This window comes from Primulina eburnea, chromosome 11 (genome assembly GCF_022965805.1).
Source record: "Primulina eburnea isolate SZY01 chromosome 11, ASM2296580v1, whole genome shotgun sequence".
NCBI lineage: Eukaryota > Viridiplantae > Streptophyta > Magnoliopsida > Lamiales > Gesneriaceae > Primulina > Primulina eburnea.
The window spans coordinates 4,472,981-4,588,202 of record NC_133111.1 but is presented as its reverse complement, the minus strand read 5'-3'; the positions used below and the strand labels follow the sequence as shown (position 1 = coordinate 4,588,202).

General features: G+C 37.3%; 11 protein-coding genes, 1 long non-coding RNA gene, 1 other non-coding gene and 1 pseudogene across 21 annotated transcripts; 7 read left to right on the top strand and 7 right to left on the bottom strand.

Annotated features, from left to right (window-relative positions):
• Positions 1–6,559: 6,559 nt before the first annotated feature.
• LOC140804774 (uncharacterized) lies at positions 6,560–21,399 on the top strand. 3 transcript variants are annotated; one of them, XR_012112199.1, is made up of 5 exons: positions 6,560–6,939; positions 7,061–7,223; positions 8,005–8,068; positions 8,395–8,507; positions 20,812–21,399. It is a non-coding gene; the product is annotated as an uncharacterized lncRNA (long non-coding RNA). The 3 variants fall into 3 exon arrangements; XR_012112198.1 differs by having other exon boundaries at positions 8,000–8,068; XR_012112200.1 differs by lacking the exons at positions 8,395–8,507; positions 20,812–21,399 and adding an exon at positions 8,135–8,369 and having other exon boundaries at positions 8,000–8,103.
• A 1,381-nt stretch (positions 21,400–22,780) lies between these two features.
• Positions 22,781–25,414, bottom strand: LOC140804349 (tubulin beta-7 chain). The gene is made up of 3 exons (XM_073160304.1): positions 24,899–25,414; positions 24,059–24,328; positions 22,781–23,662 (listed from the first exon to the last, which is right to left on the bottom strand). The coding sequence occupies exons 1-3, from the start codon at positions 25,290–25,292 to the stop codon at positions 22,989–22,991; spliced, it is 1,338 nt and encodes a 445-aa protein (XP_073016405.1). The 5' UTR covers positions 25,293–25,414; the 3' UTR covers positions 22,781–22,988.
• Positions 25,415–26,341: 927 nt separating this feature from the next.
• LOC140804701 (dihydroceramide fatty acyl 2-hydroxylase FAH2-like) lies at positions 26,342–29,578 on the top strand. The gene is made up of 7 exons (XM_073160795.1): positions 26,342–26,579; positions 27,015–27,073; positions 27,218–27,310; positions 27,808–28,004; positions 28,090–28,195; positions 28,287–28,433; positions 29,117–29,578. The coding sequence occupies exons 2-7, from the start codon at positions 27,023–27,025 to the stop codon at positions 29,231–29,233; spliced, it is 711 nt and encodes a 236-aa protein (XP_073016896.1). The 5' UTR covers positions 26,342–26,579; positions 27,015–27,022; the 3' UTR covers positions 29,234–29,578.
• A 2,588-nt stretch (positions 29,579–32,166) lies between these two features.
• Positions 32,167–35,811, top strand: LOC140804427 (delta(24)-sterol reductase-like). 4 transcript variants are annotated; one of them, XM_073160453.1, is made up of 3 exons: positions 32,167–32,273; positions 33,537–34,803; positions 35,146–35,811. In XM_073160453.1, the coding sequence occupies exons 2-3, from the start codon at positions 33,556–33,558 to the stop codon at positions 35,602–35,604; spliced, it is 1,707 nt and encodes a 568-aa protein (XP_073016554.1). In that variant the 5' UTR covers positions 32,167–32,273; positions 33,537–33,555; the 3' UTR covers positions 35,605–35,811. The 4 variants fall into 4 exon arrangements, with proteins under 4 accessions (XP_073016554.1, XP_073016555.1, XP_073016556.1 ...); XM_073160454.1 differs by having other exon boundaries at positions 32,269–32,362; XM_073160455.1 differs by lacking the exon at positions 32,167–32,273 and adding an exon at positions 32,286–32,309.
• Positions 35,812–38,133: 2,322 nt separating this feature from the next.
• On the top strand, positions 38,134–41,265 carry LOC140804602 (E3 ubiquitin-protein ligase WAV3-like). Of its 2 annotated transcripts, none has more exons than XM_073160665.1 (2): positions 38,134–38,451; positions 39,184–41,265. In XM_073160665.1, exons 1-2 carry the CDS (start codon positions 38,260–38,262, stop codon positions 41,029–41,031), a joined length of 2,040 nt encoding a protein of 679 aa, XP_073016766.1. In that variant the 5' UTR covers positions 38,134–38,259; the 3' UTR covers positions 41,032–41,265. The 2 variants fall into 2 exon arrangements, with proteins under 2 accessions (XP_073016766.1, XP_073016767.1); XM_073160666.1 differs by lacking the exon at positions 38,134–38,451 and adding an exon at positions 38,470–39,090.
• Positions 41,266–41,896: 631 nt separating this feature from the next.
• LOC140805069 (ras-related protein RABF2a-like) lies at positions 41,897–45,796 on the top strand. Its single transcript, XM_073161253.1, has 7 exons — positions 41,897–42,067; positions 43,186–43,263; positions 43,357–43,524; positions 43,733–43,781; positions 44,227–44,300; positions 45,024–45,117; positions 45,493–45,796. Exons 1-7 carry the CDS (start codon positions 42,029–42,031, stop codon positions 45,591–45,593), a joined length of 603 nt encoding a protein of 200 aa, XP_073017354.1. The 5' UTR covers positions 41,897–42,028; the 3' UTR covers positions 45,594–45,796.
• Positions 45,797–48,552: 2,756 nt separating this feature from the next.
• LOC140804534 (E3 ubiquitin-protein ligase RSL1-like) lies at positions 48,553–52,177 on the bottom strand. 3 transcript variants are annotated; one of them, XM_073160573.1, is made up of 4 exons: positions 51,976–52,177; positions 51,091–51,592; positions 50,076–50,830; positions 48,553–49,233 (listed from the first exon to the last, which is right to left on the bottom strand). In XM_073160573.1, the coding sequence occupies exons 2-4, from the start codon at positions 51,478–51,480 to the stop codon at positions 48,852–48,854; spliced, it is 1,527 nt and encodes a 508-aa protein (XP_073016674.1). In that variant the 5' UTR covers positions 51,481–51,592; positions 51,976–52,177; the 3' UTR covers positions 48,553–48,851. The 3 variants fall into 3 exon arrangements, with proteins under 3 accessions (XP_073016674.1, XP_073016676.1, XP_073016675.1); XM_073160575.1 differs by having other exon boundaries at positions 51,091–51,503; XM_073160574.1 differs by having other exon boundaries at positions 51,091–51,500.
• A 4,891-nt stretch (positions 52,178–57,068) lies between these two features.
• Positions 57,069–59,659, bottom strand: LOC140804798 (fe(2+) transport protein 1-like; annotated as a pseudogene).
• An 11,650-nt stretch (positions 59,660–71,309) lies between these two features.
• TRNAK-UUU (transfer RNA lysine (anticodon UUU)) lies at positions 71,310–71,382 on the bottom strand. Its single transcript has one exon. It is a non-coding gene; the product is annotated as a tRNA-Lys (tRNA).
• LOC140804416 (uncharacterized) lies at positions 71,345–77,931 on the top strand. The gene is given in 17 exon segments (XM_073160430.1): positions 71,345–71,683; positions 72,634–72,678; positions 72,866–72,906; positions 72,997–73,078; positions 73,217–73,261; positions 73,458–73,514; positions 73,993–74,052; positions 74,152–74,166; positions 74,168–74,280; positions 74,409–74,673; positions 74,793–74,859; positions 75,411–75,481; positions 75,583–75,672; positions 76,047–76,155; positions 76,610–76,701; positions 77,585–77,690; positions 77,795–77,931. Coding segments are annotated over 17 exon segments (1,497 nt in total). The 5' UTR covers positions 71,345–71,539; the 3' UTR covers positions 77,890–77,931.
• A 3,450-nt stretch (positions 77,932–81,381) lies between these two features.
• Positions 81,382–92,074, bottom strand: LOC140805013 (uncharacterized). The gene is made up of 3 exons (XM_073161191.1): positions 91,903–92,074; positions 91,637–91,774; positions 81,382–81,635 (listed from the first exon to the last, which is right to left on the bottom strand). The coding sequence occupies exons 1-3, from the start codon at positions 91,991–91,993 to the stop codon at positions 81,619–81,621; spliced, it is 246 nt and encodes an 81-aa protein (XP_073017292.1). The 5' UTR covers positions 91,994–92,074; the 3' UTR covers positions 81,382–81,618.
• Positions 92,075–93,118: 1,044 nt separating this feature from the next.
• On the bottom strand, positions 93,119–95,617 carry LOC140805101 (pentatricopeptide repeat-containing protein At3g51320-like). Its single transcript, XM_073161291.1, has one exon. The coding sequence runs from the start codon at positions 95,201–95,203 to the stop codon at positions 93,485–93,487; it is 1,719 nt and encodes a 572-aa protein (XP_073017392.1). The 5' UTR covers positions 95,204–95,617; the 3' UTR covers positions 93,119–93,484.
• A 5,829-nt stretch (positions 95,618–101,446) lies between these two features.
• LOC140805889 (probable serine/threonine-protein kinase PBL8) lies at positions 101,447–106,537 on the bottom strand. Its single transcript, XM_073162249.1, has 6 exons — positions 106,267–106,537; positions 105,359–105,702; positions 104,875–105,010; positions 103,954–104,090; positions 103,460–103,583; positions 101,447–102,250 (listed from the first exon to the last, which is right to left on the bottom strand). Exons 1-6 carry the CDS (start codon positions 106,316–106,318, stop codon positions 101,841–101,843), a joined length of 1,203 nt encoding a protein of 400 aa, XP_073018350.1. The 5' UTR covers positions 106,319–106,537; the 3' UTR covers positions 101,447–101,840.
• Positions 106,538–106,706: 169 nt separating this feature from the next.
• Positions 106,707–111,979, top strand: LOC140805888 (DNA replication licensing factor MCM6-like). Its single transcript, XM_073162248.1, has 16 exons — positions 106,707–107,207; positions 107,289–107,451; positions 108,026–108,219; positions 108,305–108,500; positions 108,672–108,746; positions 108,903–109,132; positions 109,212–109,326; positions 109,505–109,579; positions 109,698–109,838; positions 109,976–110,179; positions 110,266–110,427; positions 110,501–110,556; positions 110,655–110,809; positions 110,898–111,023; positions 111,236–111,366; positions 111,662–111,979. Exons 1-16 carry the CDS (start codon positions 106,822–106,824, stop codon positions 111,791–111,793), a joined length of 2,541 nt encoding a protein of 846 aa, XP_073018349.1. The 5' UTR covers positions 106,707–106,821; the 3' UTR covers positions 111,794–111,979.
• The last annotated feature ends 3,243 nt before the right edge of the window (positions 111,980–115,222 follow it).

Sequence of the window (115,222 nt, the reverse complement as noted above, 5' to 3'; positions counted from 1 at the left end):
AAAGCATGTTTTAAACTATCTTCAGAACAAAGCCCAAAGAGTGAAGAAGAAGCTGAAGAAATGCTTAAAGGACCAGACTCCAGTGCCACCTGAAGCATGGTGTGTACGAGGGTTGATATAGCATATGCATCAAGCTTGATACACATGTTTATGTCGAATCCTGGCCCTAACCATTGGCAGGCTATGAAATTGGTTTTAAGGTATCTTAAAGGATCAAAAGAGGTTGGTTTAAACTGCGATAACAATTGGAAAATGAATGAGAAAATTGCAGGTTACGTAGACACAGATTTTGCTGGTGAAAGAGATTAGAAGAAGTCGCAAACGGGTTACGTGTTTACTCTATATGGTAATATTGTCAGCTGGAAGTCTAGCCTTCAACCTATTGTGGCATTCTCCACCACAGAGGCAGAATATGTTGCTGCCACAGAGGCATTTAAGGAAGCCTTGCGGATAAAAGGCTTGGTTGAAGAGTTAGAAGGAAGTCAAGCTGAAACTTTAGTGTATTGTGATAGTCAAGGAGTTGTGCAGTTGATGAAAAATCTAGTGCATCATGAGAGGACAAAACATATAGATGTTAGGCTTCACTTTATAGAGGATATGGTATCTCAAGGTCGGGTGAAGATAAGAAAGATTGTGATATGAATCTGGCCGGGCATGACGTGCTAATGGTTTGAATGAGATTTAAGACCCAGTGTTGCCTCGGACTTTCAAGCGTGATTGTGACTAATAATGAAGAATCAAACATGTTCAGCCTTTTGAAGGAGTTACAAGAAGAATACAATGAAGTAGTGTTGAGCAACCAAGCATATGCGTGCACGAAGGATTTTCAAATTCAGGGGACAGTGACACCCGTGCATATGCGCGAGTATTGAGCGCGCATATGCGCGCTCAGCAAACACACGGAACAGAGACTCCCGCGCATATGCGCGAGTATTGAGCGCGCCTATGCGGGCGGTGCAAATGCGAAGGCAGTAACTTCTGCGCATATGCGCAGGTATGGGTTTAGTGTTTTTATTATTTTGGCAACTAGATTTGATATCTTTGGATTTGTAAACAATATATACTCGAAAATTGGTCATTGTAAGTTACATTATTTTGAGTTTAGTCATTTTTTGTGAGTTTTTCTCTCAATTTCAAAGCTTGGCTTTGTATACACCTTAGTGTGTTTCTTAAATCAAACTTATCAAAGTTTAATACTTTGTGGTGTTTGTCGATTGTTCTTCACTCGGATTTTCAAAAACGAGTTCTTTGAAGGTTCGCTTGAATTCCAATTGTTTATCTTCGTTAATATTTATTGCTAAATTCTTCGTAATTTAGAGGTGAATATTACAACCTTACTTGTGTCAAAAAGATCGGGACAATACAACAATTTCTTTATAATATCGAATCGAGGGCGTGACTCCATCTTGAGCGCGTTTGCTTTTCGTGGTTTGAAGAATCGCATCAGATTGGGACTGATGATAATCCATCTGATATGCTGACTGATATGCTGACTAAAGTGTTGACATGAACAAAGTTTCAGCATTGTCTGTCATTGATCAAACTTGGAAAGCCTACTTAGGAAGGAGGGAAGGGGAACAATGAAGAGCACGGGATATTTACATGCTGATCAGGTGGAGATTTGTAGCCAAAGTAGATCAACATATCATTCTCAGATTCACTACAAAAGATGTGATCGGTACAAAGTCGTTTTTGGATGTTTATCGCTGAGCTACTAATAACTCATTAGTTGACTAATACTTATATAATTAAGTAGTTAAGTTAGTCAATGGACAGTTAGTCCTGTTGCCAGAAAGCTTGAATATAAATAAGCGTGACTTGTAGAAGATAGGGAATTCATTCTATTTTTGTAAACTTTTGTATCTCTCTCGGTGGATCAATAAATCTTGCTCTGAGGTCTAAAGTGGATGTAGGCGAAGTGAGCCAAACCACTATAATTCCCCGTGTTTATGTTCTTGTTTTTCCTGTTTTCTGATTCTTTAGTTTACGTTGAATATCGATTGAATGTGGTGTTGGGTGCGTGCATGTTCGAGGTCGAGTTCTTGATCAGTTACAAAAGAGGAATTACTGGGAATCATTCACAATTAAACAAAGCCCATCTCCAGACAAAAACAGGCATAGTTTTCTTCTTTTGTTCCACAAATTATAAAGATGGCTGTCAAAACACACAGTACAAGAACTTTCGAACAAATGACACTCTTTAAAGTACAAATTTTCCGTCAAACAGGTCACAAATACTACCGATAATACATTGTTTTTTGCTTCCAAGTACAGAACAGATGACAGCTACAAAACAATGGTGCTGACACGGCAGCCAGACACGACAAATGCCGAAAATAAAATAGCGTATAAAGGAGAAAAAGGAAAAAACACAGAAAAATATATAATCTTTAAACAATAAAATCAGAGGTTTTAAAGGATTTACTCGAGTGTGGTTTCTTTCATCAGACTACAGCAAGAAAGAAGCTGAAGAATATACGTACAAGACGGAGAAATGTGAAAGCAAACCCACGAGGCCACGACCCCTCAATTCCCAAGCTCAGTTGGAAGAAGAATCCTAAGCAAAGGTGCTTGCTTTATGAAAAAAGGTTTATCCACTTTACACCATCCTTTATGGACACGTTGCGGTCAAAATATTACTTCCTATCTGACAAGAGTGAGTCTTCTGAGACAGTAAATTTTTTTCAGTGACACAGATTAATTATATTAATATTCAGAATAAAAATAATAATTTAACATAAAAATAATATTTTTAATAGATAATCCAAATAAGAGATGTGTCTCATAAAATACGATTTATAAGACCGTCTCACACAAATTATTACCATTTAATAATGCTTTGTGCATAGTTTTGTGTATGACCAAAAAAAAATGATCTCCATCTTTGAATGTATAAGTGTACATAATTCTTATTACTATTTATTCATTTTTATTAACTTATTTTTCTCGAAAAGTTGGAACTTATAAACTATAGAAATACAATTAATACTTTTATATTTAACATGCAAATCCAATATAATTAAAAAGATTATTACATACAAATACATATTTACTTTCGAAGCCGAAAAATTGCATTAATAGTGAAAAAGACTTTTTTAACTTAAAAGAGTTTTCTTATTATGTAAAATTAAAGATTAACAGTGTATTTTAACTAATCAAATAATAATGCGTTCGTTACAAAAAACACATACTTATTTGGGCAAAGTTATTTTAAAATAATTAAATGTTTAAAAGAAAATTAAAACGATGATAATTTAATTCAATTTAAAAATGTTTCCATTTTAAGTCATTTGTTCGTATCCTATCCATGTTTGAAGATTAGAGACAATTGAGTTCTAACTATGCCAGAAAATTCTTGCTGAGCTAATATTTTTGTGTAACGGATTTGAACATTTCAATCATCTATTAATATACAAATTGTGTCAATATGTTCATATGAAAATTCTAGTTGAGTTAATATCCCTAGATTTGAATATTTTTGTAATGTCCGAGAATTATAGAATTGATAAACCAAGACTAATAATCTTCATTAACGTGAGACTCGGAAGATATGAGAATGCATGACATGCAATGAGGGAAGAAAAGACATGAGAAAATAGGGTTTGCAAAACCGCACCCGCGGTGCAAAACATGACCGTACCCGCGGTCATAAATTATGAATTTTTGGTAAGTAAGGCCGAAGCCACACCGCACCCGCGGTAAGAACAAGACCGCACCCGCGGTCTGATATGTACCGCACCCTGCGGTCGTGAATTTCAGAAAATGGAATTGGTGCCGAAGCTTGAGCGCACCCGCGCTGCTGAACACACCGCACCCGCGGTCATGCGTGTCGCTTGAAAAATAAGCCACGTTTCATGTGTTGCATGCAGTATATATATAGAAGAATTACACGTAAATTCCTCAGAAATTCAGAAAAAGGGCCGAGCTTTGGAGAAAAAAATCCTTATGCCTTTTAGATTTGCGATTGTGGAAGATCCGTCTATCAGAATTCAAATTCGAACGCAGTATCGTGTTCCTCTTGACTCAAGCTACACAAGGACGTAAGTTTCGTTACGTTTTGAGATGTTTTGAAAATATGATGTTGCTAGAATCGAATATGATTCAGATATGGTGTTTCTACTACCGTAGACATTGTATAATTGAAGTCAGATTTCAGAATAGACTGGTTATGCAATTATTATGATTTTCGAAAGATATTGACTACGATTTTGATATCAGAATTGTGTATCACTGATTTTGAATATACCGATATTGAGCTTATGAATTCTAGTATTATATCTGTGATGTTGAGACTGACGGGGTTATTCAGATTGTATTGTTATGCCGTCGAAACATCAGCAGACTGACATCTGATCAGATTTGATATTGATTGAGATTGCATTGTTATGTCAGTGATATTGATATGCTGTCAAGACATCAGTTGATTTAGATTGATCAGATTCAGATATGATTTCGATTATATTGTGATGTCGATGACATGAATTGAATTGTATCTTGTTCAGACATTGATCAGATTATGTACTGAGTTGAGTATTGATCAGAACAGATTGTGTATTGAGTTATTCACTGATACAATATATTCGATATTGTCATTTCAGATTTGATATGGACAGATTGAAATACCAGACTTCGTCTTCGTCAGACCAGGAAGACAAATGTATAATTCATGTGATATTCGGGAAGATACAACTCAAATAAGATCCTATTTGAGTTTCCCAATAAAATCACATACTAGAATTATTATTGTTTATTTTATGATATGATTACGATATGTTTATAGATGATATATTCATATCTTTTGAGATGATTCTGCTTTGTTTACAGATTGTTATTCATTGCATTTAAGATAGGGAGTCTTGACAGAACAGTCAAACTTCTAGACGTTCGGTGATATCACAGCTTAGGGGAAGATCAGTCTCCTATTGTAGATGTGGATACAGATCAGGCCGAAGTCTAGGAATAAGACGTACAGTCACCCCGATTGGGAGGGTAGGTGATAGATCGTCTTATTCACACCGGGATCCCTAGAGTTATAGTGGAGTCGAGTCTAGACATGATTTGACTAGAACTGCATGCGTTTATGAATGTGGTTTCATAAACTATGAAACCCATTTTTATTGCTTTCAGTCATGATAGCATGTTTTTATGATTTGATTTGAGTAGCATGTTTATCTGATTTGAGTTGCATGCTTATTTTGAGTTGATTTCACAGATCATGAAATCTATTGTTTTAAGTTTATTCATGATAGAATATTTCATGATTTACTTTATGTATATGCATGTTTACCATGTTTTATACTGGGATTTATTCTCACCGGAGTATCCGGCTGTTATCTTGTTTTGTATGTGTGCATGACAACAGGTGGGACAAGATCGGGGTCAGAAGATGATGAGAGAAGATGAGTTTAGCGTGGTGATTCCGGACTTGGATATAGATAGGTGTTATTACGGGAACTTTAGTCGTTGAACCGTAGATTAATGGAAAGACTGTTGTACATTATTGTACTTTTATACAGATATGTATATTATTTAGATGTCATTACCTTCCGCACTTATATTTTAAAAAGAAAAATTTTTAGACCCTGTTTTATCTTAATTGATAATTAAATCCCAAAAGAAGATTAAGAAAAAGATCAGCGTCCGGGGGTCCCCACAATTTTAGTTCATCTGTTATAATTTTTTTTAGCATACAGATTTCTATTTCTATGATAAAATCATGTCAAATACCCATAAAAGTTTTTTCTTGTTTTTCATTCCTTTTTCGCTTTCAATATATGATTAATTGATACGGTTCAATTGAAAAAATTGTGATAAAATTTTATTTTTAGCAGAAAGATGAGCATTTTTTTTATCTCAACCAATGAATTATCAAAAATTCTTTTTTCTATAGCAAATAAAAGTATTCCACAATTATTTATATGTAATTGCGCCAATTATTCCTATATTGAATACGAAAAAAGAATGAAAAATAAGAAAAACATTGATAGGTATTTGACATAATTTTCGCATAGAAATAAATGATTGCACGTAAAAAAAAAACATATTAACTAAAATATTCAAATCCGTTACAAAAAGGTACTAGTTCTAATAGAATTTTAACATGAGTATTGACACAATTTGGGTATTAATAGATGAACTGAAATGTTCAAATTCGGTACACAAAAATATGAACAGTGTGAGAATTTTATGGAGATATTTAGCGCATTTATCTATAATCTTCAAATATGAACTATCTCACAAGTTAATTTGTCAGATTATTTTTCGAATCGACTCATGGAAAATATTAAGTTTGTGTCTAAATTATTTTTTACTCTAAAAATACTATTTTTTGTTAGTCATACCATAAATAAATATTTTGTTATAATATCTATATTAATGTAAGTGAAAATGTTGAAATTATTAAAAATATTATATATTTACGTCTAAAATATTATATGTTTTTATAATTATATTAAAAAAAATTATATAATACACGTTGAGCAGAAATCAAATATTATATTTTCGAATGATCCGTTAGAGACAAAGAGACCTCTCTCAATATTCAATGAGTGCCATTTTTGATTTGCCATGTTTAAAAAAAAATAACGGTGCTTAAGAGTAAACCTCCCCCGACAGCGGTCCACCTCGGCGATCCGGCTGCCTGTCACTGTCATTAATTCTAAATTCCAAATTCGTAAGCCGTAAAACCCGCCCGGTACCTTCTGCACCGCCGGCCATCCCTCCGCGACTCTTCATTACCTCTCCTTTAGCCTGCATACGCTTACTTTGCTTGCGGTTTTAGGGATATACACTCGCTCTTCCGGGTATACAGAAATGTCCGTGGGCGGCGGCGACACGACGTGGGTGGGAAAGAAACCACTGAGAAGAGTGGGTGGAATATCCGATGCCCGATCCATCGCCGCCGATCTAGGATTCTCCGTGCCTCCGCCTCCATCACAGGTCCTTATACTTTCATAAGATTGTTTACGATTTTCAAATTGGCATTGTTGTGAATTGCGATACTCGCAGTGTTATGAACTTATGGATCTTGTATTTTGTTTTTGTGTATTTGTTGGATTAGGAAGATATGCTGAACTTGTCAACTGGTTCCGGAGAGAAGGGGGATGACTTGATTAGGATTTTGAGAGAGTTAACTGCTGTGCATCGAAAAATTACGGATCTGCAAGTCGATTGAAACTTTAGCTCGGATCACCACTATCCTGAAAGATGTAATTTTGAACAAGGTAATGTATCATAGTGAATGTTGTTGCACGTTTGCTTCGTGTCTTGATTAGAAGTTTGAAATGGAGATCTACGCATCTTTGAGAATATTTAAGTGAGTGTTTTAAATCTCTGTTCTCATTAGAGAATAGACTAAACAGATTTTATTTCACCCATTTTGAGAGACAGTTGGTGCTGTCATAGCTATGGTCTAGTGTGGAATTTTGAGAATAAAACTTCATATTTCTCATATCATTCTGCATGATACATACACGTTTAAATAGAGAAGAAAGCTTCAATCACTTCCTCAAATCAAGAACAAAAGATAAGGAAAAAATATTCAATCTAGGAAAAAACTAAAAAAGAAAAACACTAATTAGATGGGGATGTGATTATGTGAATAGTTATTATCCTAATATCCTTATTTTTGGAAAGAATAAATCTTAGCCGATCCCTATAAATCAAGGCAGATTTGGACAATGAATCAATGAACCTAAATGAAATAACACAGATATAAGAGAGGGAACGTGGGATTTTAATGTGGGCTGGATATCACATGATAACATATCCTATCCGAGTTTTTAGGAGGGTCATAATAACATAGTTTACAGTAAAGTGATTAAAGCAACTTGAATTTGTGTGGCAAATATTATAATGAGAATTTAAGAGGTAAAATATAACTGTCCTAAATTGATATAATCTTTTTTCATCCTGCTGTGAAGGAAAAAATCTATATTGTTTACGCCCTTTTATGGTAATTCATACACAAGAGTCTTGTGCTTATATACTCTCTCCTCAGGATAGGATTATAGCTCGCCTCCAACAACCTTAATCCTTAGATTGCATTCCTGTGGAAGCTGAGTATCAGGTATGTTCTTCGTTGAGACAATCAAAAGCTGGTATGTTCTTCGTTGAGACAATCAAAAGCTCCCAGTCATTTGCATGTGAAAGCGCCCATTCAAGTTCGACTTATTTTATAGAAATCAAATCATTACATATATGCATGAGTATAGAGAACACACCTGGCAGAATTTATCCTTCAAGGTTCGTAAGTTGTAACTATTGAGGCTGGCCTTGGGATCGTTCTGAATGTCTACTAGGATATGAATGACTTATAAATTTTGCTTTGAAACAACAATCACCACTCTCCACTTATAATTTCGATTCTTATGATTTTGTTCCTAATTTGTACAGAAACAATTCTCAGAATTGCTTATGAAGGCAGCAAGTGATTATGGTGCCTCGACGGCTTCCACTGCTGATTTTCAATGGACCCAGAACTTTAAGGAACCACCCAGAGTATGGGGGTAGGTTAACTGAGCATCCCACAATTTTGCTTTACCAGTTTAAAAATATGGTCATTATCTATTGAGCAGGGTGAAATGGATGAGCAGGGTCGGGTGCTCCACCGGATCAAATCAAAAATTTATAGTGTTGTTTAGGAAATTGAACAAGGTAAATGGCTTCCACTGTGACCTGCAAACAATGAAAGGAACTCGTGAATGGGCGCCAGAGGGGTGTCCGGTGTGACCACTCCGATACTTAAGTCAGCAGGGTTGTCAAGGAAGAAAACTTGAGTAAATATGTATGAATGCTTGTGAATGAAGAGATTCTAGACCCTGTAAATGACAATTATACCTGTTATTTATAGGAGGGGAAGCTAGGGTTACCTTGATGCGCGTGCTCACCTACTACTTGTACCCTCGGACGTTGACGGCCTGTCGGGTCCCTTTCTTCCCGATAGCTTCGTGGGTACTCCAAGAATAAGGGACGTTGACTGCATGTCCAGTCCCTTTCTTCTCAATATTTTCGGGGATACGTTCAGGCTAAAGACGTTGACTTCCCGCCCAGTCTCTTTCTTCCCTATAATCTATAAGATCCTCTAAGTAAGTTACTCGGGTATTGAGCCCTCGGCTTTAGCATGAAAGCCCGGTCCCTAGCTGCCCGGGAGGTAAGTAAATACCCGGCTATGCATGAAGTGCCCAGTCGTGTAGGTAATAATCGCCCTCTTGGTTTCTATACGGGCTACCCAATGAAACTTCCTGGGTCATCCATGACCCGGGCCCTTATAGGGGTATCACCACCCATCCCTAAAATAGTCGGGCTAGAGTCTCACTCGCTGTCCCGATTGGTGCGAAATAATTCATGGTGTATGATAGCATCGGAGCCTTCAAATATCCCGTAGAGGAGATGTCACGCCTGGATGATTTGTCTCCCGGACCCGAATGAATTGTTATCCAGCCTCCCTGAATTTCGCATTCGTTACAATGAGATGCACCCAAAATTAATTCCTACTAGAAAACGCTCCACATCTCGAGAAATGGATAAGTTTGACACCTCGACAGCTGTGCACGCCTTTTCACCTCCCGGCACAATTTCCAAAACTTATCTCAACCGTTCAGGCATCTTGAAGATCAACGGTCATTATTAATTTGTTCTTATCATAAATAGTGCCTTACCGATCCGCCATCATACCAGCAAAGTGTTGTTAGAAAGATATAATGGCAGGTGCTAGCGATCCCAGCGTCTCCGATCTGGCAGAAGAGTTCATGAATGCGTCTACGGAGAGACAAAAAACGGAAATAGAAGAGGTCTTTCACAAGATTCTTGCCTTCTGGGAGGCACTGCAGGAGTTACAACTTCTCTACTACTGTGGTGAGGCTAATACTCCCCGGCTGCTGGCGAAATTGGAGAAGTATCGGGAGTACCTACATATTTCCGAGTTGGGGGATCCTTTTGAAGAGGATCACATGTACGAACTGATGCTCTGTAAAGAGAGGAACACTCTCAACGATATCACTGACACCAAGAGCTACGAAGGAAGGGCTACACGAGAAGTGAGACGTTGGATGTATCTGTGGAAAGCCTTCGTAGAGGAGGCATATTTCGATGTAATCCGAAATAATTTCTTTAAATAAAATTATTATCCGAGTTTACTGTCTTTGTACTATTTTATCTGATGCATATCTCACGGGCTGCACAACTCCAATGACAAGATTAACTAATAATAAGTAACAACCGGAGACGTGAGGATTTCGTATTTCTAACAAAAAGGATGCCCGAGCTCCGCATCTCTCGGGTTTCGGAGGGAATACCGAGGCCCCATCTTTCTCAAGTCTTATCGAAAAGACCTAGGGATGCGACATCTCGGGCGTAAAAAACGTTGATTCGTACTGATTAGTGCATTAATGACACACGTCTATTCCACCCAACTATCGCCATCGTTTATCATTTTGAGAAGAATTATTTAGGATACCTTAATTTGTTCGATTCAAGTATATCCGCCGGGCTTAAAAGTAGCATGCCGGGGCGTCGTATCTCCCGGGCTTGCAATAATATGCCGGGGCCTCGAACCTCCCGGTCTTAAGATAAAATGCTGGGGCCTTAAACCTCCCGGATTCAAGAGAAAATACCGGGGCCTTAAACCTCCCGGACTCAAGAGAAAATGCCGGGGCCTTAAACCTCCCGGACTCAATACAAATGTTACCCCGCTTACCTGGATGTCCCGATTGTTATGATGACAGGTGTCAGCCCTAATTCCTTCCTGGAGACGCTTCGTATTTCGGGAAATGAATAAGTCTGACACATCGATAATCGCGTATGTCTTTCTTCTTCTGACGACTAGTACTTTAGTACCTCGATATTCGTAACAATCTCTTCGCCTACCTCAATAATGAATGCTACGTGCTTATAAATACAGGAAGGCAATGGGAGGTAAGAAATAACACCTTCGACATGGCAAGTTCGAGCGAATCTACGGTCTGCAGTGGCATATACGTCCCAGCGCCCAATACCCTACATCCTCATATGGAGGATCTGAGGAGGACCATTGAGGAGTTGGTCCTGTCGAAGGTGATGTCCACTTGGCATAAGATTCAAGATCTTAATGCCACGCTCCAGGAGGGTTTGGCCTTCACTCGGGCACAAAGAGCGGTGGCGAGGAGGTATAAACGGGAGCTCGAAGTGAACCATGTTGCAGAGCTAGCTACTGATGAAGTCCTGCTTCATGCGATGCTGCTGAAGGAAGGGCGTCAACTGGAAAAGATTTCATCCTCTGAGTCCTTTAACATCGTCCAGTCTCCTGAACTAACCCACTGGATCCACGAGTGGCAGGATGTCGTAGGTGTACTAATAATTGGTGCTAGGCATGAGCGATTCCTTTATGAATAAAATCTGTTTATTTGTTTCATTTTCTTCTTCGCACGTTAATCAATGATGAACCGAATATAATTCGTAAATCTGCGATTGGATCATCCAGAACAAAAATCTCACCTACTTTAAATAAAGTATTAGAGCTCTGTTTGGAATAAAATACCGGGGCTTTAAATTTCCCGGACTGAAAATAACGTGCCGGGGTCTTAAACCTCCCGGACTTAAAATAATGTGCCGGGGTCTCAAACCTCCCGGACTTACTCACGTGGTATCAGGATGATATACAACTCATCATTAAAACTTTCACCGAATGAGAGCGTTCCGTATTCCCAGATGTATCAGTCGGGCGCCTTGGTAACAGTCAATGCCCCTTCACCTTCTTAGCACAATTTTCAAGGAATATCCTGACTGCCCACGTGTTTAGATTCGATGGTTTCAATTAACTCCTGCTCTTAAACAACAAAGGAAACGCTTCGACTGGTTGGGACCCTTTGACTTCCCCATACTGAGAGACGCTTGTCTATAAATAAAACGGTAGCAAACCACAAGGTGATTATTAATTCGGTATGTCTAGTTCAAGCGGATCTAGTGCTTGCAGCAGTATTCACGTCTTGGTGACGGATGCCATGCGTCCTCGTCTAGAGGAGCTGAAGAGAAGGCTCGAGCAGCGCGTATGGGTGAAGGTCATGGCTGTGCGGGACAAAGTTCACGATCTGGACTTTTCCTACCGTAACGGTCTCGTCCCTACTCGGGCACAAAGAGCAAGAGCGAGGAAGTATGTCCGAGAATTTGCAGTGGCCCGAGTTACAGACTTGGTTACTGATCATGTTCTGCTACATATGATGCTTCGGAAGGAGTGGCATCAGCTGGAGAAGATAAGGACTTATGAGTCTTTTGTCAATCTTCGTATTCACGAGTTAACCAACTGGATAACTGAGTGGCAAGATGAAGTATCTGCAAGAATTAACATTATAACAACTCGCCGATGTTCTATGTAGTGAATATTTTTATTGACGTACATTGTCTTTTTACTATCTGCAAACAGACTTCTTTGCCGATTCACGCGTACTAAAACAACAACTACACGATAATCCCTAAAAACTAGGTTCTTCATACTCGAACATAAGATCTTTATAACATACCCATTCAAAACATACCTCCGAGATCCGATACCTTCAAAACTCAGAACATAAAAATGCCGGGGCCTTAAACCTCCCGGGCTCAATATAAATGCCGGGGCCTTAAACCTCCCGGGCTTAAGATAAAATGCCGGGGCTGTAAACCTCCCGAACCTCCCGGGGCTTAAAATAAAATGCCGGGGCCTTAAACCTCCCGGGCTTAAAGTAAAAATGCCGGGGCCTTAAACCTCCCGGGCTTAAAGTAAGATAACACTTCGTACCCCTAGGTGATTGACGCAGGGTTAAAATGATATGGGCCCTACTGAACAACCGCCACAGTCGATTCGCATTCCGAGTAGATAAGCCATCATGACGCCTCGATCTGCGTAGCCGTCCTTTCATTCTGCCCGTTGTGATTTCTGGGGCGCATCGAGACCGCACACGTGTTTTCAGTCGACGGTCCAGATCGTCCTTCATCCCTTATATATAGCAACCCTAGGGTTTTCCAAAAATCACTTTCAAATCACCATTCTCGGCGAAGCCCTTGCAAATTCTTTTCTCGCAGTTTCCGGCATTCAAAGTTTTCTTGCTTCGACGATCTTCCACCGCACTTGTAAGTTTTCTCTTTCCATCATGTCTAACTCTACTTCCTCCACCTCCGGGGCTAATGCACGAGGCTCGGCGGGGTATGAATCTACTGCTCTTCGTTCTGATTCGTCTCCTTCTCCCACTTCTCGCCGCCCTTCTACCCATACCGCCAGAAAACCTATAAGCTTGAAACCCCCATCTTCTTCTAGACCCTCTAAACCCTCTTCTTCGGGTCTTTCCCGGATCCCTAAAAAAGACAAGGGTAAAGGCAAGGTCCGAGCTTCCGACCGTCCTTCCACCGAGATCCCAGAGATTCCCTGGTTTTCTTCTCTGCAAAGCGCCTTGCGTCCAGGAGCAGAGGAGGAACTTCGAACCCTAGGGGCCTGATACCCCTATAAGGGCCCGGGTCATGGATGACCCAGGAAGTTTCATTGGGTAGCCCGTATAGAAACCAAGAGGGCGATTATTACCTACACGACTGGGCACTTCATGCATAGCCGGGTATTTACTTACCTCCCGGGCAGCTAGGGACCGGGCTTTCATGCTAAAGCCGAGGGCTCGATACCCGAGTAACTTACTTAGAGGATCTTATAGATTATAGGGAAGAAAGCGACTGGGCGGGAAGTCAACGTCTTTAGCCTGAACGTATCCCCGAAAATATTGAGAAGAAAGGGACTGGACATGCAGTCAACGTCCCTTATTCTTGGAGTACCCACGAAGCTATCGGGAAGAAAGGGACCCGACAGGCCGTCAACGTCCGAGGGTACAAGTAGTAGGTGAGCACGCGCATCAAGGTAACCCTAGCTTCCCCTCCTATAAATAACAGGTATAATTGTCATTTACAGGGTCTAGAATCTCTTCATTCGCAAGCATTCATACATATTTACTCAAGTTTTCTTCCTTGACAACCCTGCTGACTTAAGCATCGGAGTGGTCACGCCGGACACCCCTCCGGCGCCCATTCACGAGTTCCTTTCATTGTTTGCAGGTCACAGTGGAAGCCATTTACCTTGTTCAATTTCCTAAACAACACTATAAATTTTTGATTTGATCCGGTGGAGCACCCGACCCTGCTCATCCATTTCATCCGGATCGTATCATTGGCGCCGTCTGTGGGAAATTGAGACGAAAGCGTTGATATGGCTCACACGAGGAAGACTAACCAAAATAATTCCCGGGTTCAAGGAGCCGATGCAAATCATTCAAGACAAGAGGATGCTCCCCCTGATCTTATTACTATGACTCCAGCGGAGTTGGATAAGCGTATTAATGAAGCCGTAGAGAATAATTCCCGGGTTCACAGGGGCACGACCAGTACACCAAGAGGTCGAGAGTCCACCTTGGAGCTCCCGGCCACAGTACCTAATGCTCGAGTAGACTCAAGAAACAACCCGAGAAACGATATGGGTAGGAAGAGGGAGCCAGAACCCGAGAAGAGGAGCCCTTCGTCCCCTGCTGCTGGACTGATTAAGATGATATCGGGAGGATCTACCGATGGGGATTCAAATCGGGCCAGGAAATCAAGAAGTAGGCAGGAGTGTCTGGAGGTGGAAGGATCTAGGAGGAACGAGGCCGTGATCAGCTTTGGCCCGGAAGACCTAAAGGGAATAAACATGCCCCACAATGATGCTTTGGTTATCCAAGCCCGGGTGGCCAATTACGACATTCTGAGAGTCTTTGTGGATTCCGGCAGTTCAGTCAATGTGATTTTCAAAGATGCCTTAGTGCAGATGGATTTGCAAGGGTTTAAGTTGGAAGTTGTGGAGACTGCCCTTTTTGGTTTTGCTGGACATGCGGTTTATCCGGAGGGAGAAATTGTTCTGCCGCTCACTCTAGGCTCCCGGGACATCAAGAAAACGGTCATGACCACCTTCACAGTGGTGGACTCCCCATCATCTTACAATATCATTCTGGGGAGGCCGGCCATGAATGAGTTGAGGGCAGTAGCATCTACTTATCATCAAAAGATCAAATTTCCAGTGGGAAGCCAGGTGGGAGAAGTTCGTGGAGATCAACCCTCTTCCCGAAAATGTTATGTGGAAGGTATCTGGGCAGATCAAGGCAAGTCGAGAAAGGAGGGGAAGAAAGCCAGGGTGGAGGAAATTTGGAAGGGCGGAGTGGAGAAAGGAGAAGTCCACTTTGTGGCAGAGGAAGAGCAGGAAGCTGTGGAGATAGGACCAGGCCAACAGATCCGGGTGGCCCGAGACCTCGATATATCCACCCGGGTCAGTTTACTTAAATGTTTAAAGACTAATATTCATGTGTTTGCCTGGTCCCAGCAGGAACTAACTGGGATTTCACCCCTGATATCTGAGCATTAATTAAACATTCTCCCGGGAGCTCACCCGATCAAACAGAAGAAGAGACACTTTGGTCCCGAGAAAGACAAAGTTATTGATGAACAGGTGAAAGAGTTGCTGCAAGCCGGCCACATCCGGGAGATACAATTTCCTACCTGGCTCTCGAATGTGGTGCTGGTACCCAAAGCCGCCGGGAAATGGAGGATGTGTGTTGATTTCCGGGACCAAAATAAAGCCTGTCCAAAAGATCATTACCCATTGCCCCGGATTGATCAGTTTGTGGATTCCACCTCAGGCTTCGAACTGCTCAGTTTCATGGATGCCTATCAGGGATATCATCAAATTCCTTTGGCAAAAAATGATCAAGAAAAGGCCAGCTTTAACACCTCGGGAGGTACATTTTGTTATGTTGTGATGCCTTTCGGGTTAAAAAATGCAGGGGCCACATATCAGCGTTTAATGGATAAAGTCTTTGAGAAGCAGCTGGGAAGGAATCTGGAGGTTTATGTGGATGATATTCTGGGAAAGTCGAAGGAGGTGATGGATTTTATTGCTGATTTGGAAGAAACCTTTACCACTTTGACATCTTATGGAGTCAAGCTCAATCCTGCTAAATGTATTTTCGGAGTCAAGAGCTGTAAGTTCTTGGGCTTTATAGTGACAGAGCGGGGAATCGAGGTCAACCAAGAAAAAGTGAAGTCCGTCTTATGTATGCCTTCTCCCCGATCTGTCAAAGAAGTGCAGAAGCTGACCGGGAGGATTGCCTCTCTATCTCGGTTTATATCTCGGTCAGCCCACAGAAGTTATCCTTTCTTTCAGGTTCTCAGAAAAGCCCAAAAGTTCGGATGGGATGACAAGTGCGAGCAGGCTTTCCAAGATCTTAAAAAGCATCTGGCCGAGCTCCCAGTTCTGGTAAAGCCTGAACCCGGGGATAAGTTGTTTGTCTATTTATCTACTACTGAATATGCTGTCAGCTCTGTCTTAATAAAGGAAGAAGGCTCGGATCAAAAGCCTGTCTATTATGTCAGTCACGCTCTAAGAGGTCCCGAGCTGCGGTATAGTGAAGTGGAGAAGATGGCCCTGGCTTTAGTTGTGACTGCCCGGAAATTGCGGCCTTACAATTCTCGGTGCTATGCTGACACACACCATGCCTGGTGCAAAATCCATTTTTCTCGGGTTGGGACAGCTGATGACTGGGAACCGGATCCCTACTGCATTCCTGCACTTCTCTTTCACGGATAATTTTCAGAGGCACATGCGGGGAAAAGTGCCCTGGATTACCCCGCCGTGGTCCTCTCTCCTCGGGCTTAGGTGCCCGGTCCCCTCTTTCCTTCCTGATGGCTTCCCTCTTTTGTTTCTGGGCTTCCTCCATGTTGATATACTTCTCTGCCCGAGACAGCAAATCCTCAAAGTCTTCAGGCACTTTTTTCGTTAATGACTTGAAAAACTCACTCTCTTTTAAGCCTTGAGTGAAGGCAGTAGTTTTTGTCTCTGCAGCACAAGTAGGCACATCCAAAGCCACTTTGTTAAACCTCTTGATATACATCCTCAAACTTTCCTCCGGCCCCTGTCTCACCTCGAACAAACTGAAAGCAGTTTTCTTATACTTCTTACTGCTGCTGAAATGGTGTAAGAAGGCTTTCTGAAAATCCTCAAATGATTTAATACTCAATGGAGCCAACCCATCAAACCATCTCTGAGCTGAGTCCACCAGCGTAGTCAAAAACACTTTACACTTGATCCTATCGGTGTAACAGTGCAGCATAGCCATATTCTCGAACCTGGCCAAGTGTTCTTCCGGGTCCTCGTTTCCATCATACGCCCTTACTTTAGCAGATTTAAAGTTTCCAGGAAGAGGTTCCCGAATAATTGCCTCGGCAAACGGGCGTCCCTTGACAAACGCTCGAGAAGTTCCACGATTTTCCAGCTGTCCTTCCAAGACTTTCATTTTCTGTTTTAACTCCAACATCTCCTCGACTATCGTTGGTGACTTAGATCCAGCAGAGGATTCCTCCACTTCTCCCCTCTTCTCCTCCTCCCTCAATTCCTGCTGCTGCTGCTGCTCTTTTTCTGGTTCCTTCTCGAGTGGTATATCATGGTGGGAAGCTTCCCGCCTAGCCATAGCTTTCTCTACGGCTTCATTAATACGCTTATCCAACTCCGCTGGAGTCATAGTAATAAGATCAGGGGGAGCATCCTCTTGTCTTGAATGATTTGCGTCGGCTCCTTGAACCCGGGAATTATTCTGGTTAGTCTTCCTCGTGTGAGCCATATCAACGCCCTAGTCTCAATTTCCCACAGACGGCGCCAATGATACGATCCGGATGAAATGGATGAGCAGGGTCGGATGCTCCACCGGATCAAATCAAAAATTTATAGTGTTGTTTAGGAAATTGAACAAGGTAAATGGCTTCCACTGTGACCTGCAAACAATGAAAGGAACTCGTGAATGCTTGCGAATGAAGAGATTCTAGACCCTGTAAATGCTTAAGTCAGCAGGGTTGTCAAGGAAGAAAACTTGAGTAAATATGTATGAATGCTTGCGAATGAAGAGATTCTAGACCCTGTAAATGACAATTATACATGTTATTTATAGGAGGGGAAGCTAGGGTTACCTTGATGCGCGTGCTCACCTACTACTTGTAGTGACCCGTGCCAGGATCACCTACTAAGCAAGAACTTAAGCATGCACTTTACTTAATAACAGTAATCAGAGATAACAGCGGAAAAGTCAACAAAATAATGGTTATACAACCCAATCGAAGTCTAGAATAACTCAAAATAGAATATCCAATACAACCAATCGAATCAAAACAATACCGATAAACTAAACCAACCAGCTACTCAACGTCCTCCTCCTGCTCTTCCTGAGCTGTCCAACCTGAGGCCTGCCCCGTGGGAATGGGGTGTCCAAGAATAAACAAAACCGAGGACGTGAGCGATAAGAACGCCCAGTACAAAAGTATGAGTATACAGACCTATATGAAATGCACATGCTATGATCATGATACCGGGGTAGTCAAGAAACAGGAGTCACAAAAGGATCTCAACAATGCTCAGTCTAGAGGCGCCAAGTGGATAGTGCCGCGCGGTACACCTCTGGGTCACTGCATCCACTACAAGACGGACGTGGACCTAAAATGTCCCGGACCACCGAAGCCCTCCCGACCCGTCGGCCACTGTGTACTCTCGGTGTCCATGCGTCCACAAGACAGGGCTGAGCGGTCCCAAGATATATAGCTTATCTCGAAAGAGATACAGCTCAACAGCAAAGGCTATCTCGAAGAAGATACGGCTCAACGTGAAATGCAACGTGCAGTAATAAACGTGACATAATGGCATGCGTCAAATGACATATATCAATGCACCACATAATCATGCAACACATATATGAATGTATACTCAACCAGGATATCTCGGATAGTACTTTCGTACCTCTATCACAGCAATCCTAATCCACTGGAACAACCAGACAACAGGTCTAATCCAAGCCTATTCATCAAGTGAAAACCATCACTAAACTTATCTACCAGACTTAACTAGATAATCCTGAGATAAATACTGATAAAATTCCAAACCTTCGTCCGTCGCTAGCCCGCTGATGCCGCTAGCTCCCAACTAGAGCACAGCTCTGCTACAAGACCAGCAGCTCCCCGCTAGTGCCCAAATCTCGGAACAAGACTAGAACCTGTCAGAAACGACTGAAATGCTATGGAATTCTCTGAATTGGCGAGTCAAAATGAGGAAATCCGACCACTATTTATAGGCCATGTTCGGATCCTCCGAACACCACTTCGGAACGTCCGAACTCTACGTGTCCATTGGCTCTTGACAGCTCATGATCGGATCCTCCGATCATACACTTCGGACCGTCCGAACTTGCACGTGTCCAGCTGCTCTTGACACCTCATGATCGGATCCACCGAACCTACACTTCGGACCTTCCGAACTCTTCGGTGCTTCCGAACCAACTTCAGACCTTCCGATCATGATTAATCACCATTAGTCCGTTAATTACCCAATTTGGAATTCGGGCTACTACACTACTTGTACCCTCGGACGTTGACGGCCTGTCGGGTCCCTTTCTTCCCGATACCTTCGTGGGTACTCCAAGAATAAGGGACGTTGACTGCATGTCCAGTCTCTTTCTTCTCAATATTTTCGGGGATACGTTCAGGCTAAAGACGTTGACTTCCCGCCCAGTCGCTTTCTTCCGTATAATCTATAAGATCCTCTAAGTAAGTTACTCGGGTATGGAGCCCTCGGCTTTAGCATGAAAGCCCGGTCCCTAGCTGCCCGGGAGGTAAGTAAATACCCGGCTATGCATGAAGTGCCCAGTCGTGTAGGTAATAATCGCCCTCTTGGTTTCTATACGGGCTACCCAATGAAACTTCCTGGGTCATCCATGACCCGGGCCCTTATAGGGGTATCAATCCTTATTTTTGGAAAGAATAAATCTTAGCCGATCCCTATAAATCAAGGCAGATTTGGACAATGAATCAATGAACCTAAATGAAATAACACAGATATAAGAGAGGGAACGTGGGATTTTAATGTGGGCTGGATATCACATGATAACATATCCTATCCGAGTTTTTAGGAGGGTCATAATAACATAGTTTACAGTAAAGTGATTAAAGCAACTTGAATTTGTGTGGCAAATATTATAATGAGAATTTAAGAGGTAAAATATAACTGTCCTAAATTGATATAATCTTTTTTCATCCTGCTGTGAAGGAAAAAATCTATATTGTTTACGCCCTTTTATGGTAATTCATACACAAGAGTCTTGTGCTTATATACTCTCTCCTCAGGATAGGATTATAGCTCGCCTCCAACAACCTTAATCCTTAGATTGCATTCCTGTGGAAGCTGAGTATCAGGTATGTTCTTCGTTGAGACAATCAAAAGCTGGTATGTTCTTCGTTGAGACAATCAAAAGCTCCCAGTCATTTGCATGTGAAAGCGCCCATTCAAGTTCGACTTATTTTATAGAAATCAAATCATTACATATATGCATGAGTATAGAGAACACACCTGGCAGAATTTATCCTTCAAGGTTCGTAAGTTGTAACTATTGAGGCTGGCCTTGGGATCGTTCTGAATGTCTACTAGGATATGAATGACTTATAAATTTTGCTTTGAAACAACAATCACCACTCTCCACTTATAATTTTGATTCTTATGATTTTGTTCCTAATTTGTACAGAAACAATTCTCCGAATTGCTTATGAAGGCAGCAAGTGATTATGGTGCCTTGACGGCTTCCACTGCTGATTTTCAATGGACCCAGAACTTTAAGGAACCACCCAGAGTATGGGGGGTAGGTTAACTGAGCATCCCACAATTTTGCTTTACCGGAGTTTAAAAATATGGTCATTATCTATTGAGAATGTAAGCTACAAGAGTTTAACTTACACCCTTGCTTGACCCTGTGTTGCCTTATGATTTAGGAAATGCTCCATCCTATTCCTGCCGCATTGGCATCTTGCACTCGTTTCTTTGAAGCCAAGACGGTTATGAGGGAGTCCTTTGCCAAGCTTCAAACCCTGAGAGTTGGTACTCCCTCTCAAAGAGTGATGGTAGAGTCCGATTGTGTGCCCCACCTTGGAGAACTTAATCAAGTTTTGGTGATTTAGCAGTTAAAAGCCTAGAAGGGGACAATGTTGCCGGCAAAGCCGTGGAATCTAATTATATAGGTAGTGATTCTGATTATGTTGAGGGCGCAAGCCACAGGAGATTGTGGTGGCCTCCATCTGTTAAAGAAACTGGAGTCTGATCAATTGCAACAGAACTTTGAGTGCAGGTTGTTCATTCTTTAATATTTTTTTTTTGAAATTTACTCTCAAATGCTAATGCATCCGTGTGTCGTCTTAGGTAACGTGCTGTGTTCCACCTTTGGGTTAATCGGTTGGTTACCGATTTGTGTTCTCTGTGCCGTTGGATTCCACTATTTTCAGTACTCCCTTGTTTTCAATTTCTTTTTCTTTTTTTTTCAATTGTTACATTGGAAATTGTATTATCCAGCGATTATCTATAAAAAAAATTACTTAAAAAAATTCAACTGTCTAAATACCATCTGAGCACCGCCTAGGCGGCCGAGACGGTCGGTGACTGTCCCGCCATCACTTTCCGCAATTTACAACATTTTAGAAAATCAAACAGTTGCAGCGATGTAGTTTGTTTAAAAAGAAATTCAAATAATTTCTGAATAGATTCCTATTTTTTTAATTTTAATTTCAACAATAAAATACAAATAAAAGAATATTAAATGGAGTGAGAGGAAAAAACAGAATAAATAAACTATTAAATATTTGGATGAAAATATACTATAGCTAAGCATATGTGTATATATATATATATATATATATATATATAAATGCTCTCCATCATTTTATTTGAATTGAAGGGAGCATGATTTTTTTAATTGAATAAGATTGAGTGAACGGACATTTTAGTTTTTTTCATTCTGTTTTTTAGAAAAATTCAAAAAATTAAGATCACTTATTTGATATAGTTGGGACTCGAATTCTAGCTTTATTGACCATTATCTCTTGTTAGTTGATGAAGAAAATACAAATGTATGCTTTGATTTGATGAAAGAATTTGTTCATGGATAATGTTTAAATATTTTTTTAAAAAAAATTAATGATCAGGATTGTCAAATTTTCATTTTTTACTATTATGCCTTTCGATAACGATCACGTTGAAATAAGGCAAAAATTTGTGTGAGACGGCCTCACGGGTCGTATTTGTGAGATAATCTCTTATTTGGGTCACCATGAAAAAGTATTACTTTTTATGTTAAGACTATTACTTTTTATGTTAAGAGTATTACTTTTTATTATGAATATGGGTAGGATTGATCCTTCTCACAGATTATGATCCGTAAGACGGTCTCACATGATACCACTCTTGAAATAAAATGTTTGGTTGTAAATATATCATGTCCTAAAGCTCATTTTAGATATCAACCAGCGGGCGCAAACAAGAAAGGAAATTTGATTTTGGCGTAAACAAGAAAGGAAATTTGCTATGTTTACTTTTTTAAACACTTTTGATCGTGTATTTTTCAGATTTCAGTCGATTGTCTTAATTATTTTGGTTATCATCGTTTTCTTAATTATTTTGATAATCTAATACATCTTTGGTAAATCTAATACGACATCACTACACTCCAATGTAACAGTGACATCCGTACAAATACATTAACACTCAAATGAAAAAGAACTAAAACCGTCAAAATTTGAAAGACAAGGTCACAGAACATAAATTTGATAACATAAAAACCAAAATTTTAACATAAAAAAATAAATATAAAAGACAAAAAAATACAATTTTCCAATTCATTTATTTTCTTTTGTTCATTTTTAAATCGTGGAAAATTTAAAAAAAAAATTCCTACTCACCATTGTCAGCCAATGAAAGTACAACAGAATCGAATTATATATATGTTTATATTAAATTCAAGCCCCAAATGAAGAAAGAAAAAAATAACACAATGTCCAAACGATCCACAAATCACACACAACATAAATCTAAAATTTCTTTATAAACAGAAGGCAAGCATAGAAAACGCAGTAACAAACTGAGATTTGGGCACACTGCGGCAAGTTGAAAGACGCGCATTTCAATTTGCAACCTCCTCTTCTTCCTCATCGTCCTCATATTGTTCATCAGCTGTAGCATCCTGGTACTGCTGATACTCAGCCACAAGATCGTTCATATTACTCTCTGCCTCGGTAAACTCCATTTCATCCATTCCCTCGCCAGTGTACCAATGCAAGAAAGCTTTACGCCTGAACATGGCAGTAAATTGCTCACTAACACGCCTGAACATCTCCTGGATTGAAGTAGAGTTTCCAATGAAAGTAGATGCCATTTTCAGGCCCTTAGGAGGGACGTCACAAACACTAGACTTAACATTGTTTGGAATCCATTCGACAAAGTATGAGGAATTCTTGTTTTGGACGTTAATCATCTGTTCATCGACCTCTTTGGTGCTCATCTTGCCACGGAACATGGCTGAGGCAGTCAGATAGCGACCATGACGTGGGTCAGCAGCGCACATCATATTCTTGGAATCCCACATTTGCTGAGTCAGTTCGGGGACTGTGAGAGCACGGTACTGTTGGGAGCCTCTGGAGGTTAAAGGTGCAAACCCAACCATGAAGAAATGAAGACGGGGGAATGGAATGAGATTAACAGCAAGTTTCCTTAGGTCGGAGTTCAGCTGCCCTGGGAAGCGGAGACAGCAAGTGACACCACTCATGGTAGCTGATATTAGGTGGTTGAGATCTCCAACTGAAAATTCACATAGCCAATGTTAACTACATTAGAAACACTATAGGTGATATTAGGTGGTTGAGATCTCCAACTGAAAAATCACATAGCCAATGTTGATTACATCAGCAACACTACGCTGGCAAATAAAAACATTGTACAATCAATTAGTCATAATTAGGGTGTGTCTATGGGTGGTGCTTTCCCCACCCTTGGATGGATGGTGGGAAGATGAACCGGTGTAGCATCCCCCAAATTCCAGATCCTAACTGATTTTGGCACAAGATATAATAACACAAGCATGTGCTGATGTGCAGACCCAACAAAGAGGGACGAGAAAAAAAGTCCCCCTTCCCAAACTTAAGTCTTGGGTCAAAGTAGAAGTACACGGATAAAGAAATGAATGAATGTGCTCACATGAAGGGGTGGAGAGCTTGAGAGTACGGAAGCAAATATCATAGAGAGCTTCATTATCCAAAACCATGCATTCATCAGCATTCTCCACAAGTTGATGGACAGAAAGGGTGGCATTGTATGGCTCAACAACAGTGTCCGATACCTTTGGCGAAGGAAAGACCGAAAATGTCAACATCATGCGGTCTGGATACTCCTCTCTTATCTTGGAAATCAGAAGAGTGCCCATACCAGATCCAGTGCCTCCCCCAAGAGAATGACAAACCTGAAATCCTGTGAATAAAATACTTAAACGTTACACAATCATGGGCAATCACTTTCACAACCGCCTAAAAAACAGAAAACCGCGAAGACCCGGTATAAAATTGAGTTTAGTAAAAATAAAAAAAAAACCCCCAAAATAAAAGAATAGGATGGCAATCTGTAGAAAAAAAAGAAGTGTTTATTTACCCGAGAAATGTAAGTAAAATCTACCACAAAACTACAGCAAAAACCAAAAAAAACAGTTAGTTAAGAAATGCTTCAATTAAATGAGAATACAGGAATTCTGGAGTTAGGCCAACACAGCTACAATTTCAACAAAGAGCGAGATTACATCAGATCAAGTGCATAAACAGCGTACCGCAGAATCACATACGCACACAACTTAAAATAACGCTTAAACAACAAACAACCATAACGAAAAAACACAACCAAAGCAACTTAAACGCATAAAGCGCGTTGCAACACTAGGGTTATAAAAAAAATCATTAAACCACGGTCATTTATATCATTTATAAGGAGATCTTCCAACAAAAGCATAGACCTGTCCAAACAAAACCAAAGCCAAAATCAAAATCAAACCTTGTAAGCAGTCACAATTCTCAGCCTCTTTGCGAACAACATCCAGGACGGAATCAATCAATTCCGCTCCCTCGGTGTAATGCCCCTTGGCCCAATTGTTCCCGGCACCAGACTGACCAAAAACAAAATTATCAGGCCTGAAGATCTGTCCAAAAGGACCAGATCTGACGGAATCCATAGTACCAGGCTCAAGGTCCATGAGGACGGCACGGGGTACGTATCTTCCACCGCTTGCCTCATTGTAGTAAACATTGAGGCGCTCGAGCTGTATGTCGGAATCCCCGCTGTATCTTCCAGCCTGATCGATGCCGTGCTCGTCGCAGATCACCTCCCAGAACTTGGCGCCGATCTGGTTTCCGCATTGACCACCTTGGATGTGCAGGATTTCTCTCATATTCACGGATCGGTTGCAGAATATGGAGAAGGAGAAATGGAAAATGGCGAGTTTGTTTCAGTAGATTGGGAGGAGCGGATGAGAGGAAATGGAGAGGGACCTGCACAGACAACTTTTAGCTAGGGTGGGATTTACGAATTAATTATTTATTTTAAAATAATTATTATTGTAAATACTAAATAGCCCTTTCTCCTTTTTGTTGATAATAATATTATTATTAAATAATAATATTATTATCATTATTATTAAATACATGAAGATGGTAAGACCACAAATCTAATTGTCGCTGGCGTAAAGATGAACCTTATTTTTAATGTATGCACACAACGAACCACGAAGATTTGTGATACATGTATTTTATTTGCGTCATTCATAAAAAAATATTAATTTTATTGTAATTATGGACAATATCAATTCGTTTCTCTAATAACGATTTGAGTGAGTCTCATGTGAGACCATCTCACACAAGTTTTTGTCTAACAATTTATGAGAATATCTCATAAATAATCTATTATATATATACATAATTTTTTATTATGTGCATCAACCATAGGAAAAAATAAAATATGGTATTTTTATATGAAATTGTCATCAAATGATAAATAAAAAATAGGCAGAAATTTGTGTGAGACGATCTCGTGGATCGTATTTTGTGAGACAGATATCTTATTTGGATCATCCATGAAAATGTATTACTTTTTATGCTAAAAATATTACTTTTTATTATGAATATCGATATGATTGACTTGACTTACAAATAAAAATCGATGAAACCATTTAACAAAAAACTTACTCAAAAAAAATAAGAGTCTTAACATTTTCGTAATTTAACATGACAAAAAAAATGAGTGATTGAAATTATTAATTTGTTTAATCTTTTTGATTGTGATTAAAAAAAAATTAAGAAAAAATCATAAATTTTTAAAACTTCATTAAATTAATTAATAATAAGTTGGAGAAGACATTGATTTATTTACAAAATAATTATTCTTTTAAATTGAAAAATCACTAATAAATAATTAATAAATTATTTCTCTTTGATGATTTATCGGAAGCTGCTGTGGCGTGTAACGGTCTTCCGACGATTTTGCGGCGATTGGCGGTGAGAAATGCATGGAGTCCACAACTTCTGTCCTTCCTTTTTCCGCCCAAAATTCCTTGGAGGTCGGGACCCCTCGCATTCCAACGTTGTCCATAATCTCCAGAGCTACTTCGTTGATACAGAGGAGAAATTATTGAATTGGAGAGCGAACTCAGACTTCTGTGAAGTTCGCCCATTGTTCTAAGGTAAATTGTTGTTCAAAGGAAATGCATGGGATATGATTGAAAATAAAGTGCATAACAAAATCAACCACGGCCTTGAGAAATTGACTGTTGCTGAAAAATCTATGTATAAATGGAAGGCTATGTGACTGAGATAAATTAATGTTGGTGGATTATTTTTTTTTATGCGATTTTAATTTTAATAAATGAGTAAAGGGCCATGTTGTTGAGTGCAATTCAATTATTTTGTGCCAAAACTAATTTTTCGAAATATTATATATGAGAATTTAAATTTATGATAGTTGTTTTGAGTTTGTGTATTTGAAATACTGAAATGAAAATTATTCATGAAGAATGTACGCAGTGCAGATTTCTAATCATCCAAGGAATTCATTCCCCATTTTATTTGGTCGAACTATCGTTTTTACACTCAAATCTTTCCTATTTATTCATCAACAGGTGCCAAGATGGTCAATCAGGGTTACATGGTGGATTTAAACAAACCACTTGTTTTTCAGGTTAGATGCACGACCTGTTACAGTTTTCCTCGCGTAGCATCAGTATATTTTTGTTGATATTATTCAACATTACCAGTGCCATCGAATGGCTAGATCATAAGGAAATAATGGAACTTGGATGATGAATTAATTATGCGCTAATAGGTTGGCCGTCTTGGAGAAGCTTATGATGAATGGGTTCACCAACCTATAGTGAGCAAGGAAACCCCGAGATTTTTTGCCAACGGTGTTTTTGAGGTATCTTGTGAATTTTTGCATTATATGAGTCTGTACAGCATTTAGATTTTATAAGCTGTTCTTTCCTTGTTATTACGGCAGCCATTTCTTGCTCAAGAGCAACATAATTTCATTAAGGATGTATATCAGAAACCAACCAATATTTCTGGAATCAGATTTGATATCTTTAATATTAAAATTAATCTTCGATATTCTTTGATTGTGATTTAGCTGTGTTGAAAATTTACATATTTTTTTTTTATAAAGGGGTGAGAACTGAATCCTAAATAAAAATATATTATTAGATTTGCGATACTCTATGCACTGCATATGGATGTAATCTGTGGCCTTACCACGTTAATCCCGTGTTAGCGTTGCATTCTCTTTTCATTTTATTACTACTATTTAAAATTCAACGATATGTTTTGGATTAGATGTTGCAACTGAGGTCTAATATTATAATTAATAAGATCAATATTGAGTAATCAAAATGAATATATTTCGATTACTTGGAACAGTTCATGACTCGTACTCCTTGGTGGACGATTCCTACGGTCTGGCTACCAGTTGTGTGCTGGTTAATCTCATTATCCGTGAAGAATAGCCTTCCTCCATATCATCTAGCAATGTCATTAATTGCCGGTGTCTGCTTTTGGACATTGCTTGAGTACGCCTTGCATCGATTTTTATTCCACATTAAAACAACTGGCTATTGGTTAGTCAGTTTTCTTACATTACCCTATCGCTTTTTACTGTCAAAATGAAGCAAGAAGTTTTGATGGTTTGAAAATTTCACGCAGGGGAAACACAATTCATTACCTCCTCCATGGATGCCATCACAAGCACCCAATGGATGGACTCCGACTTGTTTTCCCTCCAGCTGCTACTGGAATTTTACTTGTGCCTGTACGTATGCAAAACACGCCAAAAATATCCAATTTTTCTTACTTTATAGCATTTTTCCCTTTATAATCCTTGTATCTGTTATATATATCAGTTGTGGAATGTGATTAAGCTTCTAGCGCCTGCATCTTGTGCCCCTGCATTTCTTGCCGGCGCCCTACTAGGATATGTTATATATGATTGCACTCATTACTACTTGCATTATGGAAAACCATCCAAAGGAGTTCCTCACGATCTCAAGGTAAAGCAACATTAGGCAAGAATCATGTCGAGCCCATAAATTTCAAATTTTCTAATCAAAATGTTATTTATTTGTCCCATAATTATAGTCGAGAGACAATTTTAGCCCTTTATGCATACAATTAAAGACCTTTTTTCCCCAAAAGACGAGCTAATGGAAGGTGGCCCAGTACACGCTCTTGCATATATCAGTCGGAGACAGATGCATACTAATTGAAACTAATGTCCAATTAGTGTATATGCTTGAAATTGTGTATTTGGTAAGATAGGCTCGCACATAGTAACCAGGACCTCCATAATGTAATAATGATGGGAATTTCTTCCCTAGGATTTGAACTTATGACTGTCTGATACCAAGTTAGAAATCACCTTTAGAAGCTTGAGCTTAGGAGAGATGATTTAGTAATGGTATTTATACTCTTAACGTAGAATTTGGCACATTTAAGTAATAATGACTAAATTAATTGTTGGAATATCATCACTCCCACTAAAATTGGTACTCTCATAAATGCTTTAGATTATAATTCACATTGAATGGACAATGTTTAAGTAGATAGTAAATTCTACCATTTTATTGAGACGAGTTCGGGTACTTGAAGTGTTCAAACTTGTTCTGATAGATCCGTCTCGAATAGAAATATTTATTTGAAGAATAATTTATCGATCGAATGGTAATTTTTGTAGAGACATCACATGAACCATCACTTCAAGATTCAAGATAAGGGATTCGGAATCACTTCAGCTTTCTGGGACAGGATATTTGGAACACTTCCTCCCAAACCTGCTAAGAAAAGTAGTTGATTTCAGGGAAAGCTTTGAATTAATTTTTTTCTCTGAACCGGAGGTAACCGAGTCGGACTAACAAACATAGCATTGATTTCTACTTGAGGAATTTAGCTCAGGCTGTAGATTTTTTGTTTTCTTAGTCTTATCTCTTCCATTCTTTCGCTGTCTCAACTATAATCACCATAGTAATTATAGGTTAAAGGTTCATTAGATTTTATACCTTTTTTTTTGTTATTAAACTATTGAGAGATTGATTTAATGTAAAATAAACACAGACGGTTACAAAGAGCGTTTCTAGGCATTTTTTAAAATCATAATCTATATGGCGGATGAAATGTTGGTGACAAGAAATTATGGTGATTTTGGATGCACAATATCTATCTGAAAAACATACTTCGGTTTACAAGTGTTTTTTAAAGTTTCTATTGTTTTTTTATAGTGTTTGGATTCTATAATTAAAATAATATCTTATCTGAGTATTTTTTAGTGATTAGTTTTCATGCGGTTAAAAGGTATAAATGTTTCAAACAATCTAAATATGTTGAAATATTTAAAGTTTGAAATAGATATATTCGAGCTCGAATCGCGTAAGATAAGGGTTGTTCCCAAGAGCAATTCTTACATGATTTGAAATCTATTAACATGAAAGCAAATATAATCCCTTCATCATTTCTTAAATATAATCTATTAAAAAATGAGTAGGTCTCTTGTAAGACGATCTCACGAATTTTTATCTGTGAGACGGGTCAACTGTGTCGATATTCACTATAAAAAGTAATATTCTTAGCATAAAAAGTAATATTTTTTCATGGATCACCCAAATACGTCTCACAAAATACGACCCGTGAGACCGTCTCACACAAATTTTTGTCTTGACAAATTATATTCTAGCTCCATAAAAAAATTCAAAATTATCTTATCCAACCATTTCTTACATGATTTGAAATCCACCTTAACAATTTTATTTACTCGATATAAAAATAAAAAATACATTTTATTTTCTCCAAACATTCCAGTCCCAAAATAGATTTCAAAAATGCGATCTTGGACATTTTTCGTGTCAATTTCATGTCAAAAGAGATGGAGAAATAACTCATTCAATTTACTTTTGACATGTAGACCAGCAGACCAATATTCTTTTCTAGATAAATGTAAGTCACTTTTATGGGTGGTGTGACATGAATAACACTGAAGGTGTTCGCATACAAGTTTTGTTGGTGAAAAAATGTGACAGAAGACTGTGGGCTGAAAAGGACATTTGGAATCAAAACCACGTGCAGACAGCTGCGCCACAACGTGACTTCCAGCAAGGGCACGTATCCCTTGTGGGATCCGTTTTCGGATTTAGCTCTTCTTTTGTTTTCACTCGCTCTGTTAAAAACTCTACTTCGTGGTCCATGTATTAGGCCAACTCAAGGTGTATAATCCAACCGAACTGGGTAGGATATAGTAAAAGTTTAAGGTTTTAATTTGATTCGAATTAAATATATTGGAGTTCGAACTTGATTCAAAACTCAAATATTTTAATTTTGCTCGAGTTTGACTCAAATGAATTTCGAGTTCGCGTTCAGCTTGAAATGTTCGAAACTATCTGCGAACTATTGTTCGGATATTAAGGTTGAGAACGAAGGTTCGAATGTCTTAGATACTTGAAATGGATGTATACTTAATACATAATAATATTATCGAGGCTCAGGAACTATCAATAATTTTTTTTTTGGCTCAATTTCAGCTCGGATAAATTCGTTTCGAATACTGAATACAAATCAGATATTTATCAAGTCGACTTAGAAAAGCTCGCGAACCGGCTCAATTCATTTACAACTCTAGATCAACCTAACCTGACATCAAATATATCAACTTTGAGACCTGTTCATAGTTCATCTTTAATTCATTGGTTATATTTTTATTTAATTTCAAAAATATCTTAGTTCAGTATTTGGAATATTAGATTTAACACCTAATACAGATCCACTTAGGGGTGATTAGGTAGGTTTTATTTAATTATTTTATTGATTTATGTACAACTAATAACTAACAGGTATTTAAATCTACATTTTAGAATATAAGTCCTTGTTGAGATGACCAATAGCTCTTTATGGGTACAATAGAAACCTCAATTTCCTATGAGCTATGACACAAATTGGGATGGATGTAGTTAAACAATTATCTGGACGATTAGAAAAGTTCGAGTTCGAAGTCCTCGAGATCTGATGATAACAAGAATAGTTCTAATATGTAATGGTCTTACAGATATATATCATAAGAAACGCCGACTCAATCTTTATTTATAAAAATAATAAATAATTTAGCGATAAAAATTAATATTTTTCACAATATTTCTTTGTAGTATAACTAAAAAAAGATATTTTTGTAGTGAAAAATAATTTGGACACAAAAGATAACACTTTTCACGAGTCGGATCTTACTCGAATCAAAATTACAAAAAATCTTGTGAGACCGTCTCATTAGTTAATTTTGTGATATGTATAACCAACAAAAAAATGATATTTTAGATTAAAAAAATAACAGTTTTCATGAATCAGATATTGTCAGATATTTGTTTTACAAAATTGACAATGAAACTGTCTCACGTGAATTTTTGTGTTGCAACAAACCATTCCTATCTAAATAAAATAAAAAATAAATGTTAATGTATAAAGAACTTCTCCCATAATAAAATGTGATAATAAATGATACAGCTATAAATTGAAAGATAAAAATAACATAATTATTTTATAACTCAAATAGTCGTAAAATATGATTCAAACAGAATATATATATATATATATATAATAATAATAATAATAATACATAAATATTGAAGTTCGCATCAAACAATATCTTTTTTAAAAAATTCACCTCGAGATCAAGGTAGATCCGCCATGATCCAAATACGACAGCGCGGCACAATTTCACTTTTAATATTAATAAATAAATCTACTCTTGATTTCCCAAAATGCCCTTGTCCTATATGGCTTTATAACATAACATAGATATCGAACCTCCTCGTCTCCTCCGGTCACGTCGTGCCACAGTCCACTCTCCAACACGGGTACAAGCTGCGGCTTTCTTCGTCTTCTTCTTTTCGGTTTTTTTTTCTTCTCTCTACTGTATCGAAAATGGTTTTTAAGCTCTTATCTGGTAGAGATTATTTTGGGTATTTTGTGTCGTTTATGGGATTTTTTTTGATGTTTTTCCTTGTTCCTGCTTCTGTTTCTGTGATGCATGATTTAGTTTTTTTACTTCAGTGTTTTAGATCTGTTCGTGTTGAAGTTTAATGCTTTCTGTTTGATTAATGCATTGTCGCTTACGGTTCAGATTTTAGATCTACTCGTGGATGGTGTGTTTTATGCTTCATTAGGAGTCAAATCTCAGATAAAGTCAAATTTGTGTAAAAAGAAAAAAAAATACAATTACAATTTACTTGAAATACTTTCTTGTTTCAGATTTTGGAAATATTTTCCACTGAGCTGGTTAATGTTTGAAAGAACACCGATGTATCGTTTGGTTACTGATTCAAATTTCAACAGTTTAGGTTGCGCCTATAAACAAATTAGCGAGTAGTGACAACATAAGCTTTTTGTTTGAATCTCCTTTGGAAACTCAGATTTATTCATATTTGGAATCCCTATCTCATAGAGATTGTGAACAATCGAGTCTTCATTCAATAAAGCATTCCATTCGTCATCTTTCAATATCTTTAATATCTTTTTAGATTTTTCTATTGTAGTAGAGCTCTTACAATATTATTGGATTTTGGATATTTTTATGTAAGCCTTATATTATTGGACTCCATGTCTTAAATTCGATATATCTGTTCAATCATATAAGAGTCTCTATAATAGGCCCGGCATTTGATTTTGCACTAATTTTATTATAGTTTTTAAAATAGAGCTAAATTAAATAGATTTTTAAAATTTTGATCACATGTTCCTTCTTATTAAATTTTTTTTCTCGGATTTCATCTTTCTTAGTGGCATCAGACTAGATGTATAAGGTAGATTAGTTGCCGTCCTCTTACATGCGCACAGAGAGTCTAGCTCCCCCAGCAGGCTGACCAGCGAGCATTCTACTGATTTGAATGGGGGAAAAAATAAAACTTTTGGATTTGCCACTCTCATGCACATATTCATTGCTGGCCCTAATAAATAGTCAAGCAGAGAGTTTCACGTTATTTTGCATGTCGAAGTTCGGGTTTGCTGTTAGCAGTTGTCGCAGCCATTTTTATCTGTAACAATCCCTTTGAAATTTGACCATTACCAATGTGATTTTGCTCAAGTTTCTTACTTCTGCATTTGTTTCTTTTATGCTGTAGGCCTGTTCTTTGTTTCATAATGTCAGATCTTGAGGCCCCATTACGCCCCAAGAGAAAGAAGATCTGGGTAGATTACTTTGTCCAATTCCGATGGATAATTGTAATCTTTGTCGTTCTTCCCATTTCCTTCACATTGTACTTCCTCACTTACCTTGGGGATGTGAGGTCTGAGTGCAAATCATTCAAAAAGCGCCAGGAAGAGCATGATGAAAATGTCAAGAAAGTTGTTAAACGCCTCAAGGAGAGGAACCCCCAAAAAGATGGTCTAGTCTGCACAGCCCGAAAACCTTGGATTGCTGTTGGAATGCGCAATGTAGACTATAAGCGTGCTCGACATTATGAGATTGACCTTTCTTCCTTCAGAAACATTCTTGACATTGACAAGGAGCGAATGATTGCTAGAGTGGAGCCTTTGGTCAACATGGGTCAGATTTCCAGGGTTACTGTTCCAATGAATCTTTCCCTCGCCGTTGTTGCAGAGCTTGATGATCTGACTGTTGGTGGCCTGATCAATGGGTACGGGATTGAAGGAAGCTCCCATATTTATGGTCTGTTCTCGGATACAGTCGTGGCTTATGAAATTGTTTTGGCAGATGGTCGGTTGGTTAGAGCCACAAAAGACAATGAATACTCTGATCTTTACTATGCTATCCCGTGGTCTCAGGGGACACTTGGACTCCTTGTTGCTGCTGAGATTAAGCTTATACCTATTAAGGAGTACATGAAGCTAACATACAAGCCAGTAGTGGGTAATCTAAAGGAGCTTGCACAAGCGTACGTGGATTCCCTTGCACCGAGGGATGGAGACCAGGATGATTCTGACAAGGTTCCAGACTTTGTTGAGACCATGATTTACTCTCCAACAGAAGCTGTGTGTATGACAGGAAAGTATGCTTCTAAAGAAGAAGCAAAGAAGAAGGGAAATAAAATCAATAGTGTTGGTTGGTGGTTCAAACCGTGGTTTTACCAGCATGCTGAGACAGCATTGAAAAGGGGGGAGTTTGTTGAATATATCCCTACCAGAGAATATTATCACAGGCATACAAGATGCTTGTACTGGGAGGGAAAGCTCATCCTTCCTTTTGCAGATCAATGTTGGTTCAGATATCTGCTTGGTTGGCTGATGCCACCTAAGGTTTCTCTGCTCAAGGCTACTCAAGGAGAAGCCATTAGGAACTACTACCATGAGATGCACGTCATTCAGGATATGCTTGTTCCTCTTTATAAGGTTGGAGATGCTTTGGAGTGGGTTCATCGTGAGATGGAGGTATGCTTGTTTTTCTTCGTGTGCTATAATTCTCCGCACGATATATTTCTTATGGTTTTTTATTCACAATATATTTTGTTTTAACAAGTGTTAAATTTTCTTGACGTGAGTGATCGAGAGAGTTAAAGATGCTCCATCCTCGTGTAAAAATGTACCTTTTAGAAATCGTTGAATTCATCCAAAAACTTTTAACTAAATTCCTTGTAAGGAGAGATGAGATCCAATGATCGCGGCCTTGATTTTTTATTTCATCATGATCACAATCACAAGAAACTATGACATGTGATTATTATGTATACCGATGGTTCCATTATTAAGTATACTGATGGTTCCTCTTTTCAGTTGTATCCCCTCTGGCTCTGTCCTCACAGACTGTTCAAACTGCCTGTTAAAACCATGGTGTATCCAGAACCAGGATTTGAGCTACAGCACAGGCAAGGTGATACACACTACGCTCAAATGTATACTGATGTTGGAGTCTACTATTCTCCGGGACCCGTCTTAAGGGGTGAAGAATTTGATGGAGCTGGAGCAGTTCGTAAAATGGAGGACTGGTTGATTGAAAACCATGGATTCCAGCCTCAGTATGCTGTATCTGAGCTCAGCGAGAAGAACTTCTGGAGAATGTTTGATGCAGGTCTTTACGAGCAATGCAGGAAGAAGTATGGAGCTGTTGGTACTTTCATGAGCGTATATTACAAATCAAAAAAAGGCAGGAAGACCGAAAAAGAGGTTCAGGAAGCTGAGAAGGAGATACTTGAGACTCCTGATGCTGAAGCTGATAATCCCGGGGATTATTGAGTGTTGTTCTTGTTGATTGGTTTTGGTAGGTCATCAGTTTTTTTCCCCATTTTCTGGTTCGAGTTTGGTGTTTTATTTCTCTTATTCTGCATTTCTTCCCTCTTAACAATTGAGTTCCATTTCATGATTTGTAGTTCATGGCTGTGTAGGCCTCATTCTTGTGGGCAAACTGGGTGTAGAATAAAAGTCCTTTCTGTATCCTCTTTACGTTTATCTCAAGTTGAACTTTGGTTAAATTACTAAAATACAAATGTAATTTTCTGCCATAAAGTCTCTTTTATGATCCATGCAAATTTTATTTTCTCAAATGTAGAAATAGACTAATTTTACGAACTTCTGGGAAGAACGTTGTGCGTGATTGCAGGCATGTAATCTGATCTGGTTGCCTGCATATAAGATAAGATCATGGAATTTATATAGGCATTTTTCAGAATTGGATGGTATTTGAAATCTTGGATTTCTAACCACTTTGACCACAATTTGATCCATTTTTTTCTGATCACATCTGTTTTATCGCTCTCCAATTCTTTTCCAACAAACCCATCACGAATTTGATGTCAAATACTTGCTATATCAATTCGATAGTTTTAGGTAACAAATTTGAAGTCCTATAATTTCAGAACTTCAGCTCAAATATACCTAAGAAAATATGCAATGAATATGAGTTTGGATACAAAGATTTTGGTGGATTTATAAAAAAAAAAAATGAAATCACTTAAAATAACTTTTTATAATAATGATCTACATTATATCTTCTTAATTGTTATTTAGATAATAGTTATATGATAACTCATGTGCTTAATCTATACAGCTATACTATTTATTAAGGCTGAGCATCCTTATAAAAACTGCTAAGGAGGATACCATCTTTTTTTTCCAATTTTATCCTTACAGTTATAGTAATATTACACTTTTGTTTTTTTTTTTTGTTTTTTTTTTATTTCAACACACTTTTATTTTATTTTTTTTTATTTCAATCATTCAAATATCAATTTAATCTCTTCATAATTTGTCAATTTTAACTTTAGTCCATCGATAATGATAAAAAAGATTGTACACACGCAACACGTGTACAGAATAACTAGTATTAGTTGCGTGTGCAGAATAACTAGTATAAACTAAGAACTCTGAGGTAGGCAGAGTTTGCATTTATAATATTTTGTGCATAGTAGTTATTTATACATTTATTCGAATATTTTTTTGTCTTCATTTTTAAAAAATAAAATTCACATTTTTTTCTTTTTCTTATTTTTTATGGGCGTAGGTACCATTTTCAAAACAAAAATTGTCAAGACTCAAAATGATCGCTACATATCAATGATTAATTAATATTCATTGACAAGCTACAAGTGTATAATATAATAATTTTTTTGTTTTAAATCATTTTTATAGAAATAAATATCTATGCTATTAATTAATATTAAACTTCTTATAATAATTGGCTTTTGATATGTTGCTGAAAACCCAAATTAAATAACTGTCACCTCAAAACAATAATTGTTGAACGATAAATGACATGCGTATCTAAACCTAAATAAGATTTTGGTGAGGTTGATATAGTTTTATACGCTCAAGAGTTGAGTGAGTCTCATGTAAGATCGTCTCACGGATCATAATCTGTGAGACGGGTCAACTCTATTCATATTCAAAATAAAAAGTAATATACTCTTAGCATTAAAAGTAATATTTTTGCATGGGTGACCCAAATAAGAGATCCATCTCACAAATACGACCCGTGAGACAGTCTCACACAAGTTTTTGCCCCAAGAGTTTAATGATAATTAGCAAACGACGTACACGTGTACATGACATGATCGTTAATAGATGGGTTGATTCATAAAATTTTATTATAATTTTTAATAGTACGTCTATTATGAAACGGTCTCACCAATATTTATACGAGTCAATCCTACCGATATTCACAATAAAAAGTAGAGTGAGTCTCATGTGAGACCGTCTCACGAATCTTAATCTGTAAGACGTGTCAACCCTATCCATATTCATAATAAAAAGTAATACTCTTACCATAAAAAATAATATTTTTTCATGGATAACCCAAATAAGAGATCTGTCTCACAAATACGACCCGTGAGACCGGCTCACACAAGTTTTTTCCTAGAAAATAATACTCTTAGCATAAAAAATAATACTTTTACATGGAAGACCCAAATACGATATTTGTCTTATAAAATACGATTTGTGAGACCGTTTCACACAAGTTTTGTCAATTTTTAATTATTATTTAAATAAAGATAATATAATTATATTAAATATGTGAATTTTAGAAATATGTAATTTTTTTTGAAATTTTAAAATAAATTGTAGTTCAATTATCTAAATGAATAAGAGATGTTACAAAATCGGACCATATCTTCGACCTTTATAAATAACATAGATATTAAATAAATAAAATGGGGATATATTGATGTTTAATAATATTGTGATGTAAAATTCTTAGCATTAAATACAAAATGATGCTAATATTCTTTTAAATTAAAATTATAGTATATTAAATGGTAGAATAGAATTGCCCATTTATTACATAATATAGTAAGACAGATCAGATACCCAAATTCTCGCCTTTGAAATTTCATTATACTCTGTTATCTCTCCGAATATCATCCAAATTCCAAACAACCATTATTCGCGCAAACAATGTCTGGGAAGTGGAGCAAATTGAAGAAGACGTTGTCAATAAACGCCACCGGAACCGCCGCCGCCGCGCCCTCTTCTAAGCTTCCGCCAACTGTCCCCGATCAGTCGAAATCTCGGCCTCCCACCTCATCATCCTCCTCCTCCTTCTCATCCCGCCTCTCCAGCAGCTTCAGCCTCAGCTCTTCGTCCAAGGTCCGTTTCGCTGCATCTATTTCTTCTTTGATCGTTGTTATTATTGTTCTTTCGCGATTTTCCGGCGGCGTCACTGGTTCTCGCGGTGGTTTTTGTCTTTTCTCCTCCCCTGACTGAGATGTGCGTCATCGAGAATGACAGCTGTGGTCTCGAGAGATCTGCGAGTATTTTGCCTGTTTTGTAACTGAATTTCAGAGCGAAACGAAATGCATGAATTTTGGCTTGCCACAAACGCCCCTCGACTTTGCGTCTAGTTGTGGCCTTCGGTGTGAGGGTAAATTTGGTAATTGATGTGTTGTGATTCGTCACGTTTCTTGGTGGGGTTAAATAAAATAAATAATCGTAGACTGAGCGGCGGCGGCGTCACTCTTGCGTGATTCACTTATATTAAATAATTACTAATAAAGAATTCCACTTGTAGTGGAAAAGATATCTTAAATGACTACATGTGACTCAAAAAGATCATCAAATTGAAGGGTCTTTTTGGATGCGAGTGGGTGGATTTTTCATAGCATATCTCTACCATGAGTTGTCCTATATTTTTGTGCTCAGTTTTTCATAATCGAAGCTACTAAGCGTACAGTTTATTACTAGTAGGCTTCACCTTGTTCCTGGTTTCAAATAAATGATATGTTGTTGGTAAAATTTACAGATGAGTCACGTTACGCCCACTTGTGTTTAGCTCTACTCAAAGACTGTCAATTGATCTTGTTAATAGTTTCTTGATTGCAGAAGATTTGTGCTATATGTCTGGGGATAGTGAAAATTGGGCTGGGCCAGGCCATTTTCACAGCTGAATGCTCACACTCCTTCCACTTCAGCTGTATCTCTTGCAGTGTCAAGCATGGAAATCATCTTTGTCCCATTTGCCGCTTGAAATGGAAAGAGATCCCATCCCAACTGCCTGATATCAACGCTAACGCAGATCATAACACGCATGGCCAAGGCCAAGTCTCACCACCTCAGGCCACATTTGAAAATCACAACTATCCTCGTGCACAGCCTGAGCCCTCTCGCTATTCGGATGATGAGCCCCTTCCTGTCATCCGTACGGATACGACACCAGCATTTGAACATGCTCGTGCTCCCTCGAGTAATTTAGTCATCAAGGCCTTCCCCGAATTTCCGGCTGTTGCTGCTGCTGAGTCAGTGTCTGACTTTGCAGTTCTTGTAGGTGTGCGGGCACCACCACTTTTAGATGCCACAGATCAAGTGGACCGTGCATCTATTGATCTTGTTTTGGTTCTTGATGTTAGTGGCAGCATGGACGGTGCGAAGCTGTTCCTTATGAAGCGTGCTGTTTATTTTATCATTGATAACTTAGGACCTGGTGACCGGCTTTCTCTCGTTTCCTTTTCATCCAGTGCTAGCAGAATTTTCCCGCTGCTTAGGATGACTGATACAGGTCGTGAAGATGCCAAACAGGCAGTCACTTCGCTAGATGCGGTTGGTGGAACAAATATCATTGAGGGTCTAAAAAAAGGGATCCGAGTTCTCAATGAAAGGCGTGAGAGAAATTCTGTTGCAAGCATCATTCTCTTATCCGATGGAAAAGATACATATCACAATGATGCTATAATTCGTGGTCGAAAGAATCATAATTCCTCGACTGCAACTTCAGTTTTGAACATATTGTTGGCTTCTGTTTTTTCTCAAAATGGAGAGCACATAAACGATGCCCACCTACCTACTCTTCCCATCCACACATTTGGATTCGGTGCAGATCATGATTCTTCAGCTATGAATGGCATATCTGATGCATCAGGTGGCACATTTTCCTTTATTGAAACAGTTGACACTATGCGTGAAGCTTTTGCTAGATGTATTGGTGGTCTCCTCAGTGTTTCTGCTCAGGAGCTTCGGCTTACTCTCTCATCAGCATCCAGTGGAGTGAGAATTAGATCGATTTCATCTGGAAGATATGCGAAGGAAATTTCAGAGGGGGGACTAATAGGCCTTATACAAATAGGAGACATGTATGCTGATGAGGAAAAAGAGTTTCTTGTCAATTTGTCTATTCCACCGTGGCTAGTTTTGAAAGGAGATGAATGGGTAAAAAGAATGTCGCTTCTGAAAATCACATGTTCGTTTAAAGATATCGTGTCAAAGGTGACGATGCAGGTGGAGGGCGTGTCGGTTGAGGTATCCAGACCTAAGGTTTTGTCTATGGCTGAGAACATATTAAGCCTGGAGGTAGATCGCCAGAGGAATCGGCTGTGGGTGGCTGATGGTATCTCAGAGGCACGAGAAATGGCCGATGCAGGAAATTTTAGTGGTGCTCAGGCCGTGCTAAGTAACAGGATGTCGACTCTACTTTCTTCTGCATCAGCGCAAGCCGGGGACAGCCTCTGCAGTTGGCTTCAATGTGAACTGATGGAAATTAGAGAAAGAATGGCAAACTTGGAGATTTACAATCGTACAGGCCGTTCTTATGTTCTATCAGGTATAAGTTCACACTCTTTGCAGAGAGCCACAACCCGGGGTGACTCGGGGAATCTTGCATCTTTGGGATATGAGACTCCGTCGATGGTGGGGATGGTTTCGAAATCGCAGAATCTGAGTTTACCGAACCCACCATAGCCAGCTTTTCATACTCAACAACATATCAAGTCAGCAAGCCTAGCCCATTTTACAATTTTTATAATTCTTGATCAGTTAGTTCTCATTCAACAATAGCCTCCTGTGGGACATTTTTTCCCAGTTTCTTGCATTAGACTCTTTCTTGCTGTTTTATTTCGTGTTTTGGTGACCCTTTGTCATGGCCTTGTGGAGAGATTTTGGTACTCCACTCTTGATGATAATTTGATTTTGTTATCCTCCTCGCCTGAGAAATGCGATTTTTATAATCAACATTTATTAATTGAAATGAAATGGAGTAAACGACAAAGCACAAAAAATGCATTCCAAATCCTATAACCTTGTTCTTTTTTAATCCTTTAAACATATAATCTCATATAACAATATATTTTTTTTATCTATCTGCTTTAGGGGGCAATCGAGTTTTGTCGAATTCAAGTAACACACTGTGTGAGCTGGATTCGACTCGACTTTAATTTTTTGTTTAGAGTTTATAGAATAATATATTTTATGCAGTGCACATATCTATCTAGTTACCAGTAATCGACAAAATAAAATCGACTCATTTTAGAGTAGGTATCTTGTAAGACGGTCTCACGAATCTTTATAGGTGAGACGAGTCAACACTACCGATATTCACAATAAAAAAGTATTACTCTTAGCCATAAAAAGTAATACTTTTTCATGGATGTCCCAAATAAGAGATAAGTCTTACAAAATACGACTCGTGAGATCATCTTACACAAATTTTTATCTCATTTTATTACATATATATATATATATAATAAAAATAAATAAATAAGAAGGAAAATATTAAAAAATCGATGCTAAACTTCAAATTGCGCCGACTTTAATTAATATATAATAAAAATAAATAAGAAGGAAAATAAATAAATAAATAAATAGTTCTCTTCCATCCTGCGATCATCGATACTTTTCTTTGAAGTTCTGCAATTCTACAATCCAACTCGAGGTCCCTATCCCTTCTTGAACTCGATTCATGGCCTCCAGCGGACACAAGAACATTAATGCGAAGCTGGTATTTACGTGCTCCGATCTCTTTTGTGCCCCCCACCCTCTTTCTTAGGGTTGATTCATGCATTTTTCAATCTGGGTCTGCTTTATCTGCTTCAAATTGTATTGGGTTCCTTTATTTTCTTGTGAATATAAATAATATGTTGACCTCGAGAATTGAAATCGTCTGTATCTCGACAAGGATTGTTGCTAATGCTAAAAATAGATTATAGACATTTGGGTTTAGTTTGACTATTTATGTTCGCACTAGTTCTTGATCAGTGGATTGATCAATTATGATTCCTTAATTTCCAACCTTTGGCAATTATATGTAAAAAAAATTCTATGATGATGATAAACCGATGATGGTATAATATTTTACTGATTTTGTTTCTATGCAATTTGTGGGTCAGTTGTCGGTAGGTAATGCAATCAATTAATTCAGTTCTTATCACTCTGAATGACCCATTAAATTGTGGATTTGTGTATTCGATATTATCCGGGTCACCAAATATGATTCTAGATCGAGACTTACTCCCATGCTTAGGTTACACGAGTCTAACAGCAGGTAAACTTTTTTTTTCCACTTTGGTCACCCAAGATCCAAAAAATAATTTTTACAGTCTCATAAATAAATCAAAGTAGTAGACTTTGAAATTATTGAGATTAAACTTTAATAAACAGCTCAAGGTAGCGCACATTTTGACCTGTATGAAGCTAAACTCCCTTAGTTTAAAGTAGATTCTTATCCACTTTGATTGGTGGTGTATCAGTTTCTATTTTTTCACCATGATCAACGATTCTGGTATGAAAGATTGGATGACATCGCATGTTAGTGATAAATGTTTGAGTGAGAATGAATAATTTTGTATTTTGTTGTTTAACGAGGATGTTAATCGATCGGATTGGGTGTTTTGTAGTTTGATCAAACCAGGAAAGAAAAATAGTTATTATGGTTTGTTAGGCACTAATGCCTTTAATTATGTTGATTTTTTCTATTTTTTTTCAATGAGAATTTAGTTAAGTATCCATCTGTTTCTCTCTCTTGATTAAGTTGCATATTATACTTTAGTTTATATTATTCTATCCCTATTTTAATTTTACCACCATCTACCAGTTTTAGATATTTATTTATGCCTCTAGGTGCTTCTTGGAGATGTTGGAGCTGGAAAGTCTAGCTTAGTTTTACGTTTTGTGAAAGGGCAATTTGTCGAATTTCAGGTTTGATTAAAATTATTTTCATGGATTTCATAGTAATTCGTGCACTTCTTATACTTTTCTTTTGAAATTGAATTTACATTCTTGATATTGTAGGAATCAACTATCGGTGCTGCCTTTTTTTCACAAACTGTCGCTGTAAGTGACGCAACTGTCAAATTTGAAATATGGGATACAGCAGGTCAAGAGAGATACCACAGCTTAGCTCCAATGTATTATAGAGGAGCTGCAGCAGCCATAATTGTCTATGATATAACAAATCAAGTAAGGATGCTGCTGCCATAATCGTATTTGGCTGGTTGATATGTATGAATTATTCTGTTTTGTGTTACAATTTGATCTGAACCACTTAGGAAAGCAATATGCTTTTACTATTATAAAGGGAAGATTTTATTCGTTGTGAATTGACAAATTGTTACTTAAAATTGCACACTGTGATGCTTTTCATCTTAATAGTCTGTCGACTTTGTAGGCATCATTTGATCGGGCCAAAAAATGGGTTCACGAGCTCCAAGCACAAGGTAAATTCCCTTTTACCTAGTAGGCTAATTTGGCTGCAAGCTATTGTGACCTTTTCACTTGTGGGTTTTTCTTGTGTCGGAAGTGTTAAATATTCATGATTTTACGGATCAGAGTGATGGCTGAAAAAAGTGAATCGATTAAACCTTTGGTTTTTTTCTTCATTACCTACGAGAAGAATCTTTTTGTATCCCCTAATTTACTTTAGAAAGGGTTCTTATGGAAAGAGAAAGCCTCTTTTCGGAAGACCACAATATTGTCTAAAACTTTGAAAGTGGAAATGGGAGACAGGATTTTATAAAAGCTACTGATTAGTATCTGTTTCTTGGAGAGTTTTCAATCTCGCCATCTATCTATCTATCTATTTACCGTAGGTTTTCTGCTTTCATTTGTTATTTACTTAGTTTTATTTCTTTGGGGCAATTTTTTTTCGTTTTGTGGCATAAGGTAACCCAAATATGGTGATGGCCCTCACTGGGAATAAAATGGATTTATTGGAAGCAAGGAAGGTGGCAGCAGAGGCAAGTAGTCACTTACTTTTTGTTGTGTTACCATGTCTGCCTCCTTGATTTCGATTTACTTGAATGTTTATTTGGTCTCGTGCATTTCTGCTTCGAATAAGCTGATATTTTGTTGAGCATGCTCATGAACTTTGTGCAGCCTTAGTCATGTGTAATTTATAAGTAGTGTTTTTTTGGACTAAAATTTTCAAACTGGTTATACTATGTTAACCAGCAAACCCTGGCTGTGAGGAAGGCGAGATCTTAATGGTGCAAGTGTTTCCAGAGGCACGGGTATTTTGTTGTTCAGGTCATCACAGCAACACAAGCGACACTGTTGCGGGTTTCCGTTCTTGAACACTATAACTGAACCTATAGCTAGGTAGTAATAAATTAGGCGATTGATTTGCATGAAAATTCTTCAGTTCTTGATGTATGGGCCAAACTTTATACCAACACGATTCTTTTGTGATCATTAGTTCAGTAACGTGAAACTTCTTTCTTTCTCAATTAACTAGCATTTTCACTATTTTCGACATGTGTTCCTACTTACTGGTACATTGTGGTTGCCCATCACATTCTATGGCCCCAGAATATAGCCTATAATCATGCACACCATATCAAATCCCATCTCAAATCCGAAATGTACTATCTGACAAGAATTTTTTTCTCTGGCATAGTACTCACCTTGATTTGAGCATCAATCCACCATTATCAGCTGTAAAATGTGAATATTTAATGCAGGAGGCACAAACCTACGCGCAAGAGAATGGTCTTTTCTTCATGGAAACCTCTGCCAAGGATGCAACTAATGTCAATGACCTATTTTATGAAATAGGTAGGTTCATAATTTCTTAGAATATTGTGAAATTCCTCAACAGAAACAGTGTGAATACAACCAAAAGTAACTATTTTGTACTGAATGGAATAGCCAGAATATATTCTTGATAACTTATGATATAATGAGCAGTTGCTTACACACTATGAGCATTACAGTATCTGGTCTCCGTCGATTGCTTTTTCATTCTAGTTTTTCCTTGTGATTGATTTTTTTTATCGTTGTACTTTTGCAATAAGTTGCAGTCAACAGTTTTGAGTCCGTCCTTAGCTCATCTTTTAATTCTTCAGTCAGAATAACATTGTTTCTGTGTTATTTGTTGGCCAATATTGTCTTGCATATTCGTTTACATGTGTTGGTTGAATATATCGACAGCAAAGAAACTGCCACATCTGCAGCCGGCAACAAACCCATCGGGCATGGTTCTTGTAGATCGAACAGGGGGGAGTGCAGCTGGTACTTCTTGTTGCTCTTGAGGCATTGCTCATTTCCCATCAGAGTCAAATGTATCCAAAAAGAACGTCATTGTGCAGATTACTTCGGCCGCGTCTGCCCATTTGTTTTGTTTTTACATTCCTCGAAATGTATGTATAGGGGTCGAACTTTGGTCAAGTAATTTTCGTCTTACTGGCTTCAATGTGTCTAGTGTTTCTGTTGATCAATAAATTTGAATTTTATATTTCTGTTGGATCTCCGATATATTTACTGTTTAAGTGTGATATTATCTGAATATTTAGAGATAGGATGTAGGAGTGTAGAGGAATATAGAAAGAATATATTAAATAGAACGTATTATTGATTAAAGAATGAATAATACAATCTAATTTATAAATCTAACATCGTCCTATCATATGGAAAGTAATCTCAACTTAATTTAACTTTATAACATACTAATAATACAATGTTGAGAGTCTTGCTTAGTAATAAACAGAATATTCGGTATTTCTCCACAAGCTGAGTGGTATATGTTTGTCAAGCCCAGGTTGGACTTCCAACTCTTCAAAAGTAGGCTAAGCAAGAGCTTTTGCCAAGATATCTGCAACCAGCAAGTGATAAAAGCAAGTAGTGCAAAGCAATTATTTTACTCTCAATCTTTTCACTTGAGAAGTGTTTGTCTATCTCAACATGTTTGGTTCTCTCGTGATGCACATGATTTCTAGCTATTCGTATGACTGATTATCACACATCAATTCTATTGAAAGATTGTTTTCCAATCTCTATTCATTGAGGAATATTTTAATCCACATTTTTTCTGAAATGTCATTGGACAAAGTATGATATTCTGTTTCTGCATTACTGCGAGCTACAATTGGTTGTTTTTTTCTTTTCCATGTCACAAGATTTCTTAATACAAAAGAGCAATATTCGGAAGTAGATCATCTGTCGATTAGACAACCAGTCGAATCTCTATCACAGTAAATTTTGACATTCTTGACATTGTTTTTCTTAAGAGTTGACCTTTTCTTGGAGTTCTTTTTTGATATGTCAGTACGTGATATACTGCTTCCATATGTTCTTCAGATGGACTATTCATGTGTTGACTTATCTCACTCACAGCAAATCCAATATCAGGTCGGGTGTTAGAAAAACATGTGAAATTTACATGTGAGAAAGGTATATGAGTTTACACACCAAATGTTGATATCTTCCCTTGTCAGCAGAGGCACAATCTCCATTAGTTTCTATCTTGACATTCTGGTCATTGGGATGTCAGTTGGTTTGCGACCTAACATCCTGGTTTCTTTCAACAAATCTAGGACATATTTTCTTTCAGAAACTGAGATCCATATGATGATCTAGCTACTTTCATGTCCATAAAATATTATGAGGTAAGGTCATTTATTTATTTATTTTTTAAAATATTCTTTTTATTCGATATATTTCCTTTTCATGATTTCCAATAAGTACAATGTCATCTACATAAACAATGAGAACAATAAAATTCCATCAAAAAATTTAACAATAAAGGTATGATCAGACTAAAGATGAAACCAATGCTCGAAGCTATTGTTTCAACTCATACAAAGATTTTCTGAGCTTGCACACTTTATTCTTCATTGCTTCTGGCATAAAACCCAGAGGTATATCTATGTAGTCTTCTTCTTCAAGATCACAATTCAGAAAAGCGTTATTGACATTCAGTTGAAATAAGGGTCAAATTAAGGTTTACCGCAATTGAGAGTAGCACTCTGATGGCGTCAAGTCTGGCAACAAGTACAAATGTCTCATGACAATCAATTCATATGATTGAGTCTGATCTTTCGCAACTAGTCGTGCTTTGTACTGTCAGTTATTCCGTCTTGCTTATGTTTAACTAGCTTTAAATTTTGTGATCCACAATTCGTTTTCTCGGTGGAAGTTCACTCTGCACATGTAATTCTTGAGTGCAGGTATTCTACATTTACTTTATTTCCAATTAACTGATAACTTAATAAACATTGATCTTCATGAAATATTCACCCCGAAAATATCTTAAGAAAGAATCTGAATTCCATTTATTTAGTAACATCCATGACCATGTTCTTGAACCACATAACATAATTAAAAAGAAATATGGGTTGGAATAAAAATATTTTTGCCACCCAAAACCGAATTCGAGCTGTCTTGATTTATTTTTCTAGTCAGGATGATATGTCTAATTTCGTCACAGATAATGCAACACAAATTTTTTTGAGTAAAAGTTGAAATATATTTTCAAATTCAAGAATGCCACATCAATTTTTAAGATTTGAAATATTTTGATGTCAAACTAGTACTATTGTTTCATATCATATTTGTTAGAACCATAATATTTTCTTTATAATTTTGTTTATTAAATACGATAAATATATAGTATTACTATATAATGAACTCATTCCGTTGTCAAACATGTCGAAAATCAAATTAATCGAATTTATTTCAAAGTAACAGAATTTTTGATGATGCCAAAATTTTACCTCGAATTTAGTCGGGAAAACAGGTATAAAAACCAACGAATATTTATAAAAGTTATGAAAAATCTACCGAAGTCGATGATTTTCTATTTGCAAATATGTTAAATTTTATAGAACTCGATCAAACAATAATCTATCATTTAAAAAATCATTAAATCTCTAGATTGATTACACTTCCATTTTTATCATTTTAAAAAAAAATCATTAAATATATGGAATGATTACACCTTCACTTAGTCCATATTAATTCTTATTTGACCATTTTGTTTTTACACCTGTAGACTGTAATATCTATAGATAAAACTTAAAAATTACAACAGCTAATTTTTTGGTATTTGGTATTACATTTTTAAATATAAAAAAATTGAATTGTTATTTTGCAACGATCAATCTAAATTTTTTATTTTAATATTAGAAAAAAACACGAGGTAAAGTGGAATATTGTTGATTATTTCACTAACTAGAATGTATAAAACAGAATATAGCACATATTACAGAGATAGAGTCCAAATTTTGGTACCTTAAATTGGTCAAGAAAATGTTTTCATCTTGTTTACCTTTGATTTCTTTCCTCTCTTCCTCAATAAGGAAGATGTTGATAGTGGATGGAAATTAATCGAACCACAAAGTAATTCAAGCTCACAGGCTATGACTTATGAGCACTGGATATAACATGAAAACTATATAAAGAAGAAGGAAACTCTGTTTGCTAAAAGAGGAGTGTGAGAGTGAGGTACTCTACCTCCAACACTAATGGCCTTTCGAGAAGGCTAATAATGAACTTTCCAAGCTGGCCACAATTCATTGGATGAGATCTTCATAGTAATTATCATTAATAACAGACACGAATCTTTCGAGCCAAGGCAGTTGATTCAGATCCTTCATGGCATCGACGTAAGAATCTGTACATCGAGGTGGGGAGTGGTAAGGTTGGTTATCGGTCAAACTGAAACTTCCAGCGAGAAACCTATGGATAAGTGCCAGTTGTGATCTTTCTTGCTCTGAATATGCATCCATCGTCATGGGAAGTGATTCGAATGAATCCCAAGCCCATTGTTCAAAGTGTTGAGTTTGATAAGTTGCCAATTCGTCGGAGTAATCTTCATCCCATAATGCACACAGACACGTCTGTTGGCCATCCCGATATTCCGCACCACAAGAAAAGCAGAACTCATGACCACACCTGTAGCAAGAAACAAGGGGTAAGTGTATTGAGCTTTGAGGTGATAAATTATATCCATGGGCATTATTTGGATTCTACATCCGTTTAACCCTTCTGCAGGTTAATGTTATCATTTTGTGGTGCTATTACTGACCGCATATGTCATGAAGCTCAAGACAACGTACGACACAAGAAGTTAAAATAAATAACCAACATGACATGAATCACAGATGGTATTTATCATTCTGGTGAAGTATGACTCCAATGTATATCCAAGACGTATATTGTTAGGGGATAAAATTGTGTGCCTGCTTGATATTCTTATAACTTGTACCATACTTTCAATCCCAGTTTTAAAGTTCCTGAATCCTTGAATAGCTCTGAAGAAGAAATCATCATAGGGACGTTTAGATGGGATAAGATTCAATTAGAGAAAGATTTGAATCTCAATGGGCATCAAACTCTTTCAACCAGCTAATGGTTAAACCCATAACAATTCAAGAACCCTTCACTATGTCCCGCGAGATCTCATACTTTATCACTGAATTCTATTGATAATACATAGTTTCAGCACTGAAAGTGTCTTTCCTAATCAAGGAAACATAGGTCAGGGGTTCTCCTTCCAGGCGGTCAAGAGACATAAGATGAACGTGAAAATTCAATTCTATCTAAGATAATATTTTCCACATCGGGATGTCGGTAAAGATCTAACAAAGGAAACTAAATACCACCCTCAGAACAACTAGATAGATTTGTTAAGTTGTTCCCAGAACAAAAGCTTTGAGGATTATCTTTCCTCGATATATGATGCAAAAATGAATTATACTTCATCTCGAATGTAAATAATGAAACAATTTTTATACCAGCATGTCATGTGGGAGCAACCATGAGTGAGCTCAATCACTCCCCGGCACTGCTGGCAATGCCTCCACCTTTTGTTTTGTGCCAATCGATGCAAGGTTATGTCACCAGCATCCCTCTCCTCCAATTGCAGATTTTGATATTCTTCGCATGTCACTGAGGAATGCCAAGGAACCCCACAATCAACACATATAAACCTCTGACAAACAGGACATTCCATACAAATGTCGTCTGACTGACTTGATGAACTTGCTCGGGTTGAAAAGTGTTCCTTAGGATCAAGCAAGACCGAGCAATTAGGATATGGGCAATAAATCTTATCTGAGATCAGAAACTTGGATTCTTTAAGGGCTTTCTCCAAAGATTCATAAGAGGTAACTGGAAGAAAAGACCTACATTCAGAAGAAGAAATACAGTACTTGCATTTCGGCTGAGGGCACCTAATGGGAACTTGGAAAGACTGCACTTTTTCCTCGACATGTGTTCTCAAACAACGGGAACAAAATGTGTGGGAACATTTAATTGTAAGCATCATAGAAGACAGCTTCTCCTCACAACAGATGGTACACATTTCTGTAACTTTCGCTCCCTCTGTAGGAAAGGAGACAACACCAATAGCCACCTGTGCTAGCTGTAACGCCTGGTCTACCGTTGGGGCAATTTTCAGAACAAAGGATTCCATGCTATCAGCATGTTCTAGGATCCTTCGTCTCAGCGCCAACAAAAGGGGATTTGCAATTACTTCTCCACGGGTGATCTGGAATAGGTTCATACCAATTTTAACAGTAAAAAGCATGAAATGAAAAGAGGAAATCAGACCTCGGGAAGATATTTGTTTTCGTACACAAAGCCATGCTTGGATTATAAATGTCCAAAATCGTTGTAGTAAAAGTAGATTTTAGGAAGTTTTCAGGTAATTAAAGATCAAGATGATGCGTCAGTACCATTGATAAATTGAATAATAACAATACTACAATAGCTCGAAGACACTAGAATTTCTGGCTGAGGATCACTCACCTGATCATACATGGCTTGAGAATCGGTCAAGGCAAGCACCCGCGTGATATTTTTCTCCACAGCAACAGAGAGACCATCCAGTAAAGCTAAATAATCTGCGGTGGATTCTTCTACGTAGAAATCAAGCTTTTTCTGGACTCGAAGCGGAGAAGCATCGCCAGACTTCTCTATCACCACTCCGATTCCAGAAATCCCAGAACCAGAATCTCCAAGATTAGCAACAGATATACCCTTGAAATACATTTTCACTGAAAGTTCATCAAGATTCTTGACTTCTAAATCCTTCAATTCATCATCATCCTCACAACAACTTCTGAACTCATCTTCGTCAAGCTTCGCTCTAATTTCATTAACATTAGAACCATCGACAATCACTCTTTGATCCTCCATCGTCAAGTATTTTACCCAAACTACTCAAAAATTCGAAGCAACTCAAAGTAAATGACTGATTAGATTTCAAAAATTCAACAAAAATCCAATCATCGCTCTTGAAATATAGATCCTGCTTCCAGCATAAACAAACACAAAAAAATTATAATAATACATATATACACATCAAGAAAATTCTAAACTAAGCTGAAGTAAGCATCAACTTCAAGATCCAAAATCATCATAAAACTTGAAACATAATTCGAGAAAAGAAAAAAAAGTTTTCCCTCCAGCCGAAAAGGAAGTGGAGACAAAATTCCTTCGTTCAAAAAAGTCAGCCCAAGAAAGCAGAATCCCACATCCCCACCTCCACCAAATAATCACCAACACTTGCACTCATACACACAATTAACCAACAAATAAATCTAAATAAAAACAATATAAATACAGTGAATAGAAAATTTGGAACCAAAAAAAGGAAGAAGAATCAAGAACATGCTTGAAAGAATTAATCACCTGACTTGTTGCGACCCCCAATGATTCTTTAGTATTATTATTTACATGTAAGTAGACCAATTGAACCACCCTAATCTGACAAATGCTTATCGGTGTCTCCTCGGAGGCTGCTATGCATTTTCGTACGCAGGAGTGAGGGAGGAGAGATCATCCGTTCCTGCTGGTCTTCCATTGGCACTCACCTCGTTATTAATTATTAATTGCTTAATGTAATTAAGATTATTACCATTATTCTATAAATTATTCTTGTTATTTTTAACATGCACCATATATATTAATGACAAAAACTTGTCAGAGACGATCTCACGAGTCGTATTTTGTTTGTGAGTCATATATCCTATTTGGGTCATCCATGAAAAAATATTATTTTTTATGCTAAAAATATTACTTTTTACTGTGAATATCGATAGATTTGACATATCTCACATATAAAGATTCGTAAAACCATCTCACAAAAGATCTACTCGTATTATAATTGAATAACAAACTTAAAATTTTATTTAAAATTCGTAATTTTTGTTTTAAATGACATATAAATTATCTATATACACATATAATTTAATAAACAATTATTGATAGGTTGTCGCTTTCGTGCATATAAATTTTTTATATAATTTTTTTAATTATAATAATAATTATATTAGAGAACGAAAAAATATTTAATCTCATAATTAATTTCATATCCATCATCTCACTACTTGATAAATAAAGATATGCATACATATAATTATAATATATAAACAGATAGATAGCTTACTATATAAATATATAATTTCTTAAGTAAATAATAAAATATACATTATAATAATATTTATTTTGTAGGAAAAAGGATTGGAACATATACTATATCAAAGATTTGAAATAAAATTAAATTGTCTTACTAGATTAATAATCAGAATTATATAAATAAATTGTCTGAGGCTGCCTATATATTCTATTTTATTACAATATTACATTGAAGGTCATTCTACATGTAATAATGCGTAATTGAATTTTTTTCCTTTGATTGTTGTCTTGTCAGCCAATAAATAAGTGCCAGTTGGAAAAAAAAAACGATTTAAAAAAAGACACAAATTTGTGTGAGACGGTCTCACATATCGTATTTTATGAGACGGATCTCTTATTTAGATCATCCATGAAAAAATATTACTTATCGGTAGAGTTGACTCGTCTCACAGATAAAGATTCGTTAGACCGTCTCACAATAGACTTATTCTTAAAAAAAAATATTAGTAATTTATGTAATATTCCGGCGTGAATAAATAATAAAAATTCCAATTTCATATAGATAATAGCGATCAATTTAAGTAATGACATATGAAAAATCGAAATAAAAATAAATTGTAATAATTAATTGTTTCTTAAAGTGTGTGGATAATAGAGTAATTAATTAAGTTCTAAGTATAGAAGAAAAAGATTGTGCATAGCACATGGGTTTGCGTTTGTTTTAAGCCTTTAATAACTTGAGAATCCCACTTCCACTGTCTATTTGTATCCTCCACCTAATGCTACTTTATTTAGTCCTAATTCATTAATTTAATTTAATTTAATTTAATCTATTAAAGAAGAGGAGAATTTAGAATTTATAGTAAATTTATTGTGAGACGGTCTCACGAGTTTATATCTATGAGATAGGTTGAATCGAGTCATATCTAACATTAAAATATTAATTTTGACATAAAAATTAATGTTTTTTAATAAGTTGAATCGAATTAGATTTTTAAGTCATAAAATTAATACATGAGACAGTGATAATTTTTGTTAAATAAGATAATTTAATTATCACAGTCTCATGTATTAATTTTATGATATTATTAGACAAGGTTAATTATCAAGTAGTAGACAAGGTTAAAATATATATAACCTTGTCTACTAATCATTTAAATTTTATGATATTAGTAGACAAGGTTAATCATTTAAATTTAAACTAATTGTCACGTTTTAATTGTGACTAGATATTGTGAGACGCTCTCACGGATTTATATTTATGAGACGAGTCAATTATACTTATATTTATAATATATTTATAATAAAAATAATAATTTTTGACATAAAAAATAATATTTTCATGAAAGACTCAGATAGAATATATGTTTCACAAAATTGACACGTAAAATCGTCTCAAAAGAATTTTTGTTTAAATTATACGGAGTATTTATTAGGGCACCCACATTGGTTGGTTAATGGGTGTTAATAACACCCATTAATTTTCGCCCACCAATGTGGGGCAAGAATTAATAATCTTGGCTGATGGCAGCCAAGAAATTCATCAGAATGAACGACGTTATTTCGAAATTTGCGACGGTTTTTCGTAAACCATCGCAAATTTACGACGGTTTTTCGTAAAGCGTCGCAAAGTGAAAAACGTCGGTTTTTTTTTTAAAAAAAAGGTCGCTATTTGCGACGGTTTTTTAACACCCGTCGCTATGTGAAAAACCGTCGCTAATTATCACCAACGGCTATTTTCAAACTGCAAAATTATGCACCAACGGCTATATTCGAAATTACTCACTATATATACTAATCAATTTCTATAAATTAATCCCACAACATTTATCTTTTCATATTTTTAAGCCAAATGTGTGACAATAGTCAATACTCACAAAATCGACCTCGATTTGTTTCTTCTACACAATAGCCACCACAATTTTCAAATTGGCCGTTTGTTTCAAATTTCCAAGGTTATGAAAATCCTTCGAATCATCCAAATTACACCTCCCGAGCTCCGTATCCACCGCCTACACCTGAATATTGGAATTAAGTTATTTTTAAAATAATAATACTATTTATTTTTAGTAATATTTGTTGTAAAATTTTAAAAATATTAGAAAGATATTGAAATATTAAAAATAAAAAAAATGAGTAAGTGGACAGTGTGACCCATAAATGAAAGTTGAAATTAAATGAATGTGGGTGTGTGTTAATAATGGGAAAATGTTAATGTAATGAATATGTGGCTCGTGGACCCCATCATTTTTTATGAGATGGAGAGTTATTAACATGGATTAATTACGACGGATGCAGATGCCCTTATCATTCATGTGATTAAATGGCGCACGCATACCCCTCCCCCAACTATTTTTCTTGACTTGGAATAAATTGGGTTAATCTTTTGCAATTTCTTGTAACTAACCTCTCCTTTCTTGTCGTTGACATGACTCATGAGTCACATGACAATCAATAGTCGACATTGAAATAAAATTACCCAATAATATTAAACTAAATAAATATTAAAAGTTTGATTAAATAATTTGTTGTTGGGAAAATGAAATAAAATTCAAAAGAGATTAGTCATTTGATAGTTTAATAATATGAAAAAAGATTTGTTGTTGGACTTCCATATCTCAACTAGCAAAATATTTCATAAAAAAATAGCAAAAACTTATGTGAGACGGTCTCACTGATCGTATTTTGTGAGACAGATATCTTATTTGAGTTATCCATGAAAAAATATTATTTTTTATGCTGAGAATTTTACTTTTTATTGTGAATATCAGTAAGGTGGACATGTCTCACAAATAAAGATTCGCGAGTTCATCTCACAAGAGTCTTACTAAAAAATGGTAACGTGAATCATCCTTAAAAAAACATTTGAAATTATATAATTGGACAAAATTTTCTGTAATTTTTTTTTAAAAAAACACGTTAAATTATATAATTGGACAAAATTTTCTGCAGCGACGGTGTTGAAATATACCGAGGAGGTGGCCCATTGTAGAAAAACTTTATCCGCATATTGACAAGAATCGGTACCACCAGAGCTGGTGAGCGGTGACCCTAATGATAATGTATCAATTATTGCTTGAGCAGGGCAGGTTTAGTTGGTAGAATTTCAAATTTTTCAAGGAGTTTTGTACCGATTTAAATTACCTAAAAACTCGTGTAATATCACCAATAAATTTTACGAGACAAATTTTAATTTGATTTAATTTTTAAGAAAAATATTCTTTTTATATCAAAAACCTATAAATATAGATCAAATCGATATGTCTTGTGAATATAGATCCATAAAAGCGTATTGTATGATACTTACTTTTTAAATTATTTGACAATTTTAAAATTGGTGCAATATTTGGGATAGTTTATTATTATTAATGTTGAATAATCGGTTTGGTTTATTTACTATATGATAAATAAAATTACCTTGTGTATCAAATGGGACTAATTTGATGCGACAAATCCGGAACTAGAAGAGCAAGGCAATGTTAACATCGCCCATACCTCCGTGAGATGACTAGAGATATTAAATAAATAGTCCAAATCAAAGTAAATTCGCAAGAAAAGTTCGTCAGAGATCGGGCAGGTGAATGTTTGGGACATCTTCTACTCGGGTTGCCAGAAGCACTGGGCTTTCTACCCGAACTACCTCGAAAACAGCACTTCACTCGAATGCATTTGTATGCGAAGCCTTATGCTTGACAATCATTACTGTCAGAACCGCATGGGTTGACGTGTCAGAATAAGTTGTCAGAAGTAGGGTATGTGCAGCCATCTTACCTTAAGTAATAAGTGGACACTGAAATGAGATTTCACTCATATAAATAGCAGGTATGTATTATATTTGAAGCATTCGCATATTTTGTTTCTAAGCCCTTGGCACTCACGTATATTCACACATATATATGGCAATTTTCTCCTTCATCTTCACCTGCTAACTTAAGCATCGGAGTGGCTACGCCGGATACCTCTCTAGTGCACATTCATGAGTTAATTTCCTTGTTTGCATGTTACGGTAGAAGCCATATTACACAAATACATCCCTTGCTCATTTTCTCTAAACAAAAATTCTTATCCGATTCGGTGGATTGCCCCGACTCAGCCTACCCAATTCACACGGATATCATCAGTTACGATAGTTTGATGCTATCTAGAATAAGATGGTACACAAAAACAATGTGATTAATCTAGATATTACAATCATTATTCGTGGGATAATGACTTGAACGGGATTCGAGATTAATATCTAAACAAAACCGAAACACAGTATTAATTTTATTTGGAAAATGCAATCCATACTGTTACAAATTGGATTACAAAATGCATTTGATCGGACAAAATTATCATTGCATTTTATTTGGAAAACTATTTCAAAATTATATTTAAAATAATTTTGTCATTTCAAATATATTTTATAACATAACATGAGACTTCAGTTATACATGTAGCATGGCCTTCTAAATTTCCCATGCATGTTCTAACATGATCGGACTAAATCAATCACGCCCATTTGGCCATGAGAGACATACCCCCGGCCCCCAACAGAACAGCCGCGTATGACTTAATCTGTAGCCTGATATTCCCTTGCAGCTTCGGGCCCATGAAATCCGCTGCCAAGAGATCAACCAGAGCCATGTAAATCAAGAGCCCGGCAGAACAAGCATTCAGCAAGCCTTCCGTGATCAGGGCTCGCGGGCTGTCGTCTTTGTAAGTGGTGGATAGCGCGATCCCCAGAGCTATTCCGAACGGGGTTGTTATGGAGAAGAAGAACGCCATAGCAGGCTTTCTTGATGAACTCGTACTCCGCCTGGAGGATGCAGCCGCCCAGCCCCATACCTTCGAACATTTGGTGGAAGCAGAGTGCGGCCACGAGGCCCTTGATCGTGCAGGTGTTGTTGGAGGCGCCGAGGGAGAGGCCTATCACCACCGAGTGGACTATGATTCCTACCTCTAAAACCTGCAATTAATAGAACACGATCCTTTAATTTTTGTCACTTCTTCATAAACGAATTAATCTGCACTTCTCTAGTTTTTAACATTTTCGACACGTAATTCTATTCTTTTAATAGTACTGATCACATAATTGGTATCAGAGGAGATATTATACAAGAAGTTTTTTCTTCAGTTTTCTATCGCGAGAAGATTGCACAAAATACCATGTTAAACTTAGTAGAGCATATTCTTAACCCAAGAACTTCCCTCTGAGTTGTTCGATTTAACAAGTCACAAAAGTGCTCCCACTTCACTGCTTTAGAGAACTTGTGATCCATAGTCATCACTCATCACAGATTATTGTCGAAAAATTGGATCTAAATAAAGACTTGATACAGACTTTAAATTTCGGATCTGCTCTAAGGCGAACCTCACACTCTGATATTTTGAATTATCTCGAGGAATAAAGCTTATATTCGGATAAATTACACAAACTTATACACATATAGCTAGGTGGCAACGAACTTCACTTTCATCCAAGAATATACGGAGCCCTAGTGGAATTGGAGGTCCTAACCATTAACAAAAAAGGTTAACACATGGAAGACTTTAGACTACACAAAAAGCACAGAGACCCTTGTCCTTTTCTAATGTTTTTTGTTTTATTAGAGCAACTACGACTGGCGGCAGAGATCTGCCTACACCAGTCTCCACCTGACCTCTCAATAGAAGTCTTTGAGTAAATAACGAGATGGGTAGTGGTCAGCAAATTAATCTTGACCTCTGCCTTCCAACATTAATTAATGCTTTCATATTGTTGTATTTACTTCAGTGGGATATTAATTCTCCTCAGAACCTAACTCGCATGCATTGGTTTCTGTCAAATCTTCCTCTCCAAGTGTACTCTTTATTTAATAAGACCATATGATTCAAAGAAAATACAGCTGGTTTCCAAAAGATTTCATTGGTATATAAAATTATCGAGTTTAAGTAGAATTCAAACATATTTAGTTATTTTGGTAAAAACTTGATCCGATCCAATAAACGTAAGTTTTAGGCAATCACATATAAAGATACAATTATTCGATTCTAACTGTTTGGATATTGATGGGGGAGGAATGTGGACTATAACTCACTGCAAAACAAACATAGTTTAGAATGTTGAATGTAGATATCGATGCATTTGTGAACAAATAAAATTTAATTTCAAAATAATATGTTTTTCCATGTTAGTGATCTCTATGATTTTTTTCAAATATCATAATCCGTGATTTCGTGCAAGATGAATTCAATTGGGTTTCGTCAATACATGTGTGGGTGTGGGTGCATTTTTCATTCGGTTTAAACCAATTAAGTGTATGCGTAGGATCTCTGATTACTAACCATGGCAATCACTCGGTAACGCAGTAGTTGTGTGCCCACCACTTCCGGCTTGGATCCGTGGTGGTGGCCATGACCATGGAAGTGAGAATGCCCGCCGCCCGCCGCACCCATCTCCTGATCTCCTGCAGCGGCGGCTCCCGCTCTCTCAGGCAGCACCACCCCCGGGATCTGTTTCTTCGAATAAAAACTCGTGGTTAACGAATCCACCATGAGCGTGGCAATAGCAGAGAGCATGGCAACGAATCCAGTGAACGGGAACTTATGCCACGGATTATCGTCCAAGCAGCTGGACGTGAGCATGTCGAAGGAATCCGGCAGCACGTGCATGAACCCAGTTGCTAAAATAATCCCCGCAGCGAAAGATTTGACGATCACGAAGAGGCTACGCTGGGGGCTGAGCGCGGGGACGGAGCGCGTGACAAGCGGGAGACAGACGCCGATCATGCTTGTGAGGAGGATGGACACGATGGCGATGATCTTTAGGGGTAACGCTTTCTTCTTGTTGACGCATTCATCTGCCTGCTCCGCGCCGCAGCTCTCCACCACGGCGAGCACCCGGGGGATCCAAAAGTCGAAAGCGAAGAGGAAGACTAAGCAGAGTAGTAGCTTCGAGAGTGGTCCTCTTGAAGCCATGATTATGGAAAATAACCATATTTTATTTCCAACTATATATATACCCCTGACCTAGTTCTTAATATAATATTAAAAACAAATCAATCCTTCCAATATTAAAAAAAAAATTAAAAACAAATTAAAATTAATTACCCTATTTAATAAATGCAACAATGATATGAAAAAATCCAGTTTGAGATTGATAGCACGTGGACTTCACTTGCTCCGATCCATGAATCCATGGAGCTACACATGGTCTAAATGATTACAACACATGCACACTAAATTATAGCACGCTTTTTTATGTGGAAAAAAAAAACATTTTTACCGTAATATATTATTTAATATCTTCAAATAAAAGTAAATACAAGCCCGGTTAAATATTTTTACCTGGAGATTCAATTATTAGCGACAATTTTTTTTAAAAAAAAACATTAAATTTGGTATTGATGATTTATCGCATGTACAATTATATAAAGCTTGCGTGCACGTAGACCTGCCAAGGAACGGGTCAACTCATATCGGAATTGGAATTGGAGATCTACGATCACCATTAAGTGATTGTTCGTCACTCCAGCATGTCAATTCGTCGGGTCGACCCTTTTACAATTTTGTATTTTTAATAATTTGAAATTAAAGGTCCACAATTTTGTGACTATTTAATGAGCACCGACCACGACGACATGGCTGTTGTGTGATGGTCGATCGTTACATTTTTCCCAAAACTTATATCATATTTATAAATAATATAACACCGAATATAGTGGACAAATTGTTCCACATGTGAAACACAATTCACAATTTTATATTTTTTTGTTTCGACGGTTGCAATGGAACAAACTTTTAGTATGAGAGAAAACACATTTGACGAAGGAAAAGTTGGAAGCTCAATGATTAATCAAAAATCGTTAGCTGAACACCACATATTAAAAATGACGAAGACGACCAAGACAAAATCGAGGAAACATCCCGAACAACCATGAGAGGAAATGTTAGTAAATATGATTGAACATAATGAAACGTAATAGATTTTTTATATAAGATGTTGAAAGTTGAGATGCAATATATTTTTTCATTAAATAACTATAATAAGTTTTTTTTATTGAGATAATGAAATATTTGATAGAATTCATATAAATTCAACTGTTCAAAAAAAATATTTGATAGAATTCGTATTTTAAATGTTTATCAAAAAATATTTTTTAAAAAATAAATAATCGAACCGAACCGGATCGGACAGAAACCTCTATAACCCCGCTCCTGTCCGTCTATTTGGCGGGGTCTCGAGTTCAAGTCCTATTGATTGAGAGAAACATGTGTGGAGATTGTAAATTCCACGGTACTATTTATCCTCCTCGAGACCATCTAGTGGCTCAAATTTCCAACCATCTGTGTCAGTTGATTTTTGGTACGTCCACCTTCTCTCTCTGTGTGTGTGTGTTTTTTTTTTTGGTTTATTTCTTTTTTTTTGGGGGGGGATAAATTTAATATCATTTATTTATTTTTGGGAAGCCACCATCCACTAATCTTCTGAAATTATTATCTTATTTTATTACTTTAATGGACAAACCGAAAATTTATTATGAGACGGTCAACTCTATCGATATTCACAATAATAAGTAATACTCTTAGCATAAAAAGTAATACAGTTTCATTGATGACTCAAATAAAAGATCCGTCTCACAAAATACGATCTGTGAGAGCGTCTAACACAATTTTCTGCCTTGTAAATTAGCCTATACATACCTTCATTATCTTTTCTATTTTATTAAATCTAGACCAATGAAGGAACAAAAATTTTATCAGGTTCAAGTAATTCAAAAAATAATAAAGTAAAATATCATTAATTATAGATAAAACTAGATTATTTTTAAATTTATTTTTTTTGCAACTATTTAGTTTTATAAATTAGATGTTTATCGTAATAATTGTCTAGGTTTGTTGGTATGTGTTTGACTCGATTTTTTTTTGTGAGCGTGTCACGTAACAAAGACGGATTGCACACACAGACAAAAGGTGGGCTCTTGCCACGCAATTTCGGGCCCATTTCTTTTGAGGAAACCGATTTCAACTCCGGTGATGTTTTTTTTTTTTTTTTTTGACTTTAGTACTCGAGTTTAATTTTCTCCATTTTTTAAAATTTTGTGTCAATTTTTTATTTCAATTCTTTTTATTGTATAATATGAGAGTGTTACGATATGTAGAGGTATTTAGAGGAAAGATAAATAAAAACTTCACAATTTTTTTTTCTGAGCTTAAATAATTTCAGTTGGTGTTAGCATTCAAGATTAATTCTCGATTTTTGAGTGTAGCAGATAACTTGAATAAACAGTGTGGAAAAATACAGCTGAACTCAGTGAACTAAAGCTTCTCGATATCAGAAGACCATAAATCAATAGACAATAAAAACAAATGAAATGCAGAAAGTTAATTCCACAATCACTTGTTTATGGAAGTTCGAAGGATAAATATCTCTTACGTCCCTCTTTCTTTTGTTTCCAAAATAATTTTACTAAAATATTTTGATAATTACAAAGATTGTAGCTATCAATTTCAGTAGTACTTATCAACTACCTTACTAAAACTCTTAGTAAGCAACTTGAAAACTTTAAATAAAATCTACACAAAAAGATTTTGTTTTTGTCGATTACAAAACTCACATTAAAAATGATAAATATTAAAGAAATTTTGAGTAAAAATCTCAAGCACAAATGATCCTTATAGTATATCAAATAAAACTTGAAATGTGTGCTTGATAATATATCAGTAGAAATTGATATATTACATGTATATATAGAATGTGTAGAGTAATTTTTTTAATCTTGAATTCGACCTCGTATAGAGAGATTGAACATTCAGATTTGAACGATTATAATTCAGTCATACTCAAAGTATCACAAAATAATATTCGATGACATGTCATTGTCTCATTTGCATTTTCCTAAAATAAAATATGACAATAAATATCTGGATCGATGATAAAAACAATCGTTATAAAATTTGTTTTTATATCAAAACATTCTCTGAATCATATGATTGCCGATGATTGAGTTTGTCCATATAAGACAAAGTTCAGATTTCAACTTAAACCAAGATTCAATAAGTCAAATTGAGTATCGACTTTCATACTAAATCAGTGTTTATGTAGAGTCAGTAGAGATGTCTTTTGAGATAATTGCAAGCTGTCTTCTGAAAATTGTTTATTGTGAATTTACTTGTTTGCTGAATTTTAGATATTTTCTATTAGCATCACATCAACATAACTTATAATTTTTTTAATAGAAAATATCAGGCTAGCAAAAGTATGAAATTTAATCAAAATTTAAATTCAGTCGAGATTAATGTATTGTACATAAAAAAAAACTAACAGATAATATAAAGATGTCTCAAAAATCTTTAGACGTTTTTCCTTGGTGATTTTGAATAATATTATTGGTAGTATTAATTTTTAACTTCGTCTTCAATCTATTTTATTATATATGTGCATGATGGTGTACAAGATTGACATATATATATAGACACACACATATATAAATAAAAATAGAATGTAGATATTAGCAATATTTTTAAATTTAATAATTTTAATCATGTTTTTGTACTTGTATAATTACTTAGATACTCTTGGATTATAATAAGGGGAGAAGTGAAAGAATGGTTAGCGGTTAATTAGAGTAATACTCAATATTAAGATATGAGTGGGTCTTATGTGAGACCATGATACTAATCTGTGAGACGAGTCAACCCTTGTAGTGACCCGTTCCAGAATCACCTACTAATCAGAACTTAAGCATGCAAAATTAACATTTAAAACTGAATCATGTAATACAGCGGAAAAACAGTAATACAACCCAATCGAATCTGTAAGTACAAAATACTTAAACAACCAGATCGAACTAAATACCAATAACTACAAGTCAACCTCTGCCAGCTCCCTGTCCACTCCCTCCTGGACCGTCCAACCTGAGACATGCCCCATCGAATAGGGTGTCCAAAACAGAGATAAACCGAGGACGTGAGCATAAAACGCTCAGCACCGAAAGCATGAGTATACAAGACCATGACATGCATGTATGCAAAATGTACTGGATACCAGGATCTGGGTATAACGAAATACTGCTCAGGTAAATGACGTCAAGGTATGTAGCACTCTGCGCCGTCGCACCAGGAGGTGGCTCCCATACCAAAATAAACCTGTGGATATACCGGTGACCTGACCACCGTCGGCCAACGGGGTCCAACCATCCACAACAAACGAGGGCTGAGCACCCTCTCAACAGACTATCTCAAAGATAATCAGGCTCAACATGATTATGCAAATGCCGCATAATAAACCATGCATCATATGAAAGATAATAATGCAACATATAAACATGCAACACATAGCAAAGTATACTCAATCCTGCTATCTCGGATAGTACTTTCGTACCTCAAACCAGTAGATCCTAGCAATCAGCCCTAGAATCAAGCCTGCGTCCGTAGTCAGCCCACTGATGCCGCTAGCTCCCAACTAGAGCACAACTCCGCTACAAAACCAGTAGCTCCCCGCTAGTGCCTAAACCTCGGGAAAAGACTAGAAACCCATCAGAAACGACTAAAACGCTCTGGAACACTCGGAATTGACGAGTAACAAATGAAGCCTCGCGCCTCTATTTATAGACAACGATCGGTAGATCCGATCCACTTCGGACGATCCGATCCGGCACACTTCGGACGATCCGAACCCTGATCGGACGATCCGAATCCTGCATGTCTTCCACGTGTCCAGCCACCTGTCTTCGGACGATCCGAACCCTGATCGGATGATCCGAACTTTGCATGTCTTCCACGTGTCCAGCCACCTGTCTTCGGACGATCCGAACCTTGATCGGTCCTTCCGATCCCACCGAAATAATATTTAATCCAATAATTAACTCAAATTAGGCATCGGGATACTACATTCTCCCCCCCTAAAAAGGATTTCGTCCGCGAAATCGAGTCTGAAAAATGACAATTCTGAACAACAATACATTCAACTTAAGAATGAATTACAACTGAAAGTACAACTGAAATTACAATCATAACTGAAAATACTACAACTAGAACAACTCTGGATGCTCTGACCGCATGCGACTCTCTAGTTCCCAAGTAGCTTCTTCAGTACCTCGGCGCTGCCACTGCACTAAGACAAGAGGAATAGTCTTATTCCGCAGTACCTTATCCTTCCGGTCTAAGATCGAAACCGGTCTTTCCACAAAAGACAAATCCGGATTCAGCTGAACTTCTGTCGGATGCAAAACATGAGACTCATCCGCTACGTATCGTCTCAACAAAGACACATGAAACACATTGTGAACACTAGACAGATACGGTGGTAAAGCTAATCTGTAGGCCAAATCTCCCACACATTCTAAGATCTCAAAAGGACCAATGAATCTCGGAGATAGCTTACCCTTGAGTCCAAAGCTCAGAATCCTCCGAAAAGGTGATACCTTGAGAAACACTTTCTCGCCTGCATCAAAATGAAGAGGTCTGCGCTTGGTGTTCGCATAACTCGCTTGTCGATCCTGAGCAGTCTTAATCCGCTGTTTGATCACAAGAACTTTGTCCATGGCCTGCTGAATCAATTCTGGACCCTCGACCTGTCGTTCTCCGACTTCCTCCCAGAACAGAGGAGTACGACAACGTCGACCATACAATGCTTCAAACGGAGACATACCAATACTCCTATGAAAACTGTTGTTGTATGCAAACTCTATCAGTGGCAGATGATCCTGCCAAGCTGGCCCGAAATCCATCACACAAGATCTCAACATATCCTCAAGAGTACGAATAGTCCTCTCTGACTGACCGTCAGTCTCTGGGTGATATGCAGTACTCAAACTCAAGGTAGTGCCCAAGGCTTGCTGAAAGCTGCCCCAAAATCTAGATGTAAATCGAGGATCTCTGTCACTAACGATACTCACGGGCACACCATGAAACCGTACAATCTCTTGAATGTACAACCGTGCCATCCGATCGAAAGTGAAATCTCTGTTATACGGAAGAAAATGGGCAGACTTAGTAAGCCGATCCACTACCACCCAGATAGCATCTCTATTCCCCACAGACATAGGCAAGTGAGTCACGAAGTCCATCGTGATATGCTCCCACTTCCACTCCGGAATAGGAAGATTCTGCAACAAACCTCCAGGTCGTCGATACTCAGCCTTCACCTGCTGACAGACTAGGCACTTGGAGACATACTGATAAACATTACGTTTCATACCTTTCCACCAAAATCGAGTCCTCAAATCCTTATACATCTTGTTGCTCCCCGGATGAACACTCAACTTGCTACGATGAGCCTGGGATAAAATCTCCTCCCTCAAAGTGTCATCTTCCGGTACAACAACACGACCAGATAAGCACAAAAGACCCTTGGACTGATAGTGGAATCCGGAAGTATTATCTCCATCAGCCAACCGAGCTAATCTCTGAATCTTAGAATCAGACATCTGAGCATCTCTAATCCGAGAATACAAAACTGGCTCAGACAAAATAGTAGCTACACGGATACTCTCCGTTCCCTTCCGATGTTTACAATTGAATCCCATCGAACAGAAATCCTGAATAATCTCAGATACAGCACAAGTCTGAAGAGCAGACAATCTCACCTTGCGACTAAGAGCATCGGCCGTGAGATTCGCAGATCCTGGATGATACTTGATCTCACAATCATAATCCTTGAGTAGATCCATCCAACGACGCTGACGCATGTTCAACTCAGCCTGAGTGAACAGATACTTCAAACTCTTATGATCAGTGAAAATCTCAAATCGCTCACCATACAGATAATGGCGCCAGATTTTCAAAGCAAAAACGATCGCTGCTAATTCCAGATCATGAACATGATAGTTTTCCTCATGAGGCTTCAACTGTCTCGACGCATAAGCAATCACATGCTCATTCTGCATCAGAACACACCCTAGTCCCTGTAAAGAGGCATCGGTGTAAACACTGAAACCACCAGATCCAGACGGTAAAGCCAAAATAGGCGCAGATGTCAAACGTCTGCGAAGTTCCAAGAAACTCTCTTCGCACTCTGATGTCCACTCAAATGAAACATCTTTCCGAGTGAGCTGAGTGAGTGACTTAGCAACCTGAGAGAAGTTGACAATGAAACGGCGATAATACCCAGCCAATCCCAGAAAACTGCGGATCTCGGCTACTGTCGTCGGACGCGACCAGTTCAATACCGCTTCTACCTTGCTCGGGTCAACTGAAACTCCCTTGCTAGAAATGACATGACCAAGGAATACAACCCTGTCAATCCAAAACTCACATTTACTCAACTTCGCATAAAGCTGATTCTTGCGAAGTGTCTGTAAAATAATCCTTAAGTGTTGTACGTGTTCTTGCTGATCATGCGAATAGATTAAGATATCATCTATAAACACCACAACAAACTTATCCAAGAATTCCCGAAAAACCCGATTCATCAGATCCATAAAAACTGCTGGTGCATTCGTCACCCCAAAAGGCATAACCAGAAACTCATAATGCCCATACCGGGTCCTGAATGCAGTCTTCGATATATCTCCCTGATGAACCCGAAGCTGATGATAACCAGACCTTAAATCAATCTTGGAATACACAGAGGTACCTTGCAGTTGATCAAATAAATCATCAATCCGTGGCAACGGATACTTATTCTTTATCGTAGCACGATTCAACTGCCGATAATCTATGCAGAGCCGCATAGAACCATCCTTCTTTTTGACAAAAAGAACTGGTGCTCTCCACGGGGACACACTGGGTCGAATATACCCCTTGTCAAGAAGATCCTGCAACTGCTGTTTCAATTCTTGCATCTCTGATGGAGCTAAACGATAAGGAGCTCTAGAGATTGGTGCCGTGCCTGGCACTAAATCAATGCCGAAATCCACTTCCCGAACGGGAGGAAAACCAGGAATCTCCTCGGGAAAAACATCCGGAAAATCGCAAACCACTGGAATGTCGCTGATACCGACACTATCTGCGGACGAATCAATAGCATAGATAAGGTAGCCTTCCCCGCCCGACTCTAAAGCACGACAGGCTTTCAGAGCAGAAACCACAGGCATCGGCGGTCGCGCTCCCTCTCCATAGAAAAACCAACTGTCGCCCTCAACTGGACGAAACTGCACAAACTTCTGATAACAGTCCACAGTAGCTCTAAACACAGTCAGCACATCTATTCCCAGAATGCAATCAAAATCCTCCATCGCAAGAATCATCAAATTAGCAGTTAAAACATTACCCTCAAACTCTAGAGGACAACCCAAAACTAGACGTTTAGCTAGCACCGAATGACCCATCGGTGTGGAAACAGATACCACAACGTCCAAAGAAATGAAAGGTAATGCATGACGCTTAGCAAATCTCGCAGATATGAATGAATGTGATGCACCAGTATCAATGAGAACGTAAGCAGGTAATCCACATAATAAAAAAAACACCTGCGATAACTCTGTCGTTCTCCTCAGCAGCCTGATCCTGGTTAAGAGCAAAGACCTGCCCTTGAGTACGCGGTCGGAGGTTAGAACCCTGAGTAGACTGTCCCTGCTGTGGCCTCTGATGAACTGAAGCCTGAGAACCAGATCCTGATCCTCCGCCCGTCTGTGGACAGTCTCTCTTCATATGGCCCATCTCACCGCATTTGTAACAAGCACCCGCAACTTTGCGACAACGCTCCGTCGGATGATCCTTCCCGCAATGCTGACACGGGCCCTTCTTCTTCCCAAAATGGTGAACTCCTCCAGATCCAGAGGAAGAAGAAGTAGATCCAGCCTTCTTGAATGCTTGGGCGCGGGGACCCAAAGAACTAGTAGGACGAGCAGACTGCATGGCTCGACCTCTCAGCAAACTGCCCTCAGCCTGGCGACAACGGTTCACAAGGCCCTCATACGATGTCGGATCATCGCAGACAACAACCCGATCAAAAATCTCCTGATTGAGGCCCTGGAGAAAATGGTTATACTTGGCCCTAGCATTGTCACTGACATGTGGAACATACGGAAGCAACTCAAAGAACTTCTGCTGATACTCATCAACAGACAAACTTCCCTGCTTCAGATTGATCAACTCAATCGCCTTGGTCTGCAGAAGGGCTGGCGGAAAGTAAAGCAGCATGAAAGCGGCTCGGAAATCGGCCCAAAGAACTCGACCCTGTCGCTGAACTATCGGTGCAGAGGTAGACCTCCACCACTTGCGCGCACCACCCTCCAGCAAGAAATCAAGGGTATCAATCTGCTGTTCCGCCGAGCACTGAAAAGTCTTGAAGCAGCTCTCCATCCTCTCAAGCCAGTTCTCCGCAACATCCGGAGTCTCACCGCCCGAAAGAGGTTTCGGCCCCATCTGCAAGAACCGATGCATACTAAAACTCCGAGGCTCATCACGACGGTGTTGACGACGTTCTCGATGCTCTCGACGACGCTCCCGATCGTCGCGGTCTCCCCAGCGTCCAATGCTGCCATGACTACTAGCATCGTCGTCAAAACCAGACATCTCTTAGCTACAAAAGTTACCAGAGATTAAACCCAAAAGAACAGTTCTAATCCCAAAATCTTAATGCATGCTCTGATACCATAAATGTAGTGACCCGTTCCAGAATCACCTACTAATCAGAACTTAAGCATGCAAAATTAACATTTAAAACTGAATCAGGTAATACAGCGGAAAAACAGTAATACAACCCAATCGAATCTGTAAGTACAAAATACTTAAACAACCAGATCGAACTAAATACCAATAACTACAAGTCAACCTCTGCCAGCTCCCTGTCCACTCCCTCCTGGACCGTCCAACCTGAGACCTGCCCCATCGAATAGGGTGTCCAAAACAGAGATAAACCGAGGACGTGAGCATAAAATGCTCAGCACCGAAAGCATGAGTATACAAGACCATGACATGCATGTATGCAAAATGTACTGGATACCAGGATCTGGGTATAACGAAATACTGCTCAGGTAAATGACGTCAAGGTATGTAGCACTCTGCGCCGTCGCACCAGGAGGTGGCTCCCATACCAAAATAAACCTGTGGATATACCGGTGACCTGACCACCGTTGGCCAACGGGGTCCAACCATCCACAACAAACGAGGGCTGAGCACCCTCTCAACAGGCTATCTCAAAGATAATCAGGCTCAACATGATTATGCAAATGCCGCATAATAAACCATGCATCATATGAAAGATAATAATGCAACATATAAACATGCAACACATAGCAAAGTATACTCAATCCTGCTATCTCGGATAGTACTTTCGTACCTTAAACCAGTAGATTCTAGCAATCAGCCCTAGAATCAAGCCTGCGTCCGTAGTCAGCCCACTGATGCCGCTAGCTCCCAACTAGAGCACAACTCCGCTACAAAACCAGTAGCTCCCCGCTAGTGCCTAAACCTCGGGAAAAGACTAGAAACCCATCAGAAACGACTAAAACGCTCTGGAACACTCGGAATTGACGAGTAACAAATGAAGCCTCGCGCCTCTATTTATAGACAACGATCGGTAGATCCGATCCACTTCGGACGATCCGATCCGGCACACTTCGGACGATCCGAACCCTGATCGGACGATCCGAATCCTGCATGTCTTCCACGTGTCCAGCCACCTGTCTTCGGACGATCCGAACCCTGATCGGACGATCCGAACCTTGCATGTCTTCCACGTGTCCAGCCACCTGTCTTCGGACGATCCGAACCTTGATCGGTCCTTCCGATCCTACCGAAATAATATTTAATCCAATAATTAACTCAAATTAGGCATCGGGATACTACAACCCTACCCATATTCACAATAAAAAGCAATACTCTTAGCATAAAAAATTATACTTTTTCATGGATGACCTAAATAAGAGATCCGTCTCACAAATTCGACCAGTGAGACTGTCTCACACAAGTTTTTGTCATAAAATATTTAATTAAATGTGCAAGACAATATGTAGTAGGGAATTTCAGTTGGTATAATTTTATGATATGATAATAATCACATTATATTTTGTTTACAAATAAAACGACAATTTTTTTTTTTATCTTTTTTTTTAAAATAATGAGTGTGGAAGTAAAATTTTACATCAAGGGAGGTCAATTTTTAGGTAAAAATTTGTGTGAGACGGTTATCACGGGTCGTAATTTTGTGAGACAGATATCTTATTTGGGTCATCAATGAAAAAATATTATTTTTATGTTAAGAGTGTAATTTTTTATTGTGAATATCGGTATTATTGATATCGAGAATGCTACATCGCCTACCAGAGTATCTGAACAAATGGATTTTTCAATGGATTAACAACCTGCTCCAAATGTTTCACCATCGACATAGCATGGTAACTCACCATCTACATAGCATGTTTCAAGATAGTTGCCTGTTTGGCTAGCGATGTTTCAAGTTAACAACCTGCTCCAAATGTAATGAATGCTACAAGAGTTGTCAGATAGGAGAGTACTGCCACCTCCCAGCGGAAGGGTGACTGCGGAAGCGGTCCCTATGCTGAAAACATCACTTTCTTGCTTGACTTTTGACACAAAATATCGGGCCATGGAGGAAGCAAGCGTGTCGAGAATTTATCGCACCATCGCCTCCATTGGTTGCATGCCACACGCAACGCATTACGCACTGCAAACCAACAAAATAAAATGATTTTTCAGTGTTCACAAAAGGTTTGAGAAATTGTAAACTAACAACAAAACGCCGTCTGTGGGAATCGAACCCACGACCACGTGGTTAAAAGCCACGCGCTCTACCAGCTGAGCTAAGACGGCAACTGATTTCGGCTGTTGGTTTTTTTTAATTAGCAAATAGAATATGTCTTTCTAGAAACTTCGCGGCCTTGCTCGAAGACTGCCCCTAGAACAAACAAGGAACTGAATTCAAGCAACAATTGTAGAGTGTCAAGAAAACCCTAGAATCACTATACAGATGGATGCTCCGCCGGCAGAAAAGACATCCCAGAGCGAGCCTCGAATAGTGGATGTGCGGTCCGTGGTAGAGGCGGTATCCGCTCAAGATTCCGACACTCCTCTCTACGAGGTTGAGAGCCTATGCATGCGATGCGGAGATAATGTACGAATCTCTTTGTTCTAACTGTGGATTTGTGCTTTCCAGTTCTTACTCTGCTCTGCGCATGCAAAGGTGCTTTGTGTTTATGTATTATTGTTTCATTCTTGGCACTAATGTTTTTGTTTTTCTACACTAGTCTTGATACTGTTTTGATTTATCTTGGTAACGTGGGTGTTTTTTTTTTGGGTTAAACATACGGCAATTTTTGTTATTTTTATAAAAGGGTCTGTAGTGGGGTTTTCCACCGCAACAATTTCGTTCCTGGGTCTATGTTTCGTGTGATGGATGTTTTTTTTTTGGATATTTTTCCTTCCCCTCTTTTTTCGTTTTTGCAAAGGATCTTGGTTAATGTTGAAAGGTTCCTTTTTTTACGTTTTGTTTTCCAATAATCTCCGTATTATGTGCATTCTACGGTGGAGTTTGCTTATAAACAAATTTATTCAGAGTTCATTCAAACAGGATACCTGGCATTCGGTAACCACATAAATATATATTATGTGTCAGTTTAATTTTGGTTACTTTTGCAAATAATAGTATGTATGTTTCTTTTTTTGCATTGAGTTATCATGGTTTGATGCTTGCGGAGTTGACAGACTCACCCTTTTGCTTGAAATCTATGATGAGAGTTTCATATTAGTAGTCATGAGGTCATGATTATTATGGTAGCTTGGGGAGTCGGACTAGACTTGAGAAGAAATTTTTAGCTTAAGCATTAGTCTTAAGGCAATTATACTAACATTTGGATGTAAAGTGTTTGGTTTTACCTTGCATGACACTTCTATTTAAATTCGGATATTAACATTTCGATGTAATGAAGAAGTTGATTACTTTTTTACATAAGATGATGGTCTATCTTATATGATAATGATAAAATTCATGATTTTATGTTTGGAAAATGTGATTTTAACTCTTATCATTAGCAATGCCATTTCTAATTTTTTTCTTGTTAACAGGGGATAACAAGGTTTTTGTTAACTCTCATTCCACATTTTAGAAAGGTAACCTCCTTGTCCTTTCTTCCAATGCTGATTGAATTAAGGCCGTGTTCAAGATAAAAAATTCAAATGTCAAATGAACTGGAATGTTATTTTCTTCAGTGGATACAAATGTCGCGTGTAGGTGACTTATTCCTTATTCAAGAAAATGCTTATTGTTTTCCAATTGATTTGTATATCTTCTCTACAGATACTACTGTCAGCTTTTGAATGCCCCCATTGTGGGGAGAGGTATTTCACCTTTTCTCTCTCAAAGTACACGAATACCTAACATTTAAAGGTTTTATTTTATTTTTATCCTTTTGTGCTTTCTTTGTGAAGGAACAATGAAGTGCAATTTGCTGGTGAAATCCAGCCTAAAGGATGTCAATATCATCTTGAAGTACCATCATGTGACAAAAAGGTTGTCTTCTGTGAATTTTGATTATCTTGGTTAGTTAGACTGTTCAAACCATTACATGTCGCAGATAAGTGTGACTGGATGTTTTTTGGTGGGGTCCGTGATTTAAATAATATCATGCTGGTTGGCTTCTTATTGCAGATGTTCAACCGTCAGGTTGTGAAATCAGAAACTGCCACAATCAAGGTTCTTTTCTTAACTACTTACTTAGCATTTGAGTGTGCATTCATATTGACTGAGGTGATCGTTGCCAATGTCTTGTGCCTGCATAAAGCTTGGATGTTGCTGACTAGGAATTCAGTTTCCCTCTTACAACTTGTGTCAATCTTTTATCAATAATTTTCACTACTGTGAAATATTTATTTTTATGTTCTTTGTACAGATCCCTGAGCTGGACTTTGAGATTCCTACTGAGGCTCAGCGTGGGTCATTGTCAACTGTATTTCCTGATATCTTCTCAATTCAATTTTTGTTTCTTTTGATTGGAGAATTAGTCAAATTGAACATGAGAGTGAATTGACTCACAACTTGCATTTTGGTTCTGTTTAAAATTAAGGAAATTTCCACGTGTTTCTGTTATGTATTCATTTTTGTGTATTTCAAAGAGAGAGAGAGAGGAACGGTGAACACTAATAATTGCTTATTATGTGCGTCTCCTTTGTCACTAAGATTTGCATATAATGCTTTTGCCCAATTCTGATTTTAGTGCAAATATGTGCTTGAGATGTAACTTTTTATCTGAACAGCCTTATTTTATTTTGGACAGTTGAATACATGCATAAAGTCACAGTATATGCAGTTCCATGCAAACTTATAGGTTTTTTCATTTTCTAATAGTGGAATGTAGGTTTCTCATAAACCCTGATGCACCCTTTTTTATCTTTCATGGTTTTATCATTCTTTTGGTATGTTTACAGGTTGAAGGAATACTGGTCCGGGCTGCAGATGAGTTGGAAGCCCTTCAGGATGAGAGAAAGGTAAGTTTTGTTTAAATTCGGATACTTGCTTTTTGAAAAACCATCATCCTATTGTCCTTGTGATTATTTTTATTTATTTTTGGGGGTGGGGACATTCAGAAAGTGGATCCACCTGACTGCGGAAGCAATAGATGAATTCTTGAAAAAACTGAGGGCTTGTGCCACTGGGGATTCACATTTTACTTTCATTCTTGATGATCCTGCTGGAAACAGCTTCATTGAGAACCCGTAAGTGTCTAATTATTTTATGCAAAAAATCATCGGGAACTGAAATTAAGACAGGAAAAACCCAGTATCATCTTTTTACTTGCACATATGAGATTAATGTTGTGGAGAATAACTAAACTTTTGATTAGATATGCTCCTTCACCTGATCCATTGTTGATAATAAAGTCCTACGAGAGAACACCTGAGCAACATGCTGCATTAGGATATCTTGTGGACCCATCACAAGTAGGAGAACCCTATGCTGAACCAACTACAGATGGGATCACCAGTATTCCACAAATCCAAAGTGAACCTCATGGTTCAGTTGGGGCTAAAGCTGGTCGTAAAGCAATAGCTCAGGGTAATAGTGTGGAAAGTGTTGATGCTTTGTTTCGATATTCGTCGCCTGAAGAGGTAATATAAATCATCTTTTCCCCCCTTTTCATGTATTCTACATACACTTGCGCTTGGGCATGATTTCATAATTCTTATTTTGACATTGAATCATAACCACCACTACACTTTGTGGGCAGGTCATGACTTTTCCATCAACCTGTGGAGCTTGTGCCACCAAATCTGAGTGTCGAATGTTCGTCACAAGTATCCTTTTCTTAAGCTTTCTCCTTTATGATGAGATGTATTAGGAAAGCTCTCATTTTTTTTATGCAAGGATGTGTTGTGTTGCTCGCTATTGTTTAATTTCTGAGGCAAGAGTTACACTTCTTGAGTTGTGATGACAGTTTCTCTGGGTGATTTTTCTTCTGGATTTATCTCGGATTGTGTGTGGTTGCTACCAAATTTGATTTATCTCAGATTATGTATGGTTGATACCAAGTCGATATATCTCATGTCGAGTTATTGTATCAGTTGCTACTGGCAGTATGGTAGTACCCTTATTTCCATATTTTAAATGTATTGGAAGTCGTTCTCTCATAGAATTAGCAGTGATGTAGTATGCTAGTGCTTAACAGGTTAAATCACCTATTAAGTACCTGGCCTTTTTCTTCATTTCCTGTTAATTTTTCTAGCAATACATTGTGCAAGAGGTATTTGTTCCAACAGGTATACAAAACTTATCCTAAGATTATTTAGCAGTTGATTATGATGTATTGATGATATTTCATCGAATTGGGAAGCTTAACAATCCGTAGATATTCCTTATTTCAGAGAAGTCATCGTCATGGCCTCCTCTTGTGATGCCTGTGGTTACCGTAATTCTGAGGTTTGCTTATGTTAAAATTCCTCTGGCTCTATTTTATATGCCAATGTCAGTTCTCTTTATTTTATTCTCTCGACTTTATGATCATTTCATGTGCTTTGCAGGTGAAGGCCGGCGGACCTATTTCTGACAAAGGAAAAAGGATTACAGTTAGTGTGAAGAACGTAAGAGACCTTACCAGGGATGTCATAAAGGTACGCAATTTCGGTAAGTAGCTGGGATGTCACTCTCAATTTTCTTGTTTACAGATGCGCTGTTTATTTCAGTGACATGTTCACTGCACAGTGGAAAGTATTAAACACAAATTTAGTTGCAGAAACAGTTGGCGTTGCATCTATTATTTTTACTACTAGAAGTATTTCATTTTATGTTACTACAGTTCAATTGCTCAGTCCCACAATTCAATTGTTTTTTTTTCTATTTTTGTTGCGCCTCAAAATGCTTTCCTTTTCTCCACTTTGGGTCGGACAAAATGCTACGAAAACTCTAATTCCTTATCATTAAGCCGTGTGGCAGTTTTTCATGTTTTTTTGTATAATTCTGATTAATGATCCTATCGACATGGTAGTCGGACACGGCTGGTGTGATCATTCCAGAGATTGAGTTGGAATTGACAAGTGGCACTTTAGGTGGACTTGTCACAACTGTTGAAGGTTTGATATCAAAGATTGGTGAGAGTAAGTATCTTTTTTATCCTTTCTCTCCTTCCCCTTTCCTAGCTGTGTTCCTCAGTCTTTTCAATTGAATATTACTTTGTGTTATTTTGGGGTAGAGCAAAGGGGGTTTAGAAACATAAATTAAGCCAAGCCACCATACTGTGGTGCCTTCAATCTATTAACTGGAGATGTGGAAAAGATGCCTAGTAGGCTGGAACAGAATAAGGTGCGATTTTTTGGTTAGGAGCATATGCATTATTGGCTTCCTAATCCTATTGTGTGAGCTTTTCCTCGATGAAAGTGAGATTTTTGTTGTATCTTTTTACATTTCTTCCCATTATTGTCCATCTCTTGTTGCAAATGCCATTAAATTAATATAGATAACCTTTTATATGCAATTTGATGAATAACTCTTCACATTAAAATATCACTGAGTCTCCAGATTTCAAAAGTAATCTTCAAATTTCAACTGCAGGTCTTGAGAGAGTACATGGTTTCACGTTTGGTGATAGTGTAGATTATACTAAAAAGGTCAAGTGGCAGGAGTTTAGTGAAAAACTTGAAAAGGTGCTTGCTCTACTATTGACAATGTGAACTCTACCATCCTTGAATTTGAGGCCTTTTCTCTCGCCCCCCCCCCCCCCCCCCCCCCCCCCCCCCTGTTTGCACTTGCGTAATTTCCTCTTGATACATGAATTAACCCACTGCTCCTTGTACTCTCGTTCTTCACAATATCTATGCTGCCTATTCTCATTAGTTTTATATTTTCTATTAATCTTGTTCTGTTCTGGACTTCTGGTGTCTTGTTCCTCGGGCTTGAGCTTTCGTGCTTCTTGAATTGGGATTGTAGAGAAATTTATGTAATATTGTTCCTTGTTTTCTTTAATGATTCTTGTTTAAGTAGAACACAATCATTGTGCTGTGAGCTTACTCTAGGAGGTATAATATATATTGACTATGTATAGATGCAAGACCTCCACTAGATGGAAAATTTACTTTCCTCAAACATGAATTAGACTAGCTTTCACGGGCTCTCGAGGAAACTGCACGGAAGCTTGATTAATTTCTGCATCATATTTTCATATTGGGAATGTCATGGTAACACAGACATTTAGGCACGGAGGACACCGACGAAATGACATAGGTAACTACGAGGAATTGACAAATAAAAACTAATTTTATGCGAACTGGGATGGGCTTTGCAGCAAATGGTGTACATAAATTTTCGGATCGGCAAGGATCCATATTTTGTCATTTGTAAACTTGGTTGGTTAATCGGCCTGACCTTGGAAGCTGTTTACTTTACCATGAATTTTGTAGATGCATGTGCATGTACCTGATTAGAAGCTCTTAAAAACGCATGCTAATACCTAGTTATTCACTTATATTGTTCTTACTAAGCTGTTCAAATCTTTGTACGTAATGTCAACTTGTCATACATTTTCGACAGTTGAAAAGTTTGGAAGAACCTTGGACTTTGATTATTGATGATGCTTTGTCAAACTCATTTGTTGCCCCCGCAACCGACGAATTAAAGGACGACAATCAGCTGACATGTAAGTCTGTCCCCCAATATTATTTCAAAATTCAATCAATCGTTTTCCGGAAAAATAGCGTAGCATGCATTTACTTTGCGTTGATGGTGGATATGGAATGCCAGTGGAGGAATACGAGAGGAGTTTGGAGCAAAATGAGGAACTTGGACTAAATGATATGGATACGTCTTCAGCTGATGTTTATGTTGATGCCAAGTGATGCACAAGTGTTGTGCTATCTTTGTATTTGTTTGTATACCAAGTTACTGAACAATAAAAAGGGATTTATGATTTATTTTAAATTTAAAGAAAATTTGTGTTTCTGATTTATTTTAAATTTAAAGAAAATTTTTGTGTCACTACGACAAAAGTTGTCTGCAATGTGACTGAGATGAAGTTTATTTTGTTTTCTTTCTGAAGTCTGCAAACCCATAAAATTGACATATAATTTTATAAACTAACCAAAATCCAAACGAAATCAAGTTGAACTCGAAATAATTTTTTCAAAATTCCCACTCGAAGCTTGGCTGCCTATTGAATGTAAATTCAGATAAACATTTTGTAACTGCAGCACGAAAACATCTATTTTGTCGGTTCATGATCAGAAATTCGATGGAACAGATAAACAGCACTTGTTGCCTTCAAATGTTACTTAACAAAAGATCCTGGAAATGTTATAACAAGAAACTGGACGAGTTCCACCCATGTCTGCACCTGGATCGGAATCATTTGCAGCAAGAAACACGGGAGGGTGACGGTGTTACAAATTTTATTAAAAAAATAAAATAACTTTTTAATAATTAAAGTAATTTTTTAAATAAACTTAATTGGAAATATAAGTTAATGCATTGATGTTTTAATTAAAATGTTCATTGTAAGGTCCATAACAATAATTTAATGGTATTTTTTTAGACATTCTTAATCGAAACTACTTGGATATTCGCAACTAATAATGTGTGCAAGTACAAAATATAGCGGGAATGGCCATGTGCTACACATCTAGAATCATAGGGGTTATTAGCTCAAAAAAATTTTATAGTGATTATCGACAGACTCGGGATTTCACAGGCGTGATTTATGCAAATTTCCCCATTCTGAGCATGAATATAACAGGAGTCATTCCCTCTTATACTTGGGAAATCTCTCTTTTCTCGTCTCCCTGGATTTGAGCAACAACAAATTTCAAGGAACTTTGCCACGAGTTATCCAAATTACACATGTTAAAATCAGGCGATTTGAGGAAAAAAGAAGTTGGCGGCCCGTTTCCAGTCCTTTTTAAGCTCATCGCCTGAGCTTCATTTTATCAATAAACACTTCAAGATTACAGGAGCTACTATCGAGCCTGAACTCCTTTGAAGGGAAAATTCCCCAAGAAATCGGGTATCTTCGTGCCCCGACTTTCCTGAATCTGGATGGGAATCTGTTGACAGGCCCGCTTCCACTGACCACCTTCAACATCTCAACTTTACAAATGATAGGGTTGTCGCTTAATCGCCTAACCGTTCAACTTCAGGTTAGCATATGCGACAACCTTCCGAACCTGGAGGGAATGTATCTTTCAAAAAAATTGTTACTTGAATCAACACCTCCAAGTTTACAAAAATGTGACAAACTAGAAGTTTGTCTCTCAGCGGTAATTATTTCAAAGGAAGCATACTAAGAGAAATAGGAAATTTGACATCTCGGGGGAAATGAATTGGAAGGTTTGTACTTGTATTTCCTCATTTCCATCAACCAGGGTCTTTGAACTCTAATTTTAACTATAGGATTTTCTTTTTGACAGATCAAATTCCACTGGAAATTGACCATCTTCAGAAACTAGAGGTGTATGGGTTGAACTGTAATTATTTAACTGGCCCTCTCCAAGCGAGTATCTACATCATTTCAGCATTGATGATCTTTACGGCGGTGTGAAATCAAATAGAAGGAAGTCTTCCTTCAAATATCGGCCAGGGGACGCCTAATCTTCAAGAGTTATATCTGGAATTGAATAACTCAAATGGGCATATTCCTGATTCTTTTTCTAATGCTTCAACTCTCACTGTCTTGGACATTGCAAACAACAGCTTTACTGGTACTACACCTGATTCTCTAGGCAATTTACAATTCCTGAGAATCTTAAACTTGGGCGAAAACAAATTTTTAAAACAGTCACCATCTTCAGAACTTGCTTTCCTCACTTCTTTGACCAAGAGTAGATTCTTGTAAGAACTGGTGATTCTAGGAACCCTATAGGTCGAACAATAACCCCATCTGTCCAATTTTTTTTTTCCTCACAGATGTCGAATCCAGGGGCAAATTCCTGAAGAAATAGGTAATCTGAGCTCTCTCATAATTTTTAGCCTATTCGAAAATGAGATAATCTGAACCATGCCAAGCACTGTCACAGGGCTACAAAAGCTTCAGCAACTATATTTAAACAATAACATGATTCAAGGCTCTATTTCAAATGGCAGCTGTAATTTATAAAATCTGGGTGCATTAGATTTGGGACAGAATCAATTCTCTGGTGCCTTATCAGCATGTATAGGCAATATGAAGTCCCTGAGAAATCTAGAGTTAGCTGTCAACAGATTGAATTCAACTATACCCGTCACCATATGGAACCTTAATAATCTGTTACGGTCAATGCTTCATCGAACAAGTTAAGTGGCCATTTACCTACAGAAATCGGCAACTTAAAGCCGTGTATCTCATTGATTGTCGACGAATAACTTATCAGGTAACATTTACCACCATCAGTGCTTTTGAAATGCTGACGAATATCTCTTTGGCTCATAATACACTGGAAGGGCCAGATTCACTTGGAAAAGTCCATAGCTTAGAAAGTTTGGATTTTTCAGACAATAATCTAACTGGTAAGATTCCGAAATCATTGGAGGCTCTCGCATATCTCAGATACTTTGATGTCTCATTCAACGAATTGACAGGAGAGATCCCAAATGGTGGCCCTTTCGTGAATTTTACGAGGAAGTCTTTTACATCTAATGAGGCTCTATGTGGAGATTCTCGGTTTCAGGTTCCACCATGTCAGTTGAGTCCTTACAACAGCCAAGGAGAAAAAGAAAACTAAACATTGCACTATACATTGATTTGGACGGTGTTCAATAGTCCTTGTATTGACTGCAGCATTGATGGTGTTCAGAAAACGACACAAGAAAAGTATTGATTTGAACCAAACACCTTCACTGAATCCACAAAAAAGAATTTCATACTATGAACTTGAAAAAGCTACTAATGGATTCAGTGAAGGTAATTTGTTGGGTATGGGGAGTTATGGAGTCGTTTACGAAGGGGTACTCAGAGACGGTACCCTAGTGGCAGTAAAGGTAATTAACTTGCGAGAAGAGCATTCTCTCAGGAGCTTTGAAGCAGAATAGCGTTCCATATTAATTAAAGCTAAAGAGGAGACTAGTGATGTTACAAAATCAGTTACAACCATGTCCAACATTTCTAGTTGTGCAGAGTGTGTGTTGCACTATTAGCCATCCATTTTCACTGAACTATGTCACGTTAATCAGGTCTAAATACCATTTTATGATTTGAAATTTGTTTAACGCGTGACATGATTTAACATAGACCACACATGCTTTAAAATACTAAATATATATCAAACCCAATCCACGCATGAATGATCCCACACCTTGTGAGAATACAACCAAAATATCAATCTCAAGAAACTGCTATATTCACTCATTAGCAACGCATTCAATCGAAGAAGTTTCATGCAATCTACTCATTCAAATTCAGGTTCAGGTAATAACCAAAGAAATCAGTATTTCGTTTCTAAAGTTGACACCAAAGCCATACAGAAAGATAAGATTAGACATTAGGCAAACAGATGTTTATAACATCTGTAACTGGAACGGGTAGGAGAATGACAATCTCAGTAATCTCAGTAAAGTGATTTACACCGAAGAAAATTTGTTTCAACCCCAATATCAGGATTCTAATCTTCATCATCATCTGCAATTAAATTATCCAAACAGATTATACCAGAGGAAAATTCATAACAATTAAGCCATGAAGAGAGCGAGAATAAAAGCAACGACATAGTAAAGTACAAAAAAAAGTTCGATCTCACTATACGTAAATTAGCATTATTAAGCCCAAGTGTCCTTCTTTGACATTATACCAACAAATGATACAAAGTGTCAAGTGAACGAAATGGCCATTAAGGCCAATGTTGGCTTTGTTTTGTTTTGAGGTTATGTCAAATGTCTCGCATCAATTAGTTAACTTCCTTCTGATGATACAAAATTTTCACCATGTAAAACTGGAAGCTCTTCCGAATTCAGATTCCAAAATTTTCATGAAAGTGAGTAATAGAAAGTTTGAGAATAATAATTACAACATTCAATCAATTTGACACTAAAGGCTAGAACCCAAATTTGAAATTGAGGAAAGGAAGAACCAAACTTAAATCCAATTTTCAAAATTTACAGAAACAGCAGAAGATGTTCTATCTACCCCCCTCCTTGATCCTAAATCTGGGATCAACTCACCGAATAGATTTGTCTGATTCTCTATGGTATTGAATCAAATTTTGGTTCTCTTTCAGTTAAAATAGCTTGCTCTATCATATGCTCCCTGAAACTACTGTAGCCATCCATAGTTACTTCTTCATTACAGTTGTGGGATAAAGTAAAAGGTCAAAACCAAGCATGGGACTGATCATCCCACCCGGGCAAATCAGGTACTGTTCGGAAGAATTGTGTATGGAATTGACGTTCCATATCATGCCAAGTCATAATAGAATTTCGAGGTAGCGTCGCATACCACGTGAAAGCGGTGCTAGTCAAAGAATTGAGGAACAATCGTAACTCGTAATTAGAAAAATTCTCCAGATTTGCTAACTCCCCACATTGGATTGTAAACATTGCCACATGTTCCACGCTAGATTGACCATCTTCCCAAAGTATAAACTGAAGTCTGGAATGTGGTATCCTCGTGGATAAGGGTTGTCACGATCAACAATGTCAAGATACGGTTTGTGAAACTCTGGTCGGTTGATTGGCCTCACTCCTGGACAATACAACTCTTGAATAACATCACGTACCGTCTCAAAATCCAACACTGGAGTTTGTCGTAACTGGTGTGGGTGATAGATTGCCCCCCGGGTGTTATTCCCTGAATTTGGTACTGCATACCCGCGCATTCCCCCATCACTATACATCCTCGGGTGCAAGTTATGAGACGTCACATAAAATATGGATAAAAGCTATACCTGAAATTTCTAGCATCACAGGGATAAGACGGTCATATCATGCAGTCCACCACTCAAAATAATCGTCAGACGCTGAAATGGGGTCGCTATAACAGGAGTCTTGAAAGATTTTGCTTGTTCTGACAGCTCTATCAGAGACGAGGAAGTGAACTTCTTATGGGATAATTCTATTTTCATCATGTCATTCAGAGGACGAGGCAGGTATAAAGCATTGGAGGGGACGGTCGGACATAAACCCAATTGAGAAGGGTACAAAAGTGGATTATAGAATTCAAAGATGTGGGTACTCTGGTCACGGGGGGAGGTCCTGTCATATACTAAGAAACGAGGATGGAGGATTGTAGTGCACACATCTTTAACAAAGGATAATGCATCAGTTTTTTTGCTGGCAGCCATGTGTCTGATCCATGGGTAATCCTCGACCGCAATTGTGGAGGAAATAGGACGATGGAGTGCCCTAGCAAAAGGGAGAAATCGCAAAAAATGAACAAACCCCTGCAACGGTGAAGTCACTCTGACAGGACATTAGCTCCTTCCATGATAACCGCTCAGAAAGTAGTCCCGATGTATATTTTAGCTCAGGAAAATAAGAAAACAACCACATCTAGAGGATCCACATAACCCCATTGACCTTAGAAAGGGGTGTGTCGTTCACAGCGACGTTCAATCAGTGGTAAAGGGACCCCAAAAACATCACACCCAAACCGTGTACCTGCCCAACACTCAAAGACCTGGCGGCTGGCAAGAGCAAGATATTCCATGGTAGGTTTGCCACAAAAAAAATATTTGCATATTAGAACCCACATAAAAGCTATGCGCTCCTCACTAGTGGAGGAGGTTCGTTTCAGCCTGCACCAACATCGAATAACCTGGGAATACGAGGACGGGTTCAAATATTGGTCAGATAGTTGGGTCAAGCCTGAAGTGTACACTAGTCCGGCATATTTATTCCCTATAAGTGGAAGGCCCGTAACTTGCAAAACATCCTGTAAAGTTATAGACATGGGGCCATAGGGGAATATAAAGGAATTACATGGCGGCGTCCACAGCCTAATGACACCTTCAGGGAGATCAAGATTAAAGGTACGGTCAATGGTGAACATTTGAATGAGTTGATAAAGGCCTTATTTTCGCCAGGTGCTCCCATCGAATTTTTTCAATCTATCAACCCAGGCATTCCAATTGACGTCCCCTCGAGGTAAAAACATAAATTTAGCAAACTCAAAGGGAGGCGCGAGGGGTAAAAACATAAATTTAGCAAACTCAAAGGGAGGCGTGACGGTACGATTCAACAATAGAGCGTTTGACTCAAGTGTGGATAGAGTAAACAACATGTTGGCGGTCTCAGTAGATAGAGGGATGGGACTGTAGGAAGAATCAGTTGGATGATGCTCTTTGTGTTTGTTCAAATTTTTACGTTGATGTATTGGGGCCTGCTTTGTGTTGCTATAGATTCTTGAGCACTCTTTGGTAACGATCTTTGGAAGGATTGGCAAATGGTCGCTGGCATTGGCCGAATTCACCTTGATTTATTGCCCCCAAAAATCGGTGAAAGGCCAAGCTATTGCTGATTTTCCGGCAGATCACCTTATGGTCGATGTGGCAGGGAGTGCACCAGGTGGTTATTCCAGTGTTTTGTGTCAATCAGCCCTGGACTTTGAAATTTGATGGTTCCAGTACAGAGAGGGCATCAGGGGTGGGAGTCGTGATAACATCGACAACGGGAGTTAAGACAGCTTTGTCATTTAATCTGGACTTTTCATGCACCAATAATCAGGCTGAATATGAAGCGCTAGTGATTGGCTTAGAAATTTTACGAGATTTGGGCGCTAAAGATGTGTTGATTATTGGAGATTCCCAGCTGGTTCTCAAGCAAATGTCCGAGGAATATAAATGTTCAAGTTTGGCGTTAGCCCCTTATTTTACTGATGCTTCACAGCTCCTTGACGATTTTGAAGATGTGACATTCCAACACGTGCCAAGAAAAGACAACTGGGAAGCTGATTAATTGGCTCAGATTGCTTCTGGTTTAAGGATGTCGCCCGAGCTCACCCACAAACTTTTGTTAGAACAAAGGAGAAATCATCCTTCTATTCACCAACGAGGAATACAAGTGGATACCTTTGATATTGATGTTGAACTCGCTGGGGATTGGAGGCTGAGATAATAAGATGCATTGAGGAATCCTAAGCAGAAGTTGCATTACGGTTTGAAGATGAGAATTCTACATTATGTCTTGATGGAAGATGAAATGTACATGAAATGGGACAATGGTTTATTGTTGCGGTGTTTGGGTTTCCCAAATGTCATGAGACCACGAAAAAAGCTGACAGCGAGGATCGAGACCCTACAGTAACATTTGCTAGCAACACTCCCAAAGTTTTTGTAGATTCCCCAATAAAAGCCGCCACAGAGACTTCCGTAGGAATTAGTCTTCCACATTATTCCCCAACTTATGAAGAATTCTGTATGGTAAAATATTCACAGCAGACCCATATTTATCAGTACCCTAGACAATGACTTTCCATTAACATGCGCTATAATATAGAGTGGTTTGATATGTTTAGTCATCTTATTGGTAGGTCGCTTCATCAACACTCTTTTCTCTTCATTAACAAGAGCACCAACGCAATCATTCAAAATATTGGTTTGAATGGATTTCGTAACACTTTGGTTTCCAGTGGATACATCGGATTCAAACATCCTTTTGCGTTTAAACTCCTCTGGCAATATTAACGAGCCACTAGCACACTCAAATGAAACGAGAATCTGTCCCACCTTGAAAGTAGTCTTCTTGACTAGTTCGTCAGCACCTCTAGGCTCTGATAAAAAATATGAAAGAAAACCCCGTTTGGTTGTTCCTCCCAGACCAACCCTCGACAGGTGTATGGAAGCGGGTAGAACATCCTAACATGCAGAATGTGACAAAAAGGAGGACGGGAGGACAAAAAAAGAGGATCAACAAAAAATCTACAACAAACTTCTGCAGAAGTCTATCATTAATTGTTCGCTCATTTCATTCCAAGCAGTGTATTTTCTCCTTCCTTCAAATTTATTGTAGAATGTCAATCAAAATTCATAATAACATATTTAAGTTTGATGGTGTTTATAGATTCTCTCTATAATTTCTTTATTTTCCTCAGTTTATACGTTTAGCTTTGAAGCCATATTGAAAGAACTATAACTAACGGTCGAATCGGGACTCGCAACGCTTGATAAACGAAGTCGGATCATTCACATTTGGCACAAACACGTGCCTGGCACGCCCCACAATTTTCGTGACAAACACCTACGTTAATCTATTTTGCTGTTTTCAGTCGGGAGAATACATCAACGTGGATTAAAACAGGGTTTTGCCAGCTAGCAATAGAGCTAATATTGCATTCAAAACTTGGGCCACTCTGAGTTCAGTTCCATTATCATCATCATCTCACAGATGCTACATTAACTGCCTTTTGATAGTAGTGACTTGTGAGCACTGAAATACAGGTTACGCTAGGTCAAACCTATTCATTTGTAACAATAGGTAAAGTTTATTATTCAGAGCATTATTTTCCCCCAATATTCTAAAACCACAATATTATCACGTAGATGAAACTAAACTGAAATTATTCTACCACTCAGACACTAAAATTTCAACTTAACTTCTGGATTATGATAACTAGTCATCAAGAAATTTAAAGAGTTTTTGTTAGAACCTGATTTTTAATTGGTTAAGAATTAGAAACAATTATTTTAAATTGTGAATTTAAAATAATTAAACCAAATAATTTAATCGTGTGTTACAAATATGTATTTGCAAATTAAAATACATATTTGAATTAAATAACACACGGACGTTAAAACAATTCAAAACCGGGAGTTGTGTACAAGTTACTATATATAGTAATTTATATACACATATACTTACACGCTTATCATTTCTAAAATGAGAAACCCAATTCCCCAACCCATTCCCGATCCCACCCTGAACCGTAGCTTCTCCGGCCGATATCCACAGCCTCGCCACCAGAAACTTGCAAGTGATTATATATTCGGGTAGATCTCAACCTAGGCTTCATTTTGCTACCAAAATTTCGAAAAAACTTGAAACAAAATTCCGAGCTCTTCGACCCTGTGCTGCATAATTTGTTTCTTCCACCATCGCCGCCTCTTCTTCTTGTCAGAAACAGCTTGCTAAGGTCATGGCATGGGTTGGTCCTACTTGAGCCTAGGGAATATTTCTGAACCAACCCAGCTTTTTCCTCACGATTTCCAGCTGCTGCCGATGACTTCCACCACCATCTGCCGCCGTTCACAACTGGTCATCTGCTAGCCTATCTTTGCTTCGAGTTTTAAGAAGCTTAAACTCAATTTTCCAGCCTCTTTTGTTCGATGTATAGGCTGCCTTAACTACGAATTAATTCGGTTTTAGTTCGATCATTAACTCGTTATTGATTATTTACCGGATTAATGTTGTAAGATCAAGAGGGAAATTTAAGTCATATAGGGGGATTAGACAGGGAGATCCCTTATCACCTTTTCTTTTCAACATGGTAGTGGATGTGTTGGGCAGTTTGATCGATAAAGCAAAAGAGACAAATTTAATCAGTGGGATTGAGGTGGGACGAGAAAAGGTGGAAGTGTCACATATACAATTTGCAGGATGATACCTTGTTTTTTGTTAAAACTGAGGAACACATTAGCTTTTTGGTGCAAGTGGTGAAGCTATTCTGTGACATGTCAGGTTTAAGGATCAATTGGGAAAAGAGTGCTTTATTGGGATTAAACCAAGATGAAGAACTTGAGATCGACATAGCACACACGACTGGTTGTCGTAGGGATCAATGGCCGATGAAATACTTGGAAGTTCCTCTAGGGGGCAATCCACTTAAAGCATCTTTTTGGGAACCTATTACGGTTAAATTAAGCCGGAAATTAGCGACTTGGAAAAAGGCTTTCTTGTCCAAGGGAGGGAGATTAACATTGATCGCTGCGGTACTAAGTGCTTTGCCAATTTATTTCTTGTCTCTCTTCAAAGTACCAAAAGGAGTGGCAGCGGGATGGGAGAAAACTATGCGTGATTTTTTGTGGGATGGACATGAGGGCGAAACACATTGCCATATGGTTGGATGGAAGAAGGTTAGTAGACCGAAAGAGCGTGGTGGGTTAGGTGTAGGGAATATCTGTTTGAGAAACATTGCATTATTGGGAAAATGGTGGTGGAGGTTTAGTGTTGAAAATGACACGTTGTGGAGTAGAATAATCAGGAGTAAGTATGGCCTACAAGAAAATGGTTGGGACGCGGGATTGGCGAAAAATGTAACTTTCAGATGTCCGTGGAAATTCATCTCTAGAGCTTACCCGATTTATCACCGATTTGTGCGACTAGAGGTTCGAGGGGGAAATAAAATTAGATTTTGGGAGGACATTTGGTGGGGGGAGTCATCTTTCCGTGATTTGTTTCCTTCATTATATCTCATCTCATAGGGTCGTAACTTAACCATATCTCATTTCGTCTCTTTTAACTCATCTACTGCTCTATCATAGAATCTACATTTTCGTAGATCACTTCGAGATGAAGAGATCAATCAATTGTCTGTGTTCCTAGGTATTTTGGACAGGGTAATAATGGTGGAAGGGGTTGATGATTTCAGGGTATGGGAGGGGGATCCATCGGGGAAGTTTTCGGTCAAATCTTTGTTCAATTCTCTCTTCAACGTTCATAATTCTACACCACAATTCAGCTTCTTCGATATCATTTGGAAAACACCTATTCCAACAAAAATTCAGATCTTCTCTTGGACGGCAATACTTGGAAAATTACCAACATCCGAGGTGATTCAAACGAGATGGCCTACTTGTGCTCTTTCTCCAAACTGGTGTGTGTTGTGTCGTAAGGATGCGGAAACACAAGATCATTTGCTTGTTCATTGCAACTTCAGTAGTGCACTATGAGCTAGGGCTTTGGAAGAATTGAGACTGGTTTGGGTTACTCCGAAAACATCAAAGGACTTGTTTGCTACAGACCTTGGTCAGTTGCTTGGCAAAAATGGAAAATCTTTTGGAGAGTGGTGATGCACGGAATATGTTGGGCGATATGGCTAGAGAGAAATAGAAGAATCTTTCAAGAGATTGAACAAAAAGAAGAAGATTGCTGGGAGAATATCAAGATCAATATAGCTAACTGGATTCGATCAGTCAAAGACTTCAACGGTTTATCGATTTCTGATTTATTAAGAGATTGGTCTTACATCTATTGTTAGACGTTGTGTTTTCTTTTCATTAGTAGTGGATTTCTAGTCCACTGACTGTAATGGACATTAACATATATTAATAATAAATATCTGTTTCTTATCAAAAAAAAAAATTCTGAGAATGTTTTGGTTAGGAATCTTGAGTTGGAATTCAAATGAAAGTTATAGAGCTATGTTTTATCTTCGAAATAACACCAAAATCGTATGATTTGGTTGAGAATCGAAAGAGTTCAACGTATTTTACTGAAACTGCCCATGTGCTGGATTATGTTCGCGGGTTCGTGTTGATGCAGTATGTTAGAGTAATTTTTGGGCGTAAACGGTTGAGATTTTGAATCTGGTCCCAACTAGACAAACTTATACAATCGAATATTTTTCATTTCCAATTGGTGGAACTTGACTTGGGTGGAAAATGAATTAGATGTGAATTTTATGCTATCAAGCGGCGAACTTGAAATCTGTATCAGAATCTGTTGCACATAGACCATAGTTAATGTTTTCATGTAAGTTAGCCTGTTGAAATGATCGAATTTCACTTCAATGCCTTTTGATGAAATATGAGAAATTGAGTTAGGATTGCAGCTATGTATATTTTGGATAAGTATTAGATGAGTTATGACCTTAAAATCGAGCTTAGTTACAAGCTGAAAATGATAAACTTAAAAAAACTGCCTAAATTTATGATAATGGGATTTTTAGGCTAAAAAGTTAATTGTTAGCAATTAAAATAACGCAACTTAGTATGTTGAATAATTTTGGAAAATGTGAATTTGATGAGAATAATTAGTTGTCACAGGTTTGGATTCGTCTGGAAGTCCTTATTATATTTCTATGGTAATTTAAGTATTCGGTAGAGATACGTATGAACTGTTTTCATTACGAAGTCTATAATGACGTGGGTTGATGTTAAATATTTTATAATGAGTTGTGACATGCATTATATGTTTATGTGGATGATGTGATTGCATTCATATGTTTATTTTGATTGTTAATGTGCAAAGTTCAAAATAATCCCTATTTTCTTTTAAAAATAAAATAAATTCTCACTTTATTGCAAACAAATTTTATTCAAAAAATTAAGTGATAATAGTTGACTAGTGATATTAACTGCCTTTGCATAGCACGTTGAGTCTTGACTCCTCTGACTGCTATTGATATTGATTTGTTGAGATGTTTTGAGTCATCGATGGAGACATAAGATTATCACACTCCTGATAACAGTATGAGGACGACCTATGTGCATGAATGAGCGGCAACTTGATGCTGCGCTCCTGGCACGGGTGACCACTGCTACTGTTGTTGACGCGACTCGTTTGAGCTCCGTCTAATATCCATTATTTTGTTGTTACCATTCACGTATTACATTGAATTGCATTTTAATTGATTTTATTTCAGGTTAATTATAAGCTCCGTTTAATATCCATTATTTTGTTGTTACCATTCACGTATTACATTGAATTACATTTTAATTGATTTTATTTCAGGTTAATTATATTTGTAGTAATTTACTGGTTCATCATACAGGGTCCGAGCTCTATTTTTTTTATGTCGTGATTGCTTGTGATTCCATAGCTGGTTATCCAACAGATTTGACGCGTCAAGTGGAGCGTCTGCCAGTGGAGCCCAGTGAGAGTTGTCTTTGTTGTGTTCCTATATATATATATACACACACACACACACACGTACTGTACAATTAATTCATACATTTGTCGGGAAATGCCTCGTGTAGTTGAATTGATATTTTACGATATTTTTTACTGTTGGTTGTGTGATCGAGCTTTGTCGGCTCTGCATGTTTGTGGATTGATGATATGACTATGTTTTGTTCTGATTTTCGATATATTCTATTTACAGGGATGTCATGACAAAATTTCTGTAATACCAAATGGAAAATCTTTATTCGTTTTCCCTGTTTAAATTAATTAATTCTGGTTGATTGATAATTAAATGTTGATCAGGAGCACGAGCCCTCACAATTTTAAATCAATAGAACCTCATTTTAAATGTCACATAAAGTAACTTTAAGTTAGGAATTAAGATCTTCGACTCCATTGAGGTAAAAACAGAGTTTTTAGTTTTTACTTGAACCTTGGATGAGTACAACATTTTCAAGTTTGATTTAAAAGAAAACGGGAAGGAAATGATTGTACAATCAAGTTCTATAATACTGCACTTTTACTCATTCATTTTTCATAATAATAAGCTAAATCGAAAAACACTTTTCAACTTTTCTAGAAGAGTAAATCCAATGATATTGGTTCCCTGATTTCACTTGAAATGGTTCCACGAAAACTGCATTCAAACATTGGTTCTACAGGGCACTCAACTGGACTAAATCTCAACCCCACCATTCACCCATTTAAGTTAACAATTACTACAAATTAGATAGTAATTAAGACAGAATGAATTCAAAGGAAAAATCACTGGAGTGACAAATTGCCAGATTGCAGACTGAATTACAAACCCCAATTACAACAGGAATTGCAGAGAAAACATTGAAATACCGAAGTAGCGACGCTGGTTGGCTTCCTTAGCTTTGAGAAGCAATTTGTCAAGGTCTTCCTGAGACTTAGCGTCCCACTTCACCATCTGATTAGCGAGCACCGCCCCTATTCCCATTCCCAAAACATGCTCCCACGGATCTATGCCATTTAATTTCGCGTAATTGTTCAATTAATCGATCCATCAATAAATGACAAAAGTAATATCCTCTATATAATTAAATATCGATATACAGAGGGAAGAGGATAAAGGGATCGAGGGTGCTTACGGCGCATATAAGGAAGCTTTCGCAGGGCATTCGAGTACATCTGCGTCCCCAATCCCAGCAGAGCTCCGATCGCCGTCGCGCTTAACGGCATCCTTCCGCCTACGTTCACTTGGAATGTTGCAGTCAAATGACCAAGACAATCTAAAATTATTATTTTATCTATACTTCCACGTGACGTTTAGCATTTGCCAAATATTTTAGATATCTTGGAAAAAGCAAAAGCACTTGTCTTTTCAAAAAACAAAATACAGGCCAAACATACCTTGGACCAGTCGTAGGTAAGGTGTTCGAACTTTGGAAAATTTAAATCGAAAAAACTGAAGAATAACCTAAACTGAAAATCGAATTTTATAATTCGGATATAAATATTAAAACCAAAATTTCTTTAGTTCGGATTCGAATTATATATGCCAAAAAAGTTTTTATCTAAAAAACCGAAATTTCATTAAATTAATAATTTTATTTTTATTATATATTTTTTGAATGAAGAATTATTTTGAATAATATTTAGTTGATTGTTATTTATGTAATTAATTTAAACTTTATATTTATATGTTTCACTGTGAAATCATGTAAAAAGATAACAAATTATATTTTACAATATATTTTTTTTATTAATTTAAATAATTGTATCAAAACCGAAATAACCGAACCATTCGGTAGAAAATAAAACCGAACCGAACCGAAGAAAAATTGTTCAGATATCGGATTATATATTTGTAAAACCGAAAATCGAAAAAACGAAAATAAAAAACTGAAAACCGAATCGAACCGACCGATGATCACACCTAGGGAGAAGCCCTCAAAAAAGAATCTTGAGTTCTAGTCTCACTTAGGCTGGTTTATATCTACTTTCGTAGTAGTATATTGTATTTGGTAATTTATTATTAGATTGAATAAAAGCTTATGAATTTATCAAGTCCAATTAGTAGAGTTCAACTTACTCTTATCCCACACTTATTCTTGCATATGAAGTTCATAATTTTTATGTGAATCTCATATGCGAAGATCAACATGGATTATTAGATGCATAATTAAGGTTGCTTCACTAGTAAACCTGTATTGAAGAGATATAAAAGAATATTTATTATTGCATGAAAATTATATTGTATAATATTTATAACTACACATATCTCAGTTGAGGTTTTAAAAATATTTTCACTGTTCAGAAAAAATAATTAAAATTAATAATGATTACTTTTCCAAGCACCCACAGTGAAAATAAATAACTAAATTTCTATCCATTGATTGAGATGGAAGTAATGAAGATGTTGATCCTTACATAAGCTGTTATCAGATTCAGAACTATGCTTACTCTGTGTCGATCATTTGGAAAACTGAAATCGAATGTGATTTTAAGGAAACTTCATCAAAACTGATCCTAACGTATTGAAAGGCCTGTAAGAAATATTCATGTTAACTTATTTGAGAATCTCCAAATAACTGAAAATGGAGAGCTCCACGAGCCAGATTTCACGTGCTGATGCGCGCTCTCTTTTCCTCGCCTCTTCATAGGACTTGTAGCAATGTGTAATAATCAGCAGAGAATAATCAACATAGATAATTCACTTTATCAGCTCTATCAGCTAATCCCACTGTCATTTGCTTCGTGATCTAGAGTTGTGTGAACTACTTCCTTTAAATCCTTGAGATTGCAACCAGGCATTCGGCTAATACCTCTCTTTTTCATCATATCTTTTGCTCTATTAACTTCTTCCCATCTACCTGAAACAGCATAAATATTTACAAGTAAAGCATAATAGGAGAAGTTCTGAGGATCTTGTTCGATCAAGTCTTTTGCAACTTGTTCCCCCAAGTTCACGGCCCCTTGAAAACGACATGATGCAAACAATCCTGCCCATAATGAGGATTCTGGAAACTGGTAAGTTTCAGTTGGTATGTCCTTTAATAGATCCACTGCCTCTTGCACTTGACCAACACTGGCCATGAGATTAGCCATGCACCAGTAATGAGCAAAATTCGGCTTCGCATGAAACACGTCAATCATCTGGGAGAAGTAGTTTCTCCCCTCGTTCAACATTCCTTTGCGTGCACATGCACAAAGAACACCTATAAACGTAATTTCATCAGGCAGAATCCAATCCTTTTCGTACAGATTCAGATTCTTGTCAGAATTTGGAGTTAATTTATTCAGCGTCCTACTATTATCCACCATTTCTGAATACAAATTAAGCCCGTCAATAGGATTACCGTGGATACAGTGCCCCAAAATCATCACATTCCATGAAACCAAGTTCTTGCTCGACATTCTATTAAAGATAATCTGAGCATGATCCACCCTCCTACATTTACTATACATATGAATAATAGCAGAATCTACATTCAGACTAGAAGGCTTAAACGATTTAAGAAGAAAACCATGAACCGACCTTCCTTCCTTTAATCTATTTGACCTCCCACAAGCAGTAAGCACATTCACCATGGTGGTATCATTACTCTTAAATCCTAATTTCATCATGTTCCTAAACAACTTCATTGCGATCCCTGGGTTCTGAAAGTTCAAGTAACCACCGATCATAACATTCCAAGAAACCTCGTTCCTCTCGGGTATTGAATCAAATAGCTTGTGTGCCTCGTCCATTTCACCGGCCTTCACAAAACCATCGATAATTGTGTTCCAAGACACCAAATCCTTAATGGGCATTTCAACAAACGTTTTCATAGCAACATCAGTTATCTTACAACAAGCATAGAAGTGAATTAAAGAATTCTGCACAGGCAAAACACCATCCACCCCGAATTTGACAGTCTGTCCTTGGCACATTTGCCCCAAACTCAAAAAATTCATTTTAGCGCAAGCACTAATAAGTGGTGGAAAAGTAAAATTATTAGGATAAAATCTGCTTTCTTTCAGCATTTCAATATAAAAGGCAATAGTTTCCTCGTAATAACTGCTGCAAGAATAGTGCTTTATGATTCTATTGACACAGAATGTATCAGGACAATTAATACACCTGAAAATCAAGACTGTATAGTAGAAATCATCACACAAATCTGCGGAGAGCTTCAGAAGGCGTCCGGAGAAAGAAGGGTCCTGGAAAAGATCTGAAGTTATTAAGAAGGCTTGAATTTGGAAAATATGGGCCAAGCTTTTACAAGAGTTCAGAAAGTAAAGAGCTTTGTCTTTTATACGATTAGACAAAACATAATCTTGCTTAATATGATGAGAATCTTTCTGGTCTAAAGAAGAATAAGAAGAAGCAAAAGAATTAAAGTGAAATAGGAACCGTTTGGAGGCTTGAGAGAAAGGGAAGTTTTTGAATCTAACAAATTTGGCCATTCATCGGATTTTCGAAGCTTCTGTCTCAGAGTCACAACTTCCGCCATTAGCAGTGTCCATTGCCTATGAAACGAGATTGGAAAATAGCCACTCGCCCATTCTGCACATATACACACTTTTCTGCACAACGCGCCACCCCAGTAAATCAGATCATTCCAAACATGGGCACAATGCAGGCAGAAGTGTAGTAACCGGCCCGTATTCTGGAGATCACCAGACGTTTAGAAACCACAAATGCATCCAACATTAGATGGAGCTTGTTCACAAGGTCGGATGATGGAGTTGCACAGGTTAAAGCGTTGGTTGGGGAGTTTCGTCGAACAGGCTACGTGCTAATTTAGGTCTTCGTGCCGTGGATTCTTGAAATCTCAAAGACATGTTATAGACTGTAAAAATGGGAAAACGGGACTGTTGAAAGAGTTTGTTAAAAAAAAGGAAAGTGAATGTGATTTATTTTTTATCTTTTTTTCAAATTTGTTTAAAATCTAATTTTTTCATTTGTGTATTTAAATTTTTATTTTAATTATATATATAATAAAATTTATTACATAATTTAATAAAATAAAAACTTACACGACTCAATCTCATTCAACTCGACTCAATCTACATCTCATTGTATCCTTTTTCAATCTTCATAAAATTATAGCTAACATCTAATTGATAATTGTGCTATCCAAATTCAAAAACTCACAACTCATACATAAAACAAAGTCATCGGTTGCAAAATAATATTTGACAAATTGGAGATATATTTGTTCGATCTTACATGCAGCTCATAGTTTTCTTGTACAAATGCCCTAGAGTGAGTCTCATGTGAGACGAGTCAATTTACTCATATTCACAATAAAAAGTAATACTCTTAGCATAAAAAGTAATACTTTTTAATAGATGACCCAAATAAGAGATCCGTCTCACAAATACGACATGTAAGACCGTCTCACACAGTCACACAAGTTTTTGCCAATGTCCTATAAGTATAATGTTTTAAGCAACATAAGAAAATAAAAGAGCTTCAAGCCATATGTTCCTAAAAGCTCGAATCCAGGCTATGGTTTAAATGACAAAAGACCAGCCTTTGAAGTCATATTTATTGATCAAGCTTGAGCCTGGAACTTTTGACCAAGTTTGCCAATTCCAAACCCTGTAAAATTCCAACATCATCTTTGCCAATTTCCAGCAATAAAACTTTAGAATCCATCCCAAGTCACAATCTTCCACTGATAATTGTAGCACAGTAGCTGAACAACTGTAACACAAAGTACTCTGGATTCTTCATGACATAAAGCAACATATTGCCTCATTTTTCATATCACCACGACTAATAATAATAGGCAAAGGCTATATCATTCTCAGCATTGGTATTTCAGTACAGAAGATTGAAAGTTAACCCATAACACAGAAATCATAGTCTCCGCTATTATGGATGGGTAGACGTAATGTTAGGATGCATTTTGGAGTATAAGCAGATAATGTACAAGGAACCACATAGAATATTACCAAAGAAAAGATTTTGGGCAAATTGCATCAGCATCCTCGTAAAATTCAAAAAAACGAAAAACCCCTTGTGTAAAATTGAATTTTAAACAATGTGATGTTAAAAATCAGGCATAAAACCCCTGACAAATGGAGCTTGAGATTTTTAACACAGTGCTTAAATGTGCCTGCTTTTAAAAAAATTGAGGATATAATGGCCTGATAATAATTTTTTAGAGGTTTTATGCTTTTAAACTTTTCATAGGGGGCCTAATGCAACTAGCCCAAAAGGCTTTATCTGACTAAGTGTGACTTGATGATATAATTTTAGATTTGGAACTTTCTAAAAGAGGGAGGTTTTATGAGACTCAAGTGCCAGATCCGCTAATATAATTTTAGATGTAGAAATTTCTTATCCATGACATGAATCATTGCCTCAAGCTGAGATAGGTTACACAAGCATGCACGCTAACCGCACTGAAATTGTGGCAACAAGTCAATTAAAAAGGTTCCCTGCTTCTAGTACAAAGTATAGATTCACTGTGAAACCAGAGTTTGAATTATTTCACAGCAGTAACACAAGTTTATGTTTATACAGACGAGACAGGGAACCACACCAGAAAAATCTGAAACACCAGAATATATATGATAATGTGAGGGAAAGGACCAAGCAATAAAAATAAAAATACGAAAAAAGCAACATTCACGACTAAATATTTCTCTTTTATTGCCAAATATTTGAAATCATCGCAGGAAGATACAAATATTGATTTATTCTAATTTTGGATTTCAGAGAGCTCTTTGATTCTTCTTAATCTCATATATAAACTATATGCACCATCATCTTCAGCGAGTTGACACTGCAAATTTTCTAGGAATAGCCAACCACCACATCTGTTCCTCGGCATATGTCCAAGGAGAAGCCCACTCATCCCAATTGGTGATATTCTTCGACTTCTCAATCAAATCATACGGAAGCGCAACATGTGAATATCCATTGTTCTTCTCCATTTGTTACCACCTATCACTCTCTCAGTTGTTTTCCCACCAGGAACAGTGAGTAAGGGATTGCCTTCTGTTGTTTAACCTATCCTTTCTCCAATCTGCTTAAATAGAATACATACGCGTAATAGATGCCATATCACAGAGGAAAATCACAAGTGAAAAAATTAAAAAGTGCAGATATTTGGTGAGTGGGGATATGATGACATATTTGTGTCTATAAAAGAAGGCAATCTGGCAATGGTTTGGTCAATCTACAACAGCAATAAATATTTTGTCACATTGTCGCAAAACTTATGTATTGTATGTATATTCAGTGAATCTGAGCAATTATCATCGAATCTCACAAATATTATGTCGTGAATCATATTAAGGCAATCTTAGACAATAACACGGATAACCTGTTCAAGAAATTTGTTATGAATGTTTATTCGAATTACAAAAGAGAAAAGTCCAAATGGTAAATATTATTTGATAGTAGAATTAACGGATATATTATAAATGAAAATTTAAGGTTGAAAAATTAACTATTTAATAAAAGGACATTCCAAAAGTTTTTGTCCATATTATATGTGATGAAAATAATCAACACATGCTCGATCACATTAAAATAATTGGGGTCTGAGATAAGGATCCAGCGCTTAAATAATGGAGTAACTTAATTGGGATAAGTCAATTCAGAGTTCGGAACGACGCTAACACATTGGAAAGTTAACCGTACCGGCTCTTCCCAGCTTCTGTAGTTGTATTACATAATTCCTTAGTGATTTGATAATCTCTTTTCCATGTGATCTAGTGTAAATAAGTCTTTGATATCAATTGGATCAGTATCAACCCAAGCATCTTTGTGATATGCTGGTATCCTCTTAGTTCCAAGCTTGACAATAGTGTCTTTCTTGATGAAGTTAAGAATGTGCCAATCAATCAGGAAGTTGGCTTTAACAGGTACCAGTTCTGTACGAGATGGGTTTGCGTGCTGTAACTCAAACCATCAGGATATAAAAAAAAACCAACGAAATAGTTACTCTGCTAACTTAAAAATTTACATGGTAATTGCATAATGAAACTCTATGGCTCATGCGCAACTTTATCAATTCATGACATTTACAAACATTCCCCTGATCAGAGACGAGTATAAACTCAAGTGGAATTATCAACCTGTTGTGCATGCAACAATCACGTTGTCATGCTTGTCTGCATTGAAATAATTGGGCCTGAGACAAGGATTCAGCACTTAAATAATTGAGTAACTTAATTGGGACAAAAATAAATAAATAAATAGAAACTGTAACTTCGACAGCTGAAGATAATTGTATATGAATATTATGGCTCATGTGCAACTCTATTAATTTAATACAAACATTTCTCCCCAATCAGAAACGAGTATAAACTCAATTGGTTTGAGTTGCTTTAATAATGGCCCCCCTCAAAATTTGTTTCCATATATTTTTTTTATAGTGATAGCTGTTTCTTTAGGATTTCGTTTTCTGCTGAAGTAGGAAATTTGTTATTTTATTTTTCCCATTTCTTGGCATTGATATGTTCTGGTTCCCTTTATATCATCTTCTAAGTTGCATCATTTAGAGGATTGGAGTGGAAAGCAAAACCTTCTTGTGGAATAAACTTTGACGACAGATCAAGCACCAGTGAGCATATTTGTGGATTAATGTCACCGCGAATTATCTATTAGATTGGAGATAACAAGATTCTCAAACCTAAAAATTAAAGCCAAAAGTAAAAAACAGTAAAGAGAAACATGTCGGAACAAATCAATAGGTATCACAGGTACCAAAATCATCAAATATTTAAATGCAGAAGATGCAACACCAGAAGTAAAGTCACATTATGACTCGCAATAAATCTTCTCAAAAATTCTTTCAGCCACACGGCACGCATTGAGCCATTGTAAATGACAGGTTCCACACATCCAACTAATGCAACAGAAGATGTAGCATAAACAATCCAAAAGATTTAAAATTATCACGACAAAAGTGCATACACACAGGCTATGAGATCAAAACCAGAGTTGAAGAAAGCGAATTTCAGTTTGTTTTTAAACCTGTTGTTGGGAAAATGTATTTGCCATCTTGAAGTATTTCCAAAGGTGTACTCATTGACCACTCAAAACTTTCATCGTCTCACAAATGGGTTCAGAACGTACAAATTACATACCTTACAGCAGCATCAGTCTTGGTAGAAATATAAATGATATATACTGAAATAAATTAAGCGAGAAGGGCAACTCTACTAACCTCCCTGAAATCACAGCATCCCCATTTTGCTTAAATTTACTCAGAATTTGCTGTAATTCGTAACAGCAATTGAATATGTACAAATTACCTCAATTTCCTGTCTTCGATCCACAATGCCTCTCTCATTTTTATCAAGACATCTAGCAAGAGGAAAAAACAACACACTGAATTTGCGCAATCCATGGAATACCACCATCACCCACGAGCTCCATACACTAGAAGCGTGTTGCAAATTCAGGAATTAGAATTTTCAAAATAAAATCTACAAAACGAATAGCAAATGATACTTGGAATCTCATACATATTAAAATTGTGTTAAATTTTTTTTTTTTTGATTAAGGTTAAAAAATCATTTTATTAAAATATAATAAGAGAAACAGACGAGATATATATTCAATTTTTATATTTTTTTATTAACTAAAATGGAATTTTGTAATTTGAAAAGAAAGATATTTTTTATTTATAAGAAAGCTATGATGATACCAAAATTAGTTATAATATGTTAAGCTTTTGCAATTTAAACAAAATTCAAAATAACTTTAAAAATTTATAAAATTCAGAAGAAAAAAAATCTGAAAATATATTCTTCAAATCCAACTATACTCCTATAAATAACTTTAAAAAAACACAATTTATTTCACTTTTTTTAAAAAATAAAATTTCTTCCTGTTTCATTTCAATCCAAATGCGAAAATATATAAAGAAAAAACGATATCTTTCATATAACTTTTCGCCAAACTCAGCTCTCCCAAAATTTCATTGGAGACCCTTTGTCTTCTCCCGAAGAAAAAAAGAGGTGCATAATCTTACGATAAAAAGAAAACATTACAAAGAAACATATAAACATATCGTAAATGTAAGGTCTAATGCTTCCGTCAATCTTTTTTTTAGTATATCCAAGTTCAAACATATGAGCAAAATTATGAGAGTACATGGTCCGATTAGAAAACTTAGTTTGTCTTAATGGAACAACCAAAATGGAAGGCACGATGGTTCGAAAAACGGCAGACATGATCTTTGGAATAATTTGAAAGTTTCGACGAATGTTATAAAAAAGTTGAAGAGTATTTTGTGTGAATATTGCTCTAACAAGATAATATTATGCAAAAATTGAGCAATATATGATAAAGAAGAACAAAATAAGGAGGAAGGCGTTGGAAGATCGGATCACGTAGAAAGATATTGAATGACATGCAACATTAATATTTTATCAGGATGAGAGAACAAATTATTCATAAAAAATTCTACCGTACATGTCCTAAAATATTAATTAAAAAAACTTGTGTGAAACGATATCACGGATCGTATTTTGTGATCACCTTACTACATTGAAATTGTAATCCGTTTCATTGCTTGGATTAACCCACCTTGTCATTTATATATAGATGTATCATAATTGTAATCGATGTTAAATATTTTCAAGATGATTATCATTTCAAATTTTCTTTGAATCACTTCCCAAAATCAAAATTTCCATCAACCCAAAGACCAGGTAATCTACCTTACTTCAATGAAATCGTAAAAGAGTTAACACATGTATATTTTCCATGGTGTTGCCCTCCACAAAGACTAATCATCATATTTGTTTGAAAGGGGAAAGATTCAAGCAAAGCAAAATTCTCTAACTTCAAAATGGACATAATACATCTATTTGGATCACAAATCCAAAACGTACTATCACCAAAATGTCAAAAAGGGTAGGGTTTTATAACATAAATAATGAACAAGCTTGCAATTTTCAGACAGATATACATCCAGCACAACGCAGCAGCAAATGCACCCCAGCCCACAACGAGTTATGGCAGGCTCGAATGAACAAACACAGATACATCATATACGTGAACAGCTTTTTCCATCTACTTTGGCCGAACATTTTCTGCTCTCACACGAGTACCACAAGCCTTAGAAATTCAGCTTTGCATCCGGTAACCTGGAATCCTACCTGAAACAAATGGGCTGCTACTGCATATAAATGTAGGGGTTGAGGACGAAGATGGTGACACCTCGCTACCGCTGGTGCATTGCAAAGGCTCCAATGTTTCAACTACATCGCTCATCAAAGGTCTAGCTTTCGGGTTTTGGCTCAAACAATAGTATGCCAAACTGCAAGCTTTTTGTGATGCTCTTACAGAGTACTGGTTTTCTAATCTAGGATCGATTATCTGAATCAATTTCCTCTTGTCATTTAGTTTTGCTCTGGCCCAATCTACCAAGCTTACTTCCTTGCTCGGCCTAGTCTTGTCAACAGACTTCCTTCCGGTTAATAGTTCCAGAAGAACTACTCCGAAACTGTAGACATCACTCCTAGCAGTAAGGTGCCCTGCCCATGTAATTGGTGACATCAACCAGATACTCGAGAACAGAAAACAACCAACAAATCAACTCCAAATTTTATGGAATGATAACCATCACTGAGAGATTAGTATTCCTTAAAAACAGATGTGCCAATGGACTCTTAGTGCTTAAGGATGCATGTAAAAAGATTACAAACCCGTAACGAAGTAAGGATTCCAACTTCTGCGCCATGTGCACATGGAGCTTAAAATGACATGGATCCCACAATCCCTTATTAAATCGGATGACATGATATATGTACACAATGCAGTGCATCAATCCATAAAGAAAGTACGTCAGTCAGGCTTTCTAAAGCTTATTTTTGCATGCTAATATTTGCATCAACCCATAAAGAAAGTATATATATGTCTACAATTATTTCAAATCCTTTAATATAATTCGAATATCTTTTGAATTTCAAATCTCTTCTCAATATTTTATATTTTTATTCTAGTCAAGACCATCTATCCAAATACTCCCGAATTGGAGTCATTTGAAATCTAAATTATGAATACTCACTCTAAATCCACATCCTTAAATCAAACGCAACTCAAGAGAGTTCTCTTTCTTCATCAATACTTATCAATAACGTACACTTCTCCTAAAGTTTTCTTCTTCCATGAAACTAAAACCTCAAAAGCCTCGGTCTGGCTTTGAAAAGATATAGAAATAGCTGTATATTGGAACCCACAATAATGACTTATCATGACATAGTTCCAATCTCTTGCAACAAAATCATTTCACAAAGATGAATCTATTTTCTCATGTGGTGTATTGTTTATCTTGTTGAAGATCAAAAGGAGTGTCTGTGTGGGTGGGGAAAGTTGCTAAGAGATTATTTTGAGCTCCATTGTCTTAATAAAAATATTTATTAAAATCTAATTACTATTTTTCAAACGAGCACAATGCAACTATGTTCTGAATTCTTGAATATATTTCATTCATGTAAGATTTTTTTAAGACAATAAATCTGGAGAGTATGAGAAAGGGGACATTGGATTTCGCTATTAGTAATTAATGTAATTTACTGAATCAAGCCTTCTTACTCTTAACATTGATATATGATGGCTGACATTTATATTAGACATCTCTCTAAATACATTTATCTTCAAGAGTTGGGATTACATTTCAAATAATAGAGAGATGTAAGAAGATATGCCGATAAAAGGCAATAGTAAAAATTAAGAGGTGGTACCAGTCATGACATATTCTGGGGCCGCATAACCATAGGTACCCATAACTCGAGTGGATACATGGGTCTCGTCACCTTGTGGCCCCGCTTTTGCAAGCCCAAAATCAGAAAGTTTTGCCACATAATCCTGCAACCCATGCATAATTTATTAGCTAAAGTGATAAAGTTCCTTCTCCAAAATGGTTATCATTGAGAGAGAGCTATTAACGTTAACAATTCTGTTCCTCTTTTATCTGATAATTTCCAGTATTCTGATCGAGTCATTCATTGTTTTTTTTTTTTGAATCGTTGTAAGGCTTCCAGGAAAACCTGTTGCTGGACTTGATTAATTGCCCTTGTGCTTGATTGTAAAAGTAGACCACGTGCTTAAGAATTGACTCACATATATATCCCCAAAGAAATAGGTGACAGTATAATCGAGTGATTTTTTCCCAGTTAAGAGCCCAGGAAGAGTGAAAAGAAAATATTTTAAATCAAAATATAACACCGCCACCTACCGAGTCCAGAAGAATGTTTGACGTCTTGAAGTCTCGATATATAACTGGCCTTTCAGCATTATGAAGGAAAGCAAGCCCTTTAGCGGCCCCAAGAGCAATCATCATCCTTGTTGACCAAGATAGTGGAGCAGTTGTTTCTGGATGCCTCAGAACATTCCAAGTAAATTTTAGCCAGCAAAAGATCAAATGAATCACACAAGAAAGAGAGACGCACTTTTCAGCATAGCACCCATGCCAAAGAAACACAGAATAATATATGCAAATGTGTTAGCGACTTCGAAATCAAATAATGCAAACAAGGTAGAAAAGCTAGAATAAAATGAGCAGAAAAAGGAGCTTTGTAGAACCAAACTGAGAAGAGAAATAATTGAGTGGAGATGTCTCCAATGAAATTAACTTAGCTCCAACACAATATACAAGCAATGATTGATTTAACATTAAGAATTATATCATGTCTAATTGCCGATTTTAAAAATTTGTTCACTAATCTTTTACGAGTTATGTTACTCCATTAATCATACCTCAATTTATTTAGGATCTCAACATAAAGCACCATTTGAATTGCTGAATTGCATGAAAATGTCTACATGAATCAGTTTACTGAACTATATGAAAATTCTGAACATCACCCGACTCTAAACTCATGCCAGACTGTTAACTCAGTGTGTTCCAACCGCATGCCAGTCATATCTCCTTCACAAAGCAGAGACATACAAATAGGAACTAGGAAAGCAAATATCCGACTCCGGCACGAACCAAGATGGAACAGCTTTCTTAAATAGAGGAAAATTCACAAAGCTAAAAAAAGTGAGGAGCCATTTTTTCACCAACGTTCTCACAAGAAAAAACGTAAATGAGATGGAAAAAAAACTTATTAGTAACAACAGCAAAAAAACTAGGCTTAGGAAGAAATAAACCTACTTCGAAAGAGGTGATTTTCAAGGCTTCCTCGAAACATGAACTCATAAACTAGTAACCTGTGATCGTCCTCACAGCAATATCCAATCAACTTTACCAGATTTGGGTGCCTGAGCTGCCCGAGGAAGTTGACCTCAGTCTGAAACAGGAAATCAACCGGGTCATTCAGATATTCTGGACATATATTCATGAGGCAATAAGATGGAACTGTAGGGAAATTGATGAACCCAGCATTTTCTTCATGCCGCATGAAATGAAACTTTTACAAAGTAAAAACGGCTTGACTTGTAGAAGTTTAACTTTAGATACAACCAATTCTTTCATAAGAAGAAGAGTAACCATGAACATAAATAAAATAGGAGGAGGATTGAGTACATCATCCTCCAACAACTTGAAATGAAGCACAGAAAACAATTGCAGTTAATACATGTAAGCACAAGAAAAAGGAAGCCAGTCCAGCAAGGGAAGAAAAAATCCAAAAACTCACAAGCCATTCACGGTGTCCTTGAAGGCCTTCCTTGTTAAGAACCTTAACAGCAACAGGGAGAGATTTGAGTCCAACCCGAACATTCTCATCAATGTAACCTTTGTACACGGTTCCAAAGCCACCTTCTCCAAGTATGTAGTCAGAACGGAAGCTTTTTGTGATGGTCTCAAGCTCAAAGAGGGTGAAGGCAATTACATGTGTGTACAGCAAGGAGTTTTTGCGAAAGTCCTCCAAGTTATGAGGTGTGGAGGTATCACTTAGTTCTGACGTAGAGCGACTGTGTTTCCTCCCTAGACCTGATAGATTCCTGGTGGTAACTGGCAACACCTGGAGCTGCTGTTGAACTGCCCATTGTTTTTCATTTCAATTCTAACATTAGCATCCTCGAACTTTTGAACCCCCCAGTTACACTATCTCCTCCATTCAAACGATAGGATGCAAATGCAATCAAGTGACGCAATGTCTCAACAATTACATAATGCTTATGCTTTGGGCAACAATCCCACTCACACCAAACCCAAAAAAAAAAGGAAAAAACTACGACATGGGAGAGCAAGCACGAAAAAACTTAAAAGCAATCTCTTATAATTATAAAAAATATGGAGTAACATTAAACCCTAACTAAAACTTCCCACATTCAAAACGATAGAAACGGAATCACTAAGAGCTGAAATTATACAATGGTCACACATTTCGCATAACAACAATAATCACATTAAAAGTAAAAAAAAACACAAAAAAAGCAGAAAACCAAGCAGATATCAGTACTAGGTGCAACTGTTCCCTCAAAAAACCTGAAAAATAATTAAATGACTGGACATTCAGAACAAGAAGCTGGGAAAAAGAAGCAAAACCTAGATCTACCAGTGTACGGCGCAATGCAAGAAAAATGATAGTAGATGGGGAACCTTGAGCGGTGGCGACGATGGCTGATTCCTCCCTAGTGCCGCAGTTGCCCATCTTGTTTGTGAGGCAGTGAAGCAGTTGGTCTCATTCTTGGGGAAATTTAGGTGGGGCCTCACACTTGGAGGATTCAACTCTACTTGGATTGTATATACTTTTCTCCATTCGGACACAAAACTAAAACAACATCGGCAAATTTCAAATTTGATGAAATTGTCGTAGAAAATCATTACGGCCATAGCAAGTGTCCATGGAACAAATTCGTTTGTGAAAATAATATTATGTTGAAGAATTTTTTAATTTGTTTGGACCAATAAAGGAAATAAGAACATCTTCTTAATTAGGGCCATGGCCCATATTTGGGCTGTGCTGGTCTGGTCTGGTCTGGCCCAGCCCAGTTCAAGCTTATGACCGGTGGAGGGAAATAGTGGCGGGAAACTGGCCGTTTTCCCGCCTTCGTCCGCACCCTCCATATCTGAATCGTTTCGATTTCGAATCTAGAACCAAACGCATATCTTGATTCTGTTAGCTGGAGAATAGGGATAATTAGATTCCGGGAAATGGAGGGTTATGGCGGCGGCGGCGGGGGATACTGTCTGGACGAGAAAGCGGTGCGGGTGGAGAACATCTTCTTGGAGTTTCTCAAGACATTCAGTCCGGAAGCGGAGGGAGGCCGTGGGGGAGGGCGGTATCCGCCGTACTATGAGGCTGAGGTAGAGGCGATGAGGCCCAACGAATCCAACACCATGTTCATCGATTTCTCACACGTCATGACCTTCAATAATATCATTCAGAAGGCAATCTCAGATGAATTTCTCCGCTTCGAACCTTACTTGAATAATGCATGCAAGAGGTTTGTCATGGAGCTTAAGCCTACATTTATTGCTGATGATAATCAGAATAAGGACATTAACGTTGCGTTCTACAACCTCCCCATGGTCAAGAGGTGCTGCTAGTTTACTTCTTTGTTTAATCAGACAACTGTTGCGATTTGTTTTTTTTTCACCTCGATTGTGCGTTTTCGCAGATTGAGGGAAATGACCACCGCGGAGATAGGGAAGCTTGTGTCAGTGAGTGGCGTAGTCACTCGGACCAGCGAGGTCAGGCCCGAACTTCTTCAGGGCACTTTCAAATGTTTGGACTGTGGAAATGTCGTCAAGAATGTTGAACAGCAATTCAAGTACTCCGAGGTTATTCCCCCTCTAATACGTTCATATTAATGCATACATGACCAAAAAATGCGGCCTTTCTGCCAAACTGTTATCTAATGCTGGTTCTGCCATTGTAGTTAACTTGTCAGTCTATCTTTACTATGGGTTGAGCCAAGATTTTTTTTACCAGCTTCTAGAGTACATCCAAGTTTAAGAATTGAGGCAAGAAAGGATGAGCAATTGAGCGGAACCATTCAAATTAATTCCCTCATAATGAATAATGAGTTTCAAATACTGGTTCTCCAGTGTCTGACACTGCAAACGATTATTTGTTTAATCCGAGCGAGCGTTGTAATTTAAGATTGAGCCAAAGAAACAGTTTACACCTATTTCTTGTACTTGGACTTGGGTGCTACGTTCCACTGAGTTTATAGAAAACATATATATTTGTATTTGCTGTAATAAATAACGAAACTGATAGGACATGTCTCTGGGACGAAATTGATGCGAGCAGCAAGTTACTATTGATGTTCTTATTGGTGCTACTTTCAACTGTTCGTCAAATCTTCTCTATCAACTCCATTTGTCTCTGAATCCCTCTGATCTTCTGCAGCCAATTATCTGCATGAATGCAACTTGCCATAACAGATCAAAGTGGGCGTTGCTGAGACAAGAAAGCAAGTTTGCAGACTGGCAGAGGGTTCGAATGCAGGAGACCTCCCAGGAAATACCTGCTGGCTCCCTTCCCAGATCACTGGATGTCATTCTACGTCATGATATTGTTGAACAAGCTAGGGCTGGTGACAGGTGAGGATCATTTATTTGCATTGTCGATGCTTTGTTTGAATTGACTAGTGAAAAAAACTTCAGGTCTGGTGCTTTAACTTTATAGGGTTGTATTCACTGGCACTGTTGTAGTTCTACCTGACATTCTAGCATTAGCCTCTCCAGGAGAGAGGTCTGAGTGCCGCAGAGAAGGATCTCAGGGTAAGAATGTAAATACTGGTCAAGAAGGTGCAAAAGGTCTTCGAGCTTTGGGTGTGAGAGACCTTTCTTACCGTCTTGCCTTTATAGCAAACTCGGTTCAGGTGCGTAATCCCTTTGATACCGTGCGTTTTAAAACATGATATTGGCTAAGACTCTTGAAATGCTACGAACGAGTAAAACTCGACATAAGGTCATTAAGCTAATAAGCTGCATATTTAAGCTCTTAATTTTTTACTTCTTTCTTTATAAATGATTTTCTTTTTCCTTTCAAGATTTGTGATGGCCGAAGAGATAATGACATCCGAAATAGAAGGGATGTTGATGAGGATGATAGCCAGCAATACACGGTGGATTCCTTAATCAGCCAATTTTTTTTGTTCGAAGTTCAAGCTTTTTTTTTCATATTTTATTCATCCAAAACTCTTGTAAAGCCTGTTTCTCTGAAGTTTTGATCTCCTCATTTGAAATATGCCTTTTTCCCCATGGTTTTACTGGTTGGACAGGCAGAAGACTTAAGTGAGATACACAGGATGAGAAACACACCCGACTTCTTTAATAAGCTTGTTGACAGCATTGCACCAACGGTGTTTGGTCACCAAGATATCAAGCGAGCAATCCTGCTTATGCTTTTGGGTGGTATCCATAAGTTTACACATGAAGGCATCAACTTAAGAGGTGACATTAACGTTTGTGTTGTTGGTGATCCCAGCTGTGCGAAGTCTCAGTTTCTCAAGTATGCTGCCATTTGAATTTTATTATGACCTCCCATTAATTCAAGGTCGTTCTAAGTTTTATTGTTCCACCCAACTTAGGTATGCCTCTCGTTTAGTTCCAAGGTCTGTCTACACTTCAGGAAAGTCCTCATCCGCTGCAGGGCTTACTGCGACGGTGGCCAAGGAACCAGAGACTGGTGAATTCTGCATTGAGGTAGTAATTTTTTCTATAGGTTTTATGATGAATGATTCATTTGAGAGCTTTAGATTCTGATGTGAGTTTCTTTTGGAAATGAAAAGTAAACTTGAACCTTGAGCGGCAAAACTTCTTCGCCTGTGTCCTACTTATGTGCTGTCCCTGTGCTAATATACTAACTGTTGATTTCTTTCAGGCTGGGGCACTGATGCTTGCTGACAACGGCATCTGTTGTATTGACGAATTCGACAAAATGGATGTCAGAGATCAGGTAATTGTAACTTAGTTGATATTTCCCCCTGCCTCTGCTAAAAAATAGTTTAGAAAGGTGCTCAAGTGCACAATATGGATCAACTTCATGGGATTGTATCTCATTCACACATCTCAAGGTTGCCATACATGAGGCTATGGAGCAACAGACAATAAGCATAACTAAAGCTGGAATTCAAGCAACTCTGAATGCTAGAACTTCAATTTTAGCTGCTGCCAATCCCGCAGGGGGGCGATATGACAAGACTAGACCCTTGAAGGTGAGCAGTCATTTGTGTCTTGCCATTTGAATAAAACACCAGTATGGAAAGATCATGACCTTCTTTGGAAGTCTGGCCAATTGGATTTTGAAATGCCTTCTTTTGTAGAGTAATGCTTCTATTATATACTTCTGTAGTACAATGTGGCTCTTCCTCCTGCAATTCTTTCAAGGTTCGACCTTGTATATGTTATGATTGATGACCCCGATGACCAAACTGATTTCCGCATCGCTCATCATATCGTGAGAGTTCATCAAAAGCACGAAGATGCACTTGATCCTCCATTTACTACTGGACAATTGAAACGCTACATCTTATATGCAAAGACTCTGAAACCAAAGGTTTGTTCTTCCCAGCATGGCAAGCATGTAACTTCAAATTCGAGATAATTGTTAATACCAACATGACAGGTTATATCGTCATGCAGCTAACCACTGAAGCTAGACAATGCTTGGTGGAATCGTATGTTTCTCTTCGCAGAGGTGATGCGGCTCCTGGCAGTAGAGTTGCTTATCGGATGACCGTGAGGCAACTGGAGGCTCTAATAAGGCTATCAGAGGCAATTGCACGAAGTCATCTAGATACTGAGGTATACAAATCACTTTACAAATGATAAGTTGTCTGAATTTCTTTGCGTTGACTTATTTATCTTGTGTGGTTAGGTGCATCCTCGCCACGTACGTCTTGCTGTGAGACTGCTAAAGACATCAATAATCAAGTGAGTGATCAAATACATTTCTTGAAATTTAAGTACCTTAGTTATCACCCGTTAAATTAAGATTGACAATTATTATTGTTCATTTGATTGAATTACAGCGTGGAATCAAGTGAAATTGATCTATCAGAGTTTCAGGAAGAGAATTATGACAATGATGGTAATGCCGATGGTAATGATGATGGAACTCGTGTTTCTAGCCGAGGCAAAAGCCATTCATCCAGTGAAACAGCTCAACCAGAGTCTGAACATAGGGGTTAGCGGAGAGTCATTCAAAATATTATATCTTCTTCACTTTCTGAAGATGTACGCCCTTCTATATCACTGGCATCTTTATTGTGCAGAAAATGGAGCAGGGATTGCAAGCAAGCAAGGAAATAAACTAGTAATAAGTGATGAATATTTCCAGCGAGTAACCCGTGCACTCATAATGCGACTCAGGCAACACGAAGAGACAATAACACAACAAGGTGGTTGTCATACATCATAATGACTTAAAAATGTTACATATATATATTGAAAAAGAAAAAAATGAATAGAACGTCTCAAGAAGGGTGAAAAATTAAAGGATTGGAAAATATGAGAATAAGAAAAATAACTGTTTCTTATTTATGTTGTAGGTTTCTATATTCTGGTGAAGTTTAATGTGAATATGCATGTTTATGTGTTCTTGTGACTGCAGGGACAGGATTGTCTGGAATGAAGCAGAGAGATTTAATTAAGTGGTATGTTGATCAGCAGAATGAGAAAAATAAATACAGCTCTATGGAAGAGGCAGCTGCTGAATTAACAAATGTGAAAGCCATTATTGAGGTACAAATTCACCCAATTAATGTTGATTACAATACTTCTTTATAAACGGATTTTTTCGCCAGTAACTTCTAAATCGAAGTGATAATTGCTAAATATTCAATTAATAGTAAGTGAACGTGTAGTCTATATAGCAGAACCGAATGTTGTCATGTACATTATAAGCTGATTGACTATTTGTGTTGTGTAACGAGGCCTATTACAAATATTCAGTTAACTCAGTGAAGGATTTACTCGCAAAACTTGGAATTTTTCGCCTTGCATATGATCGCTGATTCGATTATTGGGTACGATGCAGAGTTTGATACGAAGAGAAGGCTATTTGATAGTCGTGTATGATGGGAGACGAGCGGAAGAGGGTGAGACCGCAAAAGCTCCATCAAGAAATGACAGGATATTAGATGTGGCTCCAAATTATTCTCGTGATTAATGGTATGCCACTGTTCTTTTATATTTCTTTAAGTTTGCGTTCGTTGTACATTAGTTATATGCCGCCATTCTTGGTATGCTCCGGTCATGGTTGGAGTTGTTTAAGGGAGTCCAACATTGAAAGCATAAATAGCTATGTAATGAACACCAACTAGATCTATCTATGAAAATTGAATGTTTATTTGCCTTCTTGGATTATAGATGATATGACACAAAGAATTTCATATCAACAAGGAAATCTGGATTATCTGTCAGTTGGCAGAACCTGCAACCAACGTACAATTGAAGATTAATAAGAAAAATAGGGCCCCTTTCCCAAAAGAGGACCCTTCTTGATGGTGTAAAACTAAACCATGCATGTATATAATCATTTTGGGGATAATAATATTAAAAATTAAAGAATTTACACCTGAAATTTGAATTAAATTTCATAATCCATGAGGAGTCCCCAGTCTCCTAAGAAATAATTGCTGCCTGCTTGTCTCCTAGTTGTTTGGTTTTTTCTGTTAGATGATAGCCATGTGCGCCGTTGGTACTTGGAGTTTCAAAAAAAATTCTTCTTTTTACGTGAATTTGCAAACTGGCCCCTTAACACACACACACACATATACGTACAGATTATGATTTTTGAAAAAAAAAAAAGTATGAGGACCAGTGGTCCTTGCTAGGTTCATCCAATATTTCAAAAATACTTAAAAACAACTAAATTAGGAATGCATCCGAATTAGTGCACTAAATACATGCACATACCCGTTATTGGGACTCGATCTTGAACCAATCTGATTCCTATCTACACAAGAGACTAAGCGGCTATTGCTCGGTTTCAAATAAATTTGAATACATCCAAGCACACTTTTTTTTTTCTTTTTTTTTTTGGAAATCCATGCAAATATATTTTTGAATACATACGAAAAATTAAAATTTCTTCCTATAATTTGATTTCTAATCTGGTGGAGTCGATTGGTATTTCTGGATACAAGCAAAAACTAAAATTGTTTTGTCAACAGTAACTTTCTCGTTAAATTTGATGTCTTTTTTTCCCTTGAACATACATATAACTCGTAGTGACGGACCTCAAGGTTAGTCAAGTGTGGGGAAAATTGCTAAAATGAGTGAGAAAAATGATGATTCTCATTAACCGAGATTGTTTTCCTCCGATTTTTCATATATAAACTCATCTAGGGTGACAATTTCATCCACTGGTTCGAGAACCTACGAGTGTTGTCCCAAACAACGGTTGATTCGGGATCATTCATCGGATGTACACACACACAAACACACACTCTATTGGAGCGAAGATGAGGTTTTCCGACTAAAAATTCAAGTATAAGGGGCAGGGATGAACTTAGTTCACGTGAAGACGATGATGAGAAATCACCGATTAAAAAAAATTGAGGACGACATGTTTTGAATTCAAGAGACATGGAGGAAAAACAACATTACCGCCCCCGCCCTATTATCATCCTTAATCTTATCTTTAAAGATAGTAAGGTAGATTTTTGCTAATCTTATGGTGCTACTCCTACCGTGGTAAACATTTTAGAATATTGATTGGTATTCCGACTCTTCAAATCTAATAAAACACTAACATAAAAACTATTCATAATTTCAAATGTCTATACAAATTTTTTTGAGGGAGTCTTATGTGAGACCGTCTCCCGGATCATAATCTGTGAGATGGGTCAAACCTACACATATTCACCATAAAAAGTAATACTCTTAGCATAAAAAGTAATACTTTTTCATGGGTGACCCAAATAAGAGATCATTCTCATAAATACGAACAGTGAGATCGTCTCACACAAGTTTTTGTCAATTTTTTTTTACTTCATGTTATCAAGAGAATTGACGCAATGAATTTAATTTTTAGAAGTATCACTAGTATATTTTGTTCATAACTAACATAACGGATTGGTGGGATATGATGTGTGCCCGAAGCGAAAATTTGCGTGAGACGGTTTCACGGGTCGTATTTTGTTAGACGAATATCTTATTTTGGTCATCCATGAAAAAATATTATTTTTTATGCTAAAAGTATTACTTTTATTGTGAATATCGGTAGAGTTGACCCGTCTCACAGATAAAGATTCGTGAGACCGTCTCACAAGAGACATACTCCGAGTTTTAATTTTTAAACATAGAGAGGCTTGTTTGTAAAACACAGACAGTTGACGGGTTTTAGCAAGTTCACAAAAATTTATCTTGTGACACGAATATTTTATTTGAATAACTAATAAAAAATATTTTTTAAATATTATTTTTTATAGTAAATATAGACATAATTGACTCATCTCACAAATAAATACCCATTAGACTCTCTCACAAGATATATAATCATATATATATATATATATATATATATATATTATTTGTATACATTTTTTTTCAACATGATAATGTTACTCAATTATTGATGTCCACGTGACGTATAACAAGAATATTTGACAATATTCCATTTACAATGTAACGAGGGATCGCACTACATTTGCTAATTACGACGATTAATAATTTATCTATGATTCAATAAGATTTTCACATGATTTATTATTAAGTCAAACATTTGTAAACATTAATTTAATTATTTATTAAAAAAAATATGATTGGACAACAATTTAATGTTTGAGGAAATATTTATTTATTATCTTTGAAATATCTGAATTTTTGTTATCGAATATAAAAGATTTAAGTATTAAGAAACCAGCGAGGCCACGTGAGGTAGAAAAGACATTGGGTCCCGCTAATTGTCATTGCCACCTTTCAATCATCCTTTTGCCAGCTGTCATGGATTACATTTTTGACCCTCCATGTTTCTTGTTCTCATCAATTTCAAATAAACCTCCACTCATACGTATATTCTCTTGTGAGACGTCTCACGAATCTTTATCTGTGATATGATCAATTTTATCAATATTTATAATAAAAAGTAATGTTATTAGCATAAAAAATAATACTTTTTCATTGATGATGCAAATAAGATATATATCTCACAAAATACGACATGTGACAACGTCTCACACAAGTTTTTGCTGTTAATAATATAGTATAGATTTATATACAACGGTTGAGATGATACTCAATTATTGTTTGTCATAAAATATATTAAAATTGAACGTTCATTAAGTGAATAACATAGATAAACACGATTTGTGTAGATCATATCAAAATTTTATATATATAATCACAAATCACATATAATAAATGTTTATTTATATAGAGTATATACATCACTTCACAATATAAATGTAGCGATATATCTATTTCTTTGACCGAAATAATACAGTAATCCATCCTTCGAATTGATTAAAATTTGAATTTATTCTCAAATTATGTCCAACAACTCCCTTCAAATCTGTGTAATATTTTATATTTCATATAACTATATGGTAAAATATGAAAATAAGCTCATGAATCTGTATACAATAACAAAAAT

Bases quoted from the DNA above. Each gene is read 5' to 3' on its own strand.
- LOC140804349 (XM_073160304.1), bottom strand. From the start codon at position 25,292: ATGAGAGAAATCCTGCACATCCAAGGTGGTCAATGCGGAAACCAGATC. The intron at 24,329-24,898 runs GTTTGATTTTGA...TTTTATTCACAG, and splicing joins GAATTGTGACTGCTTACAAG to GATTTCAGGTTTGTCATTCT. The intron at 23,663-24,058 runs GTGAGCACATTC...GTGAATTTTCAG, and splicing joins CAAGCTCTCCACCCCTTCAT to TTGGAGATCTCAACCACCTA.
- LOC140804701 (XM_073160795.1), top strand. From the start codon at position 27,023: ATGGTCAATCAGGGTTACATGGTGGATTTAAACAAACCACTTGTTTTT. The intron at 27,311-27,807 runs GTATCTTGTGAA...TACTTGGAACAG, and splicing joins TTGCCAACGGTGTTTTTGAG to TTCATGACTCGTACTCCTTG. The intron at 28,196-28,286 runs GTACGTATGCAA...TATATATATCAG, and splicing joins CTGGAATTTTACTTGTGCCT to TTGTGGAATGTGATTAAGCT.
- LOC140804427 (XM_073160452.1), top strand. From the start codon at position 33,303: ATGGGGGAAAAAATAAAACTTTTGGATTTGCCACTCTCATGCACATAT. The intron at 33,452-33,536 runs GTAACAATCCCT...TTTATGCTGTAG, and splicing joins TGTCGCAGCCATTTTTATCT to GCCTGTTCTTTGTTTCATAA. The intron at 34,804-35,145 runs GTATGCTTGTTT...TCCTCTTTTCAG, and splicing joins GGGTTCATCGTGAGATGGAG to TTGTATCCCCTCTGGCTCTG.
- LOC140804602 (XM_073160665.1), top strand. From the start codon at position 38,260: ATGTCTGGGAAGTGGAGCAAATTGAAGAAGACGTTGTCAATAAACGCC. The intron at 38,452-39,183 runs GTCCGTTTCGCT...TCTTGATTGCAG, and splicing joins GCCTCAGCTCTTCGTCCAAG to AAGATTTGTGCTATATGTCT.
- LOC140805069 (XM_073161253.1), top strand. From the start codon at position 42,029: ATGGCCTCCAGCGGACACAAGAACATTAATGCGAAGCTG. The intron at 43,264-43,356 runs GTTTGATTAAAA...TTGATATTGTAG, and splicing joins GGCAATTTGTCGAATTTCAG to GAATCAACTATCGGTGCTGC. The intron at 44,301-45,023 runs GCAAGTAGTCAC...TATTTAATGCAG, and splicing joins CAAGGAAGGTGGCAGCAGAG to GAGGCACAAACCTACGCGCA.
- LOC140804534 (XM_073160573.1), bottom strand. From the start codon at position 51,480: ATGGAGGATCAAAGAGTGATTGTCGATGGTTCTAATGTTAATGAAATT. The intron at 50,831-51,090 runs GTGAGTGATCCT...AACCTATTCCAG, and splicing joins CTCAAGCCATGTATGATCAG to ATCACCCGTGGAGAAGTAAT. The intron at 49,234-50,075 runs GTATAAAAATTG...TTCTTGCTACAG, and splicing joins TGCTCCCACATGACATGCTG to GTGTGGTCATGAGTTCTGCT.
- LOC140805013 (XM_073161191.1), bottom strand. From the start codon at position 91,993: ATGCCGTTAAGCGCGACGGCGATCGGAGCTCTGCTGGGATTGGGGACG. The intron at 91,775-91,902 runs GTAAGCACCCTC...TAAATGGCATAG, and splicing joins AAAGCTTCCTTATATGCGCC to ATCCGTGGGAGCATGTTTTG.
- LOC140805101 (XM_073161291.1), bottom strand. From the start codon at position 95,203: ATGGCCAAATTTGTTAGATTCAAAAACTTCCCTTTCTCTCAAGCCTCC.
- LOC140805889 (XM_073162249.1), bottom strand. From the start codon at position 106,318: ATGGGCAACTGCGGCACTAGGGAGGAATCAGCCATCGTCGCCACCGCT. The intron at 105,011-105,358 runs GTGAGTTTTTGG...TTCCTGTTTCAG, and splicing joins AAGGACACCGTGAATGGCTT to ACTGAGGTCAACTTCCTCGG. The intron at 103,584-103,953 runs GTAGGTGGCGGT...CATGGGTTGCAG, and splicing joins CAAACATTCTTCTGGACTCG to GATTATGTGGCAAAACTTTC.
- LOC140805888 (XM_073162248.1), top strand. From the start codon at position 106,822: ATGGAGGGTTATGGCGGCGGCGGCGGGGGATACTGTCTGGACGAGAAA. The intron at 110,428-110,500 runs GTATACAAATCA...TTGTGTGGTTAG, and splicing joins GAAGTCATCTAGATACTGAG to GTGCATCCTCGCCACGTACG. The intron at 111,024-111,235 runs GTGGTTGTCATA...TTGTGACTGCAG, and splicing joins AGAGACAATAACACAACAAG to GGACAGGATTGTCTGGAATG.